General features: G+C 31.9%; 3 protein-coding genes across 4 annotated transcripts; all 3 read left to right on the plus strand.

Moving 5' to 3' along the window:
• The first annotated feature begins 3,235 nt into the window (after window positions 1–3,235).
• On the plus strand, window positions 3,236–17,582 carry LOC145320080 (uncharacterized). Its single transcript, XM_080162522.1, has 20 exons — window positions 3,236–3,343; window positions 4,199–4,282; window positions 4,549–4,643; window positions 5,007–5,062; window positions 6,086–6,157; window positions 6,462–6,537; window positions 7,264–7,342; window positions 7,825–7,920; window positions 10,630–10,700; window positions 11,008–11,087; window positions 11,859–11,925; window positions 12,108–12,163; window positions 12,511–12,614; window positions 12,977–13,031; window positions 13,148–13,193; window positions 13,997–14,040; window positions 16,355–16,453; window positions 16,521–16,623; window positions 17,006–17,103; window positions 17,466–17,582. The coding sequence occupies exons 1-20, from the start codon at window positions 3,291–3,293 to the stop codon at window positions 17,580–17,582; spliced, it is 1,551 nt and encodes a 516-aa protein (XP_080018648.1). The 5' UTR covers window positions 3,236–3,290.
• A 3,524-nt stretch (window positions 17,583–21,106) lies between these two features.
• Window positions 21,107–100,874, plus strand: Nrt (Neurotactin). 2 transcript variants are annotated; one of them, XM_080161092.1, is made up of 21 exons: window positions 21,107–21,391; window positions 62,463–62,540; window positions 63,038–63,148; window positions 63,763–63,969; window positions 86,802–86,916; window positions 87,481–87,554; window positions 88,018–88,155; window positions 88,577–88,954; window positions 89,163–89,282; window positions 89,843–89,995; window positions 91,477–91,659; window positions 94,202–94,326; window positions 94,712–94,823; window positions 95,103–95,214; window positions 95,333–95,542; window positions 95,770–95,970; window positions 96,734–96,801; window positions 96,946–97,065; window positions 97,396–97,513; window positions 97,901–98,036; window positions 98,814–100,874. In XM_080161092.1, exons 2-21 carry the CDS (start codon window positions 62,463–62,465, stop codon window positions 99,193–99,195), a joined length of 3,141 nt encoding a protein of 1,046 aa, XP_080017218.1. In that variant the 5' UTR covers window positions 21,107–21,391; the 3' UTR covers window positions 99,196–100,874. The 2 variants fall into 2 exon arrangements, with proteins under 2 accessions (XP_080017218.1, XP_080017217.1); XM_080161091.1 differs by having other exon boundaries at window positions 21,252–21,390; window positions 62,461–62,540; window positions 95,767–95,970.
• A 23,873-nt stretch (window positions 100,875–124,747) lies between these two features.
• LOC145319180 (uncharacterized) lies at window positions 124,748–130,841 on the plus strand. The gene is made up of 5 exons (XM_080161094.1): window positions 124,748–124,801; window positions 126,164–126,224; window positions 126,533–126,594; window positions 127,084–127,170; window positions 129,200–130,841. The coding sequence occupies exons 1-5, from the start codon at window positions 124,767–124,769 to the stop codon at window positions 129,300–129,302; spliced, it is 348 nt and encodes a 115-aa protein (XP_080017220.1). The 5' UTR covers window positions 124,748–124,766; the 3' UTR covers window positions 129,303–130,841.
• The last annotated feature ends 6,483 nt before the right edge of the window (window positions 130,842–137,324 follow it).

The raw sequence follows: 137,324 nt of genomic DNA on the forward strand, positions 1-137,324 counted from the left end.
ATTTGTTGAAAAACTGCTTGATACAGGATAATGATTATGGACATACTTACATTTTTAGGACTTGATTATAGAGTTGCTTCGCTTATAATATTGTACTTTGTTGTCCCAGGAATCAGTATACCAAAAATCAGACCAATCGGATAATTAGGTCACATACAAATTTGTTGTTAAAAATGTAAAAAAAATCAACATGTTTAAAATGGACGTACGGACATTCTGGTAATGATTATAGAGTTGCTACGCTTTCTAACTCGTACCTAACTATTATAGAAATCACCATGCAAAATTTGAAATCGATAGGACAATTCTAACATGCCTAAATTAACGAAAAAAGCTATTTAAAAAAGTAAAAAATCAACATGTTTAAAATGGACGTACGGACATTTTGGTAGTGATTATAGAGTTGCTACGCTTACTAACTCGTACCTAACTATTATAGGAATCACCATGCAAAATTTGAAATCGATAGGACAATTCTAACATGTCTAAATTAACGAAAAAAGCTATCCGTGACGGACGGACGGACGGACGTTCGGACGGACCGACCCTAATTATAGAAAAGCTTCGCTTTTAATATACTATCAAATATTTTGAAGGCTTTGTTAAAGTCAGAAAAATATTTTATCTTTAAGATCTGGAAATTTCATTAATTTCTGTTTAATTATTTAATTTAAGGATTCTCATCATTTTTTATATTTTTTTAATTAATAAGAATATTTACATATTCAACATAATTTTTTTTTTACAAATTAAACAATATCAAAAAAATATAAAAAGCAACATTCAAACGATTGGCTCTGAATTATAATGTTAAGTCTTAATGTTTAAAGTACATTCATACAAACAACTAAAATGACTTAAATTTTAAAATAGACAAGTTAAGAACATTTATAAAATAAAGAAACACAAAATTCACAAAACCGGCGTCTAAATACACTCAAAACAATAATAAGAACTAATTTAGTAATAAGATTATTTTTGTGTTTGTGTGTGTGTTTGTGTGTGTGTGTGTAGAAAGCCACGTTCCAGTGTACACACACAACAAAACAAAATTTACAGACAATTATTGATTTTACCCGCATTTATTATCCTTCCCTTTTTTATATTCCCTTTCTCCTTTCTTCTATCCCTCTTCTAATTAAATAAGAGGAGAAAGGAGGTATTATAATAATGGCTATAAAACAAGGACAATTATGTATATAAGTAGCGCAACAATAACAAGCCTAACAATAGTTTAGATGAACATAAGTACATTAATTTAATACAGAAAAGAAAGAAATTTTTCTCAATAATTCAGAAATATTAGATATTTATCAATACATACTATATCTATATTATTTTAACATGAATTATTGAATTATTAATAAATCCCATAATTCTAGAGCATCTGCGCAACCTTCATTTAATTAAAGAAAACCAAAGACCTACTAATTTGATTTTGTGTTATTGTAAATGAACAATTGATATTATTGAATCATTAAGGGTACTTTGATTTTAACAAAGCATTTGATTTTTAAAATTATGATTTTAGTTTGTTTCTGCTTTGAAATATTATAATTTTTAAAACCCGGGTTTCTTAATTTAAATCAATTTAATATCCGTGTCTTAAATTGCGTGGATTTAGCCATAGCTAACGAAGGCTATGGTAGAGAGTAGCTTGAGGTAGTTACAGCTAAGGGTGGCTTAGTATTGCTTGTACTTGGAGAATCAATTCAAATTAGGTGGCTGTAGCTGAGGGTGGCTTAGGCTGAGTGTAGCGGATTAGAGTATCCTTCCTCAAAGCCTATTTTTCTTAAATCTGTTTATTTATTGCGGTTGCAGCATCTATAAATTGTTTAGCTGAGAGTAGCTGCGGCTTAGGTGAGGCTGATTGGGTAGCTAAGTAAGACGCGCGGTTTTTTAGTTGCCTAGTAAGGTGCATGGCTAACATTTGGCTTTGGTGGCTAAATAAGCCGCGAGGCTGACAGTTGACTGAATTTCAAATTTGGTCCCCCATTCATAATCATCTACATATGTAAAAACCTTAGGTAAAGTTAAGTCTTTTATATGATTGTAAGAGAACCTTTAAATTCGGTTGTTTTGATCCAAATGTTAGTACATTTATTATTAGTTTGTAAATTTTCAGAATCACTTTTAAGGGTGTTTTCATCCTTCTTGTGTATTGTTTTTAAGAATGCTTTCAAGTACATAAAACTGCTTGTTTTCGTACAAAATAATTATTTTTTAAAGATATGCACTATCAATGAATGATAATTATTCTTGTTTATTTCTGTGTTTATATTTGTTGTGACCCTCTCCCGGAAGGAAAGCTAATAGAACGGGTCAACTTATACTGTGTATGTATGTGTGTGTAATGTTTACGACCGGCGCGTTCTAAATAAGAGGTCAAATCTTTCCTTAGTTTAGTAAAATGTAATTGAAAGTTATAATAGTTATTTATCGCATCGTATTATGGACAGCTCTCCGTGGATAATTAATGAAAGATTATAATATCAAAACCAGTTTGGTTCCACCATATTTGTCTATTAATATTTTAAATCATTTTTGTTTTAAGTGAATTATTATTTAGAAAATTTTAAGAACAACACATCTAAACAAGATAAATTATGTCCTTAAGTAACAAAACAGAACACGAAAGTGATATACAGAGATGAGCGAGCATCCATATAAGCAAAAAGCAAAACTTTACAAATCAGATAAAAACTAAAATTGAGAAAAAAAAACGCATAATATTTAATATATTCGAAGTCTAAACAAAAATCAAATGTATATATGTATATCCCAAAAAATACTTGAAAAATACACGAAGGGACTTGAGACTTGGTTATAGAGATGCTTTGCTTATAACATAGGGCCTAATCCTCCAAGAAATCATTATTCCAAAAATCAGAAGAATGAATAATTATATCATAGAAAACTTTGTTATCCAAAAGTTTTAAAATAAAGATGTTTTAAATGGACCTGTGTACTTTTTAGTAATTATAATAGAGTTCATACGCTTCAAACTGTAGCTCTAGGTTATAGGAATCTCCATGCAAGAATTAAAAGATCACTAACTTGCTTAAATTAACGATAAGTAATATCCGTAAAATACGTGAGGAAGGACGGACCAAACAAAATTATTGTTAATCTTTGTTATAAAAGGTGTTATTGGCATATGTAAAAAAAGATTCTATCTGGTATTGTCAATAAACTTATAAGTATATTTTTTTTTATAAAATTTGTTAATTATTATAGAATATATTAATTGTTAATCTGTCAATAAACAAGGGTGATTCTCTTTAGTTAAAATGACGGATTTTTTCATCGATGTATGCGAAGGAAAAGTAAGGGCTGTTAAAAGGTATAGAAAAATCAATACATTTTTAGAGAAGCTACGCTATAGTCTATTTAGTACGTATGTGCAATAAATCGTTCTAATCTAATTGTCAATAAGTTAAGTTGAAACAAGGATGACAACATACATAAAAACGAAGCACTGAAACGATAGAACAAACGGACATTAACACTTGTATACTGTCAGAACTAAATAATCAGAAAATAAATGTATAGGAGTCGAAGCAAAATTGTAAGTAAATTTGTTGAAAAACAGCTTGATACATACAGGATAATGTTTATGGACATACTTACATTTTAGGACTGGATTATAGAGTTGCTTCTCTTACAATATTGTATTTTGTTGTCCCAGGAATCAGTATACCAAAAATCAGATCAATCGGATAATTAGATCACATAAAAATTTGTTGTAAAATAAAAAAAATCAACATATTTAAAATGGACGTACGGACATTCTGGTAATGATAATAGAGTTGCTACGCTTTCTAAATCGTACAGGACAACTACTACAGGAATCACCATGCCAAGTTTGAAATCGATAGGACAATTTTAACATGCCTAAATTAGCGAAAAAAGCTATCCGTCTCGGACGGACGGACGTATGGACAGTCCCTAATTATAGAATAGCTTCGCTTTCAAATATAGTTCTTATACATTCTAGTTAACTTTCATGAAAAAATAACAGTTAATTACAATAAGATAATAAGTTTGTTAAAAGTTAATTTTAATATAGGTCAATATTTTTTAATTTATTAAATAATTGTAAATAAATCACTGACAATAGTATATTTGTCAAATAGATTAGTAAATTTTAACTTATCTATGTTTTGTTTTTTTTAAATTTGTACGATGTATATTTTAGTTGGTTAGAGAAAGGAGCAGATGTAAACGCCCCAGATAAAAATGGAAACTATGCCATCCATCTGGCAGCAGAGAAAGGTTTTAGGTATATTTTTTTTATTTGCTGGATCATCTCAGAAGGACAGGTACAGACAGAGTTATCATAGAACCTTTAAAGCATGAAAACATTTTTAAGACAATGTTTGTGTAATTTTTTTCTTTTAAGTTTAATAGGAATATATTTTACTTTTTTTATTTAAAATAAGATAGTCAGAAAGACAACTATTTTTAAGAAACAGAATAATATTTATAAACAATAGGTATATTTGATGTAAATGTTTTCAAAAAATTAATCCAGGAATTAATTTTCAGGGGTGTATGTAAAGTATTGCTGGATGCCGGGGCTCGAACTAATCAGAAGAACAAAAATGATGGTTGGACTGCCCTTCACCTGGCTGCTATTGAAGGTTTTAGAAAAAAATCTAACATGACAACATTTGTAAGAATCGACGCTCAGAAATAAGAAAGAAAAAAACTTTCCAACACGCATATTTTAGTCGGTGATAGCATGTACAATTACATGTATAGTTTTGGTGTTAGATTTTTTGAAGAAAAAAAATCACCAAACCTTATGTTTTTTCTGTGCATTTTATGTTAAGTTTTGTACGTCCCTTCTGCTAATTCTCCTGGGCGTTGGATATTTTCTACATATTAAAAAAAGACATATTACTACTAAACTATCTTATCTATTATTAAATTAATATATCATTGTTGAGGTTGTTTTTAGAACACAAATATAATTTTTGTTATGAAATTCAAATTTAATCTAGGACATATAGATGTTTTGAGAATGTTGCTTGCTCATGGTGCTAATCCTATCATAAGGGTAAGTTTATTTCAAATAAATAAAAACTCAGAAGGTGAAGTTGGGAAAACCCACAGTATAAGAGCCGCAATATTTTTAGTAGCGAAGCTACTCTATAATTCACTTTGTTCGTCAGTCCGTCCGTAACGCTATGGGGGAAATAAGATTTACTCAGCTCCTATAAAAGATGCTGAAATTTTTTGACAACATTACCATCATTAAGGAGCACAATTGACTCTAAAACATCAATGGCGGTAGGACCGCTTTTTAGCAGGTTTTAGGCCTTTTTTATATTGTTCACATTTTTCTCCATATCTTCAGTGTTTATAGTCCGATTTTTAAAATTTTTTCAGTTATAGATATCAAAATTAAATTTCCTGTCGATTAAACAAAACAACCATGAAGACCAGACTGCTTTTTTAGCAGGTTTTAGGCTAGTTTTATATTTTTCCTATTTTTCTCCATATCTTCAGTGCTTATGGTACGATTTCCAAAATTTTTTCAGTTATAGATATCAAAATTAAATTTCCCGTCGTTTAAAGAAAACAACCATGACGGTCAGACTGCTCTTTATCAGGTTTTTGGCTATTTTTGTACGTTTTACATATTTCCTCATATCTTTGTTGTTTTTAGTCCAATTTTCAAAAATTTTTGGGATAACAGTATCAAAATAATTTGTCCAATTGTTATAAGCATCTTTTTTGCATTTTACTTTGACCATCGTCAATAAATCTGTTCTTGATTTTAATAAATATATTTTAAATCTACTTGTACGTATTCCCATCCAAGATTTTTAGTGCTTCGCTACTTATGGATGTTTTCATCCTTGTTTGACAAAAAGCTTCTAAAACGGCGACAGATCAAACTAATTTATTTTGAATTTATATTTTTTGGTAATGTAGTAAATAGAATAAAATTTGTTCACCAATGCAACTTTTAAATATTAGATTTACACATTAAAATAGATCTTATTATAATTTTTTCCCCTCGTGGTGCCCTTTATATTCAGCAGAAATAAATAAATCTTTGATTACATATGTTAAGGATAAAGAAGGGTACACACCTGAGTATTATGCTGATAGGTTTCATAACTTTGAATGTGTCAACGTTATTCAGGTTAAAATTCTCTTTGTAGCTAATATACTCTATATCTATGTTTGTCTGTTTGTATAGTACGTCCGTAATGAGAAAAATCTAAGAGTTTTAAGCATAGCATTTAATTGTATAAAATAAAAAAAAACAACGCGATGTGCTATATTTGACTGGTGGAATTGTTTGAAGCAAATTAGATCTTCTAAAAATTAATTGGAATTTTTAATCATTATCTAAACAATAAGTTTTTTGTCCTTTTACTATATTGTGCCAACATTCTTTCCATTTTAACCTAAAACCAAGTTTATACCAATAAGTAAATGTTTAGGAGCATAAGCCACAGAAGAGTGATTCAGCCAGCACAGTTACTTCTGATACCTCTGATACACTTACTGATGATTCTGGTAAGATTCAGCCAGCACAGTTACTTCTGATACCCTTGATACACTTACTTATGATTCTGGTAAGATTCAGCTAGCACTGTTACTTCTGATACCTCTGATACACTTACTGATGATTCTGGTAAGATTCAGCTAGCACTGTTACTTCCGATACCTCTGATACACTTACTGATGGTTCTGGTAAGATTCAGCCAGCACAGTTACTTCTAATACCTCTAATACACTTACTGATGATTCTGGTAAGATTCAGCTAGCACTGTTACTTCCGATACCTCTGATACACTTACTTATGATTCCGATACCTCTGATACACTTACTTATGATTCCGATACCTCTGATACACTTACTTATGATTCCGATAATACCTCTGATACACTTACTTATGATTCCGATACCGTTGATACACTTACTTATGATTCCGATACCTCTGATACACTTACTTATGATTCCGATAATACCTCTGATACACTTACTTATGATTCCGATACCGTTGATACACTTACTTATGATTCCGATACCTCTGATACACTTACTTATGATTCCGATAATACCTCTGATACACTTACTAATGATTCCGATAATACCTCTGACACACTTACTGATGATTCTGGTAAGATTCATACTTAAATATCCCAAATGTGTTTTACTTTGAGAGGTTTTGTTGAATTTTTCCTTACTTTTTTCTCTATCATTTTTTCTGTCTCTATGAAAATATTTTTTTTTGTTTAGATGAAGATGAGAGCTCTATGATGAATTGGGTCATCTATGGCAATGTTAATGATCAACCCAAAGCATTCAAAAGATCAAGGTAACGCTTCATAAGTGTATGGTAATGATTTGTAGCTCCGCTACTTAAAAAATAATGTCCTTGTTTATTTTATATTTACTACAGTACAAGATGGAAAAAAAAACAATTCTTTACTGGATGGTAGGTTGATCTGTTTGTAGTTTGCCAGCAAAAGTTTGTTTAAACAAACAAAATAGGAAAGGTGAACAACCAAAATCTTATTTTTTCTTCAAAGCTTTTATTTTTTGATAAAAAATAAATATAGAAGGATTGCTAATAAGATATATTGAATATGTTTTAGGTATAGATATTTAATTTAATTTACATACATGATGAATTATAAGAAAATGAATTTTAGTGAACTCACCATTGCGAAGCTTTTCATAGTGCCTATAGTTTAGTCTGTGCATTGGCCCATCATTTGTTATTTGTATTGTATTATGTTCTTTTTTATAGGCATTATTAAGAGCTTAAGCCACTGCTTTTTTAATAAAGATATTTAGGAGTAAATTGAAAGCTGCCAAATCTGATGCTACCATATATGAAGAATTTTCTAAATCAAGCAGACCCATACCAAAATCTGACAGATCTAATATAAGGTAATTTTTAAGAAAGAGAGTTTTTATTGAGTATAGAGCGTGCCTGTCCGTCCGTCGTTTAAATGAAATAGAATTACTTAAACTTAATTAACAAAAATTATTCAGACAAGAAGGACGTATTTATTTAATGTAAAAAGCTACCTGAAATTAGTCAAATTCCTAATGCTATCTCTGCATAATGCAAGACCTGAAGAATATGCATTTCAATAAACAAAGTTAATATTAATCTTGCTCCCCAGCTATCAAACATAATAATTTTGAAACTACAATTAATAACAAAGTGACTAAGAATAATGATTATATGTAGCTACGGCTCAAAAAAATTATTTATGTATATTATTCAAGAATTGTTTTGGGAAGAAGAAAATAAGACATTACTTTAAGTACTTTATCTGTAACATACAGAGTAAAAAAAGTATAAAGTAAAACAAGAAAATCAAACATTATGGAATAAGAATAGTACCGATTTTTTGTGAATTGTGTTCTAAGATAGATAAATAAATCACTGATAAGGACTTTTTTGATTATGCCAATAAACAAGGCATATGCTGTCATTTTCATATACTTAAATATACAGACAGACTTGTATCTATATAGTCGTTGCACCATTTTTAAAAATGCAATTTGATTCACTTAAATAAAAATAAACAAAAATTATCCTTTTTTTGCTTTGTACCATAAATTGTTTTTAAGAAAGATTTTGTCTTTCTCTGTACAATACTAGAATATGTTTTTAAGTCAAAAATGTATTATTTCTTCCTTACTTTTACATTACCACTTAAGTGCCTTATTTTACCTTTCATTTATTTCCTTCTTTTTACTAGCGATGCTACTCTAAAATTTTATTTTTTACCTTTGCTTCAGAATAATATCAACTTGTAAGAATATAATTCTATGCCAAAAAGAGGGTCATTTTCGTCGTACAATTCTCTAAAGTTGGGTGTTATGTTATAGTCAAATGCCCTTATTAAGTCAAACTGTTCTTAATTATGGATCATTTCATACATACACATTTGGTTATAATTAAGAACACTTTTTTAAGAGCATATGACTGCAACCCAACTTTACGGAATTACCCTCTTTATCATTTTTTAGTAGCGAAGCTACTCTATAATTCACTTTGTCCGTCCGTCCGTCAGTCCGTCAGTCAGTCCGTCAGTCCGTAACGCTATGGGGGAAATGGGATTTACTCAGCTCCTATAAAAGATAGAATGCTGAAATTTTTTGACAACATTCCCATCATTAAGGAGCACAATTGACTATAAGACATCATTGGCGTTTGGACCGATTTTTAGCAGGTTTTAGGCTATTTTTATATTTTTCACATTTTTCTCCATATCTTCAGTGTTTATGGTCCGATTTTCAAAATTTTTTCAGTTACAGATATCAAAATTAAATTTCCCGTCGTTTAAAGGAACAACCATAAAGGCCAGACTGCCTTTTTAGCAGGTTTTAGGCTATTTTTATATTTTTCACATTTTTCTCCATATCTTCAGTGTTTATGGTCCGATTTTCAAAATTTTTTCAGTTATAGATATCAAAATTAAATTTCCCGTCTTTTAAAGAAAACAATCATGACGGCCAGACTGCCTTTTTAGCAGGTTTTAGGCTGTTTTTTTATATATTTAACATTTTTCTCCATATCTTCAGTGTTTATAGTCTGATTTTCAAAATTTTTCAGTTATAGATATCAAAATTAAATTTCCCGTCTTTTAAACAAAATAACCATGACGGCCAGACTGCCTTTTTGGCAGGTTTTTAGGCTATTTTTATACATTTAACACTTTTTTCCATATCTTAAGTGTATATGTTCCGATTTTCCAATTTTTTTAAGTTAAGGATTTAAAAATTAAATTTTTTGTCGTTTTAATAAAACAACAATGACGGCCAGACTCCCTTTTATCAGGTTTTTGGCTATTTTTATATGTTTTACATATTTCCCCATATCTTTGTTTATTTTGATGCAATTTTCAAACTTTTATGGGATATCAGTATTAAAATAATTTTTCCCATTGCTATGAGCATCTTTAATATAATTTACTTTGACCATCGTCATCATGCAAAATAAAACAAGGTTTCATGTTTATTTTATCCAATAAATCTATTCTTGATTTTAGTAAAAACCTTTTAAATCTACCTGTACATATTACCATCGATGATTTTTTGTGCTTCGCTACTTATGGATGTTGTCATCCTTGTTTACTTTTACAATAACATTTTATCATATATCCATTTTGCATTTTTAAAAATGTATTCTTACTTTTTGGAGCAATGCTATTATAAATTTTCTTTATTCATCTTAGCTCTCAGTATGATATTAGTAAAAGTATGTTAGGCCAAAAATCAAAATTTACTCATTCTAAGTAGCCCTGCTATTTGTTTATTGCTACTTGTTTATTACTAAAGCCTTTTGTTTCTCAACATATCCCTTCCTGTATGTATGTTTGTAGAATAGGTAATTTGGAAGATTAGAAAAGTTTTTTTTACGTTTGCAGTTTTAAATAAGACAGAAAGAACAGTTATCATGGACGTTCAAGCTTTTTTTATTTGAGGGGTAAAAAATCTTATTTTTCTCCAAGTAAACAGACAAAAAATCAAATACTACTGTATATAGTAGGATTTTAATATCAAAGTAGAATTCAATCTATCCTACTTATTTTTTTCTGAATGTAGCTATCCTTTTTTTTATGAATTTTCTAAATGTTTTAGAATTCCTGGTTTGACAACTGTTCCTGATTCTGAACATACAAATTTACACAATTCTGGTAATTCAAAGCCAGGTAATAGTTATTTATCGCATCGTTTGATAAAGATATACAATTTTAAGATTAAAACTAGTTTTGTTAACCCCGAGTTGTCGAAGCCTCGGGCTAACAAAAAATTTTTAACATTATAATTGCTGTACATTTTTATTTTCGTAGAAAACTGGATATAATATGATGCAATACATGATTTTTCATTTTGGCTTAGAACCGGTTTTAATCAAGCGGATATTAATCGGTTTCAAAGCCATACTCAAAAAATACATATTAATATTTTTACCTTTCCTATTTGGAAAAATACAAACTTAAACTGTATTTGTTTAAGATGTGAGGTCAAGGGAGACACAAACTCTATCTAGAAGGATAACAGTCAGTTCTGGAGGATCTTCACCTCCCTCTTTACAGGTACAGAGATTGATAGATAGATAGATAGACAAACAGACAGACAGACAGACAGAAGACAGACAGATGACAGACAGAAGACAGACAGAAGACAGAAAGAAGACAGACAGAAGACAGACAGAAGACAGACAGAAGACAGACAGAAGACAGACAGAAGACAGACAGAAGACAGACAAAAGACAGACAGAAGACAGATAGAAAACAGACAGACAACAGACAGAGGATAGACAGAAGACAGACAGAAGACAGACAGAAGACAGACAGAAGACAGACAGAAGACAGACAGAAGACAGACAGAAGACAGACAGAAGACAGACAGAAGACAGACAGAAGACAGACAGAAGACAGACAAAAGACAGACAGAAGACAGATAGAAAACAGACAGACAACAGACAGAGGATAGACAGAGGACAGACAGAAGACAGACAGAAGACAGACAAAGAGACAGACAGAAGACAGATATAAAACAGACAGAAGACAGACAGAAGATGGACAGAAGACGGACAGAAGACAGACAGAAGACAGAGTGACATAGAGACAGATAAACAGGTAAACAGATAAACAGATAAACAGATAGACAAATAGACAGAAAGGCAGACCGACATACATACAGAGAGAAAGATAAATAGATAGAAGTCAAACAGACAGACAGATAGATAGATAGGCAGACATCGATAGATAACTTTTTCTCTCAATCAATATAATACACAGGAAGACCAAAATAAACTTCAAAGCTATGCTATGTTGAAAAAAATTCACAAAAAATCTGTTTAGGCATTAAATGAACATCCTTTATCAAATTTACAAGGACAAAATTCATCTTCGAATTATCAGACTATGGGTAAGAAGAAAAGAAAAAATTATAAAATAAAAATGTTTTTTAAATGTTAGAAAATTTCTAAATTATTTGTAAAAATCCTTAAAATTTGACATCTGAAGAGAACAAACATATTCGAAACAATTTGTTAAGTCTTAATAAAGTTTATATTTTGTTTCCCAGTTAACTTCTTACAAAAAAAATAGATGTTGGTAATGTTAGATCAAGACCACAACAACAACAGCACAGTAATCTTGGTCATAGGAACTAATATAAGAAAGTTTACTTGGAGACCATTATCATCCAATAATAGGCTAAATGGAAATATAAAGATATAATGAAGAGAGTGGAAATGTGAATCAATGCTTTATTTACAACAACAAAAAACAGCAAACTAGATACTGAAAAAAAAACATTTTTTTCTAGCAAATGGAATGTGTAAATATGTCAGGCAGTAGGAGAAAGTGTATGAAAACTGCTTTAAATTTGTAGCCAATAAGAGAAAAAAATCTGAGGATTCTGACCAATCACAAATCGTTCTTTTTGAGATTAAAATGCATTACAAGTAGAAAGAAAGACATGAAAACTTATATTTGTATTGATGATGTCAGACTGGCTATTCCTGGACTGGAAGGTGTGAGTGTTCCCTTGGATCTGTTCAATACATCATCTGCAACCATACCTGATGATTTAGAAGATTTAGATATGGACAGGTACATCTTAATTCATTTTAATTCATAGATATGCTTAAAACTAACAGGATGTCTATATGTAACGCTCTCCAACCACTGCGCAGCGCCTTTCAGGGAAGGTCTATAAATATTTTTTTGTATGAGGGTAACTCCACCCTTCCAAGAGAATCTACCATGGTTAAAAAATTATTTATTTTTTCTTTTAAAAACTTAATTTAAAAGGAATGGGTCAAAATAAAGTAAATTAATGTAGTATTATCTACTTAAATTATAAAAAGCCAGGACTTTTTAGTGAAAATCTAAAATAAGAATACAACTTTTTAGTAACAAATAGCGAAAAAATTTGATTTTTGATATTAATCATCCAAATTGTCCATATTTAGAGACGTATCACAGAGCAGCGAGTCAGAAAAAGCTTTTCTTCTGAAACGTTTACAGGTTATTTTAAATAGATTTTGGCGATAACAAAGACTGATGAACAAAATATGCTTAAGGTGTAGTTGCGCTGCTAAAATTGAAAAATATATTAAAATTGTAATATTCTGTAATTTTAGAGTTTGGTTGAGGGAGAGAACAAAGACAAAGAAAATATTCTTAAAGGTAAACATTCATTAATAGATAGATAAATAGATAGGTGATAGATTGGCAGAAATTTCAATAGATAAATAGATATATTGATAGATAGATTAATATATAGAATAGATAAAACTATTAGTAGCAATGAGAGATCTAAAGGGATAAGACAATGGCCTATAAATTGATGTACATCTCCAATGATTAAACAGAAAATTATCCTTCTGTATGTTAGAATTGCTGGTTGAAATTTTTGAACACTCAGCTTAATGAATCAACCAATTAAAATTCACTAAAATCTCCAAAGTAGTTTAAACAACGAATAAAAAAAACTTTGAATAAACAGCCCTTTGTCCCCTCTCTCTCTTAATGGCAATACAATAGATGTAGATAGGAAGGTAAATAGTTATACAATGATATATTGATATCGACATACATAAACATTCAGTTAAATCTAGAATAGTTATTTATAAACTGCTTTCCACGGATAAAAAAATGTTCAAATATTAGATTAAAACTAGTCTTTTTAGCCCCGAGATGCCAAAGACTGGTTTTAATGTTAGGATCGTGCATTGTTATATTCGGAGAAAACTGGATATAATACACGATGCTATATCTAATTCTTTGCAGTATGGCTAAGAACTGGTTCTAATCCACCAGATATTAATCGGTTTCAAAGCAATACTGGAATGTAAATGTTATGGTTGAGATAGATTTATAACTGTTAAAAGTCCAATACTGGAAAGTTTATTAAATAAATCATAATAGATATTGATTAAATTATTATTTACCCATAAATTCCATATATATTATTTTTATTATTAAAATAGGAAAACAAACAGAATTAAAGATGAAAGAAAGTCAGCAACAACAGGTAAATTTATCAGTTTTTAAAGTACACCCTGTGCAGCAAATAGATTATAAACAGTGTATTATTTTATCTCTAACATCTAACTTCAAAACAACTCAAAAATTTGAAATAAATTCCAAAATTACATAATTCTCTATGTATATTTGTAGTGTGAAATAATATCACAATGGTTAGCTACATAGATAGATTGATAATTATATAGATTGAGAGATATGGATTAATAGTTATATCTCTAAGTAGCGCAGCAATAAAAAGTTATTGAAATCTTTTATAGAACAATATATATTGAGTCTATTGATTGTAAATTACTATGACAAACCTCTTTACCAATAGCAGGCCAGTATACATTTTAATTGACCAATGGTAATCCATTATGACGTCATTTTTCATGGTACTATAAAACTCTTCTACAATGACCTAAATAGATAGCAACGTATGAAAAGTGTTAACATGCAAATTAAGAGCCAAGCTGGTGTTCAGTTTACTCTAGCACCAGGTACAACCACCATTGATAACTAAGGAGTGAGGGCGTCCAAGAGGGTAGGTGATATTACCCGCCCGTTGACTTCGCATCGCTATGAAGAGTCTTCATTTGTTTTCAACGTTCACAGCCTTTGTCTAGAAGTCCTATTTTAACGTGTAAACATCTGTTTAAGGCCATTGGCCTTCATTTTTTCTTATATTAGTGTATTTTGCAAGAGGTTGAAAGTGTGGATACCCCTCCCCCCAAAAAAATAAATAAAGCCAGGACTTTTTTACGGTAGGTATCATTTTAATGGCAGTAGATTGACTTATCATACAAAATTGATGTAATAGATGGACAATTATAATTAAAATACAAAACTGAAAAATAAAATATCGTTTTGAGACCTTGAATAAGTTACATAAATAGAAATCTAGACCTAGATTTTATACATAAATATATCTGTGTATGTTTAGTAGTGTCCATTAGAAGATCCATGAATTTGGATTTAAATCATCACATTATTTGATAAATTTACTAGAGTAAAACAAAAGACTTTTTCTTTACAGTATTTATTTTAAAACATATTTTGGAAAACATAGCACCCTCTTCAGTCTTTTGCAGTTTAGCTATGCAAACTGTGTGTCTACTTCAAAATACTTACTTTTAGAAAAATCATCTAGAATCAAGTAATATCAAGTAATTTTACTTTAAAGGTGTCCAATAGTGTAGTGGTTAAATAAGACAAAAAATAAAGTTCTTGACATTTTTTTCTGAAACATTTATTTTATTTTAGTTTTTTTTTATGAAACTTCACTGTAAATGAGAAACATATTGATTAGCGAGATCCTTTCGTAAATACATACAGAATCAAAGACTTCCTGTTACTTATATATAAGGATTAATTTCTGGCTTTATGAACAGTCAATTTTTAAAAAATTATAGTGATTTTCATTCTCTGTACTTGGAAACTGGCAGGACTGCCAGAGAGAGGAAAAATAATTGAATTTGCAGAAATATATTTTGCAATATAGATGTAGATGTATATTATACAATACATGCATCACATAGACCCTTGATGTAATTTAGATTTATAGCATGTAAGCATAACACTCTTAGCGCATCCACTTTTGGTTGGGAGGTGGTGGGTTCGAATCTTTACCCTAACCACCTCATATCAACGGGAGTTAAAAGTTGTATCTAATGTCGCTATGTCAGATTCGCATTTAAAATTCTTAACCTAAACCCTGACCTAGTTAGGTCCTGGTATTATTATCTTGACCTAGTAATATTGTCAGGTCCTTGTATTAGTATATAAATTTGTTGCAAATTGCTAAAATATAGAATACTTTTTAAGGGCATACTTAAATTTTTAGGAAAAGATTATAGAGAAGTTTTACTTTTAATATTGTAACCTGTAGTCATTGGAATCATTTTTCCAAAAATCAAACGAATAGGATACATACAAAAATTGATGTCAAACAAGTTAAAAATCAGCATGTTTAAAATGGACGTACGGACTTTCTGTTAATGATCTTATAATTGATACGAGTTTTCAATTTTATCTAACTTTTACAAGAATCATCATGCAAAGTTTCAAATCCGTAGAACAATTCTAACATGCCCATATTAACGATAATTGCTATATGTATTGACAGATTGACTAACCCTGCCTTTTTTGTAGAACAGAAAATTTCAGAATGTGGATATAAATGGTGTTCTGCTTTTGCAAATACTTTTTGTAGCCAGCGTTATGAAATATTTTTATAGATAGAAGTTATTCCTTAAACGTATTCGTCGTCTATTAGCACGGAGCTGACAGTTTAGACATTTTATAGATTTTTATTAATTTAGGAAACTAGAAACCTAGAGTCTAATTATGAAGAAAATATGAAGAAACTACAGTATGATCAGAGACTTGAGAAGAAACGATTAGAAACCATTCAACAACAGGTAAAAAAAAGATTTAGGTAGAGTTTTTCAATTTTTTATTTAATCTATTGATCTTAATTTTTAATAGGAAGAAGATAGGATACAAGAAGAAATAGATAAATTGGAGAGAGAGCTGAAGAGTTTATCATCTTCCTATCTACTTGTATCAACTCTATTGAATCCTGAACCAGGTATAATTAAGATATGAACATATATGTATCGGTGCCCATTCATATTGTAGAATGAACAGGAATTTAATCAATGACTAACTTTTTGTAATCCTAGCGGCTTAACCGCTAACTGTTAGTTGTGGATTTTTAAGCAAGTTTTAAAAAACTTAGAAAACATTCAAGTAATAACTCCATTTTAACAAAAAAAGTCATTTACAGTACTTCACTTAAAAGACCAGTCAAAATGAAAAGTTAGGCTTTTGCAATTTTTCATACAACTAGAATCCACAAAATAAATGCACATTTCAGTTTTGTTTTCATCTCATGTATTCTTACACTTGTTATTGCTTCCTTTCGGGATAATTGTCATCATATTTGTATTAGTTTATTCTTATTTATTTAGTGAAAGACAAGGGACCATTCCAAAGTTTGGATATCGAAGACGATATTTCTTGTTGTTCCTGTAATACTTTGTTAGTTCCTCCTAATAAGATATATCAGGTAGGGTGGTCGATAGATTGCCAGGTAGACAGATAGATATACAGAGGGACAGACACAAATATAGATAGAAATTTTAAGTTCAGACAGATAGACCAACTATACAGAAAGACAGTCAAACAGGCAGGAAAAACATTCAGGCTGACGAACAAACAGATAAAAAAAACGGAATTAGAGACAAATAGATGAATATACAGAAATTCATAAAGGTAAGAAGTCGACAAGACTTATGAAGCTGTTGATAGTGCCTTTAAAAAATTACCAATGGTAGGCCAGTATACATTTTAATTGACTAATGGTAGGCCAGTATGACGTTATATTTTCGGCGCAATAAATAGCTACGAACTATTAAATTATTTTTTTAGTGCAATAACGGAGATTTATTCTGCATTGGTTGCCGAGGAAAAGCTATCTGTCCAGCCTGTGGAGTTTATCTCACTCAAACTATAAGGAATCTGCGCTATAAATTATGTCTCTTCTAAAGAGTCGAAATGAAGCAGCTTATAGTGCCTAATAAAAAATGACGTCATTGACATTGTAATTGACCAACATATTATATTATATATATTAATATATTTTTGACATTGTAATTGACCAATGGTAAAATGTAAACTGGCCTATCATTTGTCATTTGTATTGTATGACGTCATTTTTTATTAGCACTATAAGCTACTTCGTCGAAACTAATGCATAAGAATAATATCTTTTTACCATTACTTGTTGAAATACTAAATATGAATTTACCCAAGCCCAGGATATTATAAAGGGATGTTTAAAAAGATAAAAGGAAAAAGTTTGAACTATATTTCTATGTGTCATTGAAGGGTTGAGTTATAATAAGGTAAAAATCAGTACAGGACATAAATCAGTGGCGTCCAAGCTTTTTATTTTGGGGGGGGGTAATTCGTGTTTGGGGGGGTAAAATGGCGCGCGAAGCGCGCCGCAAATTTTTTTTACCCCCCAAAAATTTTTACCCCGGGGGTAAAATTTGCTTGGGGGGGGTAATTACCCCCCCTGAAATCTGTTGGCAGGGGTAAATTTAGTTTACCCCACCCAAAATTTACCCCCGGGGTAAAATTTTTGGGGGGGGTAATTTAAATTTTATCAAATATATAGTATTAAAAATGCGCGCGAAGCGCGGAAAATTTTTTTTTATTAGAGATTTTTTATTTTGGGGGGGGTATTTACCCCCCCAAAATTGTTTTGGGGGGGGTAAATACCCCCTCCTAAATGGTTGGGGGGGCCTACGGCACCCCCAGGGTAGGGGTAATTTTTGAATGGGGGGGTAATCGCCCCATTACCCCCCCCCCCTTGGACGCCTATGACTTAAATGACATTACCCTGAAAAGAAGAATCACATTAGTGCGATGGATAGGTAGAATTATTCATATATACAGACACACTAAAGGCATTCAACCTATTTTTCTAGTAAGGATACAAACTTATTGTTATAAAAGAATAGCATTTGATACTTTCCAGAAACAAGGCTCTAGAGAAAATTGCAAAGAAACACTTTCGTTGATTTGAGAACTGCAGAATATTCATGGATAAAGAGTCCAACAAGTTTGCAATGGTTTTCCAAAACAAAATAGTATTCAAATTTTATTTATAAATGTTTTAGTGGCATGTAGTAAAATTAAGAATAGAAATACATTACAAATGTATCTTAGGATATCTTAGGAAATTCAATTTTAACAGAGACATGTTTATTGTTTAATCTGATTGTATGACCCAATCAAACAGACAGACAACCCTAGTTATAGATAATTGTAAAAAGATTCAAGCAAATAAAAGCCAACAAAAAAGTGTTGTAAAAGTTGATCATTTTTTAAAATCTAATTCTAATCTGGTTCCGAAGATGATTTCCTAAGATTTATTTAATAGTATAATGGGTTATTTAACTTGTGGGTGTTTTTTATTAATTTGAATATTTATAACATTTTCTCATATTCATTCGAATCCGGTGGATAGGAACCGGTTCTCATCCATACAAAAAAAACTATGTCTAGCATCGTATTATATCCAGCTTTCTACGAATATAAAAATGTACAATTAAAAGATTAAACCAGTTTTTTAGCCCGTGCCTTCGGCACCTAGGGGCTAAAAAACTGGTTTTAATCATATAATTGTACATTCTATATCCGCGGAAAGCCGTTTATAATACGATGAAAGAAATAACTATTATTGTATTTTAATTTCTTTACAAATAAATGTCAAGTTTATATTAATATCCCTGAAAAGCGAAGGTAAATCTGTTCAGTGGTACCGATATTTTAATCTTTAGATAGACAAAGGGATATACTACAGATATACAATAAAATATCTGTAAAAAAATTATATAATTAAAATTAAATAAAAGCACGAAACCTCGACAAGTCAACTCAAATTTGCATGTTTATTTTAGTAGACTATTTTTATTTGCTTACAAAGAAATCAAAAGGACTGTACAAAGTGAAAATATTCCTAATTTTTTTGTCATGCACATGCACAATTTGCTATTAGAGTAATATTTTGGAACAAACATCTTGACTCTTTACAAAAAAAAAATCGCAGGTTCCGATCAATAAAAGTTTGCTTTCTGTATTAACTGACTTCTTATAAGTATTTCCACATTGACAATAGATATGCAAAAAAAATTGCATTGATTTCAAAACATAAAAAGGTTTGTTTACAAAGAAAAATCCGTAAAAACATACAGTAGATAGAATCCCATCCCCTCTCTGCTATAAATTCTTTAAAAAATGAGTCCTTCCTTTTTTACATTCCTATGAAAGGTGGCCCTCCAACCACCCATTATTGAAAATCCCCTTCTTATTTCTGTTACACTACTAGTAGATATTCTTAAAAGAGAATGCGGTGTTGCCACGTTACTCTAAAAATTAAAATTAGCAAACTTTGTTTCATAGTTATGAAATGGGTTATCTATTCACATTTAAAAGATGCTAAGCTAATATCATAATGCCTTATATGTCATAGAAATCATTTTTTAAAATGTAACCAGTTTTCGAAAAAAAAAGCTAAATTTGCGGCTGTAAATTTCCATTATAAAATCTGTTTGAAAGACAATGCTTGTAGAAATTTGCTGGTTTGTGGGACACATGTCGGAGAATACTGCAGCAAACCTATACTGTACACACTATATATATTAGTATATATATGTGTAAAACCATTCTATATGGTGCACAATTTGGTACATCTCCCCCCCCCCCCCCCCCCCCCGGTTAAAAATTAGAACATCTTTTACGCAACCTCTACTCTATGATCCCCCTCCCACAACACTTCCCTTTTCTAAAAATTTCTTTCCCGCTCTTTTATTTGCTCTGTTGTACGCGACTAAATTCCCCATCCCTTCCCTCCCCTTCTTCTTCTCCTATTTATTGAACCAAAATTTTAAATTAACCGGGAGGAGGGGATTTCCACATACCCATTTTTCTTCCTCTCTCCCATTGTATTGATAATCCTCTTTTCCTTCCCTCCTCCCCTTATCATAATGAAACAACCACTGCTAAAACTCTCCCCGACCCCCTCCTAAAATTTGAATGGTTCCCTTAATATCCACCTTTCCCGGTAAATAGTGAGCGTGTGTGTGAGTGTGTGTGTGAGTACCAACGCCCGGCATTCAACCCTCTTTAAGAGTTTAGAGAAGCAAACACTTTAAATCCCAGGGGAGCTCAACGAGAAAAGGGAGAGGGTAGGGGAAGGGGGCAATTTAAAGAGAGACGGGGAAGATTATTGGTACAGATAGAGAGGAGAGAGAGAGAAGGGTAAATAAAGGGGAGTGGAAAGGAAGGAGTAAGTATTTACATATTATGTTTATTGAAAACTCAGCCCCAAAAGGGGAAGGATAATCAGAGATAAGGGCGTAACTGAGGCTCCCAGAAACCAACCCTTGGGGGGCGAACAAAGTCATTCACGTTAAAAAGGGAAATGTCTGAAAAAGGGAGAGGTGGCAGAAAGATAAGAAAGGGAACGGGGAATATGTCAAAAGGGGAGGAGAGAGAGAGATAGTAAGAGAATCGATCTACTTTAGAAAAGGGCGCGGGATATATATTATATTTTCCATACAAGAATATAGTTTTAATCAAGAGCGGTGGTAAGAGTATATTTCACCGGCCTAACCAAAATATAACACAGCAGTTTTATTTCCACAATTAGAATTGATTAAAATAGCCTAAAACCGAAAGTGATTTAAGTAAACGTTAAAAGTGATGTTGATAGAAGAATAACTAAGAGTTATTTTGATATTTAGTGAATTTGTCTTTGTGTCAACTTTTTAACGGAGAAAAAAAAGGTTTTTGTTTTAATGTTCTTTTGGGAGAGGATAAACTTCGCCTCCCGCCATTATATCTCTCTAGTTACATATCTATCTATTACTATTTAATACTATCTATCTATTACTTTAGATGCTTTCATAACTATCTATTTTTCTCTATAATCCAATTTAATTCATTTGTTTTAGATTATCTATCTTCATCTATCCATTTTAGCCGAATATTCGTCTCCTATTTGTCCTTTCCATCATTTTCATATCTATTTATCTACATTATCTATCTATTTAAATATATCTTTCTATCTTATTAAAACTTTCTATCTATATATTTTCTCTGAGAGTGTTTCTTTGTCTCGCAATTTCTCCGTCAGAAATATAATTTCTTACCATTTTTTGCTCGGTAGCGATGTTACTCTATTCTATTATTTGATTTGGCTGATTTTTCAGTCCGCTATTTTTAAAATCTGAAATTCTGAATTAGTTTTTTTCGAAAATTATATATTTATTACTGATCTATCAATATATCCTGTTATTTAGAATAGTAAGGTTTTTTATTGTACTTTAAAATCTCGCTAACCACTGATAAAATTCCTCATTTTAAGGAAGCTTCACATAGGCCTTGGGATGTAATTAAACTATTTTTAAAAAGGTCTTAGGATGAGTTTATGCTAATTTTCTGCCACCTCCCTTCCCCTTCCAATAGAAAGCTCTTAGGTGCTAAGATTGCAGCCGCTAGTTTATTTTATTAAATAATGCGATTTTCAGGAAAGATTTTCCCATCATTATTGTTAGTACGCCAATATGTACTATAGAATATATAGATAGATGGATAATATTTAGAATTTATATAGATGATATATACATATATGTTGACCTATTTTCTCTTACAATTTGCAGTGTGCAAATATATTTCAAAAGCAATATTTTCATTGTTGGCACAGCAAGTTTCTAGGTCACAACAGGCCTATATTTTAGTGTGATATTATTTCATTAATTGGCATTAAACCTGTCTTTGTGTTTGCACTGATTTTGGCCAAATAAGTTTTGGTTACTTAATGTTTACATATTGATAAATTGTTCTACATAATAGCTTATAGAGAGTGATTTATGGACACTCTACACATCTTATACCAAAATAGCCATAAACCTGCCCTGTAACAGCAACAAGATGTACTTAGTGCAAGCAGTGAGCCTTAGCAAGCCAAGGCAGTTAGAAGTCATCAAACAATATACGAAAGGAGTAATTTTGTTAACCATAATTTGGGATGTGCTTTAATTTGAGTGTCTAAATAATTGTTCATTGAATTTGGCTTAAAGCTACACATAAAAAAATACATTATGTTTTTTTTCTATAAATTTATGTCAATATAAGAACAGCATTGGATTGTGTTTAGAACTATTATGAAATATCAATTTGGATTAAAAAGATTCCCTAATGAAAAACAGATTTTAGGGTATTTATTTAAAATATTAAAATATGTACAACTATTTGAGAACGGATTAAAAATGGATAGAAGTACCGGTATTTTGAAAAACTCATTAGAACAGACAAAAATAGCCTTAAACCTTTCCAAACAACTATATAGCTTCCTGTTAAAAATTATTGTTTGATTTGTTCAGCCATTTAAGATTGAAGTTAACCTGGTTGTACATTAGAAACATACAAACATACTTCCAATTACTTTTATTGAATGTTCATTCCCATCCCATACCATATAACGAGTGTATATAATAAATCCCCTAAAATCCCAAATAAAACCACGTACGAACAATAATCCTTAAAAACAAAAAAAATACGTAACAGGAATGAAAACATGTTGAGGTAACGCAGCGAAAATAAATCTCCAATGTCCAATGAATATTAAAGCAAAGTAAATATTTCAATGTTCTATGAGTAGCGCAGCAATATCACGCTAACAACATATATGATGAATATTTTTACAGTTATAGCTCATTATAATGAGTTTAATTTTTTTTTAAAATCCTTCAAGTATGAAAATGTAATTTAATTGAACAATTTTTTTTACACGTATGTAGCTTCCATTTTAGGAAAAGATACAAAACATGCATAGGGGTTGTAAAAGTAACAGGATGTAAATCTGTCTGTCTGTGTGGTTGTAACTTAAGATCTCGCTATCCCCTGGACCGAGATAATTTCAGTGCAGTTAAAACCATATCGGTGAAGATTCTCATAGGTCCATGGATGGTTTATAATTTTTTGGGGGGAAGAAATTGGCTCCTGAAAATAAAACCACGATGTTTTTTTTTTCCTTTTTAAAAAAACTTGAATGGAAAGTGGAGGGCCAACTTAGCCTCTCCCCCATAACAATAAAATGGTCTTAACTGACAAAATATCGACATAAATTATACATTGTCAGTATGTACAACATTAAGCATCACTACAAGAAACAATGTAACTTTCTTCTAATAATGATGTCCCAAAACTTTACTTCTGGTAAATTTACTGCGGTGAAAAAGTATTTTTCTTTATAATTATTTATTTGAAATATATTTTATTGAACATGGCACCCTCTTCAGTCTATTGTAGTTTAGCTTGATGGATGTTTAATATCTGTTTTTCCTAAAATTTGTCCTTTATGGATCGTATAGGGGTTGTTCTATTGTTTTTTGGTGTTTCCGCTTTATAAAAAAATCAATAACTGCTACAATATATTATGTTGCAAAGAAATGTTATCTAACAAGCATGTAATTGTACATTCAAACCTTTGTAAACATGAATAATAAAACTTCAGAGCTTATTAAATATTGGTTTTGAAAAGGAAAAGTAAACATGAAACATTTTTTGTGAGGTAGGGGAATGTTTTCTAGAATTTCTCTTGGGGAGGATGTTGGTACCCTTCCCCAAAAGTAGATATAAACCTTCTCTGGACCTATAAGAGATCCTTCACTCATAAACATACTGTTTCTTTTGTATAAGTGTTATAGAATTATTTAAAAATTAATTGAATTGAGCCTAAGGATGAAAATAAATGCATATTTAAAGGTGGGTAAACAATAAACATGTAGACTTGATTATTTTAGCTCTTTTACGGTAAATGTTATCAATTTAATATAATAAGAATTACTTTGTTATTGGTGGTAAAGTTGGAGACAACTAGTTTTTCATAGATGACATATATTTCTCTGTGTTTGATAAAAATCCTTTATATCCAAATGTACAGAGCATACTTAAAGAGGAGCTACGCTTTTTAAAAAGCTTATATTGAACTGAAGTATTATGTTTTATGCTATTTTTTTGGCAGGTGCCTTAAACTGGTGGTGGTAGTACAATATTATATTAATCCATTCCCCTCCTTCTCTATCTCAATTAGATGTTGAAATTAGACTGTACCAAAATTATGATTTTCATATTTGATTAGAATCTTTTACGTTCTTTAAAACTCTAAAGCAATATGTTGAGTTTAATTTTTTTTATAGATTTTGCCAATTTTAATGCATTTAATTAAAGATTTAGAATATTGATTTGAGAGCTTTTACATTAATTATACGTTTAAATTATGACTAACATTAAGGATCACCACTAGTATCCGTGAAATATTATATTCTTCAACTTTTTATTTTATTTTCAAGTTTTGATCCAGCCTGTTATGTACAAAACGCATTTTATCGCAGTAGTAGGACATTTTTATATGAAAAGGGCTAAAAAAGTTCAACTAGAATGGCAACATTCACAGAAAATAAAATGGCTTAAATAATACTGTAAACAGTGTAAACAAATACTGTGTATTTATGTCTGTCTGTTTGTGTGTGTGTGTGTGTGTGTGTGTGTATGCGTAGTAATATCTCGTGAACAGCTCTTTAATATAAGTCATGAGCAGATTTAACGCTATGACTCCCCCAAATATTCTTATTATAAAATTAAAATGTAGGATCAGGAGAAATAAGATAAGCATGGATATTGATATGACTACTTTATTTTTCTAGGTTCAAGCAAATATTATTTTGTTTCTATTGAAATAACGCTTTAAATTCCAGAGTATCTTCGCTCTAAAAAGTTCTGAATAAAATATTTGAAAAGAGCAGATGGTACTAAATATAATATAAACTACAGCAAGCAGATAGGGAAAAATATTTTGAAATTAAATTGGAGAACTTTAAGAACATCAGATAATGTCAGGCACTTGAATTAACCTACGCCCCTTTTCCCCTCATTTATCAACTAAATATTATAGGTCATTGTAATTACCTCTTATGTAGGTTGAAATTAGTGGTTAAAACATTTGGACACTCAACTAAATGAACAAGCCAATCAAAATTCAATAAAAGTCCCCAAGGTTGTTTAATCCAACGAATTAGAAAACGATATTTAAAGAATTTGGGGACTAATGTAATAAACAACCCAATGTCCCCTGACCCTCCCTCCTTGTGTTTTCTAAAACTTTTTGTGTCCTGTTTTTTTTTTCAATGATTATCCCTCAACCCCGTGGAGAGCAGTCTTTTGGGAATACAACATTTTATACTGAAGATTAATTTCTATAAAAACAAGAATGAATTAAGTATCCTCATTTCTAAAATAAAATAGTGAGTTACATTAGTTATTGGAAACTTTAAACAAAAAATCGAGATTTCCGTAGTACATTTCTGACCGATTGACAGACAGACATATTTAAAAAGAGAGTAGGTTCGCTACTAAAGATATACATCCCGTGTCCTTTTGATTAATAGATCAAGCTGCATATAAATGCGAAATTTGATTATCATTTATTTGTACAACTTTCAATTCTATCCATATTTCCGCCCGTTCGTCCATCCTATTCAGTTAGCAAAAAAATTACTTTAGCTACAGTAGAGCTAGAAGAATGGTTCTTTCATTTTTAAAATCGTCTAAAAATCTAATCAATCTAGGACACTAAGCTTCTGTATTCTGTCATTTGTATGTCCGTACGTCCGTCCGTCTATGTAAGTTAGCAAGAAAACTCTAACTTTGGCTATAATAGGGCTAGAAGAATGATTCTTTTTTGGTTAGTTTTTATTAATTTTGTGGTGATTATAAAAGTAACACCATTTTGAATGTTTAAGGTTTCTATGCCTTTACACGAAAGGACAGTAATCTTTTTTTTCATTTCAAAAAGGCATCAGTTTTAATGAAAACTATTCTTGTTTTTTTTAATTACAAGCTTTGCTACTCTTCTGATCATAACAACTAGATATAACTTCACTTTTTTAGCTGCTACCCTATAACTATGGGTATATCCGTACGTTTGTGATTTTTAAATTTACTTGTAAAATGCTTGTAAACAACTATAATTAAGACAATACCTTTCTAATATTAATCTAGTGTTCTTTTCTTTTCAAATTTGTTACTTACATATAATTTTACTTGTTTTTAAAAATTAGTAATTTTTAAATGTTTAATAAAAGATTTTTAATTCACAATTTCCTTTTGTACTAAGTGTGGTGTGTATTCATTCCCGCACATGTTTTATATATTCATATTCCATTAGAATCGCATTTTATTACAATTACTTTGAAATAACACCCAACATGCATTGAACCAACACTTTTGGTTGTATGACCTTCGTCTTGAAGTCATAGCTATACATGATAATGAGTAGCACCAAGTGAATTGAAGTTACTCGCCTGACATAGCAGCATTAGGAAGCTTTTTTAATGCTCTAGTATAACATGATGTGATCACAACCCCCTCCTCATAAAACACTCAAACACCAACATCCATTTATTTGCAATTGTAATTAAATGCGTGTTTGCAACACTTTGAGATAATAAATGGAACTAATTGCACACCAATAAAAGTATTAAAACTATAATCTTATTAAATATTAAATATTAAGTAAGCTCTAGGAAATACGAGATTTATTATATAATAGTATAAACATATCGAAAACTTTTTATTTTAAAAGAAAATATTTTTTCTTGATTTTTTTTTTACTAGGAAAATACGGTATTACTAACATACAATATTATATTATTTTTAAATAGGTTTGGTTAAGTAAGATAAATGTTAGCTACTTAAAGTTTTTATACAAATGGCTATAGCTGGCCTTTATCAAAAATAAAGTTTTGACAATTATTTCAATTTAAAGTTTTATTTTATCATTGTTCAGATATTAAACCCCTTCTGTGAGTATATAATTTATGAATCTAAAAATATAAAGCAGGGATCTAAAGGGATGTAGATCAAAATGAGTTGTTGAAACGTTTGAACACTCAACTTAATCAATCAACCAATCAAAATTCACAATAATTCCCCAAGTTGTTAAAGCCTACGAATAAGAAACCATTATTATAAAACTTTGGAGACTAGTGTAATAAACAGCCCATTGTCCCAATCTCTCTGATAATAAAGAGTTATACATGTATGTATGAATATTTGTATGTGTTATTATGAATGTGTGTGTGTATGTATAATTTGATTTGTATTGATTTTCATATTACCACTCTCGATAATCCTTTTACTTACTTCCTTAATATGCAAGCTAGGCTTTTCACAAAACAACCAATAACAAATATTTTTTCCAGTATCGCTTCTAAACCGATTTTTCTATGATTTTAAAAATGTACAATCGTATAAACCAGTTTTTATCCGTGGAAATCTGTCTTTAATAAGATGCGATGAACATCTATTCTATCTTCAAGTGAAATTAGTATCAAAGAGAAAGGAAATTTTGAGAGGATGGTGAATGCTTTTGCCGTTTTTGAGATTATATCTAACAAACATTAAAATACTTTGCAATATACTCGTAAACTACAAATAGCACAAAAATGGTACTTATATTTCCAAAATCTAGAGTTTAGGACGATTCTAACGGTATGCATAACATTTTTCTACTATTAACACAAGCCGCACAATTTGAGTTTTAATAATGTGCGCATTTTTTGCGCAACCTTTAAATCCTTTAAAAAAAAAGATTTTTAAGGCATATTTTAAAATAATTATTTTTAAATATTTAAAACATAAATGTACCAGAACAGGTTTTCCAAATATATAAAGCATTTTATATTTTTTTTCTATGCATAATTAAGTTAAAAAAAACATTTCTCTTGAAAGACCTTGTAGGTTTAAATAAGCTCCATAAAAAAGATATCAATGTAGAGTGAAAGAACATAAACACAGTGATTTGATTGATTGATTATTTATAAAAATTCCAATATCATAATGTTACTGTGTGATGGAATTAGACGAACAGACTCTAGTTAAAGACTAGCAGCACAAATGAAATATATATTCTCTAATGCCTTTTTTTCTATATCCTCTTTATCCTAATATAATTTCTTTGGTGGGAAAAGTGCATTTCTTTGAAAAGTTGTAAAATAGGTGTTTTTTCTGTATTTTAAAAAGCAAATCTTTTCTACATTTAGGATAAGTCATTCTATCAATGAAGCAGGAAATTGTGCTCAAAAAAATGACGTCATACAATACAACAATTCAGTGATATGCCGGTATACATTGTAATTGACCAATGGTAAAATATATACTGGCCTATCATTGGTTACTTGTATTACGTGACGTCTTTTTTATTAGGCCTTATTTGCTGCTTCTCTATCCTTTCATTCGTACGTCAACTCTTATTGTTACTAGTTAGTTTTTCTTTATCCGTATGTCAACTCTGATAGTTACTAGTTAGTTTTTCTTCATCCGTATGTCAACTCTGATTGTTACTAGTTAGTTTTTCTTCATCCGTATGTCAACTCTGATTGTTACTAGTTAGTTTTTCTTCATCCGTATGTCAACTCTCATTGTTACTAGTTAGTTTTTCTTCATCCATATGTCAACTCTCATTGTTACTAGTTAGTTTTTCTTCATTCATATGTCAACTCTGATTGTTACTAGTTAGTTTTTCTTCATCCGTATGTCAACTCTGATTGTTACTAGTTAGTTTTTCTTCATCCGTATGTCAACTCTCATTGTTACTAGTTAGTTTTTCTTCATTCATATGTCAACTCTGATTGTTACTAGTTAGTTTTTCTTCATCCGTAGGTCAACTCTGATTGTTACTAGTTAGTTTTTCTTCATCTGTAGGTCAACTCTGATTGTTACTAGTTAGTTTTTCTTCATCTGTAGGTCAACTCTAATTGTTACTAGATAGTTTTTCTTCATCCATATGTCAACTCTTATTGTTACTAGTTAGTTTTTCTTCATCTGTATGTCAACTCTGATTGTTACTAGTTAGTTTTTCTTTATCCGTATGTCAACTCTGATTGTTACTAGTTAGTTTTTCTTCATCCGTATGTCAACTCTGATTGTTACTAGTTAGTTTTTCTTCATTCATATGTCAACTCTGATTGTTACTAGTTAGTTTTTCTTCATCCGTATGTCAACTCTGATTGTTACTAGTTAGTTTTTCTTCATCCGTATGTCAACTCTCATTGTTACTAGTTAGTTTTTCTTCATTTGTATGTCAACTCTGATTGTTACTAGTTAGTTTTTCTTCATCCGTATGTCAACTCTGATTGTTACTAGTTAGTTTTTCTTCATCCATATGTCAACTCTCATTGTTACTAGTTAGTTTTTCTTCATTCATATGTCAACTCTGATTGTTACTAGTTAGTTTTTCTTCATCCGTAGGTCAACTCTGATTGTTACTAGTTAGTTTTTCTTCATCTGTAGGTCAACTCTAATTGTTACTAGATTGTTTTTCTTCATCCATATGTCAACTCTTATTGTTACTAGTTAGTTTTTCTTCATCTGTATGTCAACTCTGATTGTTACTAGTTAGTTTTTCTTTATCCGTATGTCAACTCTGATTGTTACTAGTTAGTTTTTCTTCATCCGTATGTCAACTCTGATTGTTACTAGTTAGTTTTTCTTCATTCATATGTCAACTCTGATTGTTACTAGTTAGTTTTTCTTCATCCGTATGTCAACTCTGATTGTTACTAGTTAGTTTTTCTTCATCCGTATGTCAACTCTCATTGTTACTAGTTAGTTTTTCTTCATTTGTATGTCAACTCTGATTGTTACTAGTTAGTTTTTCTTCATCCGTATGTCAACTCTGATTGTTACTAGTTAGTTTTTCTTCATCCATATGTCAACTCTCATTGTTACTAGTTAGTTTTTCTTCATTCATATGTCAACTCTGATTGTTACTAGTTAGTTTTTCTTCATCCGTAGGTCAACTCTGATTGTTACTAGTTAGTTTTTCTTCATCTGTAGGTCAACTCTGATTGTTACTAGTTAGTTTTTCTTCATCTGTAGGTCAACTCTAATTGTTACTAGATAGTTTTTCTTCATCCATATGTCAACTCTGATTGTTACTAGTTAGTTTTTCTTTATCCGTATGTCAACTCTGATTGTTACTAGTTAGTTTTTCTTCATCCGTATGTCAACTCTGATTGTTACTAGTTAGCTTTTCTTCATCCGTATGTCAACTCTTCGCCCGTTCTTTCTTTCCTTCTCTCTCATCAAGAACGATTTAGAAATGAAACATAGTGTTGGGAAACGAATGAAATTGATGTATAACAAAGATTTGTGATGGATTTAAATGAATTTAACTTAATCTTTTCCAAAACATAATCCGCTGTCACTTTAAAACAACCAATTTTTTGCTATCGTAGTTTATAAATTTTATTTTTTTTAACTCGAAAAAGCTTCACAGTTTTATCTTTAACTCAAAAACAGATAAAAGAGAGAAATCTTATAGTAATTGTTTTTTAACCTAATGGCATTAGAAGAAGAATACCTATATTATATTATTTCTATATTTGCTATTATTTTAAAGTATGCGAATTGTAAAAAAATGAAAATTTCATTAGAACGCTAGAAAACATTATACCTCATTCTGGATCTGATGGCATTAATCTGAACCCTTTCCTTCACAATCAATATTTTTATTTCAACGAGTTATTATTTTCTCTATCTTTCCCTTCCTTATATTTATACATCAATATTTTTTTTCAGTATCTTCCTCGAATATTAGAATAGAAATCATAAAATTAATGCCCGGGCCTTCAGCTTCTCGGGGCCAACAAAAATGGATTTCATATTAAAAGCTGCGGAAAGCTGTCTATAATGCAATGCGATAAATATACCTTTTTTACAATAATGAATAAATAAATTCAAATTTTTCTATTAATTTTAGGTAAGTTAACATAACAAAATTTGGATAAATGAAAATATAGTACTATGGTATTATAAATCTCTAGTTTAGGAAGTTTAGAAATATTTAAAGGAAAGGTTTTATTTTCGCTTTGTATTTTAAAATAGGTAACTGTTTTCCCTTGGCTTCGCTACTAAAGTATTAGAATTCTTTTGTTTTGCTTTGAAAAAAAAATAAAGTTTTGGATGATTTTCCAACCCTCCTTCAAAATATAAATCAAATGTCGCTTCTCTGAAAGTTAGAACCGTGTCAATCGAGCTGTTAGCAAGATCTTTTGTTACAAAGGGACAGACAAACACCGTACCTACCTTATGTACACTACGTCTAGACTTTGTGTCTTAATTTTCCTGTTTTCATGACTTAATCAATTTCACAAATGTTCATGAATAAAATTTTGCAAATCATGAAATGTTTATTTTAAGATTAAAATTTTTAATAAGAGCAAGGTCAATTTAGAATTGGGGATACATGGACAGGACAATGGAGGATTATGATATTACACCTTATTGTCCTATGAATCATTATTCCAAAAATTAGACTTTCTGGTAACGAAAATAGAGTTGCTACGCTTTCTAAATCCTATGCAACTGTTGAAATCGTAAGATAATTTTTATATGTCTGAAGACGGTTAGGTGAAGGGACTGACATATTGATTTTAATTATAGAAAAGATTCACTTTTAAAAATGTTAAAATAAACAATTTAGATAGAATATTAAAGAAATTATTTGAGAAATATGACACCAAACTGTTAAGTGTTATCAATTCATCTATAATTTTCTATTATTCTATTCTCCTTGGAGTCGGAGATTAGGGACAATGGAGGAGACAATGATGTACAACTACATCCCCAGTTATGATAGACGAAATTACCCCTTCTGTATATCGAATAATTAGTGAAAAGTATTAAATTATCTTGTAAATAGATTGGGCCTGCTCCTATTGACTTATCATATATTTACATTTATTTAGAAATATTTGTTTAGCTGACTTTATTATTTTATGCTCTGAGTAAATAAACCCTTTATTTTAATTTAAAAACAACTTAAAATAACATTTAATTAAAACTGATGAAGAGTAATCGTCAGGGATTAAGAAACGGTAAAAGAATTAGAAATCAGGGAACTAAAGGTATAAGACAATGGCCGATAAATTGATGTAAATATATCCCCTATAACTAAAGTACTTCTTCTCTAGATTATAACTAGTGGTTGAAACGTTTGGACACTCAAATTAATGAATTAATATATCAAAATTGATTAAAGTCCCCAAAGTTGTTAAGCCAACGAATAAGAAAACGTCATTATAAAACTTTGGGGACCAAATGATGATAAACCAAAATTCTGCTTCAGTATATGAAAATAATTAGTTGAAAAGTTGAAAGAGACTACTAGTCTTGAACCATCCAATACTAGTCTGGAACCATCCAATACTAGTCTTGAACCATCCAATAAAAGTTCATTAAAAGATTACGTGCCAACCTATAAGATAACATAATTATTCAACTTTGGGTACCAATTAAATTCACATTCTAATGTTCCCTCCCTCCCTGATTTATTTATATTCCATTAACCTATCCTAACATCCTTTTTAAACATCAACAGCAAACAGAGAAAATTAAGAAGTAAATCGATAATAAAAATTGGGATTTATTTTCTAAATATTAAAGATATTCTCTAAAACTAACAAATATGTATAACGTCCGTTCAATGATGTACATTAGCTTTAATTAATGAACAACTGCTTGGTTATTGGTGGATTTAGAAGCTTTAAACACAATTTAACAAGAATTTAATGATCTATCAAATCGAATTTTAAAATATTTTATTGACGGCTTATTTTTTTCATTGCTGCAGTTTTTTTTTATAGTACAGATCTCTACTTAATTCAAATCGATAAATTTAAATTTGTTTAATTTGCGTAAATTTAAATTATATTCCCCTTTCATTTAGTTCTAGCTAGATAGTTCTATTCTTGTTTCTTGTGAAGATTTGTATGACGAATAAGAAAACGTTAGTTTAAACTTTGGGGACTAGTATAATAAACAGCCCAATGTCTCCTCCCTCATGTCTAGCCCCTCAATTTTACAAAAGGTGGGGATGGATATTCCATAGAAGATACTTGATGACGCGGCATTATAGTAATTAGTAACGTTTCAGCTTGCTCTTGCTGACTCAAAGCTGTTTGCCTCGAAACTGGGCCAAATAGCGTCAGACTAGAGATGTGAAGACGATACATGTCATTAGTATTAAGAGTAAAGGGGAGGGGAGTGCCATGGCCTTAAACAGGCGCAACTCATGCACAGTTAAGACTTCCCCCCTTATTAGGCTAGAGTAAAACCACTAGTAAATATATAAACATGCGTACAATAAACCAAAAATAAAGATATAAAGATATTCTCTTACTTCTTGAGTGCTTTTGAAGATAAACTACTTGAAACTTATATGAAGTGTATAATATAACAAAAGCAAAAGAAAATTCTATGAAAAAGATTACATATGATGATAAAATTATTTTGAGATTCGTTATTTTTTGTTTGTTTATTATCATTAATTTTCTCCCCGATTATTTTAACCAAGAAACATTTGGGTGCATGCTTATTTGCATTTGGTCAGGCTAAGTTAGGTTTAGGAAAGTCCTGCAAGGGCTAAATTTTCAATAATATGTTCAAGTGAACTATATCAAACCTTAGATTTTTTTAAAATTATATTTAGAAGTAATGCAGTAATAACCACTAACCAGCTTACTCTTTTCAATTGTAGAAACAAAAAATTTAACAAAAAATTATTAGGCACAGATAAACATAAAGGCCTGAAGATAGACGAGAAGAACTAGCTTTAGATTAGTTGGGCTGCTAAAAATCTTTTTCTTTTATTTGACATTTTACCCTTCTTTACCACTTTGTAAAACAAAATTAGTTCAGAAAAAGTCATTTGGCACGTTTCTGTGTAACAGTAAAAAATTGAACTTTAGAACGTTATAAAAAAACAAGTTTACTGTTCCTTGCCTCTTGGGTAGAACGTGGGATGTCAGGAAAATAGCCTAAAACCACCCCAAGACATATATAAACCTACCATGAAAAGAATAAATTATTCAGACCCATTTCCGAGATCTGTAAAACAGACAAAACAACATTACTTCTATATATTATAGGATTATTGCCAAATAATGACCCTTTTATTATTATAGATGAAATAAAAATGACATAATGTAAAAATATTTAGATCATGGAAAGAAAACGAAGCTGGTTTCATCGTATTTTCACAGTAGCTTTTTAGGTTAAGTTAGGTTAGGTAAATGTTAATGATTGTCAGGGTTGAGAAATAGGCCCCACAGGGTTAGAGGGGTTGGAAATTGGAGAAAAGTTACTTCGGTTTTTCTCCATGATCTAAATATTTTAGTGAAAGTTTATATTTCTAAAACGGCTAGTTATTTTGTTGCTTATTTAAAGGAACATCTCCATTTACAACCATCAACTCTTTTATTTTATTTTCCAGCTGTGTCAGGGAAGATTCATTTTTTTCTTCAGATTTTTTGGAGAATAAAGAAAGGAAACAAGGACAATATCCACAAAGGGAAGCTTAGAAATCGGCAAGTCAGACAAACGAAAATTAACAAATAAAAACTATCCCTGATAAAAACAGCAATGATTTTATATTTAACATTAATCAAAGGTTGTCAAAATAAAAACTAGAATAATCTTTAAAAAAATTTTATTTTACTTTCCGCGGAAAGCTTTCTATATCCAATGCGATTTATAACTATTATCATTGTATCTATCTATTTACATTTTTTAAAATCTTTACTTGGAAAATTGTAGTTTCTTATTTTCTACAACAAAAAAAAACATTTATGTAAATAATGGATGCACTACTTTGCAAAACTCGGACAATTATCATAAATTACAATATTGTATTTTCATAACATGATAATTATACCAAATATTAATTGTGTTTAATTTGTTTCATTGAAATAAATTTTAAAAACTAAACTAACTTTGCAAAACTCGGCAAGGAAGGATATTGTCAAGCTAAAATATAATTTAACCCAAATTACTTGGGGGGAGGGGCGTTGTCATAAAACCCTCCTTGGAAAATAAATATATATATATAGCTTCATTGAAAAAGAAAACCATATCGGTTCATCGGGAGACGAGATCCTTTGCTACAGACTGAAATGGCCTACTATTTTACGGAAAACATAGTATATCTTCACGGAAATTACTTTTCATATTTTATTAATTACTTTTCCCTAGGTATTATATTTTATCTTTACCCCACGTTTTTAAATAAAATTTATGAGTATAGGTTAGAATATAAAATGCAATATATTTTACATTTTTTACGTGCATACACTCTCAAATATACTTTTTCTTTGATTGATAAAATATTTCTTTTTTTGCATACTTTTTATCTTTTTATTTATTGCATATATTTTCTCTTTTAGAATGATAATATTTTTTAGCAAAACTCACAAAAAGAGAAAATATATATTTAAATAAAAAATACAGCTAACAGACGGACAGACAAAGTGAACTATAGAGTAGTAAGTACATTGGCTATAGCACAATTGGTCATTTAAAGACATGTAACTTTTATAGCAACTGAGAAAATATATTTTGCATATTTTTAATCTTTATTACAAAGCATTGTAATAGACAGACAGACAGACGGACAAAGTAGGTGTTTATTAAAAGATAATCATTGGGGATGTGAATCTCCACAAAAGAGTTCAGACATCTATTCTTCCTTATTCTCAATGGAAAAATAATCGCTCACGGACAGATGGACAAATAAATGTCCTTATACAACATCCTCATTTTACGTTAACTTGGATAGATCAAACAGACGTTTTGTTCAGGCTATCTAATACTGGTAAATATTTAATTTGTCAATACTACTCTTTCATCAATGTTGTCATCCCTCATCTAACGATTTTATTTACTACTGTTTTGTAAAAATTGAAAAATAATTGGTTTTGCAGCTGCTTAATAAGTAATTTTGTCCGGAAGTCTCCTAATATTATATAATATACCAGCGTATTCGCCCCTGCCGTCTAGGGGCTTTGTATACGGAGGGAAAAAGGGGGTATTGAAAAATATTATAAACCTTAAATGACCTAAATGAAATAGCCTAAAACCACCACAGGACCTGTGTAAAGCTTACCTAAAAAAAGGAACCCAATCGGTTCATTAGTTATTGAGATCTTAAGCTTCAGACAAAATACGCTTACTACTTTATATATCAGGATATAATTAATAACGTTTATGCATTGATATTTCATAATAAAAACTGTCAATTTTTTCATGAGTGTCCCGTAAGATCTCATCAACGGCTAGAAATTAAGAGGAAAATATTGGTTCTGGTAAAGTTAAAGGCTGTTTTGCCAATGGTATGTTCTCTAGTCAACGGAAAAAAATCACTTTTTTATTTCAAAACAAAAAAGTCCTACTTCATTCTCTTTAAATAGTAGAAGAAAAGGCAAAATTTTAGATTTTAACAAGCTGTTTAGGTCTTTTTATTCAATAGATTTATTTCTAAATTATTTTACATTTTAGGTATGTTAAAACAAGAAATTTGGGAAATTATATACCTTTTTTAGGCTTACTTTTCAACCAATTGTTTTTTTTTTTTCATAATATTTATCTTTTTATCTAAAATATGTCTTAATGTGTGAGTAACATAATACTTATAAATACACAAAAAGAAACAAATATAACAAGTAAGTGATACTTACGCTAAAGAAAACTACTTCACTACCAACGTTTACGCCATTTACAAGATTTCTGTGTTAAAATATTCTCTGATAAATTTCTCTCTAATTTTTTTTTAAAAACTGAAAATAAGGTGGGTTAGTTTTTTTTCTATTTGCCTAATTCCTGCAGAGGGGCTCTAAACGGATACTATACCTCCTGTTCTTAACCCTGTGGGGCTATTATATACCCACCTCCCCCCCCCCTTGTCTAAAATAAAATCTTTTACATTCTTCAATTTTCTAGCTTTTAAAACATATCTCTTCTTCAGAAAGCTTATTCCCTATTATATTAGATAAATAAAAAGATAATAACGTTAATGGAAAAATTAATAGTCTATTTATGCTTTTATTATTATGCTTATTAAATAACACATATTATTATGTGTTATATGTAGAGACAGTTTTTCCTAAAACTATATTCTAGAAATAGAGAAAAATAAATTTACTAACACTTTTTTATATAAAATCGAGTGAGTGTGAAGTAAGTAATTGGTGTTATAAACACTCTTCAGAGGCTAAAGGTCTACACCCCCTAAAATATTTAAATACTATTTCACCTCCCACCCCTCCGACTCATTTTCACACACATCTAAAGCTTGTTTTTCATTCTAATTATTCATTTTTCAATCTCTTTTCTATTTTTTGCCGCACTAAGGCATTTTTTATGTATTTACTCAGAATACATCCCCATCCCTTAATATTACTAATGTAATTTATATTCAAGATTGAGGCCCTTTGATTTCCGCTCCTTTATTCATAAACAGGGTCATGCTAGCTTTTCCGCGTGCCAAAAAAACTATTGATTATTTTTATGATTTTTGCTTTTTCAAAAAACGTTACAATTAGTTTTTAGGAACTCTCGCCTATCCTCCTCCCTTACATCAGCCAAAATATTTGATTATATTCCCATTGTCTCATCCGTGTGTATACCCTACTCTATAATTGGGACCCCCATACGATCATTTCATTCAATTACATAATGTTTGACATCTGTTATTTGCGTATCAAATACGGAGAGAAATAATTCAGGGATCCAAAGGAATAAGACAATGGACGATAAATATATGTACATCCCCAATGATGATACACAAAATTATCCTTTCTGTAGATCACAATTAGTGATTGAAACGTTTGGACACTCAACTTTTTAAAAAATGTTACCAAAGTTGATAAGCTAACGAATAAGAAAACGTTAATATAAAACTTTGAGGACTAGTATAATAAACAGCCCAATATCCCCTTCTTCACTGAAGTATTAGAGAGACAAGGTTGTTGTTGTCAATAAGCAGCGAAGCGTCAAAACCTTGGATTAACAAACGGACAGTAGTGAGTTTAGTAGCAGATGGTCAGTGATCATTAGATAAAAAGGAAGTAAATGAATTATGATAAATATGTGAAAAATCACGAAACCTTAAATAAATATATTTAAACATTGAAATGTCTATCTTGAGCAGCAGCTGGGTCCCTGCCATTCCGTTCAGGAAAAGTTTTTAATATAGAAAATGTTTTCTTTTAAAACTTTTTTTGTCAAAAGGGGAAATATAAAAGAATGTAGTTAATAATATTTATTTAACTGTAATCAAATCTAATTCAGGGATAAAATAAGTTTTACTGAGAAAAGGGGACCAATTCACAAAATTACTTGTTTTTTTACCTTACTTTAACCAACATTTCCTTTAAGATTGACAGATTTTTAAAAAATCAAATGGCATGTTCGTTCAATAATGTATTGAAACAATATATTCATCAGTATCATATTTTTGTAGAAAAAATTTGATTATATACAAATAGCCTCAAAATCATTATCTTTTACTTCATTATATCTAATTGTTGTTGAAATGTTATCAGGTTATAGCTTTACAAATAATAGTCGTTATTGACCTAGTTGTGAATCAAACCCTGACGACGTTTTTTTTAATTAGTTTCTTTCTAATTTCCGTCCTTTTATTCAAAAAAGGGGAATTTAAAAAAACAAATATTTTTCTCTGTGGAATACAATCACTTGCGCAAAATTAAAACCTTTTACTGGCCCCCCTCCTCCTTATTTTCTGTTCAGGGATACATCAATTACTAAAATCAGTCAATAAATAAGGAAATTATGCCCCAAAACATGAATATCCCTGTAATAAGGTTTCCCCTCTGGTATACTGGATTTACTTGATTTACCTCACTCAACTTTCTGGCGTGTTGTACAGTGAAAAAACTACCCCCCCCCCCCCTTATTTTTGATTTTCTTCAAAATTAAGGGGGGGGTTAAAAACTACCCCACCTTTATTTTTGATTTTTGTCAAAACTAAGCGGGGGGGGGGGGTTTTCGGTGCTCCGGTCTTCACATGTAAGCAAGCACCAATTAATTCATGAATAAATACCAAACTTAGGATAAGTATATCATTCTAACTGTGTATGTTTGTCTGTCTGCATGTCTTTAAATAAGTGTGACTACAATGCTAATGAAAACAGGAGAAACAAAACGACATAATATACAACTTTAACTGGTCCTACCCCAAACGTAAGAGTCCCAAACGTCAGAGTGGACAAACGCAAGAGTCCCAAACGCAAGAGTCCCAAACGCAAGAGTCCCAAACGTCAGAGTGGGACAAACGTCAGAGTGGGACAAACGTCAGAGTGGACATTGCTTAAGTAAAACATCAGAGTCTATGCTATTTTAATTATATGACAAAAAATAGACAGTTAGGCCCCCTAGCCTGCCTAGCCGCGGGCGCTCGGCCCCCTAGCCTATAACCTAACCTAACCTAATCATAAAGAAAATGACTCTGGCTGCAGCACTCAGCACCCTGGCCTACCTAGCCGCAGCGCTCGGCCCCCTAGCCTGCCTAGCCGCGGGCGCTCGGCCCCCTAGCCTATAACCTAACCTAACCTAATCATAAAGAAAATGACTCTGGCTGCAGCACTCAGCACCCTGGCCTACCTAGCCGCAGCGCTTTAATGATTATAAAATCGAGACTCATACGTTTTACTTATAAAATGTCCACTCTGACGTTTGTCCCAAAAATCCTGCGTTTGTCCACTCTGACGTTTGTCCCACTCTGACGTTTGTCCCACTCTGACGTTTGGGACTCTTGCGTTTGTCCACTCTGATGTTTTTCCACTCTGACGTTTGGGACTCTTACGTTTGTCGTGGAACCCTCTAACTTTGTCAGAAGCTTTAGATTTCGATAACTAATGAACCGATTTAATTGTCCATTTAATGGAAACTTCACATAGGTCCTGGGAAGGTTTTAGGCTTTTTCAATGTTAGATATGATACTCTAAATGGTTTTTGTCTAATTTCAACTCCTTCAAATTTAATTCTTGTAGTTTAAAAACAAAGATTCGAGATATCGACATGAAAAAATATATTCTTTTCTTATAGTGTTAAAACCTGTCAATACTAATTTAAATTGCAAAAGTATTCTTACAAAATTATGCTGAAATTATCAAATTTTTTTGTAGTTTTATTTACACAACTTTTCTACACTTTGTGAATAGCTGTCTAACTCTTTGTCACTAAATCTACACTTAGAAACTCAGATTTATCAAAATATTCATAATATGTTATAGATACCCTTATTTATTTTTAAATTATTTAAATAAATATTGTCAAATAGTTTTTATTAGGATCATTACTTTTTGGAGCCTATTTGGTATGTAATTTAAATATCAAGACAGGGGGAATGCTTTGTGCCAATTACTTTTTACTAGGACTTAAAGACAAAGTTTGTGAAATTAAAGGGTTGATGATTACCTAATTCCTGGGTTAAGACCTTTGTGATTCTAGAAGATCCAGCAAACCAGTGGCATCATCCTAATAAATTATTTAAGAAATGTTTTAATAATGCAATGTGGGGAAAAATTGAGCATCGAAGACAAAAGTTTTGATTTTCAAATACTAGGTAAAACATTGTGAAAATATGAATAATTTTAATGTGCACCAATTAAATAAACCTTTATTCATTTTTAATAGCGAAGTTAGACTATATTTAGTGTAATTTCATGGCACCAAAATTTAGTTGATCGAAAGGTAAGATATTAGGAAAAGGCCTCAGCCTAAGACTGTTAGGAGGTATCTACAGTTTTATCTTTAACCTTGAAAACAATAAAAATCTTTGTCTGTTCTGTTTTCAAAACATTTTTTATTGAGAAAAATTGTAAGGCAAATAAGGAGATATAAGTTTGATATCAGCACTAGCAGACTAAATTCTAGACAAGCTTAATCCTAAAATCCAATACAACATCAGTATTACATTGTACCTTCAGACTTATTTGAGAATTAGCTATAAGTATGTTATTATAAGCAAAGTTTTTCGAATTTTAAGATCTTTACCGTATGTCTGACCGCAATAAATAGCTTTTATCTTTAATTAATTAATGTTAAAATTGTCGAATTCATCTAAAACTGTTACAATTGACTTAATTACAGAACTTTGCATAAACTATTTTTTAGGTAAAAGAAATTTTAGATTCTTATATTAAGTAGGAAATTATGGGATAATGAATGTTATTTAAATCAAAATCATTCCTGTATAATGTAACCCTTTAAATAATTCTTTTTTTTATCCTATCCCTCTATCTCTGATGTTTTATGTTGCTCTATAAATAAATGATTTATAGATGAAAGACAAAATAATCAAATCTACACAAAAACATTTATAACAACAGCTAGATATAAATTCTAAAAAAACATGGATGACAACATCCATAAAAGCGAAGCTCTGAAACGGCATGACAGACGAACATAAACTCTTGTGAAGTGTCAGAACTGAATATACAAAATATAAATACATACGTTTTGACAAAATTATACGTAAATTTGTTGCGGAACTTCTTAAATACCGAACTCTGTTTAAGAACATACTGACATTTTTAGGACTTGATTTTAGAGATGCTTCGCTTATAATATTTTACCTTATTGTAATAGGAATCAGTTCTCCAAAAATCAGATCAATCGGATGATTATATCCCATAAAAAATTGTTGTTAATAAAGTTAAAAAATGTTTAAACAAGTTTAAAATGGACGTACGGACATTATGGTAACGATTATAGAGTTGCTACGCTTTCTAAATTGTACCTAACTACTACAGAAATCATCATGCAAAGTTAGAAGTCGATAGAACAATTCTAACATGCCTAAATTAACGAAAAAAGCTATCCGACCCTAATTATAGAAAAGCTTCGCTTTTAACAAATAGTAGAACATTTCAGACAAAGATTAAAATGTATGTAAATTCATTGAAATCAATTATTATTTCTTAGTAGCTCAGCTACTTTACTATTACCTAATGTTCTTGGATCAATCCGTCCGCACGTCAGTAATTAGGTCAGTAATTTGGACTATCAAAATTTATTAAAAGAATTTAAGATTCGACGAAAAATAGTCTATTAATCGAGAGAAAAAAAAACTTAAAAAAAAGCTATTTTCTTTATTTCTTGGTTACTTAAGGAGATAAATTCCACTAACAACATTAACAATGTGATAAAAATGATGCAACCCTTTACCTGACTTGCTATTAGTAATACTTTTTACTTTTTGTTTCTATAAAACTTGACCTTATCCATGCACAAACATATAATTTATTAAGCTTTCTCTATCATTTATTATTGTTAACTTTTTTTTCAGAACTCAGGTTTAGTCTATTAATATGTTTTGGCGAAAATGATATTCATATCTTTTGGATTTAATTTAGATAAGCCTTTTTATGATCGCAGCTGCTCTATAAATAAGGTCTGTACGACACTCTATTCGAGTGTTTTATTTAAATATATGTTTCTAATGTGTCATTGCAATAACTACCAAAACATAAATGTTTCTGGGCCATTAAAAACATTTTACTTTGACTATAAAACATTACTGTTCTTTTTTATCTAAACTGTTGCTACGCTACTCATGGCACTATTTCCTTGTTTTTTAGAGATTATTTTCAACAGGGAAGGTTAAATTGATTGATTAATTGAATAAAGCATTAGAAAAGGATTTAAAAATTAAGAATGGGCTGGACTACATTTTAAGTTTAATAAATTATGGTTTAACATTTTTTATCGAATTAAAGTATCAACAAGGATGACAGCAATTCATAGATTAAAATATTTTAATTAAGAAAAAACATTATTTCTTAAGATTGGTCTCAGTTTTACTGGGTTGTAAAATAGCTGTTCATCAATATTATCAGCTCGAAAAAAAAATCAACCAGATCTTAATTTTGACCTTACCAATCTTACAATAATTACTTAGTCTGAGATAAAAAATGATAAGTTAATTCTTTTATGTGACTCTCCCGGAGACATTGACGTAAAGGCTCTGGCTTCTCATATTAGAATTTAATCTAAAAATTTGGAATTGAAAGTAATATTGTAATATTTGTCGTATGGAATAAAATAAGAATCTTAGATTTAAAAATTTTGGGGGAACTATTGATTTATCTTCTATAGGTCCATAACTGTCTCCCTGTATTTTTGTTGTTTAGATGTGGTTTATGGTCATATGCATAAACTGTTTTGCTTCAGGAGAAATTTTGAAAACAACAATGAAATTATTTAATCACTTAATAGTATTTAATTATAATATGAAGTTTTTAAAATACTGGTGGTTTTCCTTATAACATTTGCATATTTTTAGGGAAATTTTAATGTCATGATTTTTACATAAAATGATATTATTATTATTACATATTGAAAGTAAAAGTAAGCAAGACAAAAATGAGTTTATTTAGTTCTTCCTTTGTCAAGAGGGATGTAATTTTATGGGGGAGGGTGGGACTGGATTCATTCAATAGAATTAGTTCCTGGGTTGGGGGAGGGGGGCACAGGGAATAATGGTTTGCGGCCTAGCCACGGCCACCTATGTCACACCTGGCAAATATGGTGTGCATATAAACACGTAAAAATAAAAGAAAATTGAAATTTCTTATTTTTTGTTTTGTCATTAAGATTCCGTAAACGTAAAAATCAGTTTTTTAACAATGCTCATTCTCTCTTTATTTATCTTTCTTACTTCTATCTATCATTTCTCTCTTACTTTTTTTCTCTCTCTATATATATATATATATCTCTCTCGCCCCCATTATCCCTTCCTCTCCTCTCTCTTATTTTTTGTCTCACATTATCTTTCTATTTATTTTTTTTAAATATCAAGTTTTCTCTCTAATTATTTCTCTTCTCTTTCACTCTCTTCTCCCTTTATTCTTAAAACAATTATTTGCTGAATTAATATTTGCTAAATAACAGAAACATTTGGCATATTCTATTATTAATTGGGTGATGGAAAGGGGGGGGGGATGGATGCATAGAAAAGAAGGAAATTGAAGAAATTTTTTATAAGGGTTGGTGGGAGAGGGGAGTGTAAAATTTAAAATATTGAAAGTTTAAGGGGGTGGGTTGAAGAATGATTAATGTTTATTCATTTCAGCAGAAAATTGCAATATTGATACTAAATCATCAACTATTTTGCTGAAAGTAAATAAGACATCAGCTGTTTTTAATGTTTTTTTTTCTAATTAATTTCTCATAAATGCAAAAATATATTCGACTAGTAGCTGCGCATCTAGGGGCTCGTGCTCAGAGCGAGTGTCAGACTTTTATAAAAAAAAAAATAACCTGAAACGATCCTGGGACCAATGTGACGCTTCCCGTAGATGGAAAACTCATTATTTCAGTAATTAGCAAGATCTTGTCGAACACACAAAAATCCTTACTACTTTATAAGATAAGATTACATGTTTTTGAGCTAAAACATTTTTTGGTTGTTTTAAATGTTGACTGTAACGGAAATGTTTGTTTTGATGGTTTATAGCATCTTTCTTTAGTAATTCTTATTGTTACAAATATTACATAATAGAAAACTATCTATTTAAATATTCATTGCAGTTATAAATAATTTTGGTTTTATAAATACTAACGACTGCTTTTCTAGCCCCTTGATTGAAACCCCTCGGTCAAATGTAAGTTGTTTTTAGCAGCAAAGCTACTTTATAATTCACATTGTCTGTCCGTCCATAACCCTTCCAAAAAATTATTCAGTTAAGGGCACCTCTCTCAGGCCAGAGATTTTTTAAAACTGATATACTCATACCATTGCTTTAACTTTAATTCTGATACGAAAATATTTTAAAATAGGTTTTTCAACATATTTTTTTAAAAACACTATTCTAAGACACTAATATATATTTCGATTTTAGCAATATTTTCAATTCATTTTGTCTAAAAAAATACAGGTATGAGACATTAGATAACAGCAAATATGATTAAAGATATTAAGCATAAATTCATTTTAAAAAAAAATTTAAAATTATTTTAAAACTTAAAGTCCAAATTAAAACATGACTTTTTATGAGGAGGAGTTGAGAATAATTGTTGGCCTTGTTTGTAATGATCAGGGGGCGGGGCAAATTTTTGTTAATAGAATTTTTGATATGGTTATAAATAGGCGGAGATTTTGACATGTGAGTTGGTTGAAGGAGGAGAAAAAAACCATGGTAGGAAAATACAAATTATATAAATGTATAGCAGTGTTTTTATAAGTAGATGAATTTATACATATTCTATCTTATTAAGAATCTCTTCTTTAACAATTTGTGAAATAATTAATGATTTTTTGTAGGTAAGATATTCAAGATGGAAAAACTGGTTTAAGCTTCTTTGAAACATCCATAAAGGCTAAGCTCTAAAATTAGACGGTAGAATAATGCTTGTAGACTAGAGCGTCAGAAATATTATTTATTAAGTCTAAGCAAAATTTTATCTAAATTTGTTGCAAAATTACTTAAACACGGGATAATGTTGAAAGTCATACTTATATTTTCAGGACTTGATTATTGAGATGTTTTGCTTTATATAAATAATATAATATCTTTTTGTCCTAGGAAACATTTTTTGAGAATAAATAATAATAAATGAGTAATATTGAGTTTACGAGATGGTTTGTTATGCAGTTTTGAAGAAGCGCTCAAATGTGAATTTCCAATTTAAAGTTTTGACGACTAGAGATTTGTTAAGCTCAACACCTCAAACAAAGATAAGAAAAAGTATTGGAAAAATACGTTGCAGAACAGGGGGGGGGGGGGAAGGGACATTGGGCTGTAAATCATACTAGAAACGAAAGTTAACACGTTCTCTCATTCGTTTGCTTTAAAACTTTGAATACTTTTATTTCAAATGAATTTTGATACACAGAATGTGTAGTTTTGTTTTGAACTATCGTCAATTGTCTTATCCCTAAGATCCCTTAGAACAAAAGAAAAATGGCAAAAACCTTAAATAAGCAGCATTTCAATAACACGATAACAACTTATTTAGAAAAACTGCAGAAACTTATAGGAAAGTTTTAATCAAGATGCATAGTTAAATTCGTTTCATAACTCATTATATTTGAAGCAATCTACAAATGTTTTACAACAGTTAAACGACTGGACAAACGTAATGATAGACCCTAGTTATAGAGTAGCTGCACAACTAAATAAAACAAAAAATATAATTCAAAGATTTTTTATTTTGATATATCGCTCTCAAAATTTATAATTTAGTGTAATTATTTGATTTTTACAGAATAACTTTACTGTTTTACACAACATACTTCTTATGTTTAAAGTTTAAATGTTTAAAAATAAAGTTGGTGGGTTGTAGAATTTAAAAGATTTTGTGTAGGGTAATCAATTTTGAATGAAAAGTATCGGGTTAGATGTCTGTCAGGGAAAATTCAATGTTTTTTGTCACTTCAATAATTTCTTTTCCAAAGATAAATAAAAAATTTTTAATAGTTTCATGATAAATATGTATAATCATCTACTCTTTAAGTTTTCTATGTTAGTTGACATTAACTCTATTGTTTGTTGGCGAATTTTAAAATTTTACTGCATATTTTGTTTGAAATTAAATAGACAACCTAAAGAAAATGTTTTGTTCAGTTCTAAATTTTACTTCACTACAAATAGACATATTATTTCTTGATAAAAACACAAAAATTGCTTTAATAAAATAATCTATAATATATGTTAATCTATGTTTAAGGTGTCTAATGGAGAGACAGGAAAATAAAAGTAGATAGGAATTCTAATAAACATTTGTCCGCTACAGAAAAAAAACATACTTAGGATATTAATATCAAAATTAGACAATGCTCGTTTGTGGTTTTGATAAAAATGTAAAAAGAAAAAAAATTTCTAACTAAGCAATATTCATTTTTTTATCAAGTGAAGAAGAAACTCAGAAAACTAGCTTATGATTGCGGCTTTTTTAATGTTTAGTCGGCTTACTACTATGATAATACAATGATGTTCTACACCACCAAATTGGACATTGTTAGTTTGTACCAACCAATCAAAGAGTGTACACAACTTTGGGTACTAGTATAACCTACAATTCAAATAAAAAAATGAACACTTACACACTAACTTTCAAAAATGTATTGAATTGTTTATTTTCCAGAACATTTTTCTGTGTCCATGAATCAATGATAGACAGGATATTTTTCCGCTTCAGTAAATCAATAAATTTTACAAATAATTTACTTTTTTTAGAAAAATATGTTTTCTGAAAATACGAGTTTGTATATTTTTAAAATTTTTTTTTAATATAAAAATGAATATTTTTTCATCTTTTAATCTAATTCTACACGCACCCTATTGAGCTTGAAGATAGTTTGTCATTTCTGAAACTGACATATTCCATACATATAAAAATAACATGATGTCTGTACCGAAGGATCTTTCTAGCCAATGAACTGATATGATTCTCCTGTACGATGTAGTTTCTCAAAAGTACTGGATGTTTATACCTATTTTGGTAGCCGCTAGTTATCGATAGGAATTTTTTAAAAAAATTCTGATATTTACCTTGACATTTTGATAATTATGATATCTTGGGGAAAAAACATAGGCGTATTTTAACCCCCATATAGACAGACAGACAGTTACCCTGTGTATTTATAAAATGATTTTCAAAATAATTACAAATTCAAAGTTTTTAACAAATATTTATTTTTCTAATAATGTTAAGTTTGTTTTTGAATAAAATTAATATTTAATTTGATAATAAGTATTTATAATTCTTAATGTTTGTTTTTATTTTAATTTAAAATTTTGCTATCTATCTATTTCATAATTTTTATTGCTATATAAGTTTTAAAGCTAACAAGAACTCCAAGATCCATGAAAACGAAGCTGAAAAGAACGAATAGGCAGGGAGTAAGGGAGGGGACAATGGGCAATTAATTCAATATAAGAGTTATCAAAGAAAGGGCATGAAATCCAGTTTAATCCAATAAATTTGTAGGAAATTATAAAGGGATTGTTAATTGAATAATAGATTTCCATAGCGTCATGTAAAGTGAAATCACAACTTGTCTTTGATGAAATATATTGAGGTTTTTTGGTGTGATTTTTATATTAAAAGATTATTGGACCCGGCCAGCTGCTAGCAAGAATATGACTGCCCCTTTTTATTCTGTTTATTTTCCTTGCCCCCACCTTCCTTCTCTCTTCTCCCCGTCTGCTACATTCCAAACTAACACAACGAGTGTTTATTTCCCTTCCCCCCACTTCCCTAATCCCTTCTCCCCGTCTGCAATATTCAAAACATACATAACGAGTAGCGGCATTCTATGCGCAAGTCCCCAAACTCAGTCAGAAACTGCTAAATTCTTGCACATTCCCTTTAAGCCAGTCCCCAAAGTCTGAGACTCCTAAAAATTGAATATTCGATCCATTGTCCCCTCCCTTACTCCCTGACGAATAGGACTCTTTTGACAACAATTTTGGATTGAAGTTTTCTTGCCAAAGTTGAAAGATGCTTAGTATTCAACACCTATTTGTCACTCATAGTGTTGCCACGCTTGAAATATCTAGCCTTAACTGTTAATCTAAGTTTTAAGTTAATGGAGCGATTCTATAATGTCAATTAAGCTAGAAAAAATATAAATGGACGCACTGGCTTTTAATGAAATAATATCATTAGTTTCTGCTCTTTCCTTACCCATTTTTAAAAAATCCATAGGACGATTTTAACACGCTTAAACATACATAGAAGCTTCTCCCTAAAAAAGTTTAATTTAATAGCTTAATCTTTGTATAAAACAAAAGAGTTAAATATATCTAATGAATAATTTATTAAGATAATTAAAACTTTTTAGAACAGGAATCACTCTTCTCAAAAAAAGTACAACGGTAAAAATAATCAATCCTTTCTTCTCTTCTAGAAAGATTAATATATGTCTGTTGTTTTTTTTTGTATCGGCGATTTTTTAAAAAATACCTATCTCTGAAAGTTTAAATAAAGTCTAATTAAATTCAAACTAGAAAAGGCGGTTCCACCAAAAAGCTAACAGAAACAGCAAATAATTTTACTTAAAGTTTATTATTGTTAGGTAATATGTTGTCCCACAGGGTTAGTAAGATAAAGAAGGTTTCCTGTGGGGATTAGCATTAAATTGTAAAAGGATTTTACTCCTAATAAAACTGAAAACTTTTCGTTGGTGGAAAAAGTTACTGGTTACTCAGTGGATTTTTTTCTAAAGCTTTTTAAAGTGCTTGTAAAAAAAGAACGTCATTGGTCAATAAAAACGTATACTGGCCTGCTATTAGTAATTTAGTCTGTGTATTGGCCTATCATTGATCATTTGTATTGCATGACGTCATTTTTTTATAGATACTATAAAGAGCTTCTTATTTACTTGCAGTGTATAGATAAATTGTAGGTGAGAATGTCCAGTCAATAGGTTCGAGGAATAATGTATATCTCCAACATAATATCATAATATCAAAATTATCCCTTCTGTAAATTGAAATTAGTGGTTGAAACGTTTGAACATCGACTTAATGCAACAACCAATCAAAATCCACTTATGTCCCCAAAGTTGTAAAGCCAACTAATAAGAAAACATTATTATAAAGCTTTGGGGATTAGTGTAATCTCCGTCTCTCTCTGGCGGCGACCCATAAATTAAATCTACTAATTATAAATAAAACTGTTACTATAAATGAACACCCTAAAAAGTATTAAATTACTTAGCAGATAGTAACTATACTGATTAGTATATCTTATTATCCAATATTTATAAAGAATATCAAATATTAAAATGTTATTTGATATTCTAACATTTGCTAAATACAGCTTTTTAAATATTTACTTGATACGTCTGTATTCCATATAATCAGTTTTTAATCCATTTCTAATGACTGATACATAATTAGTCTTTTATTTGAATCCAACTTGAATCCTATTTAAATTAGTGTCTGTCCAAATAATGGATATATTGATTACGTGGATATTGTTACATAGGAATTTTTAATTTAGTATGCTACTTCAGCCATCAGCTATGAGTCATACGTTCCTCCATGTTCAGTGGAGGAGAGGGGGTAAAGTAAAGTCATAAGGGAGGATGGAGGTATCATTGTAGAAACATTATATCAGTTCGTGGTTAATGTGCGGCAGCCGCGCATTATCCGCCAATTTCAATTCCCTTACATGCTTTAAATAGCCGGATTGTCATATTAGGAAATGGTTTAGATATCCAGCAGAAAAAAAATTTGTAAAGATCGTTTTTTAAATCGGCTTACTGGTGGCTGGTGATGGGTGAATGCCAAAACTCTTCTTAATACCTGTCCCTTTCCCTAATTCTATAACAGACTGTAATCAAATATCTTTTTAATATTTAATTATTAAACTTTGTTTTAACAATTTTTGCTTAAAATATATTTGATAATATTATTTTGTTAGTAAATAAAACATAAAGTTAAAATTTTATTTTATTACTTGATTAATGTTATTAATTGTAGGTAAGTGTTTAGTTGAAGATTGACCAAACAAACTTAAGAAATGTAAATCACAAACAGACAAATAAACTTTTAAATGAAGAACAGCCAGGGGTCCTAAGGATAAGACATTCTTAAAAATGATAAACAAACCCCCAACTTATCTAGAATGGGTTCCACGACAAACGTAAGAGTCCCAAACGTCAGAGTGGAAAAACATCAGAGTGGACAAACGCAAGAGTCCCAAACGTCAGAGTGGGACAAACGTCAGAGTGGGACAAACGTCAGAGTGGACAAACGCAGGATTTTTGGGACAAACGTCAGAGTGGACATTTTATAAGTAAAACGTATGAGTCTCGATTTTATAATATATTTTCTTTATAATTAGGTTAGGTTAGGTTATAGGCTAGGGGGCCGAGCGCCCGCGGCTAGGCAGGCTAGGGGGCCGAGCGCTGCGGCTAGGTAGGCCAGGGTGCTGAGTGCTGCAGCCAGAGTCATTTTCTTTATGATTAGGTTAGGTTAGGTTATAGGCTAGGGGGCCGAGCGCTTGCGGCTAGGCAGGCTAGGGGGCCGAGCGCTGCGGCTAGGTAGGCCAGGGTGCTGAGTGCTGCAGCCAGAGTCATTTTCTTTATGATTAGGTTAGGTTATAATTAAAATAGCATAGACTCTGATGTTTTACTTAAGCAATGTCCACTCTGACGTTTGTCCACTCCGACGTTTGTCCCACTCTGACGTTTGTCCACTCTGACGTTTGGGACTCTTGCGTTTGGGACTCTTGCGTTTGTCCACTCTGACGTTTGGGACTCTTACGTTTGGGGTAGGACCCTAGAATGAAATCATTGGTTATTTGTAAGATGGGCATTGCTAGTTTGAAACAACCAATCAAGATTTGATAAGAGTTTATTGGCCTACGAATGAGATAGGGTTTACATAAACATTGGGTACCAGTTTAATTTACAGCATAGTTTCCCCTCCCTGACTCAAAATAGCCACCAAACAAAAATTAGCATTTATTGTTAAATATTTGTTTTTCATATATTGCCATATTATCGACATAAATGATGACATTATAACTGCATATTTCAGCAAATATGATGACTAAATAAAATTATGGCTTGGTTCCTGAAAAAATGAGTCAACTTTTGATTCCTTCCCTGCTAGTTAGTAACTATAACCAAATTTAATTAGGTGCCATTCATAACTCTCAACAAATAAGAGAATTCAAGGGGCATAGAAAATGGTTTTAATTTTTGTACTGTATCTGGCTACGTAGTAGCTATTGAATAGGTTCAAATGGAGAGGAGACAATGGGCTGTAAATAAGACTCATCAAAGTTTTTACCCTCGTTCGGTCATTCGTTTAAATTACCTAATGTGTAACATTTTTATCAAAATTTAAGGTTACTTTAATATATGGTTTTGTTCTTAAATTGCACTCATTTTGATAAATCAAATTTGTACTGTACAAGACCAATCACCCAAAACCATTTTTGACAAATGCAGGAATTTCTGAAAGTCAAACGCTGATTTTAAAAGTTCTATGTTAGCTTATAATTACAATAGGATTTATACCTAAACACGCTTCCTCGTGTGCTGTAAATCTATCAAAATTATATTTGTAATCACATTAGAGTAAAGGTGTGCAATGACTTTCACACAGATATCATTGCTTTGTTCTTATAATTAAACACACCATCTCATTTTTTGTTCATATCTGCGAGTATGCAACACTATGCGGTTGGGATGATGTACGAAAGTGAATGAACACCTAGAGAAAATTGAGTGAAAGAAAGTTTATTTAGATGACATCGGCTTATCTGCATACCTTCCATAATATAGGGATACATAATACAATTATTGGCATTTCAATATTTTTTAGTATCATTGTTTCTTTATAGATTTTAACTTTCCGTTATTTTTTTTAATGACGCCCATTAGCAACCAACATCATTACCATTACATGTTACCACCCTTTCCCACCTCTCAAAAAAGGAGCTTCTAAGATTTTTTACCCACCTCTCAAAAATATAAAACGCTTAGACGTCTTTGACACAGATGGTAACTTTAATTATTTTCACAAACAATTAGTTCCATTCTAAATTTGCCTGATTTTAGAATAACCTGATAGTCTATTACATAAATTAAACATGAAGAGAGGAGACAAATTTGCTGTTTAGTCCCTAAAGTTTATGATAACCTTTTCTTATTAGTTTGCTTAACAACTTTAGTGACTTTTATTGAATTTCAATTGGTTGGTTCATTAATTTAATTGTCAAAACGTTTTAACCACTAATTCTAATCTACTAAAGGGGTAAATTTGTGTATGATCATTGGGGATGTACATCAATTTATCTGGCATTATTGTTTTATCCCTGGATTTTACTGTTCTCTGTTAGTGATTTTAATCACAGTCTCATATTATTATCCTTAGCTGTGATTATATTATTATATTGTTGATGGATATTCTTAGAACCAAGCATATTGTCACATTCCAATGTATTGTAATTTACCAGGATTTATATGGAGGTAAAACATTTTCACAAAATATTTTCAATTAGTCTGAACAGAACAAGTGGTTTCGCTAGAAATCAACCCATCCTACATAGTTTTAATCAAGAGATGGGATGGTTTAAGGCTATTTATTGCTTTCACTTTCCATATTGGGCAGAGTTCCTAAATGTTAGTGGACCAGCTGCTAGTTTTATGAAAATAAATATTTATAAAGTGTTTTTTTTTTAACCTCATTTTCATAAATCTCTAATTTACATTTTTGCTTATCTGTGATTATATGTAGATGATTTCTTTTGATAGTGTCAACGCATAACTTTCCTCTTTGGCGTTCCTAGGAGTACGCCAATTATTATTTGCTATTGCGATATATGAAGGGTCATGTAGATTGATTTTAATTTGGCGAGCCTTTATAAGGGTTTCATGTTGACAAGAAAATAATCTTTACAAAAAGTTATTATCTTTAAAAAATGTATATTCTTTATCAGCAAGATATATTTAGGCTTGTTATTGCCATTGAAATTTATATAATTGCTATATTAAGTTGCATTATATAATAATTATTTATAACTACTTTTGGCGGGTGGGGTGGAACACTTTACTAACTCCATTAATCAATCCTAACGCGCATATTTTGTTCACGAAAGTGTAAATATCTAATAACAATAATTTCAACATGTCTGTACGAATCTGAAGCGTTCAGAAAGGGGGTGAATCCACCCCCTGGTAAAATTAAATGGTATTGACACACCCATCTATAAGCCTCTGGTACAACCCAATAAAACAACCAGGGGGGGGGGGGGATCACATGCCCCTTAAAATTCGAAACCTTGGGAAGCAAACAAATAGGTTTTTTCTCTCTCTACCCAACCTTATTAAAGCTACCAAGAGAAAATTTCACGTTAATATTATTTTTTTTTTTGGGGGGGGGGGATTTATGATCCATTGTACTATCCCTATTCCCCTGGGAGCCAACTGATTGCATAATCAACAAGAGTATTGTTCACAAATGCATGGAATGCAAAGGGCGTGCTTGTCATTGGAAGGGGGTGGGGGAAGGGGGTTGTACAATTGGAGTAAGTTGGTATCGGTCTGATTAGATTTTTGAAGGAAGGGAGAGGTCACCAGTGCTTAGATTATCAATCTAAATCCAACCCTTTCAAAATGATATTTGTAAAAAAAATTAATAATCTTTGTTCTTTCCCTGCAACCCTGAGTATTTAAAGTATGTGGGTATTTTGATGCAATTATTCAGACATCTTTCTCACACTCCATCCTTTTTACCTCTCTTTCCCTCTCTTTTATTTCACTCTCTTCCTCTCTCTCTTTCTCTCTCTCCCTCTTTCTCTCTTTAACTTAAATATATTGGTTTTGCACATATCAAATTTAAGTTTAGAAGGTCAAAAAACTTTCAAAGGTAGAAACTAAATAAATTAAAATTAATTTAATCTGTATTTGATTCATTGATGAACATCATATTTTTTCAGCCTTCTTCAAAATATTCTTTGTTTCTTATTAGCTAATCTTCGTTTGTCAGATTGTCTAATTTAATAAGCTTTTCATTTGTAAATTGTTTCCTTTTTCCATTAAATTGTAAGAGAGTTCTTGACAATCATTCAATCACCTAAAGATATCTTTAAATTTTTGAGGATTATTTTAAAAACATTGAAAAATAAAAAAAAACTAAACAATCTTTAAATGAATATCCTTTTGTGCTTTTGAAATAAAAATCGAAACAATAAGAACTTTAAATTGTAATGTCTTTGTTAGTATATGTACAAAAAAAGTATTCATCCTTTTTAGTCCTGAAACACATTAGATAAAAGAATAAGTAGTATGAGAAACAAAAGAGTTAAGGGGAAAAAATTGGTTCCCTCAAAGTGCCTTGTCGAGCACAGAAACCCCCCTCCTCTAATTCTCCCCTAACTCCGCAGTGTCAGGGCATCGTATTTTTCTTATGTTTAGATCAAGTAGGGTTGGGCTATTTTGGGTAATGGGTGTCCCCACAGGGTTAGGACACCGCAGTTATAGATTAGGCAGAGCAAATAAACTAACCCCTTTAATTTTATTTTACTTTTAATGTGTCAGTGTTCGATAGGCACCAAAATCTTTGTCTGATTATACTGTTTTCTAGAATACTATTCATTATTTTTTTTTTTAAAAAGGTCTCAATCGTGTGAGGTCTTTTTTGTTGCCTTTTTTTCATAACGCCTTTCTACAATATAATAAGTACGTCAGTACAAAGCATATGGTAAATTAAAATATGGGTTGTTTATTAAGAGATATAAGTTTTCCGGAATTGTAATGTAGGGAGTAGATTTGAAATCTGCATCAAATTTTAAGGATTTTTTATAAAATTCGTTTTTTGTTTAATTCTTTATCTAAAAGCGGAAATACAAATTAAGTTAATTAATTTTGGCATCTGTGATTGGTGGATTTAAAAAATCTGCGCTCTGATTGGATGTCGTACATCATTCAACCAATTAGAGCGCAGGTAGTTTAAAATCCACCTATCCTATTGGTCAAAATTAATTAACTTAAAATGTATTTTCGCTTTTAGATAAAGAATTTTACAAAAAACGAATTTTATAAAAAATCCTTAAAATTTGATGCAGATTTCAAATCTACTCCCTAGATTAAAATTCCGGAAAACTTATATCTCTTATTGTTTATCTCTTTTTTTAGTTTTTAAAGCTTTATTAGTAAATGTTAAGCTATTTGAAGACCTTGTTGGGCTAAAGCTTCACATAGGAGCTAAAAACAGTATACTAAAAAATAACCTAAATACTGACAGTCCATTTAAAGAAAAACCAAACAAAATTAGGTACATGTTGCCTAATCTATAGTTGTTTATGCTTTAAGACGAACATATTGGTGGTTCAAACAGATTAGCATTGGGTCCTTGAATCATTTTCTTACAGATAATAACATATAATGTACAGACTTAATTCTTTTATATATCTTATTGGTATACTGATATAAAATTATTGAAGAAACCATTGTTAATACTTTATAGTAACAAGAAAGGGTTATTGTATTTTGTTTCTAACCAAAAACATCTCCAAAAGTTTTTAGATCTTTAAAAGGATTTTTTTAAAAGAAGCACAGCTATTCTTTGTCAAGTTACTAGCGGAATAGCCCCTATCATCTAGGATAACGACATGTCGATAACATGTCAGCCATGGCCACTTTTATGTGATACCATATAGTCAACATTATAAAATGTCTCTAGACTATCATAAATCCACCAAAATTTTCTATGTCTTGTTCTATTTTCTATTTATCAAAATAATGTTTCCTGAATAAAGGTACTAAGAAAGAGAGGTAATGTCTGATTGAGCCAATAAATGAATCGCATCGGAGCATACATGAAATCTCATTGGTTGAATTAAACTGAAGTTTTCTAGTTTTTTCATTAGAGTTAACTAGAGCTGTTCTTTCACCTTTTACTCGAATCAAGTCCATCACATGAATGACTGCCTTCATATTGTTGTTTCACATCTATGTTTTATCTGTGCATTAATAATAAATATGCTTCATCTATTGCAATCATTGTAAAATAATAAAAATCCCTTTATGAATTTAAGTTAATAAAATTATATTTTTTTCTTGAGTTTCTATTAAAACAAAAAATAATATCTCGGACTTCAAATGTACATGATTTATAATCTTTAATTCGCAATTCGTATCTATTATAAACATTTAAAATACTAAAATTCATAATTTGTTTGATGTTTACCTCGAAATAAATTATATAAAAATAAAATAACAACAAATAGCAATACAACAGTACGTTCGTTACGTTTTCAACAGGACCTAGCATTGTACTGTGTATACACTGTACACACATGTTTAAGAGGAAAGGGCATATTTTTTTCATTTTGTTCATATAAAGAGTCAGCTGTAAATAGTCGCATTTCTTAAGATAAAGCTTTTCTCACGTAAATTATATCGTGTTAAAATTTATTTTCTAGTATAGTGTAAAGCATATTACAAATCCTTTAATAAGTTAGCTATGAATTGTTGAATTCCTTAATATAAAGTTAGCTTTCTAGAAATTATATATTTTAAAGTTTTTTGTCAGCTGGAGGAGTTCCTTTGTCAGATTTACGAAAAAGGGGTTCACAATATAGTTCTTCTCTCCTATTTCTATTGTTTCCTGCTTTTCTTTTGAGAAAAATTTGTAGTGTAGACAGGTGCAAAATATGTGTAAAAAGGTGGCGGCAACACTTACATTAATTACTTTTCCAGTATGGCTTCGAAACCGTTTGATATCCGCTGGATTAGAACCGGTTCTCAGACACACTGAAAAATCATATATCGTATCGTATTAAATCCCGTTTTCCACGAATATTAAAATGTACAATCATAAGATTAAAATAAGTTTCTTTGTCAGGATCTTCGGCCATTCGTGGCTAAGAAAACTGGTTTTAACCTTATGATTTTGATTTTGATATCCGCGGTAAGTTGACTATAATACGATGCGATAAATATAAGATAAATAACTATTCTCATCTACACAACTTGAATATTAATATCAAATTATCAAAACTAAAGATTTTCTATATTTTAGAAGCCTGAAGAACTTGTTGGATTCTTATTGCCATTTTAGTACAAACGCAGCAATATTTTTTTTTTTTTAATGGGTATAAAAAATATAATTTTTATTCTAATACTTTTTTTAGGAATCAAAAATAAATTTCTTTGTTATTTTACTCAATATGAATAAAGGCTTAAAATATCAAATAAAAATATATTTCTTTTTATCTACATATAAAATATTTAGAAAGAAAGATATGTCTATAGGTAGCGCAGCAATAATGAGATATTAGAGTGTGATTACTCATTTTTTTTAGAACTTAATACATACTCTCTAATAATAGGAATTTTAGTTTTAAAAATGTTTGAAAAAGTAGATAAAAATATTAGCCCTTTATACCTACAAATATTGTGTAAAAACATGAGAGATTAATAAGATACAAAATATATGGCTTAAAAAGGCCACCTGTCTGTTTTGCTGAAAATTGAATAAATCTACGCAATCCAGCCTATATTGTTAGAGAATATACCACACCTAATAGAAAGAAATATAAACAAACTGGTCAGCTGTACAAAAAAAACAGAAAATAGTCTTAAAAAGAATGTTCAGAAGAACGTATTTTGATTATTACAGTATGCTTAAATCTAACCTTTGAAAAAAATATTTAATTTGAAAGGCATCGCTTCTGATAATGTATGTTAAACTTGCTATAAAAAAAATCCACAAAACTTTATAAAAGGATTTATCTGAAAGAAAAAAATTTGAAAAGGGGAGAATAAAAGAACTCGTACTATATGGGATACGGAAAAACTATCCTAAAAATTAAACAAAATCTAATTCTTAAAAATATTAGTTTTATGGATGATAAAACTAAGTTATAAAACTATTTTACAGTTTTAGAAATTACACTAGTTCCCAAAGTCTTATAATCATGTTTTCTTTTTTATTGGCTTGAAACTTTGGGTACTTATATTAAATTTAGATTGGTTGATTAATTGATTTGCTTTTCCTAACTTTTCAATTAATAGTTTTAACTTACAAATCATACTATTGGGGGTTTTCATCAATTCATCGTCCATTTTCTTACCCCTTAATATCCCTGATATAGATATATAGTCAATTTTTGTGTGAGAAAGTGTTTCCCTGTGTGTTACAAACAATATAAATGATTTTGAAAAGCGGCATTTAAAATTTTAATTCGTTTTACTACAACTTCTAGTAAAAGTAAAACCTGATTATAATTCTACAAGGATTACTACAAAAACTGAAATGTTGAAGAGTCAATGGGGTTATTTAAAGATTAAGTAGCGTAGCTACCTCATTTAACTAGTTCCGTTACTACGTCGCTCAATAATTATAAATGTCATACGCATTATCTTATTGACAATACATACCAAAAAGATCATAAAAAAGTCTCCTTAAAGATAAATTTGGATAAAGTTTCTTTAGTTTCTACTGGATTATACTTTATTGTTATTTTTTTCTCACAAAAATCTTAACCTGTTATTGCTGCACTACTTATAATTTTTATCCCAATTTTCCTTTCTTAAAAAGCTTTAAATAGATTTACTAAACAGTTTTTATAAAAACCCTTTAATCAGAAACACCAATAAAATTACAAGGATAAAACATCCATAAAAGCGGACCTCCAAAATATAGGACATCATTTTTTTCATTTTTTGGCAGTGTGACCAAAAATTTTTGAAAACCAAATATCTATTTTAAATAAACATCATAAGTTCAAATGAATAAGATAATATCTCTGAACCTAGATTTTAGCGACCGTTTGACAGACAGACAAAGTATGCTTATATTAAAGACACGCTGTAAATGTTTAAAAGTGATATAAATATTAGTTTTATTTTCAGTCAAGTGGTCCTATTCAATTAATGGTATATACACATTTTAACAGTTGAGAATTTGGGTAGAAATTTGTTCTCTTTGGCGACTAATCTTTTATAAATTTTTAGTAGACCTTGCTTGGTTTTGCACAGGTTTTATACAGTTTTAGAAAAATCTAAAGATTGCTGAAATACAATATACAACTTTTGTGAAATAATAATGTCGATTATTTTCAACCATAACCACTTTTACTTAATGTTATATAGTTAACATGAATATATTTGTCAAAGTTATCATTCTTATAATATAAAGCTTCATAAGATTCGTTATTCTTACTTCCAACATAAAGGCCTCACCATGCACATTTAGAACTACCAGACATAGACTGTGCACATGACAGAGTTGGTTGTCTGTTGGGTGCTTAACTTATTAGCCCTGGTGTTTTGACAAAAAGTGAAAAATAGGCTTCGTTAGTTATCCTTGGTTGTTAAGAACCTGATGTTTGTATGGCATAGACTACAGCCTCGCTAGTAAAAGGTAATTGTCAATGTTATAGGCATAATATTGTATATCCGCTTAAATTAACAAAAATCTACCTAGAAATCCCACCCAATAAGTATTTCAACATCTGCCATAACGCCTCAATAATTTTATAGCTAAATTATTTTTAAAGCGAACCTTTGCTTTAAAAGGTTTTTTCGTATTTATTCGAATCCGGTGGATAGGAACCGGTTCTCATCCATACGAAAAAACTATGTCTAGCATCGTATTATATCCAGCTTTCTACGAATAAAAAAATGAACAATCATAAGATTAAAACCAGTTTTTTTAGCCCCGAGGTGCCGATGCGAGAAATAACTATTCCATTTATCCACCACACCAAACTAAGAATCGTCGAATCAAATATTTGTTTTGTTTTCGTTTTCAATAACATTAATTTCCTTCCTGTATAATTTTTTCTTCAAAAACAAATCTAAATAACGGTTGTACCCCCCACCCGGCCCCATCCAGAAGGTCTCCGAAGGCTAACGACGAGGCCACCAATTATTTTAAAAAGTATGTAGTAAGGTTGTAAATACATAATTAATAGTTCCTAAATACATTTTCTTTTCCTTTATATTTAATAGACATAACAAAATATGTTTTATTTATAATATAAGGCATTTTTAAATATAAATTTACTGTGAAAAGCCTGTCGTGGAAAAAATTATTTAAATATAAAATAGTTATTTATCTCATCGTATTATAGACAGCTTCCCACGGATATTAAAATGAAAAATTATAAGTTTAAAACCATTTTAATAACAAAACTATTAATAATTTTATGATCTTTATTATAATATTGGTGAAAAATTGTCTGTGATACGATTTTATACATGATTTTCATGAGAACCAGTTCTAATCCAGCAGATATTAATCGGTTTCGAATCCACACTGAAAGTTTTTTCATTATTTTAGGGGGGGGGGGGGGGTAAAGGGTAAAAAATAATGAATAAAGATTTTGTATAAATATGACAAAATATAGTTTTAAAGATTTCTATATATTGTTTTTATCAAATGAAATTATAGAGGGAGGGGACATCTACGAATAAATTATTCTACATTACTTCTTACCAAAGGCAAATTTTTACACTCATGTGTTAGTCAGGAGATTTATAATCGTTCATTTCTCTTTCACATTGTCCCTGTAATATTACACTAATAAAGTTCTGAGAGACAGAAACATGAAAATCCTTTCAAACATATTTCAATCAGGGGGGGGGGGCAATTCTGACAATAAAAAGAGTTAGAAGTTGTAGAGTTATCCCCACCCCTTATCCAAATTCAGGCAACTAGTAAAATTTACAATTTTGTTTAGACTTAAACATTTGTATTCTGCTTTTTCAGGTCTGAAATTCTACAAGTGTTAATGTTCGTTTTTTTTCTTTCGTTTTAGAGCTTTACTTTTATGGAAGTTGTAATCCTTGTTTAGTAGATATTCTCATGTAGTCCATATACAAAACACGCAAAAGACCAATTAATAGAGAATATCGGAATAATGAGAAAAAAACTATTTTTTTCTATCTAGACTCCTTTGTTATTCATGTAATAAGATAATTGTCTGTCTGTCCATCCCTCAATTTATCTGTATGTCTGTCTGTCTGCCCATCCCTCAATTTGTCTGTATGTCTGACTGTTTATCCCACTATTTATCTGTATGTCTGTCTGTTCATCCCTTTATTTGTCTGTATGTCTATCTGCTTATCTTTCTATTTGTCGTGGTGTTTGTTTTATACTAAAATAAATATTTGTTAAATACCATGACAGTTAAAAGCTAAAATATTAGTTATTTATCGCATCGTGTTATAAACAGCTTTCCGCGGAAATAAAAATGTACTATTATAAGATTAAAACCAGTTTTTAGACCCCGAGATGCCGAAGGCAAGGGCTAACAAAACTGGTTTTAATACAGTTACTAGGCCAAAAAGATAATTGAATTACGGATTTAGCTAAATTTTAGAGTTGCTACGCCATCAAATCTTGTGGAACAATTCCTTTATACAAAAATACATAGCTCAGCCAACACCCACCCCCCCACCCCAAAAAAAGAAAAATGTGATTTCTTCCTCTAATAGTATTGTATTAATTTCAGATGTCTAGCGAGGTAGTAGAGCCACCTCCAGCACAAATTATCCCAGCCAAGTCAGAAGATAAATTGGAAATTGAAAAGGTAAACATATTTTATGTGGTGAGGTTGCGTGAATTTAAAATATATAATAAAGTTATTTATTATTCTTTTAACAATCTGTTTCATCTATATGTTTATCTAAATTTTTATTTAATCTATCTATGTTTCTGTTTGTAAGTTTATCTGTCTGTCTGTTGGTCTGTATGTCTGTGTGTCTGTATGTCTGTGTGTCTGTATGTCTGTGTGTCTGTATGTCTGTGTGTCTGTATGTCTGTGTGTCTGTATGTCTGTGTGTCTGTATGTCTGTGTATCTATCCATCCATCCATATATCCGTCCATCCATCCATCTATTCATCCATTCATCCATCCATCCATCCATCCATCCATCCATCCATCCATCCATCCATCCATCCATCCATCCATACATCCATCCATCCATCCATCCATCCATACATCCATCCATCCATCCATCCATCCATCCATCCATCCATCCATCCATCCATCCATCCATGGATCTATCTATCTATCTATGTGACTAGGAGGAGGCAGCAGAGAAGGAGACCTCCCAGAAAGTAGAAGATGATTGTAAGGAGGGAGATAATAAGGAACAAGATAACAAGGACGAGAAAAAAGATGAAGCTGAGAAAAAGGTAATCATTATAAAAAGTAACAGGATTTTTGTGTGTCTGTACCGAAGGATCTTTCTAACCGCAGTACCGCGCGATATGGTTTTCCTTTACAATGTAGATTCGTATTGATCCTGAGAAGGTTTATAACTAATTTGAGGGAGGTTATAACCAACCTCCAAGGAAAAATCCTCCCTAGAAGAAAATTACACACGCCCCGAAAAAAAAATTGAAAGCGAGATGGATTGACTCCCCCCCCCCCCTCATCAAGTGCCCCTAGAGGCCTTTAGGGGGAGTATCCACTAATTAAATATAATAACGGAAAAGTGCAGCTATTTTATAAATGAAGTATTTTTTTGTTATACCAGTAATATCAATATTAGATTGGCTTTTATGGTATACATGATGTAAAAAGTAGGTCAAGTGGTTCAATATTAAAGACAACTAACCATTTGATTGTGCACCATTTAAAAGCGCATGGAATTGCCTTTTTCTTGACTTTTAAAATCACTCGTTTGACACATCATAGATATGTTTCATTTTCTTAGGTTTTAGTCAGTCATATTCTGATTTAAATCGTTGTAATTTTACATCTTTTCAGTAATATCTTTATTATAAATATAATATTTTTTACCAAGGACGATGAAGGCAAAGGAGACGAAGCTAAACAGGCCACAGACAGCGCAGAGGCTGAATCTGCCAACAAGGACGAGGCGGCTGAGGGCGAGGATGCTGCCGGCAGCAGCAAGGCAGCCGATAAGAAGAAGTTCACCCTGCCCAAAGTGAATATCAAAACCCCGAAAGTTATTTCAGATATCAGAGCAAAGTCTAAAGAAAGGAAAAAGGTAAGAAAAAAATTTAATATAAGGAAAAAGTATCAAAACAAACCTCTTAATATCCATTTTGAAATAACTCTTGTATTTACAGCATATTTCGAATTAAGTAATTTCTTCAATACAAGCTACACCGCCCACTTGCCATATTAATCTCTAATAATGAACATTTAGATTGTTAATGAAATCATTTAAATTTTTCTTCAAAAATACTTTTTCTTTAATTTATTCTGCTATGTATTTGCATTTCACTAATGTGTTACTGGTGCTGAATAAAATAGAAGGAAAAGTTTTCTGAAATTTAATTCGATTTAGTAATTATAATTACGTTACCGAACCTTTTTGATAATCTTTTAAGTAGCATAGATACTTTATAATTGTATTATGTCTGTCCGTCACTTTGAACGCAACGGAAGGTGTGCTATGCCTTTCTGTCCTGTTCTCTCATTTATTTTTTAAAATACATAATCCTATCCCAATCTATGCATTTTTGTGCAAAATAAAAGTTTTCAGACATTAGCCCTCACTAGAAAACCAATACCTAACAAATTAAAATTGAAATTTATAACATATAATGTTTTATAAATGTTAATTAGTTTATTATTATTAAATTTAAAGCAGATATAGAAAATTAGTATGCTTTAATTGTTTTCATTAAATAAACTATTAATAATGAAGTTAAGAGCAATATACAGTGAAGCTTTTTATAGTATTATTTTTTGGCCCATAATTCGTCATTTGTATTGAATGACGTAATTTCTTAATAGGCACCATAAACAGCTTCATATTCAAGAGTTGCTTGCGCTTCTAAAAATAATTCCACATTAATATTTTATTTCTTTTCTGAAGCAAACTATTGTTTCCCCTCCATGCAATTTGTAGATTAAAAAAAGGCTAAAAACAATTTATCTAAATTGATGTTCACTAAACTTCTACTCCATACTTTAACCAGAAGACAGGACAAGGACAATCATTCTAGAAATTGAAATAAAAAAAACAAAAAAGGTTTCATCTAAAGCAAAAAACATCGATATTTCTGCTTGTTAAATTAGTTAATATATAGACAAAATGTATTATTTTTTTGCATTTTACTGTACAACAGAATAGTCAATAATTAACTGCAAAGAAAATGACCCCATATCAAAAACGAGTATTATTTTTGGTTACATAATAGTTTTCTTTCTACTTGTTCCTTACTCTTTTATTACCCTATTATTCCCCCTGCAAAATGTTTAGTATAAATCTATCAAAATTTAACATAGCAGTTTTTGTCTCTAAATATTGAATAAAGCTTCACTGAAAAGAACTACTTTATTCTGGAATACAGATATTTTTTCTTTTCTTCTAAATGTTTATATTTAATAATGATTATCTCATCTATTATGTATGTACCTTTTAATCAGAAGAGTTATAATATCTAAAATAGGGTTTTCTATATACTTTCAGATAAGTATATCTAGCTTTTATGTGAATACACTTTTTGATGAATAGTTAAAACACGTCTTGATATTGGACAAGAAATCAATCTTTAGGGTCAATTAAATGGCGTTACTTCATTTCCGTACATCTAATACTTCATCAGAAAAGATTAACTCTTCTTAAATTTATTTCATATTTTGTTTTATTGCTAATTATGAAACACAATGATGATGTAATGATATGCAGAAGTGAATGCACACCAAAAAGTAATTGGCTGCGGTGCGGTTTAAGCATTTATATGAGAAGGTGGTTTTTAAGGCTGTGTAGCGGACTTTTAGCTTACTGCGGCTATTAATACACCTTTGGATTTTCAAAAATTATGTCGACTGTAGCTGTTTTTCTCTCAATTTAGGAAGTTTTAATTTAGTTTTTTTTCTTTTTTCTTAAAGATTGTTTTTTTTTTCTTTTTAACCATGCCTATCATTATCTTGGTAAAATCCAGGGATCGGAAGCCGCGCGTAAGCCGCGTGTAAGCCTCAGTGAAATCTTCATGTTATCACTATAAAATTCAGCTGGATGTATAAAACTGCTATTTAGCAGACAATCCTTCTTTCTGAAATTTCTTTTTATGCTCACAAGCAGGTTTAAAATTGAGGCTTATGCGCGGCTGAGGCGCGGCTTCCGATCCCTGGTAAAATCCTAGACAGATAAATAGATAGATAGAAAGAAAATGGATATTTATTTAGTTTCTTATTGTTCAATGAATCAGTAAATTAGATATTGGTAAAGCTAATGAAAAACAAATTAAATATGTCAGCTATTAGCAATACAACAAAAGAAGAAAAAAGTTTTATCAAGTTAGGAAGGGAAGAGAGTTCTTTCTCAGATCAAAAAATGCCAAACGATTTTACTCGTGGTTTCTGAGGCCTTAAAAAAATGAAGTCATATAATACAAATGACAAATGAAAAGCCAGTATACATTTTACCATTGGCCTATCATTGATCATTTGTATTATATGACGACATTTTCTATTGGGCATGATAAGCTGCTCGTGGTTTCTCTAGATGCGCACTTCTTCCTTATTAGGCATTCGTATAGGTGTTAGCAGCCGTTTGATAACACAATTTTAAAAATAGAATATTAATTTTAGGGGAAATTTACCTAATTAGTTTGGTAAATAATTATGGCCAAAGAATTTAGTTCCACTGAACTTTCAGTTATTTTAATAAGAATTTTTATGCAAGGTTTTTTTTATAAATAAACTAACCCCAAAATAAAATAACGTTTAAGTATGACGAAATGTAAGAGTATCTTCTATCCTAGAAATATTTTCTGACACAAGGAAAGAATGCAAAAGGTAATTATTATTCCACTCCTACATAACTTAAAAATATTTTTCAAACCTTTGTAAACTAGAAAAGTATAGATGTGCATTTTTCTATTCTCTAGTAGAAAATACACAACCCCTCCCTCCTCTAATATTTTGGAATATAGATTTTAAATTTTACATAGGGCTGCCATGTTAGATGCATTAAAATACTGTAGGGAGTATATATTGGGGCTTCTATTTAATTAGTTACGTTAACTTCTAGCCGACAGTCGTGCTATTTAATTGTTGGTTGTCTTTGGAATGTTGGTTCTCATCTTGGTCCTTATATAATTGTGATAAATCACAATCAAGAATTTTTGGTGTATTAGACCCCTTGGGGATAAATCATGTTATGTGAAGTTTATAGAGATCCACATTAATGAAGCGTTTCCGATTTAAGGGCCCTGCAACTTGTAAGGGATATGTAAAAAAAATATTGGGAGGGTAGAAGGCCACCTTATTGATTTGAAAGATTTACCAAGAAGAGAGGTATAAAATAGGATTTAAAAGACAGTAATAGGAATTTATGTGTCTTTATTACCGTGTTCTCCTCTATTTGGAAATTAAATGATACAAAGTTTTTCAATATCTATATCGAAGCAAAATTAGATAGAAAAAAGGTAAAATGTAACCAAATTTAATTTAGTCTAGTACTTCAAATTTATTTATCATAGTGTTGGTTGTCTAAAAGTTGTTACTGTTTAAAAAAGTATTTGTTTCATTAATAAAGGTTACTAAGAGATTAATTTTTTATAATACAATATACCCCTAGATAAATAAGAACAATCAGAGATAGGTCAATTGATGTAAATAATCTTTGATAATATGTTAAAATCTGCTTTACCTATTAATATCAAATAAATATAAGACAGGATTTTAGATATCTTTTACTCAATTGTCCTCTCCCATCCCAAAATTATTTCTAGAATTTTTTATTAAACTTCCCTCTGATATGTTTCTATCAAATGTCATGCTTAGGTCAAATTGATTGTAATTCAATAAATTATATGAAAAATAAAGGGAATAAAATATTTGTTTTCAATATTTAACAACAAATTTAACTATTGATATGTTTTCAACAAAACTAATTATTTTGTTCAATATGAGATGTGTTTATAAAAAAAAATATTGCCTTTTTTTTAAACATTTCTACATATGAGTACCCTCTTTATTTAAAAACAAATCATCTATCCAATAGCATAAACCTTACCTGTTATTATGAATTTTATTATACCTGTATTATTAAAAGAAATATCTATACTAAATAAAAATTATGTTATTTTTGATTAATCAACTTCTTAAGCAATTTTTTTTGTGATTTTTCATCCACATTTAAGTTAAATTTATAACGTACAGAAGCGTTTTAAGGCTTAAGCTGTGTGCATCGACCTTTTACAATCACCATCGATTATAAACTGCTCGACTTTTTATATAATATTTTTAAGAATATTATATAAAAGCAGCCAAAAGCAGTCCAATGAAGCAGCTTATAGTGACTAATAAAAAATGAATTTATACAGTACAAATGACCAATGATAGGCAAGTATACATTGTAATTAGCAAATGATAAAATGTATGCTGTCCTATCATTCACTCTATACACTGTTTCGTTCAACTGTAAATGTTTAGAGCACAAAGTAAGATCCTAATTTAATTGTAGAATAATTAAGAATACATGTTCATTAATATTTAATTATCTGAAGGATTATTTATAATTCCTTAGTGTACAATAAAATTACTTTTAGTTATTCTAATTATTAAATAGATAAATAACAACCAAAAGTAAAGTTTATTTCATTTTAGAATGCTGGACAAACATATGGCATAACGAATGTTATCTAAGAAAAAATTAAGAGGTTGTTGGGTATATAATAACAAGGATGACAACATCCATAAAAGCGAAGCTCTGAAACGGCAGGACAAACGGACATTAACACTTGTATAATGTCAGAACTGAATAATCAGAATGCGAATGTATAAGAGTCAAAGCAAAATTGTAAGTAAATTTGTTAAAAAACTGCTTTATACAGGACATACTTACATTTTTAGGACTTGATTATAGAGTTGCTTCGCTTATAATATTGTACCTTGTTGTCCCAGGAATCAGTATACCAAAAATCAGACCAATCGGATAATTAGGTCACATACAAATTAGTTGTTAAAAATGTAAAAAAAACAACATGTTTAAAATGGACGTACGGACATTCTGGTAATGATTATAGAGTTGCTACGCTTTCTAACTTGTACCTAATTATTACAGGAATCACCATGCAAAATTTGAAATCGATAGGACAATTCTAACATGCCTAAATTAACGAAAAAAGCTATTTAAAAAAGTTAAAAAATCAATATGTTTAAAATGGACGTACGGACATTTTGGTAATGATTATAGAGTTGCTGCGCTTTCTAAATCGTACCTAACTACTAAATGACCATGCAAAATTTGAAATCGATAGGACAATTCTAACATGTCTAAATTAACGAAAAAAGCCTAATTAACCGACCCTAATTATAGAAAAGCTTCGCTTTTAAAAATTTTTAGGGGTATATCTTTGATAAAAGGTTTTTATCTTCCCCACCCCCATTCCTCTCTATCATCTTCTCCCCTGCAAAAAACCTAAATCCTCCCCCGGACAAATACTAAGTTTCTATAAAATTTAATTTTCATCTCAAGATTACTTAAAAATACAATTTCTCTTGTTTTTATAAGTTGCATATTATTCAATTTATATTATTTTTATTTTAAAAGATTTATCATTACTAAAGTCATTTTCAAACATAAAAGGAAATATTTTTTTAAAATTAATTTTGTTGTATCTCTCTTGTTGTACTTTCTTTGTCTAGATATTTTGTGCTAAAACCTATTTGCACGAATTTTGGGGTGTTCCCTTTATTCTGAGTGGATAAATCACAACCCTCCTGTCCCCTTCCCCCTCGAAGCAACTTGTTTTAAATGTATGAAGAAAGGTTTTGTGGTCCATAAAAATAATTTCTGAAAAAGGGATGGGGGTTTCTTGGGTCATCTATACAAAGTAGCTTGATGTCTGTCTGTCTCGGACCACTGAATCGATCGGATTCTACTCTTCAGGGAATGTAACTACTTGTCCTGTGGTGGTTTTAGGCCATTTGCATTTTTTTCGGCTGGGTAGGTAATAGAAGATGTAATTATACCTCTTGGGGCGAAGCCACTAGTAATTCATAAAATGCTTAAACTAACCTCTCGCAAAGTTTCCTACAACTTGCTGCTGAGCTTTCCAAGAATTGTATGCAATAATTAGATCATTATTGAGATCTTATGGAACATTGACACAAATATGTAAACAACTAGGATTACATTTATTTTTGCCCTCCTTTCAAGAAAAGGATTGTTCCCAAAATTTAATACTAAGGCTCAATTCCACAGGGGATATTAAAGAGAGAGAAAATAGAGAGCTGAATGGATAAGAGAGAAAGAAAGGAGAGAAAAGAAAAATTCAACTGTTTTTATGACTATTTCTTTCTCTTGCACAAAAGGATTAATTTCTATAAAGAAATAAAACTACCTAACAGGTTAATATAAGAAATTAGATGAAAAAGTGTAATTATAATTAATAAGGGTAGATTCACTATGATTTTTAGCCCTAACCTAGCGGGGACTTAACTCTTCAGTGTCAAAGCCCTATAAGGCTCTCATAGACCTAACCTAAAGCTAGTAGTAAGAAAATTATTTTCTAAAAATTAACGAGGCTGGACTACAGTAATTGGGGTTTTTTTTTTTGAAGGGTTTAACCAAATAAATGTAGACATCATCTTAAAATTGAAAGTCTTTATTTTCAAACTAATATGTACATATACCCTTCTAAGGTTTTTCTTATTTTTCAGCTAAGTATATTACAAGAAAAGTTTCTGTGAACTCACATATACACCTTTTTATTAGGATAGGATACACACGTATAGACTAAGATTCTTGATATGAAAATTAACTGTTTTTTTAAAGATGCTACTTCACTTTAAGTTAATTGTTTTGCTTTAATGTATGTCTATTGTCTACCAAAGCTTTATTTTTGCGGGACCAGACTATAAAGTTATTTCCCCATTACAGATTATAAACTCAAGATTAAAATATTTTTATTGAGTTTAGGATTTAGGATTTAATCTCTTCTAGATATATTGATTAACAAGGATGACAAAATCCAAACAAGTGGATCACAGACAAAAGAAAAGATTAATTTAAAGACAGACTAACAGATAAATTGGAAACAGAGTAGGAAACAGGCGTAATAGTTAAATGTTTCTTTACAGGAAATTTAGAGAATTATCACTGAGCAGCTGAATAAATATGTAAATGTCAAGTTCCTAACAGCATTACAGGCAAACTGCCGGGAAAAGTTCGTTGTATAAGAGATGCTCATTGTTAAAGATGCTCTTCTATAATAATTTTCACTTTCTATCTCTATTAGAAGCTGAGTAAATTTAATTTTCACTTTAGAATTACAAGTCTTTCAAAGAATTTTCAAAAAATTCAGCCCTTTACTTTAAAAGCAGACGGAATAATAATTACATTCCCCCCATAACGACGCATCTATACTGAAAATTTTAATTATAGAGTATCTTCGTAAAGGATTGATGAAATATACATTAGATTTAAATCAAATATCATTAAATTCAATTGATTTTTGGATCAAAATGTTATTAGAAATTTAATCTTATTAAATTTACAATAAATATCGACAGTTCAAAAACTATTTTTTCAAACAGAAAAAAATTATTATTTATATTTTATTTTATTCTTACATGCATAATATAACTACACCTTTTGAAATTAAAATAATTAATTTTGAATAAAATGGTGAAAAATAGTATTCCACTAGTTATGTAAATACAGAAATAAATTGCTGTGCTAAATTCTATTTCATTTTAAAGTTAGGAGTTTAAAAGCTTTATTTTTATTTTTGTAATCGTCAGTTGTCAAAAATGAAAAGGGTTCGAGTGTCAGCCTTGGCCTGCAAGGACCTATAGTAAAGTTAAGTATAATAAAAGGGTTAGTTGTCTCTAAGGTATTTTTTGCCCCAGATCCTATACAAGTAGATTTCCAACAAGTAGAAACATTGGATCAATATTTTTTTTCTGTAGACTTATCCATCAATTCATTGAACAATATCTCGTTAAAAATGTTGGTTGTTTGATGTAGTTGAAATTACTATTTTATTGGTCTATTACTTTCACAAAATTTCAATTATTCCAAACACAAAACCAACAAGGATGACAATGTGTATATAACAATTTGATAGCACAGCTTAGCACAGGCATCAATTCATGGTGAGTTTCCCTGTCACAACACCTTGTTGTCATTATATCAACCTAACATGTAATCATAATTATATTAAAGCATTAATAGAGCCCTTCGTTATTTGATAAGGTTGTATATAAAAAATATAAATATTTTTACAATGTTTTACCGCTTTACAAAGTTAAGTGAGGAAAAGTATTTTCTTTTTCAATTTTAATTATTCATCCATGGTATTCAGCAACATGAATTTCATTTTCAAAATGGGTTTTTGAAATAATATTACATGTTAATTGCAACAAATTCATTCTGGCCGGCTGTGTCCCTAGCATGGGAGAGAGAGGCCCACAGGAAAAAAAGCATAAAAACATTCAAAGACTTTATTTGAAAATAAAATACACAAATCCAATCCAGGACTTATGTGACCTATGGACTTATGGACAATTATAACCTACCCAATTAAACGAAAAAAACTATCCGATCCGGACGTACGGACGGACCGACCCTAATTATAGAAAAGCATTATTTGCTTACTGTAGGTATATTTTTTTGGGATAAAAATTTTGATATTTAAATGTCCTAAAATTTAACGATAATATAAGGCGAGAAAAGAATACAAATTGACAAAATTCTTCAGGAAGTCTCAATAAACAAATTTCCCTGAAAATTTCATCGGTGAACTTTGACCTAAAAGGACATTAATACCCTTTTATTTATGGAAAGAATTAATGAATAAAACCTAGAGACATGCAATCACAAAAACAGATAGAAGAACATGATAAACAAGTAAAATAATATAGCAACACCTTAAGGCGGAAAAGATTGTCATATCAATTACAAATCTCAAATTTATCAGCTACAAGAAAATTTACCTTAAGGGGAAGATGTTTTACTTCCATTTTCACATCCCTGAAATTATGAAAACTAAAGACATTTAAGGAAATAAAGAATGGTCTATCAGAATGCTGGTCCCTATGCCTTATTTATTTTACATAAAAGTCATTAAATCCATAAACCCATTAGCCATAAAACCATTAAAGAGTCGTTTCCATTTTACAATGGCGTCCCTTCAATGTGTATCAAATAGACAGAAATATAATAAGCCAGTTTTTCTTAATCTACAGAAATAATTGAATTAAAATCAACTAAGTAAAACGATCAAAAAATATTTTTGTCTGTATTGTCTATTTTTTTATATAGCGCATTTGCTATGTAACTATCGTTTTACACCAACTTGTTTGCTGTTTTTATGGCAAAAAAATGAAAGTTTCTGTAAGAACACTTATTATACGCGATAACATTACATGGTAAAAATCAATAGTTATAATGTTATTTACATTCATAGCTGTTACTAAATAATATAATATAATAACAAATGTATAACTTATTTATTTATCAAAGTGGGGGTATTTCTAATTAGCAATCCTTGTATATTCTAAGATAGATAAAGAGCAACAAAGATAGATTGACAGACAGATATATGTATAAAGTAGACATAAAGCTTTATGGTTAAATTGATATATAGAATAGACAATATATAGTCCACATAGAATGAAAAACAAAAGTTTATTTGTACAACATTATGTTTCATGCATTAGGCAATCTTCAGTTACACTTAACTTTTGATACTGACAATAATATAAGCATAAATAGATTTTTTAAATTAAATTTAGAGGATTTTTTTTTTAAATTTAATTTTCAAATAAACATAATTCATGAACATAATTCTTTAAAAAAAACTATCGTGAAACGGCAGTATCAGGTATCATTAGCAGCCAGGAGTTCAATCAGAAGGAACTTGTCTCTATGTCTGCACTTGCTGTTAATCTCAGACCTCTTGTTGAGCATGTTGACGTCGTTGTTGAACATAACCTTCACTAACCTCTTGTTGAGCATGTTGACGTCATTGTTGAAAATAATCTTCACTAGACAATATATATATATATATATAGATAGATGGATAGATAGATAGATAGATAGATAGATAGTAGATAGATAGATAGATAGATAGATAGGTAAGTAGGAGATTGGGCTCTTTGCAGATATACTTATGAGTTCTTCAAACTTTATAGTTCGAAAAATGTTTTTTTCAAAACTACAAATAAAATTGTAAAAGCTTAGCATTATGTTTATTTTTTAATTTTGTCAACAAAAGGGGTAGTTTCACGAAATGCATTTGAACTTAAGTGAACCGCATATTTTTTGCTAGTTAATGGGTTTAACTATATTATATGGCATATATTTGAAAGAATTGCAATTTTCTACCACGTAGTTTTCAAAATATCAAGACTTTAAAATCGTCTTTTTGTGATGTATGCAATTTAAAAAGACGATTTTCAAGTCTTGATATTAAACTACGTGGTAGAAAATTGAAATTCTTTCAAATATATGCCATATAAATGTAGTTTAACAAATAAACCAGGAAAAAATATGCGGTTCACTAAATTAAGTTCAAATGAATTTCGTGAAACTACCCCTTTAAATTTGTTAGTTAAAATGCCTTCTTTTTTAAGTTGCAGTCATATTTGGTACATAAACAATTATATTTTGCTATTTTGTTCTACCTTTAGTGGTAATGTATGAACAAGAATTCTAGAGTATTTTTGTTCTCATATAACTTTCAAGTTTATATAACTTCATTGATACAGGGATAGATAAATTATAGATAATTCAATGTTCTTTTCGTCAAGTGTTTGGTTAAAAAGAGAGAGGGGACAATTGTCTGCTTATTACACTAGTCCCCAATGTTTTACAATGATGTTTTCTTATTCGTTGGCCTAATCTTTGTGGACTTTTACTGAATTTAAATTGTTTGGTTTATTAAGTTGAGAAACCACTAATTTTAGATCCCTGGTTTTGTTATACTAGGAGCTTAAAGATACATGGGGAATTTTTGGGGGGAAATTAATTTGTCTGCCATTGTTATTTCCTTCCCTGATATAACTCTATTAAAATAAACTCAATTCTGTTGTTTTCTTTGCAGAAAAAATACCACAAGGATAAAAACATGCACAATGTAAAAGCTTTTTGTTTTATGTTATAGGCAACCTAATAGCACCTTCATAGAGAGGCTAGGGTTATATATATAGTTATTTTATTCCACTAAAGCATGTTTTGCCTCCAACATTTCTAATATTTATATGTTCTTTTAAATTTGTTTATAATAAGGGTGTTCGTAAAATAATTATCTTTAAACAAAATCTACCTAATAGCAAATGAGTAAAAAATCTGTATATAAAGAAGCTATCTTTTATTTTTTCATATTTTTTACATCCCTTTCGTACTTTTGGAAATAAAAAATACTAAAACAATATTATAAATATCTGTCATATATTTCCTTCCTATATCACAAACAAAATAAATCAACAATCCCCTTTAAGATATAAGAATAAATGGAAAGATAGATTGTTGATATTAATAAAAAAATAATCAAAACAATCTTATAACATCTTTCCCCTTTTTGTTTCAGAGTAGTTATAGATCAAAATTGTGGAAGATTTTTTTTTCATTGTTAGATTTTAGAATAAAATACAATTATGCATATTTTTGCTTACATTTGACCATTAATTGTTCAACTTTTGTCATAAGTCTTTTCTTATTTGTCTATTGGTAAGTAATAAACAATGTACTATATATCCGTTTATTCATAGCTCTTTATTTGGCAATGTCTATTTAATAACACAGCAACGTTTTATGCTTTTCTGTCAAAGTTTTTACTGTGATATTGTAGTATGAAATGTCTTAAGGAATAAACTTTTTATGACGGGCTCTGATTTGTATTGCATTATTTGCATTCTGATGGACAAACGGACAAAGTGAGTTATAGAGATGATTTTCAGTGGTCATAAAAGAAGAGGGAGAAAATGAATATATATTAGGACATGATGAGTAATAGAAAATCACGAAACCTTTATGTTTATTGTCTTAAGTAGCATGACCGACAGACCAAGTTACAAACTAGATGCTCTTTAGTGAGGGGTCCTTTCTTTATCAAAATCATCAGTCTATCTTATATAGAGACCAAGGAAATTACACTTCCAGAGTTTCTTCGCTTCTAAAAGAGTCGCTATCAATATTTCTCCTCTATTTTTTTATATAAACTATAAAATAGATTGTTTTAATCTATTTAACCTAGAAATTAATTTAGTATATTGTTCAATTTATAATTCTAATCTTGCAAAGACTGAGATTGATCCAGACACCTTCATTTATTATTTAAGGTTGGATATTTGTCTCTGCCAGAAGGACAATCACAAACTTTACCATAGTTCAAAATTAACAATTATAAAATGGTCTTGTTGGCTCAAAGAAACAATCTTATTTTTGTATTTACCGTCCAATAATTAAAGTAACAAATATATCTCTATATATGTAGTACCATGGTCCATCACCCAAAATGGGTATAAACCTGTCCAAGACCTATGAGAAGCTATCTTGTAAAGGAGAATCATATCAGTTCAGCGATTGGAGAGATCCTTTGGTAACGGCAGACACACACACACATACACAAACATCCTGTTACTTTATTATAAGGATATGTGATACTCTCCCCGAAATAGTCATAATCCTTTCTAGGACCTATGAAATCTATACTATAAAGGAAACTCATATCGGTTCAGCAATTATAGATATCCTTTACTTACTGACAAACTAACAAACATCCCGTTACTTTTATGTAAGGATTGTTAGCTTAGGTTCCAAATTGGTTTGGGATGTCATTAAATTTTTACTACTATTACATATTTTATACCGATTAGGTATAACCACCAAATTTCTGTAAAACTCCACCTCTCTTAGCTTTCCTCCTTAAAAATTTTCCTTACTTAACCTAACCTAAAAGAAGCATTTAAAAATTTTTATTTCAACAAATTATTGTTGTTTAATTTTGGTTGAAGTAAATAAAACACTCAATAGCCATCAATTATCATATAAATATATAAACTTTTTTTAATAAATCTATCTATCTATCTCTCTTTCTATTTATCTATCTATCTCAGAATAAATAATATATTTACTAAGGATTATATTAGGATAAATAAAATTGCATCTAAATATTCTTTCAAGAGTTCATACAAAACAATTAGAACAATTTTGTTTTAAAATAGCCCAACAATGAAATGATGGTTGAAATAGAATAGAAGAGTAAACCATCCTATCCTATTATATAAAGTAGTAAGGTATTTTTGTCTAAAGCTTAAGATCTCAATAACTACTGAACTGATTGTGCTTTCTATGTTAGGTAAGCTTCACATAGGTCCCATGATAGTTTTAGGCTATTTCATTTTTTAGAATTAGGTCTAGGGATCACTTTAAGCTATTTGTATAGCTCTTTTTGTCTCTTTAAATACAGAGCCACTAGATTCTAGGGACGCAGCCGCTAGTTAAACATAAAACACTGCCATGTATATTTTTTGTTTGGTAGTGCCCATAAAAAAAATTTGAATATTCAACAAAAAGTAAAAATGATTATTTATGAGTTAGTTTGTGTGTTGATGACATAGTGACAGACACACAGTCATACAGATACTATTATTATTTTTATTGGCTAATATCTCATTTACAAAAATTTGGTCAGTTTGAATGCTCAATCACATCATATGTTGGTACTATAGGATTACCTAACGTAATGCACAAACTTTTTACTATTCCCTTTTCTATAACTAGCGGCTACGCCCCTAGAGGCCTCTAGTGGCACTTTAAATGTTTTTGTTTGTTAAAGTTTACGATAATTCTTTATTTTACGGATACCTCTTAATGTTACGTTGAAGTCTCCCAGATTTTAAGAAAATTTTCAATTTTTTTGTCATTTCTTTTGGGAGGGTGGTAGTACCCTCCCCCAAAATAGTTAAAAACCTTCCCAGGACATATGAGAATCTACCCTGTTAAGGAGAACCCGATCGGTTCAGCGGTTAGCGAGATCCTTCGGTACCGACACACAGACAGACAAACATAAAAGTTTAGGACTATGGAATATAGATCAATTTTTCCACTAATATTTCCAAATCAACATAAGACTGTTGTCCTAATGTAATATAGTCGTCATAATTATCATGCCTTTAGGTTTAACAAGGAACTCAATACCAAATAATTGATTTTCTCTGTAACCAAACTAATTTAATAATTATGCGCGTATATACATTTATGCATATTGGCCTTATTGTTATAATTATGTCCGTCTGTATGTCCGTCAGTCTCGAATTTTGACTGTCTGTGTGTATTAAATGCTCACCTTGTTCTACATACTTGTAAAAGGACAACAGAAACGGGATTACGATTAGGAAAAAATAAAATAGAAATAGATATCAACTATATAATGGTTACTAAAAAGTCCATACGTTCATTTAAAACATGCTGATTTTCAAAAAATTTTTGCTATGATAAAATCATTCTAATCATCTGAATTTTGGAAATATGATTCCCATGACAACAAGGTACAATGATAAAAGGTAAGCATCAATTCCTAAAAATATAAGTATGTCCTAAACAGCTATTTTGCATTAATTTTATTGTTTTTAATTATAAGTTGATATTCTGCTTGTTAAGTTCTACCACTATAAGTGTTAATGTTTGTTTGTGCTGCCGTCTTTTTTAAGAGCTTTACTCTCATTGATGTTGTTATCCTTGTTTGATGAAATGACATATAAATATCGTTAGATAGGATGCTTCTTGGTCTACTGTGGTTTATTTTACAGAAAACTTGTTCCTAGTCCGTTTTTGTGAAAAGTTATGTAAGTTCAGTGCCAGAATACACAAGCTTATTAAACTAACAGGGATGACAACATCCATAGCAACTTTGCTGGTATAAACGAAGTTGTTTATAGTGCATATAAAAAAATGACGCCATTAACATTAACACTTGTGGAGTGTCAGAACTGAATAAGCAGAATAATAATGTAAAAAAGTCTAACAAAATTGTAAGTAAATTTGTTGCAAAACTGATTAAATACATAATACTGTTTAAGGACATTGTTACAGTTTTAGGACTTGATTATAGAATGCTTTGCTTATTACATTGTACCTTGTTGTAATAGGAATCAGTATTCCAAAAATCTTATGTATAGGTTCAATTAAAGTTTTTACGCTTTCTAAATTGTACTTAGCTGATACAGTAATCATAGAGGAAAGTTCGAAGCTTATTCTATCATGTCTAAATTAAAGATAGAGCTATCAGCTTTGGAAGGGCGGACGTACGGACAAACCGATGTTAAATGTAAAAAAATCATTAATAATTGTAAAAATGAAAAAAAAATGCTTCTTTTGCTTTTTAATATATGTGCAACCTCATTATAGTTGGGTAAATTTATTCTTTTAGAATCCTAAATAGGTCTTTTTCAATTTTTAAACATAATAGCTTAGAGAGAAGATAAATCATATTGATCATTAATCGCCTCAGTAAATTAAGAAGGTTTTATTCTTCAATCGATATAACCATGTTTTTTTTATGCTAGGAGCACTAAACCTGCAGGGTCTAAATTTGCAATGTAACTTTACTGACTAAACCTAACCTAACCTAGAGTAAAACACTAAGTTCTTTAGAGTAGAAAAAGTGCTAGAAATATTTAAATTATTTGATACGCTGAACTAAATTATTTTTTAAGAATTAATTAAACTATTTTTAATCTTTCATTTCTTTAGAATTTTTTTGAATACTTTTGATGATTTTCAAAAACTTTATCTTTCAAAGATTTTTTATTTTATATCACTCAATTTTGTTAAAATAAAAAGAGATTTTTAAAAATTAAAAAAAAACTATATCAAAAGCAGCCACGAACAAGAGCCGTTTATAAGATCATACATGACATATGTGTACAACCAATAACTACTTATTAAAAAGCTGGTTCTAAGGGGCAATACATAACCTCTATATGCTATTTTTTGGAGTAAGAAAATTTTGAAGCATACAAATATTTTGGATTTGTTAGCCGCTAATTGACGAGATTTGTGTTTTCAGTCCATTTAATAAAGTAACACCGAACAGATAACCAGTTCCTTGGTTGCAATAGCTATGTTCTAGCTGTTTTTTGCTTGACTGAAATAGTAGCGGTGTAAACTATTTAGCAAGTAGCAGTTGACAGTAAGCTCTGAAGGCGGTTTTTGAAGGCTGCAGATCCCTAGATATTTTGTTTGTTTGTATTGCTAAATACTTATATTTAGCTTTATCCTTTCTCTAACTAATTACATCTCTCTTTCCACCAATAAATGTGAAAATTTAGGTGATTTAGGTTGTATATTATGTAATCATCTTTATTCTCCCAGTTCAAATTAGATGTTTGTAATATTACTTTGAATATCGAATATTTGTAAATTTGACATAAGTATAGCGTTTACATTCATTTTATTTTAATCCAATAATATATAATTTTAAGGTTTCTTCCCTTTTTCAATTAAGATCTCGCTAACCGCTGACCCTATTGAAATACTTGTAATTTTTAAAAAAAGGCGTAACTTAAGTCAAAAATTACAAAGTTCTTACATATTTTCAATATGCAATTTTGTGTCTGACTCTGGGGTTCAAAAATCCAGCTGTTATAACCATGCAAGAATAATCAAACACACACACACACACATGCAAATAATCAATGTGTAATGTTATCAAATAACGTAGCTTCCTTTTGACTATATATGTATGTCCAACTGTACTAACTTGATTTTTTTTAAATAGTGATTATCAGGACGATTAGGTACTTGGTCACCTTAATAATTAAGTCTCAATTAGTCACTTTTGTATTTGATAGGCTTCGCTTTAATGTATGTTTTTATCTTTAGCCTTTACTTGTACTATAGGATGACAACATCCCTGTTAAGTATAAACATATAAATGTTATGTAAACAATATAAAGTAGGTATTAGAATAACACAGAAAATCTTTATATCATAACAAAAACAAATAAACAAACAGAAACCTTTTATTGATTTATATCTAACTCAGAGAAAATTACAGACAAAAAGTTTCTTATAGAATATTTTTATTTAGCCTTTTAAGACATTTAGTAATCCTATTATATAAAGTACTAGCGGCTTCGCCCTTGGCCTCTAGGGGCTTTGTCCCAAGAGGGGATCAAAAAAAATGTTGGCAATATTCGTAAAAGGACAAAGAAAATCTTCAGCAAAAAAAACAATGGGGGGATTTTTATGTTTTTTGGGGGGTTGGGGGTGTCTCAGCCCCCAAGAAAATAGCCTAAAACCACCACAGGACCAGTAGGTATATTCCCTAATAGAGTAGAATCCGATCAGTTCAGTGGTTACCGAGATCTTAAGAGACGGATAGACAGACAGACGGACAGACATAATTCTACTTTGTATTATAGATTAAGCTTTTTTATTTGTAGCAGGGGATCTCACTAACCCCTTAACCTAAATGGTCCCTTTACAGTGAAGCTTCTTATAGGTCCCGGGATGGTTTTATGCTTTTTATTTATCAAAAATTCTGGGTTTAATTTTATTCTTCTTCCCTTCTATATCCCTTCGAATACAGAGCCCCTAGATGTCTGTGCTACTAGTAAATGTATATCATAATCAAAATTAGATTTGAAAAAGGCGTTTGATATTTACATTCATAATTTTCTAATATAAGGAGTCTTAACCTAATTTTTATTGCTTAACCTAATCTAAACTAAAATAACGCATTACATAATAGAAAATTTCGTCAAAAAAAAGTAGAGGGAAAACTGAACTAGATAGACGAACAAATCAAGTTATAGAGCAGGTGCACTAAAATTAATCACCCTATTTCTCTTATCCACTCTCATTGATATATAATGATTTCCAGGAATAAGAACAAAAACTATAAAATGTAAATGTCTTATTAATTTATCAAATGTGAAGCTATTCTGTAATATAAAGTTTTTGTCTGATGTTTAATCTCAGAGAATTTTGGTTTAAATGGGTTGTAACTTTTCATTGAAGCATGTCTTTAGGTGGTTTTAGGCTATACTCTAAACCACAGAGCCTAGAGATGAAACCACTAATTTTTTTCTGTATCCTTATTTCTTTACTCATTGATTTATTGATGAATATTTTATAAATTCCCAGGAGTAAAATTATTTTATAGCTTATAGTTCATCTAAACGTACCATCAATAATTTTCATATTGCATCTATTAAATATATTTGGTCCATTTAAAATTAAGAAAATTTGTTGACGGATTAAAAACCTATAAAGTATTGACATATAAAATTTATCTTTTTGGCTAAAAAAATTCTATTGTAGAGCACTACACGGTTTTGTTTAAATATTTTGTTAGCTATTTGAATATTTTACTTTTGGGGACATCTTCAAACACGGTAAAAAGAACTAAATTTTAAAATGGCTTGAAAATGTTAATGAAATTAAATGATGAAATTGTGTTTCACTGGTCAAACAGAGACTAACTTTTGTGCTGGCTTATCAGTGCAAAATTAGCTACATATCCCTTAATCTTAATTATTTTTTTGCTGTAATTGTTATTGTATTTTGTCATGTATGAAATAGTTATAGCAAATTAGACAAGGGAGGGGGGGGGGGGTGGGGGGGGGAAGAGATGTAGATCCAAAGAAATTTTGGACGGAGGGGGGAATTTTAGCTCTGTTAGGTTAGGCACAATATGAATGTGTGTATTTTAGGAAATGGGGAGTAAGTGGGGGGGGGGGGGAGTATGGATCGATATTATCGATTTGACTATACACCACTAGATTTAATAAGCTATATATGTTTGGGCCAGTTTTTATAATTATTTATCTGCATTTGTTGTTTTTTTTCAATAAGCAAAGCACTAAATTCTTTTTAAAAGCTCTGAAATTTCGACAAAATAGATTATTTCTTTTTTACTAACAAAAAATGACAGTATTTTGTCATTATTTGTGGACAAAATTACCCTTGCTAAAAAAAAGTGTTAAAACCTGACCCGATGACGAAATTGGTTGGTCGCTGGTTGATCTATGACATTGACAGGAGGAGTTGGAGGATGGGGGGGGGGGTAGGGTGTTATTGTACACGCCTGTCCCTGTGCACCCCTTTATCAATATGACTTGACAGGATGGAAACCAGGGATTTAAAGGATAGGACAAAGAGCAACTCTATTAAATTATGTCTTTGGTTCCTAATAAATATTCGTGAAAAGAAGGGTTAAAGCAGCTCCTAAAATATAATGATAAATAAATAAATAATAAGTAGAAAATTTATTGAAATTTGCAAATATAGAAATTTGAAAAGAGTAAAATTTTGTTAATGATAACATTTTCCCTTCAAATTCGTTCCCTAATTCTCGGAAATTTATATTTTCTAATTCTAACCTCTTTCGATAAAAAGAAAGTCAACAAAGCAGATTTTTTTCCTTTTTTAAAAGGTAGTGGGTGGGTTTTTCTGGTTGTCCCATAATTGTCAAAATTAGCATTGCATTGTAGAGTAGAAAACTTTCAAAACCAGGAATCTGCCAAGTAAATTTTATTCATCTCTATAGCATTATAGTCAAAGAAAATTAAGAGAATTTCCAGAAAAAAAAACATCTTAAATTTAAGAATAGAAAATCTCCTTTCCCCAAACGTTCAGAATATTGGCCACTAATAAAAGAAACGGCAGAAAAATTAGACTAAACCAGTTGGGGAGTTGAATCCATTTTTATAGAAGCAGAAATATAATCTATGATTACGGTTTTAACCCTCTAAAAAACGTAATCTACCATTCCATTTTCCCTTTTCTTGGTGATGATATCATCAACGCCGATGTGATTTTTGTAATCTACCATTCCAATTTTGCCTCTCTTGGTGATGATATCATCAATGCCAATACGATTTTTGAAATGGACCATTCCACTTTCAAGAGAGGTGAAACTGGAATGGTGGTTTACACTTTTAACATCGACATAATTGAAATCATACATACTATTTTTAAATTATGGTAATCGTAGGAATGCATAAAATACTATTTATAATTTAAAAATTTTTATGTAAAATAAAAAAAATAACTAGAATATATCATTACTATTACAGTTAGGGAGTTGAATCCATTTTTATAGAAGCAGAAATATAATCTATGATTATGGTTTTGACCCTCTAAAACTGTAATCTACCTTTCCACTTTCCCCTCTCTTGGTGAATATATCTTCAACGCCGATACGATTTTTGAAATGTAAGATTCTACTTTCCCTTCTCTTGGTGAAGATATCTTCAACGCCGATACGATTTTTGAAATGTAAGATTCCACTTTCCCCTCTCTTGGTGAAGATATCTTCAACGCCGATACGATATTTGAAATTTAAGATTCCACTTTTGCCTCTCTTGGTGAAGATATCTTCAACAAGAGAGACAAAAGTGGAATCTTATATTTCAAAAATCGTATCGGCGTTGAAGATATCTTCACCAAGAGAGGGGAAAGTGGAAGGGTAGATTACAGTTTTAGAGGGTCCAAACCATAATCATAGATTATATTTCTGCTTCTATAAAAATGGATTCAACTCCCTAACTGTATTATGTCGATTTAAATAAGGAAATCAATGTTTATGAATATGCTGATATGTAAATATAAATGTACCATTCCAGTTTCGCCTCTATTGAAAGTGAAATGGTACATTTCAAAAATCGTATAGGCGTTGATGATATCATCACCAAGAGAGGGAAAAGTGGAATGGTAGATTACGTTTTTTAGAGGATCAAAACCGTAATCATAGATTATATTTCTGCTTCTATAAAAATTAATTCAACTCCCCAACTGTAAACGACTGTACCTATATTTGATGGACAACCAATGAATGAAACTAAAATAACATCACCACATATAATAATAAATGTACTCGTACAATATCAAAATATCAATATTGCAATTTTGAAAGCGAAGCTTTTATACTAATAAGTACTAATATTTTTTATTCATTTAAAATAATTTTTAAAGGTTTCTCCTATTTAGTAACCACAATGATTTAAATCAAAAAAATATTTATTCTTTTTTAATAGCTTTAAACTATACTCTGTTTTATAATTTACCTTTAGGGTTGTAATAAGTCAATTATAAAACGATTTTTAAAATTAAGCTTATGTGTTGATGTCGTTCTTGGTAAAACGAAATCTCTTTTATGGGAAAATATGAAAAATATGAACTCTATTGATTATTTTATCATAATTTCCCTGTGAAAAACTAATATTCTATTTTTAGAAACGTGTCGTTCTATTTAATTTTCAAACATACGTACGTCTAACCTTTTTGAAAACGATTTTCAAGATTATTTTTTGTAGAACAGCTACTATACAATAGCTGTTCTTCCGGCGTCCACCAATGCAATAAATTACTGCTATGAACATTTTGTAGTTTATTTTGCACTTAAATTTCCTTGTTTTTCTGTATATGTTTTTCTCTCTATTTTTGAATTGGAATTGTTTTTCAATGATCTATAAGTATCCACTTAAACTTGTTTATTTAGGAGTCTTTCTTTTATTTCTTTTCAAGCGCCATTATAAATACTATCCCCTGCCGTCCAGTCAAAACGTTTAAGTATTTTTATACTTTTACACTATTTCTATTGTATTTAATGGACAGTTTAGGCGCTCCTAGTCATTAGGGGCTTCGTTTAAAGGATGGTGTAAGGTCCCCTTCACATTTATTTTTTTGAAGGATGTTTTTATCTTCGCCACAAAGCTTTCCAATGGACCAATGAAACACTTCCCTGAAAATTGTGGAACTAGATCTTTGCGGACATACAAATAGACATTATCAATAGATTAATGACTGCGCCCCTAGCATCTAGGGGCTCTATAATCAAAAGTTTAGGATAGGGTAATAAAATAGCCTAAAACCATACCAGGATATTTGTCAATTTAAAAATGAAATAGTCTATTTCAAGCTTCTCTTAAATAGATAACTCATTCGGTTCATTAGTTATCGAAATCTTATACTTCAGACAAAAACCCTTACTAGTATTACTTCATATAATGGGATATAAATAGAAATTAGATTTATAAATCTTCGTCTACTCTGTTCTTGTAATTGATTTATGTAGTACAAAATTACTAACCAAAACGTAAATATTACAATTACAGAACAACTAATGTCAAATAATAACATCTGTTAACATATACATGGTGCTCCTAAAATTCGTATTGTATATTTTCAGATATTTTAAACAGTTTTATAAAGCATTTCAATATTCGGTTCAATATTAGATGAGTTTCCATAATAATAGTTGAATATTTACACTTTTACCCTATGGTAGCTGAATATCCACACTTTTCTCCTATGGAAGTTGAATATCCCCAATAGTTTCCTATTGGTATTTTCAAAAGCAAATCTTCTCTACAACTCTTGTCTATTATATATTAACTTAAGCTTTGTAAGAATTGGCTAGCCGTAAGAATTGTCCTTTTAATTTTAAATATCCAAAAATTACCCCAATAGTAGTTGAATATCCACGTGGATACTCAGCTACCATAGAGCCCAATATACTCATATGATGGAATCTAAATCAGTTAGGTATGTCGCTTTAATTATAAATGGCTAAAAAGAGAAAAATCTAATATTTCTAAATTTCTGATCTGTTGATTGCTTAGTAGGCTAAAGAAAAACTTTGGTTTTGATCCTGTAAATATATATAGAGATGCAGAAATGGTTGGTGATACAATATTTCTTAAATTTTATTCAGTTTTGGGTTATTTGATACTTTCTTTCAAATTTTGTATTTTTAGTTAATTAGGGAATGTATACCCGACTGAAAATAATTGCGACAATAACTAAGCTTCCTTCGTTTACTCTTTTTCTCTCTCTTTTTCTCTCCCCCTTTCTCTCTCTCTCTCCTTCTAATTTTTCTATATTTTCCTATTTTTCAGAAGAAGGATCAGTCCGCTGCCGAGGGTGATAAGACCGAAGGAGAAGAGGGTGCGGACAATACAGAATCTGATGACAAGGAGAAACCTGCTGATGCTAGCGAAGATAAACCAGAAGGTGAGAGGGAATACTATATAAGGATAAAACTTTTAACAATTGCAGGGAGAAAGCAGATATTGAACTAATATAACTAGTTCCCAAAGTTTAAAGCATGCTTTGTTATTCGTTAGCTCAACAGCATTGGTTATTTATGTTGAATTTTGATTGGTTATTTTGATTGGTTGGTTCATACTTGCAGTGTCCAAACTGTTCAAATAATAATTTGTTCATTTTGTTTATCATCATTTGAGATGTTTATCAATTTATCTTTTATTGTGCTTTAAGATCCCTTAAACAATGGACTTAAAATGAATTCTCCCCCATACTTTATACTAGTTTATACCTTTAGTAGCTTAAAAATGTTGTAGGAAAAAGTTGGAAAAGGAGAGTAAAGCGGAAAGATTTTTACTTTAATAATCGTATGGTACCAAAGTAAGAACTTTTCATAATTTAGCTAAATTTCTCGTCGTATATCAGTATCCCTAGATAAACAGAAATAATGGAGAGAGAAAAAAAGGCCAGTATGACAAACATAACATAAACAAAATATATACAGATTTACTGAAAAATCTCTTATTCTAGGTGAGGAAGCCACTGAAGGTGCTGGAGAAGCCGCTGAAAGCAGCACCAGCGCTGCTAAAGAGGCTAAAGCAAAGGTAATTATTTTAGCAATAAGAGATAGAACAATGCTGTTTTAATTAATTTCTTTCAAGAAAATTTCTTAAAAACTACCAAAAAATATTGTGAACCTTGATAACTAATTATTAAATTGTACCAATAAGAAATCAAGTTGGTAACAATCCGGACATATTATTTTGTTAACATTTTGGTACAGAAAGGGCTTTTTTCAGTTTATGACCAATACAATGACCAAAAAACAAACAAACATTTTCGTCTCCTAGAAGTTTCTTTTCAATCAGACGGATTGTTGGAGACAGCGTAAAGTCGCACAAAAAAATGACGTCATTCAATAAAGTTGACCAATGAGAGGCAAGTATACACTTTAATTCACCAATGGTAATTTTATCGTATGACGTCATTTTTTTAGTGCCAATTTATGCTGTCTGGGATTGTTGAGTCTTTGACTGAATGGGGTAATAAACTTTTGTTGAATTTAAGGTGAAAGAGGCTCTTGATAACATTAAGCTGCCCAAGATGCACAGACCAGCTTTCCTGAAGAAGAACAAGGAGGATAAATCAGCTGACAAGACGGATAAGGAGAAAGAGGGAGAGGAGGAAAAGAAGGAGGAAGCTAAGGTATTAGTTTTTAGCCCAGTTAATTAGGAACTTTGTCTGGAAGTCCTAACTGTGAGACTGTTGAGCCTGTTTGGAACGAAGACATTTATGTCGCACACCTAACATAGCAGAAGTTAGAACTATTATTAAAGACATAAGATAGGACGAGGTGGTTGTCCGAGAATCGAATCTTTCGTCTTCGCGACGAGTAGATGCAGGGTTAGGGGAACATAAGAAAATATTGGTTAGATTTCCGGAAAGATCTACATTAATAATCTAAAAAAATCCATGTGGGTTTTATTGTATAATTTTGTCCCCAGCCTCATTTGAATGTAAAAAAAGACATAAAAAAATATCTTGTCTGTAAGGTAAATTTGAACCCCGTTTTAACCAATTCAAAGATTAGTAAAAATAATTAGAACTAATTGATAAATCTTTATAGGAGGGCGAGGAAAAAGAGGGAGAAAAGGCCACCACTGACGAAGCAGACAACAAGACAAAAGAGGAGGGCGAAGAAAAAGCTTCCGAAGAAAAGACTGACGGCGACAACACAGAGAAAAAAGATGATGAGGAGAAAAAAGATGGCGAAGGAGAAGAAAAAGAAAATGAAAAAACCGCCAGCACAGACAAACTAAAAGAAAGCATTGAGGAGACCAAAAAGTCTTTAGCGACGACATTAAAGAATTTGAATTTGCGCAAAAATAAACTTTTTGGCGGGAAAAAGAAGGATGGAGAGGGAGGTAGTGGGGGAGATGAGGGGGGCGAGGGAAAAGAGGCGGCAGATGAAAAGGAGAAGCTTCTTGATAACCCAGAAAATAAGGTAAAGTTTTATTTTTGTTGCTGCATCTTAATACACAATATCCTGCTGTAATTTTCATTAAAAAAAATAATAACACAAAAAAATGTTAGTGAACTATAAATTTTATATTTCCTATATTTATGTTAATAATAAATTATATTAGATTTGATTTTTAAATAAGTATCTTCTTAAATATTTGTCTGCCCTGTTCTATAAATAAATATTGGAGGAGGAGGGAGAAGGAGATGAGGAGGAGGGAGGCGCTGTCAAGGAGGTCAAAGAGGCCAAACACGTCAAACTTATTCGCCATCTGAGACATGCAGCCAGCGGTGTACCACTTATGTTTAAGGTATCAGTTATATCTTTTAGCTAGCCCAGATTCTTTATAAATAGTGTATATCTGACCTTACTTACCGACAGCTCGGCGATCTCAAAGTTCTTTTATAAAAACTTTTGATCATGAATTTTATAAATTGGTAAAAAATTTTGACATCTATTTTTCTTGCTTTATGTACTTTACAGTATTCTCAAATACTGCTGCATTGCTTACGGACTCATAACCACAAACTTCCTTGTTTTAATGAAACTTCATAACCTATTATTGCTTTAAAACTTATCGACATAAATGTACTTGGCCATTGTCTTATCTCTTTAGATCCCTGACTTGTACTTCTAAAGTGTAGTTTTTATTGCTGTTGTACATATATACTAAATAAATCAACCCAGGTATAAGTATAACCAACAAGCGAAAAAAAACTAAAATAATATTTGGGGGGCAAATGGAGAGGTCGTCAATTTTGCGATGTGTTGCCCCCCAACGACAGCTAAAAAACACGTATAGGTTTCGTGATTTTTTCTGAATTAATTTCGTTATTGGTATAAGCTGAAATGAACCTGGCGTTGTTTCAGGATATTGAAATGCAAGAGGAGGATATAGAACTTGGCCAAGACCTTTTAGACAAGGGAGACAGTGACAAGGACAAGGATAAGGATGTGGAAGCTGGCGATGACAAGGATGAGACTAAGGAGAAGCTTCAGGAGATAAATATTGAGGACAATAAGGTATTTTATTCAAATACAATAAATAATAAAAATGACGTCACACAATACAAATGACCAATGATAGGCTAGTATGCATTGTAATTGACCAATATGGTAAAGAATATACTGGTCATCAATGGTTATTTGTATTAAATGACGTCATTTTTATTAGGCATTAAAAGCTGCTTCACAAATATTCTAAAATAATTGGATGTGCGTTTGTCCATGTGTCCCTAAGATCTTGCAAACACCGGACTGATAGTTCCATATTTGTCTTGGTTTTGAGCAGGTTTTAAGCTATTATTAGTAGGTTGTAAGATGACAAAAAAAAGCTTTAACCACTCCCACACCCAACAAAATATTTTTTTATTTGTTTAAATTATTTATTTAGTAGTGGAAATTAAAACTTCAAAAAATTGCAGGGTTATTTTATCTTTTTAATTAATATATTTTGTTTTTCTAATTTATTGTTTATTGATACTTCGGTATAAACAGACAGACAAATATCCTGTTACTTTATTTTAAGGACTTCTCTTCAATATAATATTATTCAAAACATATCTTTAATACCTAATATTCATTGTTAATTATTCCTAAAACATTATCTTTGCTGATTTTACAAATATAATGATAAAATCAAAATGTTTAAAATGTTTTTATCTAGTGATTTTCATTTTAAAACGTACTCAACATAAAGGGTGTTTTAAAAAAACCAACCGCTTCACTTTTTTCAATATAAACCTTACAGTTTTAGTCCAAAACTAATAAAAAATAATACAATTCATGCCCAAGCAATAACAATAATAAAACAATATTGAATTTTAAATCTTCTCACCCTTCCAGAGCACTAGAGCTCGAAACCTAGCCCTTGCAGAGAAATTTGCCCTACGCCGAAAGTGCATATTTTATAATAAATTAAGACAAATTTGTCTTTTTAAAAAAAGATTAAACCGTCTTAAGTACTTGAAACCTTGTAGATAGACCCCATAATGTTCGGGGGTTATGATGGGGAATGTAAAGACCTTTCTTTAGACACCTTAACAAGGTTTCTAACATAATCCTAGCCAATTTGGCATCAAAAATAAAGACCTGACAAACATCAAGAACTAGATTTAAACAGAGCCGCCATGCCTTAATGTTGGATGGGTCTGTCTTTTTATCCCATATTGGCTAGGATTAAGGTAGAAACCTGTTAACAATTCCCTTTTTCAATTTTAGTTTTAAAAAGAAAAAGTAACAAAATAAAGGTTTTGGAGGAATCATTTTTTTCGGTGCGATTTCTCTTCAGAAGATAATGGTACCATCCCCCAAAATAGTTATAAACCTTCCCAGGAATCATGAGAAGCTACAATTTAAAGGATAGCGGTAAGCTAGATCCATCGGGACAGACAGATAAACAGAGACAGATCCCGTTACTTTTATATGAAAATACATCGTAAAATTCCTTGTACAATAATACAGCATACCAAAAAAACATTACTAATTTTATCTAAAATTATTAGGAGGAAGAGAAGGGAGAGGATAAAGAGGACACGAAGTCTGTAACCTCGGAGAAGAAAGACCTCCCAGAGAAAGAGGCAGAGGCCAGTGGTGGAGACGGTGACAAAGACCCAGAACTGGGTGGCAAGGCCCCGCAGACAAAGTGCAAGAAAAATAAATGCCACGTCTTCCATCAAAGATTTAAGGTCAGTTTGATGTAAAAAGTTGAACTCAAGCAATTAAATAAATGGTATATACAGAAAACGAAAAAAAAGACAAAGATATTACAATGTGTCATACAATAACCCATTCACAACAGAGTAAGGAAAAGTAAGGTTTAAAGAATATAATTTACATGTAAAAAAGCAAAATTGAAATGACCATAACACATAAAATTGCGATCAAAAGCAAATACATAAAAAAAAAATAAAAAAAGATTAAATGTTAGTGGAAACTAACCTGTATAGAATACACTTTTCTTGATACAAAGATCCTCACATATAAGTGAAGTTTCTTTTTATTTTAAAATTCATTCCTAGAATTTTTCACTGCATCATTTAATATTACATTACTTATGCGAAACATGTTTAATTTAAATTATTTAAATAAATAAAACAATGAAAGCAAATTTACGTACCAACTGTATCAGAAATAAAGTTGCATAGTAGATCCTTTAAGATGGTTTTGCTATTAAAAAGAAAACGAGTGAATAATAAGAGAAAGAGGCCATTTTGCCAAAAGTAATTTATGTCACCTTATACCAACAACGAAATTAATTCGAAAAAAAAGGAAAAAAATATAATATCTGCCCCCCAAATATTATTTTAGATTTATTTCGCTTGTTGGCTAGGCCTTATTCCTGAATTTTTATATGTATGGTTTGGTATATAGTACATGTTTATAGTATGTCGGACAAATGTAAAATAGTTTATGTAGAGTGTAGCTGCACTACTAAAAATGTAAACAAAATTCTTGCAAGTAAACAAAAATTAAATTAAAAATATTTCACTTGTTTAAGCACTTGTGGAAAACTTTAGATACATTTTAAAGTAAACTTTGCATTTTCCAAATCTTTGTGCATTTTAGAAAAATGATATTAAAGACAAAAAAATTATCTATTTATTCATTTATACACTTCTAACGAGTTACCTTTTATTTAGTAAATCTATCTTTACATCTATCTATCTATCTAACTATCTTTCTATCTATCTCTCTAACTTTCTATCTATCTATTTTATTCATTTTTTTATCTATCTCTCTAACTATCTAATTATCTATACATCTACCTATCTATCGAGTCAGACAGACTGCAAAGTTATTTTGTATAATTTGATTGGTACCTGCGCTGAATATATTGACCAAATCTCCTCAGAGATTCAGGGATATGGCAATGAACGGCATATAAATATTCCCCTAAAATTATATCTATAAAATTGTCTATCAGAAGTTGCTTAATTTTGGGGAAAAGGGGTTGTATATTTGATTAAATTATCCCCTTTACTTCCTGTTATCTCCTCCATCAAATTTATTTTCAGGAAAAAACAATTTTTAGCCAAGGAGGGAGGGGACATTGGGCTGTTTATTGCACTGGTCCCTAAAGTTTTATTTTGGGGTCTTTTATTGAATTTGATTTGTTGGTTTATTATTTTAAGTGTCCAAACGTTTTAACTGCTAATTGTAATCTACAGAAGTGATAATTTTGTGTTTCATCATTGGGGACGTACATAAATTTATTGGCCATTGTCTTATTCCTTTAGATCCCTGTTATTTAGCAGCAAAACTTCTCTGAAAGTCTTGTGAGTTGAACAGTTAGAGTCATAAAGAATATTGATAAATATGACTTTTGATCAAATAAGTTGAAGTTTTTTTTTAAAAAGTCAGCTTCTTTAACTAAATTCACACAGAGAAGTTTTGAAATATATATTTTTGTGTTCCATTATCCTTTCTCAACCTTTCATCTCATCAATTTAAATCAACCAAATACAAAAATTAGTTTATAATGTTTTTTGAGGAAGATTTATTTGTAGTATATGAATCTAATTAAAGAAATCTTTGTCCCTAAAAAGCAAACAATTTAAAAAGTTTTGTTATCTAATCTAACCACAGACAACTAACTTGAGCTATTCCTATAGTCATTTAAACACACTTGTGTTACAGTAAATAACAGGGTAAATGAGGTTAAAATTGTAATGTACTATTATGATATGGAATAACTAAAGGAATGTGAAACTAACTATGTAGCAAATGTACCATCCAGGGGGAGCGGGAAAAAGTTTCAGATCTTAGAATAATAAATTGTATACAGTGTTCTTTTAAAACGGACAATTTCCATTTTAGGAAAGATTCAAATTTTAAAAGGCTGTGTACATGAATTTTTATTTTCCATAGACTTAAGAATTTGCAAAAATATTTTTTTCTTGCTTTGTTAAGACTTTGATGTTTAATCGTAAGGAGGAAAGACAACATTACAAAGTTTTAAAGAAAAAATAAGGAAATTTAAATCAGAGGTTTTGACTAATAATATAAACAGTTAAAAGTAATTAAGAAGCTAAAATCTTGAGTCCTTAAGTTTACAATTAAAATCTCAGTATTATTTGGATTGTTATTAGACAGAAATATAGAAAAATATATAAAGACATAATGAGTTTTTCTACTTCTTTTACTAACTGATTATTTTATCTATCAATAGTATCTATCCACCAATTTATAATTCAAATTAATTCAACTCAAAAAAAGATTTTTTTGTAGAGTCTTGATGATCAGCAGAAGATGGGTGTTGTTGGCAGTCTTGTCGGAGTTTTCCTTTTCTTCGTTCTCATCATTGCTATCATAGCTGGTGCTGCTAGCCCTAGCGGCTGGGCTGATCATCATAGGTATAGTTAGATAGATAGTTATCATAGCTGGTGCTGCTAGCCCTAGCAGCTGGGCTGATCAATATAGGTATAGTTAGATAGATAGATATCATAGCTGGTGCTGCCAGCCCCAGCAGCTTGGCTGATCAATATCATCGTAGGTATAGTTAGATAGATAGATAGCATAGTTGCTGCTGCTAGCCCTAGCTTCAAACCACAAACAAACAACTATTCAGCAAAAAAGACAGAAATTTTTGTAGACAATTAGCTAGACTTTCAATCAGCCAAACAGATTCAACGTTATTCTGACAGACTAACAGGAAGTTGGAATATTAAAAAAACAGGCATATAAACAAACGGGTAGAAAAATGGATAGAAAGCTAACTAATCATTTATAAATTTTCAGATATGTTGAGGGTGGCAAGTATATCTCTGCAAACACTGGTTGTGGAGAAATTTGGGGACATGTTGATGGGGATCATATGTTCTCATTCCGTGGCATCCCTTATAGCATACAGGTACAGACTTATAACTAACCCTTTTCTATCATGTGGGGAAATTTGGGGATATTTTATTAGGGATCATATGTTTTTATTCCGTGGCATCCCTTATAGCATACAGGTATCTTTTTCTCTATATGGGGAAATTAAGAGATACATTTATAATATTATCGTCCAATGGTAGAGACATCTATCTAGCTATCTAAATATCTACCTTTTCATCTACAAATAACAAGCTCCTTATACACATAAAAATGCATTATAATTGATATATTTTGATTATATTTATATTTTTAGGTTGGTAGATTTGATAAAAGTGAGAGTCTAAACCGTCTTGATGATTGTGGAGATGAAATTAAGAAAACAGCCAACAAAACAACTTTCTGTGCTAGGCGCAATTTTAGAGAAGGTATGTTTTTTTATCCATCTCAAATATAAAAAAGTCTTCATCAATCTATCTATCAGTAATGGAATCATCAATCCTGTTAGATAAGATATCTATCAAACTTTAACTGTTTCTATTTTAGAAATCATTGGCGTAGAAGACTGTTTGAACTTGGACATCTTCACCCCAACCATCATGTACAATGCCGCGCAGCCAGTTGTTGTGTACCTCCCAGGAGACGATCTGGACACCTTGCCCACCAGTCAGCTGGCCAGAGAGATGGGGGTCGTCTTTGTTGTGGTTCATGTGAGACAAGGCATTCTTGGATTCCTCTCACATAGCTCACTTTCAGGTATACTGACAAACAGATATCAAAAAGAAATAAAGACAGACTTATGGATGCATAGATATATAATAGATTATAATTTGATTAGAAATATGCTCGATTTAGACAGAAAGATCAAAACGAAATTTGCTAATCTATAGGAAAAAAGTCTATGAAAGATGGAAATTTAAAAAGAACGGTTCCTATAAATTTACAAATTACTGAAATCTAATTACTAAATCTTTGTTAAGAAGATGCCTACCCTAAGACCAGCGGAAACTTTGCTCTTGGTGACCTCTTGACCGCGCTACAATGGATCAACACCAACATCGCTCACTTTGGCGGCGACAAGGAGGCAGTGACAGTTTTGGGCCACCGTCAAGGAGCAAGTCTGGCGACAGTGCTCACTGGTATGAGATCAGCTGATGGCCTTTACCAGAGAGTTTGGGCTACAGGTAAATTGGCAATTACCGGTGTTAGATTACGGAGGGATTAGACATTGAAATGTAAATTATTTTGTCCCTAAACACTTCCTCTCATTTGTTGGCTTAAAACTAAATGGGTTTAGAAAAAAAAAATTACCCCCAAAAAATTCTAATAGGGGTAAATTTGTTTCTCATTATGGAAGAGTACATTTATCTATGGTCTATTCTCCCATCTATTAAGATCCCTGATTTTCTCAAATATTCGAATATTTTTTTTTACTTTTTTGGTAACGATTTTCTAAACTATATTTAAACAAAAATAACTATAAATCTTATAAACACAGAAACGTTGTATATTTTTTTTAATAGAGTTTTCAAACAAAATCGACATTTATGATACTTTAATTCATTTTATCTTTTTAAAAGCTATTGATCCATCTCAACCCATTTTATCTTTTTCCATTCTAGTTTTTATGTATTTTCTGTCTAAATGTTGGATAAAAAAACATCATATTTAAATCTTTTATTTTGTTTGCAAAATAGTTTTAGAAGGACAATTTTAAATTAGAGCTATGTAATTACCCCTGTTGACAATCCTTATAGATTAAAATACAGTTTATGCACAGTCCTTCAACACACAAATCTCAAAATCTTATAATAAGACCTTCCTTCAATCTTATATGTATTGTACATTTCATAACATGCCGCGCAACTTTTCCATGAACAATAGATGTCGTCGTAGTTAAAGCCAATGTAGCGGCAACAAGGTTCAGTAACAACTCTTTAATTTTAGGTGGCGCAGCAAGGTTCAGTAACAACTCTTTGGATGATAGCACTGATCTTTGGACCAAGCTTATACAGGTAAAGATTTTAATATATATTTTTGTCAAAATAAATGAACATGTTTTGACTTTATAAAAAATGATGTAAATTTTCGAAGTAGATGGCTAAAAGTTAAACAGTCAAGATAAAAAAGCTGTTCTTTAAAATCTAATTTTTTTAAAGGAAACCTGTCCTGGTCAGCAAGGAGCTGGAGTAAAGGATTGTCTGCTGGACGTTGAACTGGACACCCTATTAAGAGCTGTTGACACCAACTGGGAGGTCTGGAGTCCTACTTATGGACAGGTATAGTAAAATCATAATATAATGAGTACTTTGAATTTCTTTATTTGCCTTAATCATATTATCAATTTATTATAAATAAATTTTTCTATCAGCAAATTCAGTTATGTATGAAATTATCTCTCTATCTAACTATCTATCATTATTTCTAGCTATACATTTAAATCACTTTCTATCTATAAATCAGACTATCTGTCCATCTATCTTACTCATATCCAAATATCTACTACATCCCTATATCTAACTGTCTTTCCAAATATCTGATTATCTATCCATCTATCTATTATCTATTTATTGTTACTGATTAATTAATTTAACAATATATCTATTCAGGTTCCCAAAGCTGGAGCGGAGGAACCCCAAGGCCTGTTGACTATTGACACTGTTATGCTGGAGAAGCCACTAGATGCCACCTGGAAAGCTGATGGAATTGCTGTGCCCATCATTCTTGGTAATTCTATCAAATTCTTTCTATTTCTCCTTAGAAAAATAGGGTTTCTTCCCAAGGATCTAAAGGGATAAGACATTGACCGATAATGAGGTACATTCCCAATGATGATGCATAAAATCCCTTCATAGGTAACAATTAGTGGTTAAAACGTTTGGACACTCAAGAACCAATCAACAAAAATTTAATAAAAAGACCCTAAGGTTGTTGAGGCATCGAATAAGAAAACGTTATTATAAGACTTTGGAGACTAGTGTAATAAACTGCCCAATGTCCCCTTCCCTCCTGATTTCTTCCCAATAATTATTCTTATTTAAAATTTAGATTAAAAATGGTGGTAAAAAACTTCCCTAACAATACATTGAAATAAAATTTTTGTTAAATTTCTAGGAAGCAACCAGCAAGGGGAGGCCCAGGAGGACAGTTACCAGTATCTGAACTGGGAGAACAATGATGTCTACATGGAGCATATTGAGGGAACTCTGGGCAGCTGGAATATTCAACTTCCTGGAAATGTTCTAGAAAGGTAAGACAACTAGAATTGGATAGATAGACAGATAGATAGATTATTGATGAAAAGACAGGGATCATTTTGGATAGTCATTCGAAAGGTAATATGCCTAGACAGAAACAGGTATGGATATAGAAAAGGAGGGAAACAAGCAAAATAGAAAAGTTAAAAATGTATTAAAAAAATTTTGATGCTTGATTTTAAAGATATTGAGATGGTAAGGTATGCAATGTGGATAGCAAAGGTTTTAGATGAATAAATTTGAAATATATGTAAAAATGATTAAGTAAGCAAGGACGTCCAAGCTTTTTAATCTTAGGGGAGGTAAAAATTTTAAACTTCAAAATTTTTTGGGTGCCTACGGCAACCCCAAATTCGTTGGGGGGGGGGGTTAATTATTAATCACCTCTTTACAGCCCCCCCCCCCCCCCCCCCGACGTCCTTGAATGGGAGTAGGAATGGATTACATCTAAAATATATATATGTACTGTTCTGTAACATTTTTAAAATAACTTTTTCCTTGTTACTGTAAAAAAAAAGTAAAATGTGGGCTAAAATGCATCCTTAAAATGTATATTCTTCCTCTAGGACATATTTTTACCAGATTTATTATCCTGGATATTAACCCCATATTGCTATCTACTCCACCAATGCATACAAAAAAAATTAGGATAAAAATGTTTTAAAAGTTTAATATTTTTCCATCTTTATTTACTTAAGTGTAAAAAGAAATCTGCCGTTATTTAAAAATTATGAGTTGTTATTTTATTTTTACTATTCTACTTATTTTAGGTACAACACCTCGAACAACTGGGTTGACTACATGACCATGGTCTCCGACATCCGCACCATCTGCCCTATGTCCAAGCTTGCCTCCACCCTCTCCGTGCCAATGTATGTTGCCACCAGTCCACGTGACAACGGAGAAATGGGCCAACTTGCCGACAAGTCTGCCGACCTCGTCGCCATTTTTGCCTCCAACGACGACGACATCCAACCGTTCCAGGAAAAGTTGCGCGGCATGTTTTACGAGTATGCGCGCACAGGAGCCAGTTTTGATGGTATTAGACTGGTGAGCGATGAAGAAATGGAGACAGTGGATTCCTTGGACAACTGTGATTTCTGGCAGGAGGCTGAACCAGAAATTATTCCAAGCTATGGAAAAATATTCTAAATAGAAAATTACTTTCTTAATATTATCTTGAAAAAAAGCTCAGTAATATCATTTTATTGGAAAGAAGGTGGAAAAAAGGCAATTACTTAACCTTTTTATTTTTGCAAGGTTAAACTTGTTGTATTTTTCCTTAATTTTCTTTCTGTATACAAAAAGGAAGAAAAAAACATCTTTCTGTGGACCAAAAAATGTTTCAAACAAGCACAAGTAAAAGTCACTAAGTGATTTAAAAACTGGCACAAAAAAAAACTTTATCATTTGCTACCTATTGATGAGCAAAAATGCCAGCATAACATTCTTAAATTGTGTGAAGCATAAGAAAATAAAGCTGTGCATTTAAAAAATAAAAAACTCAGCTCCAATCTTTGTCATGGCCATATAGATGGCCCTAAGTGTTTGCATATATTATACATAATTACATTAATACATATAGCAAAAATATTTAGTACCTAAATGTTTGCTTTTCATCGTTTACATTACATTTCAACAATACAATGAGCATTTAATACCTATATAAATAAAATAAAAACTTTCAGAATAAAAACATTTTATGCTAATTTTCAGAAATATTAACTTTTTGGAAAGAGCAATTAAAATCAAAATAAAATTCTACAAAACTAGCCAAATGTTAAAATTGATGTAACTTAGAGTACAAGTTTTAAGAAACGCGCTAATTTTACCCTTTTTCATTATACATACCTTGCTTTTTATTAATCAAACATATATTAATATAATATTTTTTAATTTTCTAATGATATCAAATTGTAAACAAGTCTTTTCCCAAAAGAATTTAGTTTAAAAGAAAGAAAAAATTTTACAAAATTATTTTTCTTTCTTTTGAAATAAAATCTTTTAATAAATGATGCATTTTCATAAATGAAATCATATCATTGTATATTTAAAATTTAATTTAATTTGTCACAATTTTATTTGCAAAACTTGTACAGTGTACATATTCATGAAGAAAAAAACAGCATTTTTATCAAGTTATATATTTCTAGTCAAACTGAAGCTTATATAACTTTGTAAATATTTTTAATATTTTAAAATTATGACAAATTAAATAAAAAATTGATGATTTTGCATTTATGTAAATTAAGTTACCTAGTTTATTGAACAAATTAAAAATTTCTGTAACATAATTTAACCAAATAAAAGAAAAAATATCAATGTTAACTGACTTTCAATGTTCTTTAGATTATAATATTCTATAATTGAAAAATAAAGTAATTTAATATTGCATTAGGAAATAGAGCTTTTATAAATATCAAATGGATTTGTTTTAAAATTACATATATAGTTCATAACTCTTGATTTTTTTATCAAAATTAGCAAATCCCCTTCATATGCAGATTTAGAAATGAGTTTTTAAAAATTTATATTAGGATAAAGGGCAAATTTATGGGTAACATAATATTTCCTAAAGGCAGAGTTATTGTTTATAAAAAATCATTTTTAAATCACTGGTTAACTTAGAACTAATTGTATTTTTGTTTCTAAAACAAGAATAAGATATTATACAAATTTGTAAATATTTTTTCTTAACTTTCAAGTGGTTTGTACCATGATTTTAATTATTATGTATTTAATTATCTTTTTATCTATGATTAATTACTAATTATTGTGTTGCGATGTTAAATAACATGTCGATGTAGAAGTGAATAAATAATTCATTAATATTTGGATTTTTTCTATTTTTTTTCAAGTTGTTTATATACAACTACGCCCCTCTCTCCAAAAAAAAAAAAAAAAAAAACTAAGCAAAAAAATTGTTTAAATGGCTAAAATCAGGAGGATAGTAATTTTTAGTAACTTTCACTGCAGGACAAACAGATAAACCTTAGCACAAAAGTAGCTGAGGTACTAAAAAATGTTCAATATGTAAGGAATTGAAAATAGCGCGTCAATTGCTTTATTAATGTCAAACTGACTAAAAGTTATCTAATTTTGGTGGCACAACGATTCATCAGATGGATATTAAACAATAAGGGGGGGTAAAAATGACGAAGGTAGACCTTCCCAATTTTAATTTTAAAGGGGGATTGAGAACATGTATTACTGTATTACAATTTGCAGTTAATTGTTATCTAAAATAATATTGGTCTATTGTTGCTGCACTGCTAATGGAAATATTCAAACTATCTTATTTCTAAAGTCACATCATACATTTTGAAATGTTTGTTCTAGAAAGTTATTCGTAAGGTCGTCTTCGATGCTACAAAATTTTAAAACTTGTAATATTTATGCTTGCACTTTTTCTATTTTCTTAAATTTATTGTATAATGCTTGATTTTGTTAAGGTCCCTGTCATGGCATCCTGTTTATGATTATCAATGCCCTATATAACCAGGGAAGAAAGGGACATTAGACTTTTAATTACACTAGTACCCAAAGGTATAAGATTCCATTTTCTTATTCGTTAGCTTTGTAACTATGGGAGATTGCGTTGTTATTAAGGCAACTTAAGTTTTAGTTATTATGTAATTGGACTTGTTGATATTATGTCAGGCATGGCAACTTTCAATATCGGAGTAAATATTTTCAAAATTAGGATGTTGGCATATATCAGCCACTACCACTTTGTAAATTGTATGTAACCATATAGTCACCATAAATCCTTTAAATTTTACAGTGATGGAATGTTAACAGTTTTGAAAGGAACAAGATACTAGTTAAACATAATACTTACCCTTTGAGTAATAACTAAATAGTAGCAATTTAAAACATCGTACATCAAATTTTACGTTTCACAAATGGTTCCATTGTAGCGGACAGACTTATAAGTAATAATAGTGGCGCTCTCTCTAATAGTAAATATATTGTAAATATGTCTTTTTGTGGAAACCATAATTATAACTCTGTACCTCAATTGTGGTAATAATTTCTCCCCAAAAATATATAAAGGTTAGGAATTTATTATTATCGTATTTAACCCAACCTAACTGTAGATATTAAGATTAGTATTGTTAAAACTTTGTATTTATAAACTTGTGATAACCCTTGTGTTATTGAGAATAGAAGCGAAGCTTCCCCACAGTTGAAACCGAGTAACGTTCGTCCGTCGTGTCCGCAGCTTGCGCCTATTACACTAGAACATCATTGCAAATTCCTTGAAAATATATGTAAATACACTTTATTGATATTGCACAAACACCTATTCAAAGTTTATAGGGGCATTATAACATGACTAAATTTACATTGTGTGTGTGTGTGTAGCCATTGTTTCTTAGTGTTTGGGGACCTAAGTAGTCATGGAGTAAGACGAGACACTTTTTTATGTTAGCACCATGGCCAGCTCAAGGTCCACGCTCAAGTACTTGACCCGCTGTCTTAAGGGACCTACTCTTTATTACCTCACCCTCGCCGAGTATAGCAGGTTTCCTAAATTAAGTCAAATTAATGACGCTCTCCACAGAGGAGCTTGGGTAAGGGTTGTACTGATATTATGTACTTGACTATTGAGTATCAAAACTACCCAATTATCACCCTTCTTACACAACCAAGGAGAAGTTGCATGAATGAATTGCGACTAAGAAATCCGAGTTGCCACATGTGGACTTGAACTCGAACTCTCACCACCGTAACTCATTGCGTTACCACTGAGCTATGACGCCCTTTTTACATTAAAATAATTATATAGAAAAGAGAAAGAAAATGAATTTAAAAGTTTCTATCTAGTGAGTGTAAAGACATTATCTATTAATTTTGTATTATTGGTAACGTAAAATGTAGTTCCCAAATGTGCCACCATTCTTTATTCTTCTTAGTGTGGATACAAAGTTCACAATTATGTACTGGAAATACCACTTCCTACAAAGTTCTTTATAGTGCCTATAATAATGACGTCATACTGGCCAATTAAAATGTATACTGGCCTGCCATTTTATAAAATTTCTTAGGCTAGTATGAGAGGTTAATTTTTAAATTTTTTTAAAGTCCAATGAAATTTTTTTTTTTCTATATAGGTCTTTTAGGGGTTATTTTAATTTAAAAATAGAAAATAATATGTTTATTAGAAGCAGTTTTTATAAGCAAATTATATTTTTTTATATAATGATAATTCTAAATTCTTAATTAAAAATGCCTTGATGTTAAAAAAGCATTTGATTAATTAGGTAAATTTGGAAATCCCAGATAGATACAATATTTTTATTTAAGCTTATATGTTTAAACTGCAAACAGTTTTCAAACATTCATAATCAAAAAGACACTATAAAAGATTTTAATTATATTGGTAAGAATATTTTCGAGAGAGTTAAGTTTATAGGCTCAGTACAATTACTTGTTAAGTTTAGGGATTTTTAATCATCAGTTTGAAATTGGTACTAGTGGCTACGTATCTACAGGTCTTTAGTAACCCTTGAGAGAAGGGTGGTGGGGGTGGGGGTTATCGACCTTTCACTTTCAACTTTAGCTTTAAAATTAAAAGGCAAAAAATAAATTCTCTCTCAAAATAGTCCTAAACCTTCCCTTAACCTATATCGGTTCAGCTTTTAGCAAGATCCATTGCTACACACATACACACAAACAGCCACGTAGACATCCTGTTACTTTTACATAAGGATTGGGAAAAATGTTTACATATACGCACATCAACCACTGTTTGCAGTTTTGTTTGAAATAAAATTTTATTTTTTTGTAGCAATACCTCTATTTATTTAAAAGAATAAGTAATGTGCACTAAAGTTTTGTCTGCGTTAAAAACTTTAAGTGTGTATATTACACTCATGTCTTATTTATATTTTGTTAAGAAAACTAAAAAAATGCAATTAAAATTCATTCATGTATGTTCCTCTTCATTTAAAAGCAAAGGTTTTCTCGTTTATTAAGAGTCATTCTATTTATTCACATAGCTTTCAGCAGCGAAGCTATTTCATAGATAAGTCTATTATATATTATTATTCTAACTGCAGGGAATTTTGATTTTTAATCGTAAAGGAGATCTATATATAAAAATTGTTGATAATGAATTTAATAGTTCTTATTCTTCAATATTTTAATAATCTAAGATTTTTAATTACAGGGTTTCAACAACAACAAATATTGAGACTTTTTCCCTCTAAAATAATATTAATAGATTAGTGATTCAGTTATTTTCTGTTATTTTGAACCATTTAACTAACCAGATATTAATAAAAAATTATTTGTATATTAACCAAAGATAATGATGTTAAAACGGCGCTATCAGAATACACTTAACTGTGTCGACATTCAATTAATTTCAATGCAATGTTCTAAGCGACCACAGAACCCTTGAAATAATTGATAATAAGACGCGGGTAGTTTTTCTTAAAAGTGATATAATTAAGTCTTATATATTAGGTTAGGTTATATTAAAAAGGGTAAACGGGAAGCCCCGCAGCAATTTGTCTTATCCCTTTAGATACCTGGTGGTACTGGCTATGTGTTCCTCGAAAATGGTGCAGTTCGTCTGCGAATTATTCAAATTTTTGCAGCTCTAGCTTGTTGCAGGTCCTACTAGATTTAAAAATGGGTCTACAATATCATATGTATTTATCTAACAATCTTTTTCTGAAAAGCTTTTGTTTCAGAACAAAATTTTCAATGTAATGAGGAATGAAACATAATAATGATAATTATGTTTAGTACGTTCTTGAAGTGTCAAATATTGAGTAGCTATGCTTGCTAAATAGATAATCTGGATCTTAATAAAAATTTAATTTTGAAAGTAGCGAAGCTACTCTACACGCTTTATGTTATTATATTATTATTCTCTATAACATTAATTCAAACAAGTGCACTTCTATTATTAATCTATAATATGCTTTCCAATTTTCCATTAGAAAATACAAGGTTTAAAAAGCTTTAAATAATTATTTAAAAATGTATTATCTTTTTTTTGGAGCTATTCAACTATTAAGAATCATCGTTCTTGTTTTAATTTTTACAGATTTTATGATATTCTTTCATGACAACAAAATACAAAAATATCAAACTTTTAATTTTAAATTCAAGATTCATTTTTTTTGTACAAGAAAGAGAAATTTGGTTTGTCCGTATGTTTAAATTCCCTAATTTCGCTTACAATTGAATGATAGAGTTCTTTTCTTTTCGTGAAGCTCAACCCTTTAAAATCTTTAAAACAATTTACAACCCGCCTACTTTTTTTCTTTAAGTGTCCATTGTCATTAGGGTGGGTTCATATCGGAATTAGACAAAGCGGGGATATGCAACAGATAAAATTAACCTTAAAAACATCTCTGACCGAAAAAGAATTTTAAAAAATTGAGTTTTAGAACACGACCACTTAAAAATATAATTCATTACTTATTAGTATGCAAAGACGACATTCAAAAATTTTTTTTAATCAGAACTATGGCTTCATGGTGCTCCCTGGAAAGGCATTGAGGAGCTGAATCAGGAACTTTTGTCCGTTTCAAAATATCTCGTTCCTAGCCTTAGAAATCACTAAAAAACCAAAATTTTTAAAGGTTTATTGAGAATTTTCTAATTTGTAGATGTTTTTTAGATTTTCTCAGGCTAGGAACGAGATTTTTTGAAACGGACAAAAGTTCCTGACTCAGCTCCTCAAGGCATTTCCAGGGAGCACCATGAAGCCATAGTTCTGATTCAATAAATTTTTGACTCCCATTTACAAATAGCTATACAATTGAATGTCTGGTCGTCAGCGGTTTTAAGACTTAGGATAAATTTTAAATCACCCAGAGGTGTATTATATCTATATAAATTGAGTGCAGATCCCCGCTTTGGCCTCAGAAAAAAAATGTACAAAATCGACCCACCCTATTGTCATTCCCCCTCCCCCTATTCCCTTTAGGTTTGTAGCCGCTAGTTCATGATTATATTTGAATTGTAATAAGCATTCATTGTTTAATATGAAAACTAGTTTTTAAAATATGTTATTTGTAGTTTGTTGCATGGTATTATTTGTTTTATTATTGATTTTCCAGATAAGATTGTTCAATGTACTTCTTTATCTAAAAAATAATAAGTTGAGGAACATGCTACCTGAAAATAATAATATGAGAACATGCTACCTGAAAATAATAAGTTGAGGAACATGCTACCTGAAAATAATAAGTTGAGGAACATGCTACCTGAAAATAATAAGTTGAGGAACATGCTACCTGAAAATAATAAGTTGAGGAACATGCTACCTGAAAATAATAATATGAGAACATGCTACCTGAAAATAGTTTTTATTATCTGTCTGTTAGTCCAAATATTGTTTTTAATAAGGTTTTCTATTTTTTTCTCTATTAATCGAAGATGTAGCAGTTCTTTAGTTCTTTAGTAACTACCCTTTGATTGAAAGACCTTTGTTTGTAAGTCCTAACTAGGTCATCGATGTCTCTGATATGAGTTGGTTTGGTCAAGACTCTAACCCGACACTTCCCCCAATAACTAGTGGACAAGTTACCATTGACGCTAATGCTTTTGCTCCAGAAATTGTAAAAAGCACTAAATTTATTTTAATTTACTTTTACCTTTAAAATTATGTGACTAGAGACGTAAATTTATTAATACTTTAATAATTTTTAATAATATTTTATTGCAATATCTCTTCCTGATTCAAATCTGAAGACAAATATGTGTAAGTACGAAAAAAAATATTTCCAACCCTGCACAAATTATTCCGTCCCTAATTTAGCCGACATAAATTTAAGTGCTGTCAGCATTTGCCAAAAATAATCCATCCACAAGCGGGATAGGAGGGTGTATGTAGGCTGCCTTAAACCCTCTTATAATTAAAATGGGTGTATTGGAAATAGGATTGTTTTCAGAAAAGTTGAAAATCATTTGTGACATTTTGAGTGTATGAATCAAATTGTGTTTTGAATTTCGGTAGTGTAAGTTGTGTAGACGACATTTTTCTTTGAATGCGTCGGAGATTGAAGTGTGTGCGTTGCATTTTTTGGGCTTCGTGCACCATGCAAGATTTGTTGAAAATGTGGAGAGAGAAGGATATATGATTATGTTTTTCAAGACAAAATGATGTCTTTTTGTGTGTATACAGCTTGTGTAGTGGTTTGAGTGATTTATGAATGTTCATTGCAGGTACCTGAGTACCAGAACCATTGCAGGTACCTGAGTACCAGAACCATTGCAGGTACCTGAGTACCAGAACCATTGCAGGTACCTGAGTACCAGAACCATTGCAGGTACCTGAGTACCAGAACCATTGCAGGTACCTGAGTACCAGAACCATTGCAGGTACCTGAGTACCAGAACCATTGCAGGTACCTGAGTACCAGAACCATTGCAGGTACCTGAGTACCAGAACCATTGCAGGTACCTGAGTACCAGAACCATTGCAGGTACCTGAGTACCAGAACCATTGCAGGTACCTGAGTACCAGAACCATTGCAGGTACCTGAGTACCAGAACCATTGCAGGTACCTGAGTACCAGAACCATTGCAGGTACCTGAGTACCAGAACCATTGCAGGTACCTGAGTACCAGAACCATTGCAGGTACCTGAGTACCAGAACCATTGCAGGTACCTGAGTACCAGAACCATTGCAGGTACCTGAGTACCAGAACCATTGCAGGTACCTGAGTACCAGAACCATTGCAGGTACCTGAGTACCAGAACCATTGCAGGTACCTGAGTACCAGAACCCACCCGAAAATAAGAAATTGAGTGTTCAAGTGTGGTGAAACTAAGATATATTTTTTTAGTGTATATAAATATTTTTTTAGTGGAAAAAATGATAAAAACAAAAGAAAATTATGCTTTTTATAAACCCTAAAGTTTTTTATATATAGAGTATTTTTTTCCAAAAGGTCTGAATAACTTTTGAATTTTCAGAATTTTGATTTACCAATGAATTTCATTTTAGCTTTAAAATTAATCAAGCCAAAGCGGTCACAATTACAATTTATTTTTTGAGCCAAGTATGAATAAGTATTTGATATCTTATTTATAATATTTTAAAAATGTACTAATTATGTATTTTTTTTTTACAGGATTGTTATCTGTTCTTATGAGTTTAATAAAACTTGACAATCACCTGCTTTTGTCATTCATCTCATTCCTGGCACAGCTGTCTATAATTGGACGTATGATATGTCATAATTGAAAAACTGGCCTTATTTGGATTGCGACCATAATAATCGGTATAGAGCTGCCTTTCCATTTTTTCAACCCATCAAAAAATACATCCCTCTGGCAAACTTCCTGCAGAAAGTTCAATTCTTTTTTTTTTAACGGGACCGGAAATAAACTCCATTCCTGTACAGTTAGGTCAGTTCTTTAAATACAACCCAGTTGGGGGATGGACCCCCAATTTTAAATTGTGTGTAAGGAACAGTTACAATATTACCGACTTTTCAAATGACACAAATATCCAACTTTTTATGGAAAGGGAATTTTCAGTAGTCTCCCTTGAATAGGGTTTAGCCCAATTTTGACGTCTTAACCTGTCAACATAACTGGGATAGAATATACTTTTCTCGTATTCATTCGAATCCGGTGGACAGGAACCGGTTCTCAGCAATACGAAAAAACTATGTCTAGCATCGAATTATATCCAGTTTTCTACGAATATAGAAATGTACAATCATAAGATTAAAACCAGTTTTTTTAGCACATCGGGGCTAAAAAAAACTAGTTTTAATCTTATAATTGTACATTCTATATCCGCGGAAAGCCGTTTATAATACGATGCGAGAAATAACTTTTCTATTTTTTCCTGTAGTGTAACCTAAAACTATTTCATAAAAATATCCCTAGATATCTGGTAAGCCGAGCGTTCTCGGCCCACGGGGTAACGAGTTCGGATTCAACGAGCCCTAGCCTTTAAGTATTCTACCAAACAAACAAGCAGGATTCAATCATACAGAAATTATATATTTAAACTGAATAATATTTACAAGTTATGTTTACTATATATATACAACAAAATATAACAATGGTTAGGTTTGAAGGGGGTGTGGGGCGCTAGGGCTTAGCGCCCGACGGTAGACAGGCTGTGGGGGCAACGGTGGTAAAAGGGGAGGCAGCGCCTCCCGATTATATAAGCGCATGAGGGACTCGTGATAGTTGCATGTTCAAGTCCCCTCCCCACATTTAGGCAGGCTAGTTTGACCGCTGGGTGCGGGGTCAACAGCGGTCATGAGATGGATAGTGATATAATAGGATTAGTGCGGGGGGTTTGTTATCATAAGTCACAGCGAAGCAACTCTGTAAACGGCCTGTCCGTCTGGGTGTCGTATTACCACAACCTCCCCTTCAAGGGTTGCGTGGCTCCTGAGCCACCAGGCCTTGAACCTGGGGATACGACAGCCGGCTCCTGCGCCGGACAGGCAGTTCTTGGGGCACAGCTCGATGGAGGACAGCTCGGGCTACACAGGCTCCCTGGGACACTCGTTGCTCGGTCTGACTGTGGTTGGTGATCAGCATTGTCAGCTCCTGGTTGGCTTCTAGGCGTGGGTTGGCAACGGCCAGGCCTCGCCGCTGGAAATTTTGCCTCGTCTGCAGGATCAGTTCTGTCGCGGCTGGTAGCTGGACACGGAGGCCTAGGCAGACTCTGGTGGTTCCTAAGGGTGGAATGGTGATGGCAAAGGGTGCATAGAATTCCATGGGGGCGCCTGCTTGGTTCAGGTGGCTTGGCCTCCTAGCTCCTACCCGGATGGGGATGGCTGTCATCAGCAGGGGGCACATGGCTTCTTCTTCTTCTTCTGGGGCGGCCTCTTCCATCGCAGTGGCTGGCTCTTCTCCTACAGGCTCGCTGCTGGCTGGCAGGTTCTCCATGTCCGCGTCAGGGTTCCAGATGGCATCTCTGAGTGGCTCTGGAGCGGGCGGCGGCGGCGGTGGTTCGTTGGGCTGCTCCTGCAGGTTTTCCTCCACTGGGTCACGATCTTGGCTGCTAGGCTGTGGGGCGGCTGCGGCTGGCTGGTGCACTGGGAACTCTCCTGGGTTGCTAGCTGCGGGCGCCGCCGCTCCAACTGGCAGCTCGGTGGCATCCTCGTCGCCGTCCACGTCAACTTGGATGTCTTCTGGGATCTGGTGGGCAGTCACATCTCCAGTGTATTTGCGCAGTCGGCCTACATGCGCGGTAACTTCTGAGATCCTGGCTACTGGAGAGGCAGGTTTAATGACATAATGGACTTCTGTAGCTTTCCTCACTACTTCCCAGGGGCCAGTCCATCTCTTGGTAATCTTGGCTGCCTTCCCTGGCACCAGGCGGGGGGCCAGGTACCAGACCAAGTCTCCAACCTCATACTTGGCCGTGCCTTCGTAAGCTGCCGCGCTCCTCCTGATGGCTCCCTCCTCCTTCTGCTGGATGGCATCATACACTGCATAGTAGCGCTGCAAGAGAGCTTGGACGTTGGCTGGAACTGAAGCATATTCGGTCTCTGGCAGCCGTAGCACCATGTCCACCGGAAGTTTGGCCTCTCTCCCAAAGAAGGCCAGGAACGGGGTCACACCAGTGGATCTGCAGGCCTTGGTGTTGTAGGCAAAGGCGATGGCAGGCAGGTGTGGCTCCCAGTTGTTATCGTCTCTGTCTAGGAACAGGCGCATGCCTGTGTTGAGCGTCCTATGAAACCTCTCCACTCGGTTGGACTGCGGGTTGTAGGGTGGTGGATGTGTCAGGCCAATCTCGAGTCGGGAGGCCAGTTCCTGGAATACCTGGCCGGTAAATTCCATTCCATTGTCGGAATGGATCTTCAGGGGGCATCCGAACGTGGCCAGGTGGCGGTGCAACAGGGCTTCAGCCACCGTGAGGGTGCGCTTGTTGGGGATGGCGTAGAGGCTGACAAACCGGCTGAATCCATCTTGGCAGGTGAGGATGTAGCGGTTTCCAGCTGGGGTCTCTGGCAGTGGCCCCACCAGGTCGATGAATAGGACTTGCTGTGGATACCCCTGGCGGGAGGGCACGTGGATCCCCTGCTTCAGCCTCTCCTTGGTAACTTTCTGGACACACTCAGGGCAGGTTTGTACCATCAGGCGGACGTCACGGGCCAGGTTGGGCCACCAGAAGTGCATGGCAACGCGGGCGATAGTTGCGTCCATCCCAAAGTGCCCAGCCATGGGGGTCCCATGGGCTAGAAAGAACGCGTCCTGCTGGAGGGCCGAAGGCAGCAGGTATCTTGTCCTCTCTCCTGTCAGAGTCTGGTCAGTGGTAGTGAGGCAGCCGTGCTCGTCAAGCCCCAGGGCTGGGAAGCGGCTGGCGTACTGCTGCTCGTCTCGTTCCTTGCCACGCAGCTCAGCCTTGGTTGGGGCCTTGCCATCAGCCACCCATTGGCGGACACGGAGCAGGAGGGGGTCCTGTGTCTGGGCTTCCAATACTCTAGCTGAATCCAGTCGGGCGGCAGGAGGCCGGCTAGCTCCAGCCTCCCCTAGCTGGCAAAGGTTGTGGATATACTCAGCCTGCACTGCTAATTCTTCGGCGCTAGCCGTTGGCATGTTGGCATCTTCCCGGCGGCTGAGGGCGTCGGCGTTGGTATTCTGGGTGCCAGGCCTGTGGCAGACGGTAAAGTCTAAGGCCGCTAGCTCCTCCTGCCAGCGGGCCACCATCCCTGTGGATGTGTTCAGTGATTTCATCTGTAGCAGGGCAGAGGAATCAGTGTTGATCTGGAAGCTGCGGTAGGACAAGATGCCGTGGAATTTTCGGATCCCATAGATAATGGCGGCCATCTCTCCCTTCCAGGACGGGTAGCGCGTCTCAGGGTCGGTTGTCTTGCGCCCCACGGCGGCAATCAGCCTCTCCTTGCCCTCCTGGCATTGACTCAGTATGGCAGAGATGGCGCGGCTGCTGAAATCTGTGGTGAGCTGGAACACTGCTGGTAAATCAAACCTGGGCGGCGCTCGGATGGGGGCCTTGCGGAACTTGTCCTTGAGTTGCAGCAGCTGGGCTTCCATCTCAGGCGTCCAGGTTAGGGCCTTGGCCGTCTTCTGCCGATTCATCTCGTAGGTGAGGTCTGCATACTCTGGGATGAACAGGCGGTAGTATCCAAAGAAGCCCAGCAACGCCAGCAAATCCTTGGGGGTGCTAGGGGCTGGCCAGTCCAAGATGCGGTCAATATAGTCCTCTTGCATGGCTATCCCCTCACGGCTGAGGGTGTGGCCCAGATAATCCACCTTGGATCGGAACAACTTGGTCTTGGCTGGCTTGAGGCGGATCCCTCCCCTACGGTGGGCCTCCAAGACCTCTCGGAGCCTGGCCAGGTGGGCCCAGGTATCCTGATGGAAGGTCAGGACGTCGTCAAGGTATGACTGGAGGTTGGCTGTGCCTAGTGGGTTTAGGACCCCTGCAATAAACCTGGAATAGACAGACGGTGCCGTAGCCAGGCCAAAGGGCATCCTTTTCCATTGATACAGGCCCCTGGGGGTGGTGAAGGCGGTGCAGGGCCGGCTATCCTCAGACACACGGATGGTGTAGTATGCGGCCACCGCGTCTAAAGCACTGTAGACACGGTGCCCGCCAGCTCGTTCCACCAACTGCTGGATCCTAGGCAGGGGGTAGCTGTCCAGCTCCAGACACTTGTTGAGGGCTCTGTAGTCGACGGCCCAGCGGGTGCTCCCGTCCTTCTTCTTGATGGGCACCAGGGGGCTGCTCCAGGCGGAGTCCGACGGCTCTATAACTCCTTCCTGTAGCCAGGTGTCCAGTTGTTTCTCCAGTTCAGCCTCTTGCCGCGGGTTCAGATCCCTAAATCTCTGGCGGATCGGCTGGGTCCCTGGCTTGAGGCGCAGCTGCAACTCAACCACATCTGTGCAGCCGGGGGTAGAATTGGAGAAGACGTCCCTGTACTCTGACAACGTAGTCCAGACCTCCTTCTTGAGCAAGGGGTCCTTGCGTAGGAACTCATTGTCTTCCATCTCCAGGGCCTCCCACAACTCCTGCATGTCTATAGGCTCAGCAGGTTCTTGGAACGAGTGGAGACGCGGGGGAGGCGTATCAGAGACCTCTAAAATGTCAGGTTTGACCAGCTCCCCTGCCACTGGGAGGCCAGCATCCAGCAAGAGGGGCACCTCCCCCTCATTGACCACCAGTACTCTAAACACAGTGGCAGAGCCAGGCCTGTGGGCATACAGGCCCTCTGGAATAACAAGGTCCTCCCCAAACCTCTGTTCTGGGGCAGCTAGTTGAATGGCATCCTTGGTGCGATGGCCTACTAGCTCAACAGGGACCGCCATAACCCCGCGGCCAGGCAGGACCACCCGCTTGGCTGTGCGGAGCTGGGGTGGTTGACCGTCAGTTGGAGTGACAGCGCTTAGCCTATACGTGGCTGGTGCGGGGTCAGCCTTGGCTCCGGGACCCACCGGCCGCGACTTGACGGGCTCGGCTTCTGGAGGGGCTGACGTGTCGGAGCCAGGCGTGGCTCCGGGGGTGTCCGGCCACGATTTGACGGGCTCGGCGCTGGGAGAGGCCAGAGTGCTGGGTCCAGCTTTGGCTCCGTGGGCGTCCGGCCGCGACTTGACGGGCACGGCGCCGGGAGAGGCTGGGGCCTGAGAGTTGAGTGTGGCTCCGGGTACATCAGACCGCGACTTGACGGGTCTGGACTCGGGCTTGGCTGGTGGACTGGCTGGAGGTCCCAGGTAGAGGGGGCCAGGTGGACACGGCTGGCCGTTGATAAAAATGTCGGCGGAGAAGATTGGTTCTGGAGGGCTGGCAATCTCAGGAAACGTTGTTGGCAGGCTCTCCCTTGGCACCTTGGGCACTGGGGGCAACCCCATGGCTAGCAGGTTAGCTCCCTTGTGTGCGTTGAGCTCAGCGTCCACCCAGTGTGTGCCTTTCTCAACCACACGCGGCTGCTCAGGCAGGGGGCCTGGCAGAGGCCCCTCATAGCTTAGCTCTCTCTCGGCTGTCTCCCGGTCAATGGGGACGCCACGGAGTGGGATAAACTCCCCACGCACCCACAAGCAAGGTGGTTGCATGTCGAAACAGAGCCTAGTTCCGAACTCCTTGAGAAAATACCCTCCTAGGTTCAGAGGGTGGGAGAGATTCCAGACCACAGTCACGTGGTATAGATGGAGTATAAGAGTGTGTGAAACTGCCATATATAACTCTTTTAATTTTCCGATTACCTGGAGGGGCTGGCCTTCCTCATTAGCAGTCAGGATCTGGGTGTTGTCCGGAATCAACATGCGTTGCACGCCCATCGCGTGCATGAGATGCTCAGAAATTACAGCAGACCCTGGTACACGGTTGCCAGAATCAATCATGGCATCAACCTGTACATGCTGGGCAGGGTCAGGAGTAGGAAACCTCACCCTGACATGGCAGGGGAAGTGGAGGTCCTGCCCTTGAGACAAGGGGGCCTCTCGTTCGGCTGGGGTTGGCAGAAACTTTGGTGGTGGCCGCACCGCAGCTATGGTGGTATCGCTTACCATGGTGGCTTAGACTGTAGCTTCGAATCACTAGAGCTTATTAATTATCACTTGGTCAACAATTTTATATTTATTTTTATCACTTGGTTGACATTTATACACACTGATGTGTTGTTATCACTAGGAGCTCTAGGTGTGATTCTGGAAGCACTGGCAGCAGGGAATGTCCGTCCTGCAAGGTTCAGAGGGGTGACGGCGGTAGGGAATGACCCGTCCTACAGCGCCGCTGGTTCGAATCCCGAAAAATGGCGGCAGGGAATGGCCCGTCCTGCAGCGCCTCGGGTTCGAATCCTGGGAGGCAGCGGCAGGGAATGTCCCGTCCTGCCGTGCCTGTGGCTCAAAATCTGCTATCCGTCGCAGTGGTAGGGCTTACTTGTGTGCTGAAGCTTCGCAGCCACACATTGCCTTCTTAGGGAGACCAGCACACAGCTGTCTGTCTCGTAGGTTTGGCCTGGGTGTCCTGGGGCTTGTCCCAGCTACACTTGCCAATTTAGACTCAGTTCTGTAGCCGTCTGAGCTAAATTATCCGATTGCCGTGGCTGCGCACCTAGCGCTACTCCTACACGACACGGAAAAAGCGTCTTAACTGGCGCTTTTAGCAGGCTAAATCTGCTTGCTGTAGGCCAGAGGCCCACATATTGTGTTCAAAATGATGGAAATTCGACCTAAAAAGGCCGTCTCACGGGTCAGTTGGCGGCTGATTGTCCCCTTACTTGCCAAAGGGTCCAATCAGAGGTAGAATAGGCTAGTTTCTGTAAGGCTCGATTGAAACACGCTGACACCAAGTTCTGGTAAGCCGAGCGTTCTCGGCCCACGGGGTAACGAGTTCGGATTCAACGAGCCCTAGCCTTTAAGTATTCTACCAAACAAACAAGCAGGATTCAATCATACAGAAATTATATATTTAAACTGAATAATATTTACAAGTTATGTTTACTATATATATACAACAAAATATAACAATGGTTAGGTTTGAAGGGGGTGTGGGGCGCTAGGGCTTAGCGCCCGACGGTAGACAGGCTGTGGGGGCAACGGTGGTAAAAGGGGAGGTAGCGCCTCCCGATTATATAAGCGCATGAGGGACTCGTGATAGTTGCATGTTCAAGTCCCCTCCCCACATTTAGGCAGGCTAGTTTGACCGCTGGGTGCGGGGTCAACAGCGGTCATGAGATGGATAGTGATATAATAGGATTAGTGCGGGGGGTTTGTTATCATAAGTCACAGTGAAGCAACTCTGTAAACGGCCTGTCCGTCTGGGTGTCGTATTACCACAGATACATTGTTAAAACTTTCATCTTTATTTCAAGGCCTAATATTCATCCAAAATAAAATAAACAAGATAAAAATTCAGTACAGATATAAATAGCCTCTACAGCAAGTGATTTTGTATATGTTCTTGTGTGTCAATTATATTTAAATACTAGAGTTGGCTCGATATAATTATCTCCCTATTGGCTAGTTTTCTATATGCATATCTATTTCTCAATAAATCTATTTTCCTCACCCGGCATTACTATCTAAAAGAAAGTAAATATTTAATAATTTAAATGATTTTTAAAAGATTTTTTTAAATTATATTTTTTTCTTTACATTACCATCACCAAAGGGTTAATGATGATGATTACAATTTTAGTTTAATATTTGAACACACAAAATGTCGCCACAATCGAATTCTTTTAAAACATAGTTTTCTTAAATTTATCATATTATAAATTTAAATTTTTTTTTTATGATTAGAAATTAAATACATCAATATAAGGTAAATAGCAACATGAAATGAAAAAAATGAATTTATTTTTAATAAAGTAAAATAATGGGTCTTATCGTTCTGGGCAATGAGAGTTTATTATGGATTATTGGAGCACTATGAGTTTTAATCATATATTCCTTGGAAAACTTGAGCTCGATTATAGACATTTATTTCCTATATAGATCTGACATGGATCTTGAAGCAATTAAGCAGGCCGTTTTGTACATGTTAAAAATTGGAAGATTTCATTAAATAAAAGTAATCGCAAATATACTTAGTAAAAAAATAATTTACCATTGAAAATTAAGCAGAAACTGTAAACTTAACAACCTCATGAAAGACGTACAGACTGATCTAAGTTATAGCTGCGCTAGTTAATTATAGATTATTTCATTAATAAGATCAGTTTGTTAATTTCTAATTTTATTTAATTCTTATCGCACCAAAGGACGTCTAATATCATTTTTTTGGAGGCAACCCCACCAAGAAAAGATGTTACAATAGGGGTGGTAGATAAAAGTATCTTTAACCATTTCTTTCCACCCCCCCCCCCCCCAAAAAAAAAAAAAATATATATGTATATATATATATATAAAATAAACTCGAGTATTCCCGTTTAACTTCCCTTCCTCGGAGGACAAAAAATAAAACAAAAATAGCGGATGGAAAAAATATGGCAGAACGGGCGAGAAATAATATAGAGAAAATCTACGAAAAATGAAATCCCAGGATAGGTATAAATATGGCTGAGACAGAGTAACTATGTTCAGTCGGCGATACAACTTCACAAGAGAAGGATAAAGTATATAAATACTGCGTGGATTATCATAAAATTTAGGCTTATTAATCTACTATTTGCTATCAAAAATCACTTTAGAAACGATGCTATAAATCCTATAATTAGTGTCGTTTCATATGTCCGTAATAGATAGCTCTTATCGTTAGTTTAGGCATGTTAAAAAAGTTTCTGTAACAGTATCGTTAAATTTAGAAAGCTTAGCAACTCTGTAATCATTACCAGAGAGTCCGTACGTCCAATTTATGAATGTTGATTATTTGAGTTTTTGGTAATTAAAAATTATATGTGTTATAATTATCCTATTATTCATCTGTTTATTGAAATACTGATATCTAGGACAACAAAGTAAATTTCCTTAAGCGAAGCATCTTTATAATAAGGTCCTAAAAAGGAAAGTTTGTCCTTAAACAGTATCCTGGATTTAAGCACTTTTGCAAAAAAAAAATAATTCAAATCTGGTTTGTAAAACATTTTTCAATTCTGACAATGAACAAGTGTTTTAGTTTTTGTTACCGTTGCGTAGCTTGCCCATCAAGATATTTCGCCATAGAGTCGCCTTCGAGCTCTTGCAATATATGAACCGATTCCTATGCTACCTTGAATCCCATTCGCCATGAATTAACACCTAATTTTTTGGCGATAAACATTGGAAAATCGGCATTTCAAGCAAAAGATAGCATGCGAGTTCGCCATCGATATCGTAGCAGAGTATGGGGCGAAGTCGCACAATAGTAGCATAAATTAAAAGAGAGTGAGAGAGAGAGGGAGGATAAAAATAGATGAAGTGAAGGTAAAGATCTGAGAGACTTTTATGCTTTACAGAGAACCGAATAGAGAGCAGCACTACTTTATGCTACTCTGCTACGATATCATAGCGAACTCGCATGCTACCTTTTCTTGAAAGGCTGATTTTCCAACGTTTATCGCCAACGATATCGAACAACGTAGCATGCTACCTTTTTTTTAAAGTTTCGCTGGGTGGATGTTGTCATGCTTGTATTTCAGTTTAGCTTTGTGTACTTCCTTCCTTGAAAAATAAATTAATAAAAACTTTAAAAACTATATAAGATAATTTAATTTACGTCAACTTTTATACTTTTTTTTAAAATTCATTAATTTTTTCAAGGAAAGAACATAAAATACAATTATAAATTATGATTCTCTAAATCTAATTAAAATTATTATTTGAATAACTGAATAAAAAGACTCAGTTGAATCTTTTATTTAAATTACAAAGACAATCATTTTATAATTTAAGAATATCAACAAATTTGTTAAAGCACATAAAGTTTCAATTCAGTACGTGTTACATAATGAACCTAAACAAAAGTTTTGACAACGCTGTTAAGATCAATAAAAGCGAAACTCAACAAATGAGACAGGCGGACTATCAAACATTAACAATTGTAGACTGTCAGCAAAAGTCTGAACAAAAATGTTATCTTAGTTTGTCGTAAATTTGCTACATAAGGACATACTTACAAATCAAAACTTAAATACATGAGATGCTTCGAAAGTTGAAATAGCAACAAAAAATATCTTTTTAAAGAACCTAAACGTAATTCTAAATTGTATCTTATTGTTACAAGAATATTCGGGTATAGTCCTTTCCACGACATCCCTCCATAAGGAGCGATTCTTCGTATTTTTCACAGTAGCTTTTCTCCTATTTCTAGCCCCTGCGGGGGGCTCTAACCCTGCGGGGCCAATTACCTAACCCTGTGGGGCAATCACCTAACACAATATAACCTAACCTAACCTAAAATAACCTATAAAAAGCCATTTTAAAAATACGAAGAATCGCTCCTTATGGAGGGATGTCGTGGAAAGGACTATACCCGAATATTCTTACGCAGTTTGAAAAAGATAGGACTTTTTAACATTACTAAGTTATCGTAAAGCCTTCGTTTTATAAGTAAAAGTATTTTAAAAATGAATTACAAAAATAAAGGAATTATTTTTTAAAAATTACCTTTAGTAGCAGCCGTGAACTGTCACGTATAAAAGGACGGATGTACAGACATTTAGAACTAAAGAGCAGCCTTTAAAAAAAGTTACGCAAAAGACATGAAAATCCTGAGGGAAAAAAATCAATTTTCCTGACTAATCATTTGTAGATGACATCATTATTTGTCTAATTCAGAATCCTTCATACAAAATGTACTTTTTTATCATGCAGAGCGTGTTCTATAAAGCTATGTCTCCTAGACTATATCTGTAATTGTCATTGTAAGGCAGTTATTACTCTGTTATATAATATTCGTTGATTTTTGGTGGAATTAGACATTTGGATTGAAGTAAAATTTATTATTTTTGTTTTATCCTGATAATTTTAATCCAAACTAACCATTTTTACAAATTTTACTTCCATTTTTCTGCAACACCCCATATAGGTACTTTGGCATATTTTCAACTTAAACTGTTTTTAACCTATTTTTAAAACGCATATAAAAAATATACTATGACACCAGTAGAATCAGACTGCAGAGCCTAAATTTGAATTAAATCTCCAATAAACTTTTTTGGGGGGATTTAAATATTAATTTTTACTGTTGCCGTGATCATTTTGACCGAAGCAAAAGTTTTTTTTTATTTGGGTAAAATTCGTAGCTTTTAGAGTGTTTTGCTTCATAAATATTGTATTCTGGTATAGAGTAAAATTAGGCCTTATGATTTTACTATAAAAATTCACTAAAAAGTTAATTCTTTATAATATATCAACGAATTAACATTAACATGTTTGTGTTCTCTCACTTATTTTAAAAACATAAAAAATGGCTGTAAAGGGTTAAATGACAACAAATGTTTATGCAATACAACAAATTTATTTTTGTCACATATACAAATGCGTTATAAAATAAGATTATTCAAACTTATTTTTTAAAATAATTTTAAAAAGAATGTATCTTTTATGTGTATGGTTTTCATTCTTTTCATTTTAATTAAATAAAAATTATTTAACTACATTGGAAATAAGTCACTTTGTGAAAACACTCTTTTTTTGAATTGTTAGGAATTGAAATAAAACAAGACTTCTTATTGGTTAGATTTCAGAATTATTTGTTTTATTGTAAATGTTAGATTTTTCAATGAAATTAATTGTTTTGGAAAAAAAATTATTTCCAATGAAAAGAGTAATGTTTTTTTTATTGTATCAATATAAAGTGAATTATATAAAAATGTTCTGTAAGCCACAATATTACCCGAAGTAAAAAAAAGAGCTTTTGCTTCGGTCAAAATGATTACAGCAACACTAAAAATTAATTTTTAAATCCCCCAAAAAAAGTTTATTGGGGACTTAATTCAAATTTGGGCTCTGCAGTCTGATTCTATAGGTGTCCTAGTATATTTTTGACCCCCCATTCAAAAATAGGTTAAAAACAGTTTAATTAGTAACCATTATAAGTAGAGGGCATATAATATTATTCAAGAATATATATTGATTAATGTTCGACGACTAATTTTGTTTTTGTATAAACTAAATGGTTTTGATTCCATGTTTGCACGTTTTCACCGTTTTATGTCTGATTTTTTTTAGCTCAGCTTCTGACAACTCCAAACCATTGTAAAACCAAGGAATAGTAAAGTTAAACAATTGTGACGGGTGTTTTTCTATTCCACCGGAATCAATACGAGAAAGATTTTTCCAGTATGGCTTTGAAACCGATTATTATCCGTTGGATTAGAACCGGTTATCATCCTTACTAAAAAATCAATTATAGCACCGTATATAGATAATATAATTAGATAATATTAAAATGAATTTCATAAGATAAATACCAGGTTTGTTAGCCTGGGACTTCGGAACCTCAGGACTAACAAATTGGTTTTAATCTTTTTAATGATTTTTTATTTTAATATCCGCGGAAAGCTGCCTGCATAATATGATGTGATAAACAATTATTTATTCGAATCCGATGGATAGGAACCGGTTCTCATCCATACGGAAAAAAACTATAAATGTCTTGCATCGTATTATATCCAGCTTTCTACGAATATAAAAATGTACAATCATAAGATTAAAACCAGTTTTTTAGACCGTGCCTTCGGGGCTAAAAAAACTGGTTTTAATCTTATAATTGTACATTCTATATCCGCGGAAAGCTGTTTATAATACGATGCGAGAAATAATTATTATGTTTGTAACTGACTGATGCACCAATATTGTTCTCATTTCAAAGAGAGGTTTATATAGAACTCGGGAAGGAGTTTTCTAATTTAGGTGAAGGAAGGTTCTATGATTTTTGTTGTCTTTGTTCTAAAAGGAAAATATACTGTTTTTATTGTTAAGGATCAAAATATTTATATATCGCATCATATTATAGACAGCTTTCCGCGGATATAAAAATGAAAAATTGTAAGATTAAAACTGGCATTAAGTTTATGATTTTTAATTTAATATTAGTAGAAAAATTGTCTGTACTACGATGCTATACATGATATTTCAGTAAAGCTGAGAATCGGTTCTAATCCAGTGGATATTAATTGGTGTGGAAGCCATACTAGAATATAATTAAAGGTATTGTGTGTTTTTTGTATGGAAGTAACAAGAGGATAATAAAGAATGTCCCCATCTGAAAATAAGTGTTTATACAAATTACCATATTTTCCCGCGTTATTTATTAAATGCTTTATTTAACACTAGCGGCTTCGCCCCTAGCCTCTAGGGGCTTCGCCCTATATAGTTTTGGGAAGTCAACCCTCCTTAATAAAAATATTCAAAAAAATATTCTTTGTTTAATTACTCTGTGATAAAATTAAACCCAGGTTGTGCGCTTTATGCAGAAAAATTTTAATTTGTACAAATTAAACCCAGGTTGTTTGCCGTATACAAAAAAAATTCAATTCGTAAAAATTAGACCTAGGTTGTTCGCATACACAAAAATTAAAATTTAAAAAAATATATTTTGATTTTTTTTTTGGGGGGGGGGGATTCATGGGGGCTGTGCCCCATGTTGCAGTGGGGTTCCCCCACCCCAATTACTGGTTTTTGTTTAAAAAAATTAAAAAAAAAAAAATTTTGGAAGTGGGGATTTTTTTATTTTTGGGGGGGTTGGAGTGTCCCACCTCCCAAGAAAATAGCTTAAAACCACCAGAGGACCAGTAGGTATATTCCCAGAAGGGTAGAGCCCAATTTGATCAGCAGTTACTGAGATTTTACAAAAAATGTAAAAAAAAAATTTGGGGGGTTGGATTTTTTTTATTTTTGGGGGGGTTGGGGGTGTCCCACCCCCCAAGAAAATAGCCTAAAACCACCACAGGACCAGTAGGTATATTCCCTGAAGAGTAGAATCCGATCGGTTCAGTGGTTACCGAGATCTTAAGGGACAGACAGACAGACGGACAGACGGTCAGACGGACAGACGGACAGACAGACATCGTTCTACTTTGTATTATAGATAATTTAATGTATTTTGGACTTTAACAAAACATTTTTCTTTTGTATTATGTATCAATCTTTTTAGTTATTAATTTCAAAAACATATTCTAAGGGCGTCCAATAGGTGGGATAAAAGGGTAATGTAACGATTCAAAAATTGTAAAGAAGTTGTATCAACTTTTTTGCTTTTTATTTAAGATAGCTAGCCGGTCCTTTCAGTAAGTAGTAGATGTAAAATTTTTCATAGAATTCAGATATGCAATCGGTTTTTTTGTAGACCTCTTATTTTTTAAGTAATTTAAGTTTTTTAAAAAAAATAATTAAGTCAGTTTTAAGGTACTAAAACGCAACAAAATAAAAGAAGAAAATAGCCAGTATAAACAAAAATAGTAAGATCTTTAATTTGACACCTTACTTTTAAAATTCTGTTGAGTAATTGTTGAAAAAATCTATTTTTTTAACCTCGGTTTAATCAAAACATTAAACCTAAATATTTTCTCATACAGACATAAAAAATATGGGTTCATATATACCATTAGAATGAGAAAAATAATATGAATCCATTGTAAGCAAAATTGAAAAAGTTTTAAAAAATTGTAATAAAAAATAGAAAAAATAAAAAAGTTATTTTAAGAATTGTAACTACTAAACTAGCCAATCACAAATCGCAAAAATTGACGAATCGGGAAGCTTAATCTATAAAATTAACCTATAGAATTGCCAGAAAAAAAGGAGAACGTTCATACAATATATACAATAGATACTACAATAAATATAGTGATATTAAAGAACATGTAAAGAATGAAAAATTATGAACAAATATGCATCAGTCTGTTTATAAACTTCAAAACAATGCAGTTAAAAATACATTATTGTTTCTTGTGTTTAAAAAATATCTGCTACATTGCATTGTCTTTTGTTTAGGTTTTTTTCAGGTTTGGTTTAAGCTAACCCTTTAAAGCCGAAAATTATGATTCTTAAAATAAACTTATTTTTTTATTATAGTTTTATAAAACTTTTTCAATTTTGCTTAGAATAGATTCGTAATATTTTTCTGATTCTAAAGGTATATATGAACCCATGTTTTTTATGTCTGGTTGAGAAAATATTTAGGTCTAAAGTTTTTATTAAACCGAGGTTAAAAAAATAGATTTTTTCAACAATTACTCAACAGAATTTTAAAAGTAAGGTGTCAAATTAAAGATCTTACTATTTTTGTTCATACTGGCCATTTTCTTCTTTTATTTTGTTGCGTTTTAGTACCTTAAAACCGACTTAATTATTTTTTTAAAAAACTTAAATTACTTTAAAAATAAGAGGTCTACAAAAAAACCGATTGCATATCTGAATTCTATGAAAAATTTTACATCTACTACTTACTGAAAGGACCGGCTAGCTATCTTTAATAAAAAGCAAAAAAGTTGATACAACTTCTTTAAAATATTTCTTAGGGAGTCAATATCCCCACCCAAAATTTTTTAATTCCATGAATTTGGTGGGGGGGGGGGGGATAAAATGGAAATAATAATTATTTTTTATGAATCCCCCTTCCCGCCCTTCCTAGCTTAATGAAACTCCTTCTTCAACAGAAGAAAAATAAATTTCCTTTTGTGCTCGTATTTTCATATAAGTAAATATCTCGTCTATTTATGATGAGATAGATATACCTAAATATTTTTATGTTATCTCCCTTCAAGGTTTTACTATTCTATATGAATACCACAGTTTGTTCCTATAAATAGTAAATAATAAACACTGTGGCATGCTTTTATTGTATAATTTGATATTAGATTTACGACTCTTGAAAACTTTTTTATTCTTTTATTTAAAAAGATAATAAGATACTTTTTCACATTCTTGAGCACTGATAACTTCACCCCCTTCCTTATTTTTGGAAATTAAAATGAAAATATGGCATGGTGAAAGTTTTTAAAAGTTATCCGATACCTAATATAATCTAACCTAACCTAAACTAAAGTAATAAATAAACAAAATTCCCCTCGCCTCCCCTTTTAATTTGTTTCAATTAAGCTGGACAGACAAAGCAGCAAACTAAAATGACAACCAACTAGATAATAACATGGCCTATGCAACTGAAAATAGACATTCTATTTGCTTATATTATTATTTTTACGCATCTGACAAAGTAACATTGAAAACAATTTTATCGTCTTTAGTGATTACAGGATTTTGGATCTAACCTAATCACCTTTAATTGTTCAAAGGAATTTTATATTTCCCTGTTCTACATTTCCTTCACAAACTTTTCAGAGAAGATTCTTTGAATATAAAAAATATATTTTTATTTCAGACTAAATTGATAATGAGACCTTCTATCTTAATTCTAACTTTGGCAAGGTATCATATTTTAGTTTTAATTTCTATGCTACTCTAATAAGCTTATTTGTCAGTCTGATCAACAATAACTAAGATTGTACAAACATTGTTATTTTTTTTACTGGTGTAAACTTTAACAAATTAGATTTTCTTCATTGGATTTTCCATTTTTTTATTGTCATTGTTTTCGTCTGTAGAATAATTATATTTGGATTGATCATTTTGTTTTATCTTTTTATTATTATTTATTTCCATTATATAAATCTGATTCTCAAGAATTTATTAAAAACAGGGATATTTCTGTTCATAAGTAGCGGAGAAATAATAACCTGACAATATTTTAGTTGAAACGAATAGTTAATTGTAATACAGTACTTTTAAGAAAAAAGAGAAATATTGTCATACTTTATTTAGATTAAAATGAATGGTTGAAAAGTTTCAACCAATCTATCAAGATCTAAGGAAAGTACCTATTGATTTCAATCCATCAAGAGAGAGAACGTGTTTACAAACTTTGGCTACCAGTTCAATTTACAATCCAATGTCCCCTCCCTCCCTCTGTGTATTTACATGGGAGAGAGAACTGTACAAAGAGCAACTTTCCTGTGACAGACAGAAGGCAGGACTGACAGACAGAAGGCAGGACTGACAGACAGAAGGCAGGACTGACAGACAGTCACGCGGATAAAAAGAAGTTATTATACAAATATCTTTATAGATCAATGGTATTAATTCTATATTAAATTAGGTTTTTCTTTCATTTATTTATTTTTCTATTGTTTTATTAATTTCCTACTTAATTTTGTTATAAAATCAGATTTTCTCAGGGATAAAAGGATAGGACAGTCACTGTAATGAAATTAATTAATCCTAACCCAACTAAAAATTGTTAAAGTTCGAATTTTCATAATGCTGAAAATATTGTTATCAAGTTGATTCTTTTTTAAGTCAACCAACACTTTAATTGCATGACTTTCAATGGTTAGATAGAACATGCGTAAATGAAAAGATTGGATAAAATTTATCTGTCATTAACATATGCCTGTACCACTTGATTCAATGATTATGACGTAATACAATAGGAATGTAAAATATTTATTTCTGATTTAAGTATAGAAATATGGGGCATAGTCCCTTTTGTGAAAACGACTCTTATGGGGCGTTTCGTCGTATTTTCACAGTAGATGTTTTCTAGTACTACATATAATACAGAAAAAATAACCCTGAAAGTGCTAGTCGAGCACAAATAATAAATTCAAAATAAGGGTTTTTTTTGTGTGTAGATTTTTCTTTTTTGGGTTAGGTTAGGTTTGGTTATATTATCAGGGTTAGGACTCCGCAGATATAGGCGTACCCACTCTACAATTTGTTTTTCTTATTTAGCTGTCTGTGTATATACGTTGAGAAAGTAAACGCTTTTCAACAGATGCCAATAGATTTAGAGGTATGTATTTCAAAGCTATTCTACAAGTTATCCATTACCGTCTGTAGGTCCGTAATGTTCAAGTAAACCGTATACAATCGCATAAAAAAAGAAAAACAAGGGGGAAGGCAACAAGATGTCCAAGCTTTTTTGAGGGGGGTAAAATAAAGAGTTTTAAAGTTTTGATGGGGAAAGTCAACAATATTTTTAAAATTTTGATGAAACTACAATGAGGGGTTTTAAAGTTTAAAGGCCCGGGGATGGGATTGTTTATTGGTGTATTGAAAAGTATTTATCTACTTGATTCTACTATATTTGTTTTTGTTTAGGATTATCCAAATGTGGCTACCTACTCTATATGTCGTCTTTTCCCTGCATCGTGTTATGCCAGGTACGTTACACACATACACTCACACACACACTTCTTCACGCACACACACACAAAAAAAGTGTCCATTATATACTTACTTAAGTAACTCTGGTTAAGTATTTGGTTCAACTGAATTCTAGTAGTATCACTATCATGTTGATATTTCATTAGTGTATGTCGATATTATGACATTTAATGGTCATTTTGGTAATATATCATTGACATATAACAATTTACTAATTAAAAGATACTGATAACTAAACAAAATTTAGTTTTGGTTGGTATAGTGATTTTTATGACAATAAAGGTAAGATTACAAGGAATACCTAGGTAAATAAATAGGCACAAACTATTACGTTGTCAATAAGCATAGCATAGATAACAAGGGGCCTAGTTGTTGAAATGATATGGCCTTTGGTTTGAAGGTTGAACGTTGTTGGTTTTAGTTTTAGACCAACAACAAATTAAGCATCTAACAATTTATTTACTTATCTATCTATCTATTATTAGATACCTCTCAAGAGAAATGGCGCAACAAGACAGCCAAAGCCGAGGTCCCGAGGGGGTTATCAAGCGTGGACGCACTCTAGGCGAACAGTTAGTACTTATCCTTTGAAGCGCTGAAAAGTGTAATGTGTGACGTCATAAAAACACTTCTAAATCCATCTCGTTTTTAGGGGTTTCCTTTCCTACTTCTTTCTCATCCCTCCATTTTAGACTTATTTTTAAGACGTCACACTTGACACTTTCTTGCGCTTTTTATCCATTCAGAATTTTTTCCTATCAGCTATACCTTCAAGAATGTCGATATCCTTGTTTAATGTTGGTTTTATTTTATTTGAATAAAAGTAAAACTAAAATAATATACATAATATAAATAATAAGTATAATTAAATTTAGGTATACATGGTTGAGACAATGAAATTTTAAATAATTCTTAATTTGATTTCAACAGAAATTTAATTAAAATGCATTTTTGAGAAATTTTTACGTTAGTTTAGGGATGAGCTAGGAAGCGCCCTGCATGATTAGGACCCCGCATGGGTAGGCACTTTTTACTCAGATCAGTATATGATTTGGATGAAGCATAAATTTATATTCCATTAGCATATCACTTATATAATCCCATGCAAATTTATTATTTCAATAAAAACACATGAATTAATAAAATAATATTATTTCGCTATTAAATTAAAACCACGCACAATTTTAAATATTAATCTTAATATTACTATGCATGCAATGCTTTTCTATGTTAGGAGAATGTTTTGTCCATATATAACGGATATAACTAATCTAGAATTTTTGCAACATATTTACATCAAAATTGTAAAAAAATACTTTTTGTTGTTGCTCTATTATTGGTTATGTTCGTTTGTCCGGATGTTTGATTTACTCAGCGTCGCTTTGAAAGATTAAGCCTTCTACTTAAAACGTCAATTGCTTGACGTTTAATTTTTAAATTAAATTTGATTATATTAAATTTTTCAGTCAAAAAATTATTTCCATTTTTTATTTCTTGATAATGTAAAAAAATGAATATCAATGAAAACTCATTTTTACTAAGATACTTGCAAGAACATTTTTTTTCATAATATTATAGAGTATAGACAGCATTTGTACTTAAAGAACAGTAATTTTTCTTATACTGCTCTTTCTCTGTATTTTAATTTAATGCATTTTTAAATTTAACATTACAGAAAAATGTATGTTTAGAAAAAGTGATAGTTTTAAGTAGTTTGATATTAGTAAAGCATTTGATTCTTACTTTTTAATTAACTACAAAAAATGATGCCATACAAAACAAATGACCAGCAATAGGTTAATACACGGACTAAATTACCTATGGCAGGCCGGTATACATTCTAATTGTCCAATATACATTTTAATTAGTGTGTCAAAATGTTTACAGGCACTTTAAAGAGCTTCTTTATTACAACTCTGTATACATGACTGGATGTATGCCTGTAACGTTTTCAGACTGAATATATATAAAAAAAATTACTAGTATCAAACAAGCCTGAGGTGTAAACCTGTTTGTATTATGGTAATTCATTCAGTCAGAAAAAATTGTAAATCAAAACTGATTTTGATTGGCAAGCCCTGACTTTTGTACCTTGCAATTAAAGTTTAAAATCCCAACAAAATATAGAAAGTTTCTTCAGTCTTTAATACTAAGGATAATTTTAAATTAAACACCCCTAAAACTTTTCAGATCTTTGATTTAATACTCTTTATTAAGCTATAAAAATTGGAAAGAATTTTAATGAATATAATAGATTTGAAATCTGCATAAAATTTTAAGGATTTTTTATAAAATTCGTTTTTTATATAATTCATTATTTAAAAGCGCAAATCCAATTTAAGTTAATAAATTTTGACCAATAGGATAGGTGGATTGGAAACTACCTACGCTCTAATTGGTTGAATGATGTACGTCACTTAAGCTTCTCCAATCAGGGCGCAGATTGTTTTCAATCCACCAATCACAGATGTCAAAATTAATATAAAGAATTATACAAAAAACGAATTTTATAAAAATTCCTTAAAATTTTATGCAGATTTCAAATCTATTATATTCATTAAAATTCTTTCCAATTTTTATAGCTTACTCTTTATATTTCAGGCCTTTCCTGTTCCTGCGTAGCACCAGATCTAACCAACCAACAGACAACCAGCATATCAATCAAGCACAAAGATATTCTAAACAACTGGCTTTTCACGTTTAAACATAGTTATACAAAACTGAAATAGTTCTTTACTTTCATTTGAGATGAGATTAAACTGAACTCGGAGGCATTTTAGTATGATTATAATAAAACCCCTCTCACTTCATTTCTTTCATAGTATCTGAATTACCTATTCTAAATTTTCTATACATATCATATCATAAAAAAGCAAAATGGATGTTTATATATATGAGATAATTTCCCTTTTTTTGTATGACAATATATATTTGGTACATGTTCCACTTTTATATTTAATCATAAAGCTTTCTGTAACAACTATTAGATAAAAAGGATGGGGCTTTTGATTAAAAAAATCCGTGAAACATTTAAAAAGAACGAATACAGCCGTAATAAGAATACAGCCAAGCTCTTTAATTAGTTTTTCTTCTTTTTTATGAATTCTTGATTCACTTACCGCTAAAGTGTGAACTTTTCTAAGCAACAAACGGACCAACTAAACAACTTGTAGAGCAGCAATTATTAAAGTTTTAAAAATATTCTTTTTATTAACAAAAGCCTTTTCTTTTTAATTCTTAAATTCCTTGTCGTATATTTCCAGGTATAAGGACGTTCATTCGATTCTAATCATACAATGATTGTGTGAATATTCATTTTCGTTGAAATCATCCCCAAAAAGGTAGTAAACGAGAAACATAACACGATTAGAATCTGGGTAGATCCGTCTCAGAAAATATAAAATTTTAAATATAATTGTAGAAATACAGTCTCCATAATTATAATGCAAATTCATGTCAAGTTATACTTAATTAAAATTAAGTTCAATTATATAAAATAAAATAAACACTTCTATTTATAAAACATTGAGAATTAAAACTAAACTTTAAAAATTTATATTTAAAAAGCACAATCATCGAAAAACTTTAAAACAATCATTAAAATTAGACATAGATATATTCAATTTTTTGTGAAATTAATATTTTTTTAGTTTGATATAAAAATAAAATTAATATCATGCTTTTGATATACATGAACTATAATTTTATATAAATGTTTAATAAGGTTTACTTAAAATATCAATAAAATTTCACTTGCAAATGTATTTTAAAACTATCTTAAATGTTTTTCTTACAATGTTTAAAATTCCAGTATTTTAAACTTTTATATCAATTCTAAATAAGATTTTAGATAGACTAAAAAGATAAATAAATCAATATTTAAGAATTTTGGTACAGAGAATGTCCACAGACACGTAAATGAAACAAACAGGTTATATGAAAACATCAATTAATAATTTTATATAAAACCATACAAAAAATTTCTTAAACTTGAGGGAAAAGTAACTCATATATGTAGTGATTATAAAAGTTTCTTATACTGAAGTAACAAGTTTTTAGAATCATAGCAGATACAAATTATATATTTAAAATATTTCTATAATTTTATTATTATTAAGATTATAAATGATATAAACCTGAAGTATTAAGTGACAGTTATCGATATGGAAAGAATAAAATTGTGTGTTTTATTGTGTATGTAATTGTTGAAGAAAAACTAATAAATTTGACATTTTTGGGTTAATTAATCACAAAACTAATTGTAGTCAAAACAAGGATGACAACATACAGTGCCTACTAAAAAATGACGTCATGCAATACCAACGACTAATGATAGGCCATTATACATTGTAATTGACCACTAGTAAAAATTATTACTGGTCATTTGCATTGTATGACGTCATTTTTTATTAGGAACTATAGGCTGCTTCATATAGAATTTCTCAATTACTTGCTTCCGTTTAGAAGTTTTACCCAAAAACGTGGGAATCGACATAAAAAAAATAACCATTTCATTTAAGATATTGAGGTCTAAAAAGTTTAAAAATCAACATTTTTGAAATGGTGGTATGTTTTTTTACACTGCTTTTTAAATTGTCCCAAACTTTTACAGGAATCAACATGACAATTAAATCATAACGATCAGAGATATTCGACGGATGGGCCGTAACTGAATGGTTAAAAAGATTCGCATTTAATAATAGTTTAATATTGAGTAGTTCTTCAAAGTCTATGCCAAATTTACATTTTAATCATTTTAACAACCGACACGTATTAATTATATTGTTTCTACTCTACACTTAATAGTTCTTTTTATTTTTAAGTATGTTTAAGCATAATCATTAGAATAATATGAATTCTTTAAATAACCATAGCATATATAAGATACTAGAGTTGGCTCGATATAATTATCTCCCTATTGGCTAGTTTTCTATATGCATATCTATTTCTCAATAAATCCATTTTCCTCACCCGGCATTACTATCTAAAAAAAAGTAAATATTTAATAATCAAAATGATTTTAAAAAGATTTTTTAAATTATATTTTTTTCTTTACATTACCATCACCAAAGGGTTAATGATGATGATTACAATTTTAGTTTAATATTTGAACACACAAAGTGTCGCCACAATCGAATTCTTTTAAAATAGAGTTTTCTTAAATTTATTATATTATAAATCTAAATTTTCTTTTTTATGATTAGAAATTAAATACATTGATATAAGGTAAATAGCAACATGAAATTAAAAAAAGGAATTTATTTTTAATAAAGTAAAATAATGGGTCTTATCGTTCTGGGCAATGAGAGTTTATTATGGATTATTGGAGCACTATGAGTTTTAAACAAATATTCCTTGGAAAACTTGAGCTCGTTTATAGACATTTATTTCCTATATAGATCTGACATGGATCTTGAAGCAATTAAGCAGGCCGTTTTGTACATGTTAAAAATTGGAAGATTTCATTAAATAAAAGTTATCGCAAATATACTTAGTAAATAAATTATTTAAGGAAAAATCAACTCATGATTGAAAGTCAAAGGTACAATAACCATCAGAGTAGAAAAAAAACAATAGAGGGGGGAGAGGTTAAATAACTGTATGTCCTCTTGTGTGTGTAGCCATAGTTTTCTTAATGTTTGGATCTAAGTAGTCATGGAGTATTACGAGACACTTTTGTATGCTAGCACCAGGGCCAGTTCAAGGTCTACTCAAGTACAAGTACTTGACCCGCTGTCTCAAGGGACCTACTCTTTATTACCTCACCTTCGCCGAGTATGGCAGGTGGTCCAAATTAAGTTATCGTAATGTATTACGCTCTCCAAAGAGGAGCTTGGGTAAGGGTTGCACTGATATTATGTACAAGACCATTGGGTATCCAAACTACCCAATTGTCACCCTTCTCACACAACCAAGGGGAAGTTGCGTGAATGAATTGCAACTGAGAGATTCGAGTTTCCACATGCGGACTTGAACTCGAACTCTCACCACCGTAACTCAGTGCGTTACCAATGAGCTACGAAGCCCCTTTTAATGTATGTCCTCTTCCCTAGGACCCTTGGCCAACATTCAATTAGGTCTTTGAATATCAACGAAAACCGTCGGGAATATTAACACAGCCAAGTCGCTACAATAGAGCAGAAAGTAATTTGCTTGCAGACGAAAAAGGTCCTTAACAGGGGGATCCAGGTAGTTGCCTGGTTATACATTAGGGCGGGTTCATGTCGGAATTAGACAAAGAGGGGATGTGCAACAGATAAAACTAACTAAAATTACATTTCTGACCAAAAAAGATTGAAAATTGAGTTTTAGAATGCGACAACTTAAAAATGTATTTCAATAAAAAAATATGCAAAGACAACATTCAAGTCCTCTCCATTATTATCTCAGTTCTTATTAGTGCTAGAAGGCTAAATATTTTTGTGCATTTCCCCAGTTTGATAATGAATTTCCGACTATAAGTCAGTCAAAGTCATATTTCGCTTCCTTACCCTTTATTACCAACCTTTCACCAACGACCAGACATGCAATTGTATAGCTATTTGTAAATGACAGTAAAAAAAATATTGAATCAGAACTATGACTTCAGTGTTCTCCCAGGAAAGGCCTTGAGGAGTAGAATCAGGAACTTTTGTCTGTTTCAAAATATCTTGTTCCTAGCCTTAGAAACGACTAAAAAAACACCATTTTGTAAGGTTTATTAACAATTGTCCAATTTGTAGAGGTTTTTTGAGATTTTCTCATGCTAGGAACGAGACTTTTTGAATCATTCAAAAGTTCCTGATTCTACTCCTCAATGCCTTTCCTGGGGAGCACCATGTAGCCAAAATTCTGATTCATTCAATTTTTGACACCCATTTTCAAATAGCTATACAATTAAATGTCTGGTCGTCAGTGGTTTTAAAACTTAGGATAAATTTAAAATCATCCAAAGGTGTATTATACTCTTTAAAATCATTTGCAGATCCCCGCTTTGGTCTCAGAAAAAAAATGTCCAAAATTGACCCACCCTATTATACTTCTATACTATAAATCTATTCAATAACCCATCAGTCGTGACGTGCAGCGGCCGCAGCTGATGTTGGCTTGCGCTTAGTGAGGTTGATCTGGTTGCTGAATTACAGTTTTATAGCTAAAGCTGAGACAGAGACTGGTTCATCCTTCTTGATACCTTACTTTCTCGAACTCTTGCAGTTAGTTGTGGTTGCCACTTATTATATCGGATAAAAAGTCACTTGGCTTATTATGGCTGAACTAGAATACTTAGTTTGACTGAGGCTGGCAGCGAAAACCCTGTGCACGCAACTGATTTAATCATTTTTCTAAGAAAAATAAGATTTTTAAAAAATATTTGGTAAAAAAGTAAAATCTGCAGTAATAAATTTAAACATAATGAAGATTTAACCGAAACTGTGCCAATCCTTTACAATTGCTTTTAAAATTTATTGGCTTTGGTATGTTATTTTCCTACCACAAAAGATATGCTACTGTAGAAAAATCTGCATTGCCAAAAAAATTTAAAACTTCTCTAAAAAGCAAAACAGAATATATTAATTTTCGAACTAAAAGCTTTACGAGTAGTGATAAAACCATGACTAAAAATGGTTATTATACTTATTATGGATGTTGTTATACTTGTTAAATGAGTACAAGGTATAATAATAATTAATAATGATATTTTAATTTATGTAAAAGCTGCCTAAATACAGTATGCTTATAATAATTGTTTTCTTATTATGTACGTCATATTACTATGTAATACTATGACGTGATGTTATAATGAAAAAAACAAAGGCGATTATGCTCAAAACTAGCGAAGCTGATTAAAATAAAAAGGTAAACATAGCGATAAGAGATTTAACCTTCTTAATCGTACGTCTTAGCTGAAAACTGTGATCGTTGCTCAACTTGTAGCGCATTCTCATAACTATTTAACTGAAGAACGAAGATGTTTTAGAAATGATTTATACTGCTGCTTTGTTAGATTTGTCAGAGTGTGGAGAATGCCTTGGCATAAAACAGGCGTAACTCATTACCATGCATAATTGGAACTTCCAGACTAGGGTCATGGAATAGTTGGTTGTCTGTGGTTGTACTCCCAGAGCATCTATCTAGTTGATCTGCATTATCTACTTTCCTTGCACCTAATTGAAGCTTCCTGAAATTAAAATCTTAATATGGTAACACAAAAATTGTAATCTATAACACAAAGTAGAACGATGTTTGTTTGTCTCTTTGTCTGTCTGTTTGTTTGTAGCGAAGGATCTCGTTAACCGCTGAACCGATCGGGTTCTCCTTTACAGGGTAGCTTCTCATAGGTCCCGGGAAGGTATATAACTATTTTCTTGGGGGGTGGGACACCCCCAACCCCCCCAAAACATGAAAAATACCCCCCCCCCAAAAAAAAAAATTCTTTTTAAAACTAAAATTAAAATAGTGGGGTCGACTACCCCACCCCCCCAAAAAAAAAAAATACCCCCTCAAAGAAATTTTTTTAAAATTTTTCTTTTAAATCTAAAATACGAAAAATTGGTTTGATCAAACCACTTTGGGCAAAGCCCCTAGAGGCTAGGTAATTTTCTTTTTTTTTTGGGGGGGGGTTTAATTACTATTTTGATTTTAGTTTTAAAAGAAAAACTTTTTTTTGGGGGGGGGGGTATTTTTCATTTTTGGGACACAGACAAACAAACAGACAAATAGATAGACATCGTTCTACTTTGTATTATAGACTAGCGGCTTCGCCCCTAGCTTCTAGGGACTTGGGCCCCAAGAGGTTTGATAAAACCAAATTTTCGTATTTTAGATTTAAAATAAGAATGTAAAAAAAATTCTTTGAGGGGGGGGGAGAATTTTTTTGGGGGGGGAGGTTGGGGTGTCTCACACCCCAAGAAAATAGCTTAAAACCACCACAGGATCAATAGGTATATACCCTGAAGAGTAGAATCCGATCGGTTCAGTGGTTACCAAGATCTTAAGGGACGGACAGACGGACAGACAGACAGACAGACAGACATCATTCTACTTTGTATTATAGATAGTTCTGTCGGCTTCAGCCTTGGAAAAAGTAAAAAAAATTGGGAGGAGGGTGTCTTTTTTCTGGGGGCGATATTTCTTCTGAGGTGGGTAGTACCCTCCCAAAAATAGTTATAAACCTTCCCTGGATCTATAAGAAGCTACATTGTAAAGAAGAACCATATCGGTTCAGAGGTCAGCAAGATCCTTCGGTACAGACAGACAAACAGATAGACATCTTATTTTTTTTATAAAAGAATATGTTTTCTTATTCTTATATATGGAACATTTGGAGACAACGAAAAAATTTTTCGGATGCAACATCTCTATTCCTCGCCTCTGGTAATGTGCAGAGGGAGAGGGGACAATGGGCTGTCTATCACACTAGTCCCCAAAGTTTTATAATAACGTTTTCTTATTGGTTTCCTTAACAACTTTGGGGACTTTTATTCAATTTTGATTGGTTGATTTATTTAGTTGAGCGTTTAAACGTTTCAACCACTAATTGTAATCTACAGAAGGATTTTTTTGTATAATCACTGAGGATGTACACCTATTTATCGCCAATTGTCTTATCCCTTTAGATCCCTGGGTAATGTGTCCCTGTGGAGTTTAAACTAAACATGTTTATCATTTTTCTTCTACATTCTTGTTACATGTCAACCTTTTATACATTTAGTGTGTGTCCGTTCTCACGTTCTACTGAAGCTAATATAGCTCTGAACAAAATTTAGGCATGATGAAATCGGTATATCAATTTTATCATAATTTAAACTTGCATCTTAAAATTACAATTAAAACAAGATGGATAACATCCATAATAAACGAAGCACTTCAAAAATCATGCCAAAACTCAAAGAAAATCACGAAACCTTTATAAAATAAGGTTTATATCTTTTGAATAATGACAGATAGACAGATGGTCTAATGCCATAGGAATCGTCAATGAAAATTCCAGCTGAGATAATTACATTTCCCCTATAGTGTAACGTTGGATTGACTGGCGGACAGACAAAGTGAATTATTTGGTATCTTCGCTACAAACAGATATAGGAAATGGAGATGCGATCCCCAAATTTTAAAATTCTTTGAACGTACGAATAAGACTTTTACAGAAATGCTTCGCATCTAGTCCACTTACCTATGTTTACTATAAATTTTACACCATATAAAAGTTGAATCTGAATATTTGATTGACATGCCATGGTAATTATCGAGCGCAACTCAGGCACGAGATACAATTACTCTAGCTAGCCCTAAGGCACTTTTTATATGTTTTTAAGTATTTATTAGCCTATTTTTACCAATATAATACCTTATATGGGTAACGCTAGCCTAATCGTGGTAAACTGTATGTGATTGATTATTGTTATATGCTTATTAAAACATTATGTTTATTGTTAAAGTAACCATGTAACCACTTTGTTCTAGTATGTATGCCTACAACCATAGTTTGATTTACGTCACAAGTTTAACATACAAACACTTTATTAAACAGACAAGGGCTTAGATCCTTCTTGCACTTCTTAAAATATCTCAGTTATTTATTGACTCTCTAACCATCAAGTTCTTCTGGCTTTAAAGGTAATGACTTAGTTGTTTGGCATGCATTGTAGTTTAAATTTAGTACCCTCAGTACTTAGCATGAATTGAGCTTGGGTCTTATGTTAGAGATCTAACACTTAGCACAATTCAATGCTTTGGACTTGGGGCA

Source organism: Acartia tonsa, chromosome 5 (assembly GCF_053477335.1).
Source record: "Acartia tonsa isolate MP-2025a chromosome 5, ASM5347733v1, whole genome shotgun sequence".
NCBI classification, from domain to species: Eukaryota; Metazoa; Arthropoda; class Copepoda; order Calanoida; family Acartiidae; genus Acartia; species Acartia tonsa.

Coding starts and splice junctions, on each gene's coding strand:
- LOC145320080 (XM_080162522.1), top strand. CDS start 3,291: ATGACGGATTTTTTCATCGATGTATGCGAAGGAAAAGTAAGGGCTGTT. Junction 16,454..16,520: donor TAGAAACCATTCAACAACAG/GTAAAAAAAAGA, acceptor AATTTTTAATAG/GAAGAAGATAGGATACAAGA. Junction 17,104..17,465: donor CTCCTAATAAGATATATCAG/GTAGGGTGGTCG, acceptor TTATTTTTTTAG/TGCAATAACGGAGATTTATT.
- Nrt (XM_080161091.1), top strand. CDS start 62,463: ATGTCTAGCGAGGTAGTAGAGCCACCTCCAGCACAAATTATCCCAGCC. Junction 89,283..89,842: donor GTGTACCACTTATGTTTAAG/GTATCAGTTATA, acceptor GCGTTGTTTCAG/GATATTGAAATGCAAGAGGA. Junction 96,802..96,945: donor TTTGGACCAAGCTTATACAG/GTAAAGATTTTA, acceptor ATTTTTTTAAAG/GAAACCTGTCCTGGTCAGCA.
- LOC145319180 (XM_080161094.1), top strand. CDS start 124,767: ATGAGACCTTCTATCTTAATTCTAACTTTGGCAAG. Junction 124,802..126,163: donor TTAATTCTAACTTTGGCAAG/GTATCATATTTT, acceptor TTTCTTATTTAG/CTGTCTGTGTATATACGTTG. Junction 126,225..126,532: donor AGATGCCAATAGATTTAGAG/GTATGTATTTCA, acceptor GTTTTTGTTTAG/GATTATCCAAATGTGGCTAC.